At 36.0% G+C, this 144,179-nt stretch overlaps 2 protein-coding genes across 2 annotated transcripts; one reads left to right on the forward strand and one right to left on the reverse strand.

The window, feature by feature from the left end:
• The first annotated feature begins 17,606 nt into the window (after positions 1–17,606).
• LOC110467348 lies at positions 17,607–45,238 on the forward strand. The gene is made up of 4 exons (XM_021524462.1): positions 17,607–17,902; positions 36,554–36,679; positions 38,842–39,058; positions 42,889–45,238. Exons 2-4 carry the CDS (start codon positions 36,575–36,577, stop codon positions 42,930–42,932), a joined length of 366 nt encoding a protein of 121 aa, XP_021380137.1. The 5' UTR covers positions 17,607–17,902; positions 36,554–36,574; the 3' UTR covers positions 42,933–45,238.
• Positions 45,239–87,565: 42,327 nt separating this feature from the next.
• On the reverse strand, positions 87,566–108,809 carry LOC110467344 (serine protease 44-like). Its single transcript, XM_021524458.1, has 4 exons — positions 107,906–108,809; positions 96,640–97,186; positions 93,521–93,654; positions 87,566–93,060 (listed from the first exon to the last, which is right to left on the reverse strand). Exons 1-4 carry the CDS (start codon positions 107,981–107,983, stop codon positions 92,368–92,370), a joined length of 1,452 nt encoding a protein of 483 aa, XP_021380133.1. The 5' UTR covers positions 107,984–108,809; the 3' UTR covers positions 87,566–92,367.
• Between the last annotated feature and the right edge of the window lie 35,370 nt (positions 108,810–144,179).

Genomic DNA, 144,179 nt, shown 5'->3' on the forward strand with positions numbered 1-144,179 from the left:
GATAAAGAGTGTTCACGCACCTCCCTTCTCTTCTGTTTTAAGAGTAGTTTAGAACTATTTTGGGTTTACGAAATTTTACGAACCTGGCACGTCCTTAAATTACCATAGCTTTTAACAGGACCTTAAATACAAACAAACCAAACCAAACAAAATGTATCAATAGCAAAGTTTACAAGTTACGTTAATCTGTCCTATGAAAGTATAAACAGTCTCTCCAAGCGTAGGAGGTCACGTGATTGATCAGCGTTCTCATTCAGGATCGAATCGAAAACAAGAACTTCTTGTAGTAGGAATACGAACCATCCCTTTGTAAAGGACCGGCACTGACATACCTAATTATTCCACTACTTATACCCAGATTAACACATACAACAAATAAAACTCGAATTATTCCAGCAATTATGCTACGTATTACGCTCCCGCACTGCCGGTAATGGCTGATCATTGTCTAAGAGTACAAAGGGTGAAAGGTGCCTACAACTCTATTTAAATATGACCTCTGCGAATCAAAAAATTGAAATAAAATGTTCCACTTAAAGAATTCATAATTTACAAGATGTTACATACACAGTCAACTATCTGGTATCAGTTTGTTTTAAGACCTCGTATCCTTAATATTAGACAGTTCGATTTGTTTTGTAGATTATCTTAATGCTTCATTTAAGATTGAAGCTCTAGCCGATTTCTAAATGTATTATCTACAGGCCTAAAACATGTATTGCTATTCGAAAAGACAATAAAGATAGGGAACGCAAATTTTCCCAAGTGGGAAGCAGATCAATGTTGGTCTCTACTATGTCCTTTTGTTAGAAAACACAGAAGAAAAACTATGATTCTGCAGGAGCCCCTCATTAGTTGCCTCTTACGATTATGCAATGGGATATAGCAGGGATATTTTTGATTTTTTCGTTATTTCCGTTATATTCATACAAAGTCAGTAATAGTTTTCGGGCCTTCTTAAAAATTTAATTATTATAACGGCAACACTTTAAAGACAAAACCCGATGTTTTGGTCTTTTAAACTCGCCATTAAAAGGATAGGGACACTTACGTAGTCATCCCGGCACCGGATCGGTGTCGCCATTGGAATTTTAAGGTTGAAGTTTGGCGAAAGTGTCAACGTTTATTTATGTAACCTTCAATATGAGTGCAAGAGTACTACATATATATATGTTTACTTTTGGCATGATTAACCGCAGACCAAACAGACATTTTTTAATTGTTGACCTGTTTTGCACTCAAAACTTTTTTTTAAACGCTAGATATACACTTTTCCCGAACAGTTCCTGTTAACATTTTGACGCGTATGTGTAAGCTTCTAAAATTAATCATTTTATGATACAACGATGGAATGTTTTATTTCAAATTGCTGTGGAGTTTCTAGTATGACACATAGGGACTACATGTACCGAGATGTTATGATAAAAGTGTACTCATCCTGTTTCTGTGTAAACTATCATAAAATCGTGACATTATCCAAAACAATCTCCCGAAATCAGCTGTATGAGTCAAATTTCAAAATTCTAATAACATGAATAATAGGCATCGTCAAAAAATGTAAAATAATGCAGAATTAAAATATATGCACTATTATTTAAACATGTGAAGTAACACCAATTCATTTGTTAAATAAGAGAAAGATTTATTTTTATAAATAATGGTATTTGTTGTAAACGAAATAAACTCTGCCTACAACAAGCTTTGGTATAAAGTTTCTCTAATGATATTCCATGACTTTTCATTATTTTCAATGGGAAGTAAATGGGAATGGGCGTTCAATGCAACAGAGTGATGGTTTTGCATCATTAGACTGCTTGCGAGTTATGCTATTTTGTGCGAAATATGCACAGACAAAAATATCGCTTTCAGGAATCTTTTCGGAAAAAAATATATATTTTAGTAACAATTTATTTATCCATGAATAGTCCTACTTCTGACATTTTACCGGGAACTGTAGTTTCCTGATGAGTAATATAAAACGTTACTATAAGCTTTCGTGGCCTCAATGAAAAATTGACAGAAAAACAATTGAATTGTAATAACAACAAATTATCAGATTATCTGAGTGAAAATACAAACAATTTTTAGTTACAGTAAACAACTATACTTTCGCGTTGATATTCGAACAGTTTAATGTACAAATTTGAATCCTCCGTGATTATCACTTCTATCAATAATTACATTTACTATTGAATGAATAAAACCTACAGGCAAAGTTAGCGACATATGATTAGCTCGACAATTGAGTTATTTAAATATAAACTTTATTTATTATACAACAATTATGAGACAAGTGTTTACTACTTATATTAATCATCCTTTTCGGCCCTGATGTTAGCACGCGCGGGGTCTTAATGAGGAAGGAAACTGGAGTACCCGAAGAAAACCCACATGGTCGGGCAGATGTCCCCATACCTTTCCACGTCCGATCGGGGATCGGTTTGAGTTATTTAGAGTACAGGCGCGCGGTAACATTTAAACGTGATTATCAAACGAACAAAGTTGACATTATTCTAGCATTATTCTTCGCTCTTCCTTTTTCAAGTACTTGTTTGGGACGATTTTGGAATTAAATTTCGTTGCTAGGTAATTCAGAATTGATTTTGTTATAACGAAATCTTGTTCATGTCTTCAAAGTGGAAATCAATCATCAAATAATAGACTAAAATATCATTTATATTTCATAGAAAACATCAGGTTTTTGTCTCGCCGCCACGAGGTAGCGGACGCGTGGCTAAGGTGTTCCTTTTCCGGCGGCGGCGTCAACATTAAGTTTTTGCGTTTAAGGTAGTTTCACTAGAGTGCTAGACCAGCCAAACTTGACATGTGCATTGATAGTCAAGGCGGGGCAAAGGCGAGACATATCAATCCAAATTGCTTGTTTAGTTTATAATGCTCTAGGAAAGTAGCTACACTTCCCATAAAAGTATCATACTTTAATACACATATAATGCACATTTTAGGAAAAGTATAGCTATGATTTTGTTTTCCTTCGTTCAGGACTGTTGATGACCTAAATTTCGCGGGCGCTTCATTTCGCGAACTAATTCGTAATTTACAGAATTGACGTTTTCGTACGGATTTACAAAGGAAAAGCATTCGTAATATTATATTCTTAATTGACCTTTTCATATACATTTACGATTCGTAATTTCTTGAATTACCTTTTTCGAATACATTGACAAGGACAATAGCTCGTCATTTCGCAAGCTGACTTCTTTGTAACTATTTACAAAGACCTTCACAAGAAGTTCACTCAGCATTTATGTCGTACTTGACCTAAGTACTTGTTTGCGTGATACTGGAATGTGCGATCGATGCTTATCGCAAGCTAACAGAAATGCATGCAACAAAGATTGAAAAACCCCTGAAGCTGGTAATTCTGTCATGGCAACAAATACATGCAGCACATTATTTTTTTTTAAAGAAATGCTGGTAATAGCAAAGTCATTCGTAAGGTCGATTTTTTTTTTTTAAATGTGGTATCAATTGATTAAATCACCCACGAAACGAGGGCATCTATTTTCGCACGACATTCACAGAATATTTTGGTCATTAAGTCTATATTGAACACAACTGCTATGCTATCTAGTTCAAGTTCCATTTCGGGAGATTTCATACAACACGATTTTGGCAACAATTTATTACAAGTACACTGTACTCGTTTTCATTACAAACCAATATTGGCTATAGTGATTGCACTGCGGAATAGTCCACTCACTAACGAAAGGTTTCTGCCAGTGGTGATAAGACTTTGTTCCAGGGCATTGTCGAGATAATGTAATATTTAGGATGGGCGCCGTTCTCAATCGGCCGGCGTGCTTGGGAACTGACTATGATAAAGAACAATTTAGAGTTATCTGAAAACGCCCACGGCAAAACCATCCTTCTATGACAAGTATCTGTGATTGTAATTATGTAACACAGCATTCAAATTTCAGATAAAAGGACGATTTTTAGCTAAATGAACACAGCTTGGGGAAATCTGTACACCGTATATCTGTCAAAGTTGATAAAACACACGTTTAATGATAACTTACCTTGAGGACATTTCGGTATTCGTACAGTATACATGTTTAAATGAATGTGAATGGTCTTTTGAATGAGTTACATCGTAATAAAGTATGAACTTTTTTTTAAATCACGTGATAACGCGATAACAATGGAACTTGTACTTGCAAAATAAAGCTCCAAAAGTCAATGCCTCAGCATTTTTGTCCATCTATGCAAATAAATATCAACTTTAATAGCAACACATGTGTGTGCTCTGTGTGCTTCGAGATTGTGACCATGCTAAATAGAGATACATTTTGTAGGAAAGATAATTAGAGAGAGAAACGGTCTACGTGTCTGAGTTTCAAAAGGACACTTTCTCGGATTTGACGAAAAATAACATTAGGCCTACAGGTGCCACATGAGAAGCCGGGAAACGCTTCCTGGTTCCGTTTCCAAATCTTTTGGCCTATAATTTTTCTTTTACTGTCGGGGTCTTCTTAGTTACATTTGTTGTCTAATTGTTTCGTCTTTTATTGAAATACTGTACTTGTTATCCTTCGCTTTCACCGAAACGGGGGATATCAATTTGGGTTTGTCTGTCTGTCTGTCTGTCTGTTTGTCTGTCACGGATCGTTTCCGTGCAATAACTACAACAAATGTTAACCGATTTTCTTCAAACTTAGTAAAAGGGTTAAATGCCTTAAAGGCTCGGCCAAGTGCGATTACCTCTTTCAGCGACCCCATTTGGAGGAGTTATGGCCCCTTGAATAATGAAAAACGTCATTATCTGCCGTTTCTGTTCATTAAATCTCGCATATACTATCCGATTGTCTTCAAACTGAGTTACTGAGTTCCAGTCTACTCAGCTGCAAATGGGTACGTGGTTGGACAATGCTATAATTGCAGAATGCTAGCTGTGAGCGCCGAAATGGCAGCACCGGCTGTATGCTCCCCAGGGAGTTGAGAAAGATATTGGCTGGTTGCAAAGGCCCTATAACCACGGATAATAATTTGTGAACCGCTTTGAGACGACCTACGAACTAGGTTGTAATAAAGCGGTATATAAGCACCTCGAATTATTATTATTACTTTATTATTAATGATTGTTTTCGTTATTTTGATTGTTTTCTCTGCATTGGTTTTTTCCCTGCGCCTCCTTTACTAACGTCCCATTTCATATTGTTTTTGAAGTCTTTATCTATTTAATATCTCCAAACAACTTTAAACACCAGAACCCACCAGCTAATGTGATAGGAAAGTGTTGCAAGCTTTCATAGTAACCTGAATAGATAATGAAAATCAAATTGAATTGATTTATCTAGAAAAACTGAGTATTGTTCATATACAGACGACATACGCCGCTTGATTAAAGCGCCGATATTCCGTCTTTGCGTATTGCAGAGTTATCTTCTCTTGGGAGCAGGTATTGATTGTTACGTCACTTGTTTGTGAGAGTAACGTCATCTATTTTTGAGAGAACTACGTAATTTTCTCACACAAACCAATGAGGTAACAATCAATACCTGCTCCCGAGAGAAGATAACTCTGCAATACGCAATGACGGAATAAGCTATAGTTTAATGTTTGGTTTTCATTGTAAAAATACAATGACGAAATTTCATTATGTTGAATAATTTTTAATTGGTTATGGATTCAAAACAAGCATTGGAAAATAAAACTGAGTCGTACATAACTTCTGAACATTTATTTTGTATGGAAATATTCATGTAAACCTCTGTCTAAAATAGAAAACAACAAGAATGTATACATGTATATCTTTACATATATTTGTGTAATATCAAACACATTCAGATTTTTTTTTAAATACGAAAATATGATTTTTTTGTTTTAAAAATATTTTTACATTCATTTTTCAGTTTTATTATTTAATACTTATAGAAAATATAGGGTCGCCTGATCATCTACTATCACTAGAGATATGGTCAACTAAAACAACCAAAATACAATTAAGCAAAATTACTGATTTTGAAAAGTAAACTACGTTTGAAAATAACGAAGAATAAACTTTGTTTAATAAATGACTGTTACATGTACATCCAATAAAACACTGTTTTTACAATTTAGCTATTACGTCATTCTTGGTAAAAGAGATAGTCTTAAAAACTAAATGTCTATCAGTAGACGAACATGTACGTATTAAGCACGCTGATGCTAAAATCTGTTTAAGATTTCAATGGAATGTGATATTAATTGGGTAGCCCCCGCACCATCCCATTACAGGTGGTGGGAGGGAGTTCGTTAGAGGGAACTCCCACGCGACCTCGAGTGACATCGACCTCCGTTACTGTCATAGCTCCTCGAAAGGGGGATGAGGAGGTGAGGTCATTCAATCCCATCTTTGTCATATGAGTAGCTAGCCTACCTGTTCTCACCTGGGAGTAGCTCCTTTAACGATACTACCAGAAGGGTATCTCTTACCTGACTCGATAGCTCAACAGTACTTGGGTCACCCGGTACATACCGTACGCAGTGGATGTACCGCCAATCTCTCGTCACTATCTGACAAATTAGCACCATATTGAAAAAGGCTTTGCAATGCAGGTATTGATAGACAGTTTGAACTTTTGCTAAGTGGTATGGACCAAAGACAAAACAAAATATCATGTGTGACGTCAAATTTATAATGAATATAAATTACAAAACACACAGTGGAACAGTTTCGAGGGGTTCTGAGTCATAAATGCATATCGCGTTTTAACGCTTTGACAATAGGATTGCATTTCCAGAACTTGGGAATATAAACTAGGAGTATCGTTGAACCTGTCAAGGCAACAACTGTGACATAAAAGGTCAGGTCACATGGGACAAGCACGTACCGGTACGTGCCCACCCAACACAACGTGTAACATCAGTACTGGACACCGTTGATATTAATACTGCTATATCTGTCTACCATATCTTTCTATCATGCTCACTCTTTGGGATTCACATATATTACTATTTTCAGAAAAAAAATATTCGGGGTAAAATATCCGGAAATCCATACTTGTTAAAACGTATCAGTTATTTCTTTATTAACTATAAAAAAAAGTTTGTTTTTTCTTTTTCTTTTTCCCCATATTGGTTTTTTAAGCATTTCCTTCATTCTCCGAATTCGAAAGTTCCATCATAAAACCGTTGCTAAACATATTGATTGAATGATTGTCGATATAACAAGATTGTATTTTTTTTTTTTTTCGGATAAGCAAAATGTGTCTGAGCAATGTCTATATAACGATATTATTGTCTTTAGCAGCTATTTTACGTAGGTTAACGTTTTACATTAGAAGCCATATGGGTTCCAATTATCAGCATTGATGGATGCGACAAGTGTTTCAGGAATTGCGTACCCTGCCAAAGCAAAAGTAGTTTTATGTAGAAGTTTGTGTTGATGTTTCCGTTTCGTTTTGCGTCCTGTTTTCTTGCTTTTTATGTCTTGTATACACTCTTTTACTTATAAATTTGTCTTGGTGTTTTGACACTTCGGGTTTTTCTTGTCCATTTTATTTTATGTACTGATATATATGGTTGATGAATGTATCAAATAATTTAACACTTGTCCCCGTTTTCCTCAAGGATCTTCATATAAATGTGTCTCTTGTTCGTGTTCTGCGCTTGTTTCATCTACAAATGCTTGTTTCATCTACACATTTAGTTAGAATTTCGGTTTTGATCACATATTTGTCATTTCTTTTTCTTTTATTTAACTTTTAATGTGCGCCTGTAAGACTTTTAATAGGAATCTCTATGTTCTACAGACACGTGGTCGCACTTTAAGACCTCCCATTCACTCTGACTCACGGCGAAGATGCCAACGGCCAACAAATAGCGATTAGACGTACCGATAGTAGAAATCACACGAGGTGCTACCTAAAGACATAGATTGCTATATTAATGAGAAATGCACGTTTTGGATCTTTTTTTTCCACCACCGGCCACAAAGTGGGGCGACTTAGACGTCATTCAGTAGAACAATTTCATATTCATTAATCTCTTGAAAAAGGATTGCGTTGACCTCAATGAACTGAAAATCATATTTAAACAATCTGTCACTACGCAATAGGTAAAGGGATGTATGCAGCGAATATATCGTACCGGTGCTGTTAAAGGGATATTAACACACAGATGAAGTGTCCAGTAAGTTCTTTGATCGATCAAGAAGGATTTTCTTAAACATCTTGTCAGTGCGTGTGGCATAACGAACAAGCATCAAAGACATAACAAAATGCTGAATACCCATTTTCCCCTCCCCCATTTACTTACACAACTTCGCTTATACCTCAAGGACACGATCAGTTTTCAGAGTTACCGACATAGATACTGAACTCTTTTTACTCGTATATCTTATACTTTAATGTTAATGTGAAGTGCTGTGATTTGCCTATTAGTTTTAAAATGTCATGATGCTAAATGTATATATATGTTAAGTACATTTCTTTCTCAGTTGAATTCATTTAATTAATTATGTATCTATGTGTTATTTACAATGTATTTATCTATTTATTTTTAAGTAAGTTAACTAGCCCTCCAACGCTGGGTCGCGGGTTCGAGACCTACGTGGGGCAGTCGCCAGGTACTGGCCGTAGCGCTATACATCATAAATATTTCTCCGGGAACTCCAGCTTTCCTCCATCATCAAAATCTGGCACGTCCTTAAATGACCATAGCTGCTAATAGGACGTAAAACACTAACAAAAACACCAAACCAACTACGTTAAATATATATAACGTCTATGCAAATTGATGTTTTGTTTCAATAACACCAAGAAATATGTCAATGAATGTCATCGGTCGAACATTTGATGAAAAACATTTCTTTATTTTCAACTTATAAATTGTTGAAGACATCTTCTATCTATAATGCACAAAATATTTTACGGATGTTAATATGACATTATATTTACCTGTTCACTAGAGTTTGACTTTCGCCCTTTTCGCCGAACGTATAGTTAAGGCGAATTAATCATTACAGCGAAAATTTACATACAGCCTAAGGCGCTCAGCATAAAGAGAAGGGCAAAATCAGCAGAAGGTAAAATGTATTTCATCGGTGAGGTGCGAATATTTCACTGGGGGGAAATAAATCTGATCTGCTTCGTTTTTGTTTTTACAAAACGACCAGTTTTTGCTGCGGATATGCTCATAGATTTGAAATTTAAGCACACGTGGTTTTTGCTGTATAGCAATTATCTACCAAAAAATCTAAATTTGATCTGCAGTTGTTAGCTTGTTGATGTGTTCGAGATCATAATATCTATCATTATTGCCTATGGAAAAGCAAACGTCTTATCATAAATGTCACTGCATGAATTGGTCTACCCCAAATAATTAATGACACATTCACTCTATGCGCGGGTCATTAATTAATGATACGGAAAATTTCAGAAAAGGCACATTTTGCAGATTAACAGACAAGGCAAACATATAATACTGTTTACCCAGTATCATTTACATTTCATAAATGAGTTGTGTAGACATATGTTTGCATGTGTCTCTTTCTTAAAACGTTTCATTTCTTTTTTTCGTATGTGAAGAAAAAAAACAGGGACGCGTAATGTATATGGAAAATCAAAAACACAATAATTTGACATGCAACAAACACATGGGAAGACATTAAAAAAAGGTCCATACACAGAATCGAATGTAAGTTCTCCTTGTTTCGAAAATGTACACGTTCATTATATCATTTGATGCAGTGGTATGATTGTGAATGTACGTGTTCTTTTGGTTTAAGTGACACAGTCCCTTAAGTTCTTAACAAAAATATCAGATGATATGACGTCATGATGAGGTCAGTCTCGTCTTATCTCACCGTGACACGGGATGAAGCCCTTTGACTTGGAGATTCAACACCCAGGAAAACAGCATGTTGTCACCTAATCATGTTTAACACATTGGACTTGAAAGAGCAAATGAAGATTTTGTTTCGCGATTGGGTAACGTTTCTACTCCGGGCGCCAAATAGACGACAACATACGTCATCAGCGCACACAGTGGGTCGAGTTTCCGATGGAAACGTCTTTGGAATCTCATTGAACTCCGTCCAATTCCCAAGTCATCAGTTCCGTAAGAAATGAAATAACAGTTATATAGAAGTATTCCTAGAGATGTATCACTTCATTCCTAGCGATTACAGCCATGCTTGATCTGAGCTTTAACATAGCGTTTTTTTCTTAAAGTGAAGTCTTTTGAGTGCTGAAGAAATGGTACTGGTATGCGTTCTTAATGATGCAACAAATACTTCTTTTAGATACGTTGCTTTTGCATTTATTCGTTTAAGATCTATCTGTTTCACCATGAAATGATACGCGTGCCTACTGTGCGCTTATAGTGGGTCATTTGTATTGAAATATGCTCGACATTTAAATATACGAACTCAAGATATATGTTCAACACAGAGTATCAACGATAAAAATGTAATCCATCATTCTGTTATTAAAAGAGAATTGCCGATTTTGATGTGTTGCACTAGATTAAGGTTCCTCGTACCAAAGCCAAAAACTGTCACTCAACATCGGAAAGTGTTTCCGGCAAAATGACAGCTTTGATAAATCATATCTGAAAAGAAAACCATACCTTCATGAGAAATATTAAAGATAAAATTAACAAAAATTAAATTAAAAAAATAGTGTTCTGGGTGTAAAATGTAAGGGGGTAGACCATACTCGAACCTAGGACTTCGGATTCTTATACTACCGCTCTAACCGATTGAGCTACCTCGTCAACGGAAGTATTTTGGCCAAACTGTGCTACAGTTAATTCCAAACGGAGTTAAGGGGAGGTTACTGTATATAGGAAATAACCACAGATCAATGGGACAGGGATCCTTAAGTTACACATATACTAGTATATAGTTCAACCGCTTGTGTTTCTCTATACAGACAATGAAAAATAAATTGTTTCAGTTGTTTGTACTATTTTCTCTATATTCATAACAAATACAAGTTGCGTGCCTTTTTGAGAAAAGAATTTTCAGCAAATATCCCCGATATACACACAAATATGTATATTCTCTAATGAATGTTTAAATGTCTGAAATCACATTGAATCTCGTGGTACCAGCTCTGTGTGTGATTCACGTGGTACCAGCTCTGTGTGTAATTCACGTGGTACCAGCTCTGTGTGTGATTCACGTGGTACCAGCTCTGTGTGTGATTCACATGGTACAGCTCTGTGTGTGATTCACATGGTACCAGCTCTGTGTGTGATTCACGTGGTACCAGCTCTGTTTGTGATTCACATGATACCAGCTCTGTGTGTGATTCACGTGGTACCAGCTCTGTGTGTGATTCATGCAATACGATCTAACTTTGGTTCGGTTTGTTTGTGTTTTACGTCCTATTAACAACTATATGGTCAATTAAGGGCAGGCCATGTTGTGGCGGTGGAGGAAGACCAGAGTACCGGGAGAAATAAAAACCCACCGACATTCGGCCAATACCTTCTGACTGTCCCACGTCGGCCTCGAACCCATGACCGTGTCGTGAATTGGGTGTGGTCGTAAACGGTACGTCAGACGACATACCCACTCGGCCACCGCGCCCCCTTCGGTATTACATAATACACATACAAACCGTATAATTTCGGTTAATCCAGACACTTCATACTGTTTATCATGTTAATTAGACGTGATGTAAATTTCCCAAATTTATTCAAAGTCAAATTTGATTTCCGTGTATATGTATTTATATTGACGTTATCACGAAAGTGCGTGTTATGCGGTACGTGATGAAAAGTTCGCAAGCTAATTTTTCGCGATTTTGTAATCTCGTGGATTAATGAAAAAATAGATGTATATGCGAAAAATGCCTTTAAAACAGAATATCAAATGAGGTTTCATTAATCCTAACATATCCGGATAAACGAAGAAATGCTTTATCAAAAGTGATTGAATTCCGTTGCATGTGAAATAACCACGAACTGACTGCCCGTTGACTGTATATCTCTATGTTAAATACAGGTTTACATAAGTGTCTGTGACACTTGTTCCTATTTCCCTTTGTCTTTTCTGTTCATTGTAATAACATGCTTAAACTGAAATAAAAGAAAGTTTAAACTAAATACGCACAGGTACTTTATATAATAACCTGCCGACATGGTACGAATCTGATAAACCAACAGCACTAAAACAATGAAAATGTTTGAGATCCCGGTACATCTAGATCGGTAAGCATGCAGCGTACATTGGCTTCGTTCTATAATGTCGAGCCTGCCTCGTAATGTATTACAGCACGCAAATACAATATACAGGTTTGTGTGAACTAACGTCAGCGTTAAGGATATCCAATACTGGGGGAAATAAAAGTACGATAAACGCGTTGCGGAAGCATGCGAGTGTTATAGAGAGCATCTGTCTGTATACAAAAACACTTCAATATATTGTGTGCCTGGTTAATATACAGTGAAACCTCAATAGAATGGCTCTTGATTAGGAACAGTTAACCCTCGATATAATGCCACATCTGTACCAATAGTTAAACCTCGATATACTAAAATGATATTTTTCACATATAGTTAAACGTCAATACAGTAAGTCCATTGTGTATATACAGAAAAAAACTCAGTTGTATGTTCCTCATTTACATGCAAGACCTCGATATATCATCTCTCTATTTTATACTGTAAAACCTTAACAGAATGTCTCTAATTTACATTCAATGTGGACCTCGATATAATGCCATCGTTTATCTACCGTTAACTTTGCTATAATGCTACTCGTTACATGTATATACAGTTAGATGCCCATATATATGATGACGTCGTTAATCTAAACAGCAAACTTCAATTTAACGCCCTTCGTGACATGTATACACAGAAAGACCTCGATATAATGCCATTCTGTTCATTGTCATCATGCTCATAGCTACCGTCTTCCGAGGTTTCCCGTTTTTTAAATTATAAACGCCTTTATGTATCAGAATTATATTAAATTCTATTGTGAATTCGTGACAGTATAAAGAGGTTTTAATTAAGTACTTTTCCATTGTTATTATTATTTATCGACGTTTAGGAAAATGGGAAACACCTTTTTACAGTTAACAACATTATAGTTATGTATTAGCATAAGTATTGTTTTCTTGATTACTTCTTTCCTTCACCAAAGTGTTTAAGTATTAAAATTAGTGATAAGATATTATAATTTTATAAGTTTGTCTTATACAACGAACGGTTTACAAAACATTATGTTGCACAATTAGTGAAATCAACATTATATGTAAAATGGTAATCCATTGCATTTAAAAAAAAAAGTGAAATAAATCCTGCATATATATAATGCTTGTTATATGCGTACACTTTGATTTGCACGTACAGATAAATGTAGCGAGACCTACAGATAATGAGATCTGAATCTGTAGGCGCTGATGAGTTGTATGTTCAGGAACGACCTTCCGAAAACCAAAACATTCATCTTCTTTACCTTAAATACCTAAAAACGAACATTAAAATCAAGTATATTTTCACAATTTACTTATTCTGAAAGCAAAACATACATGCTCTTGAATTAAAAACCATTTCCTTGACTTATATAAACAAACATACCTATTTTCCTGTCGTTTTTTTTTGTTTTGGAAAGATACATTTGCATTTCTTATTTAACGTTGGATTGAGCTAAAGAAGCGTTAAAACACTAGGTCGAGGACGCTAACATCATTTTACTTAACCCAGAACTATAAAGCCGTTTACGCCACTTTCCAGATGCTGACTTACCACTTGTTACGGTTCCGGTAAATAACCAAGTGTGTAATGTAAACAATGTATGATATTGTTTACCAAAGGGTACGAGTGTTTCTCTGTCAAAATGGCAACCTTAACTAAAGCGAGGATGTAGATTTAATATCGCAGGCGCCTGCTGCCTGTACGATAAGTACAGTATTAGATCATCGTGTGTTTTTTTGCATGAAGCTGCTTAAAAACAATTCATTTACAATAATAAAGCTAAAATGACGCCACACACTAGCAAGGCCCAGATGAATACAACGTAAATTTGTTAGATATCGTTTAATATAGTTTCACAACTTACTTGATACATAATTCGCGTTTTGTTACTATGTCAATACGACAGTATATGTGACAGTTGTGTTTCCTGGTGTTATATGAATATCGGCGGTTTTGTTTTATGCCCTTTTATGTTCGTTGTGGTTTCGTTGTCACTACTTCGATTCTCCTTTCGAGAACGTTACACTACAGACTTGTGACCTATACATGGACATCGCGGGTACTTACGCTCCCGGAAAGCATGGTCCTATCCTCCTGGTGTTCTTTCCAAAGACATCTGTTTAATGTGTCGCTAAACCAGCCATGCAGTTATTTCTTTCTCTCTTCACCAATGTGAATATACGCTGTATATACATTATATTACTAGTTGTGTGTAAGTAGCTATACATATAATCATTGTATGGGGTATTGGTATTTTGTAATTTCATTAGCCAGCGCACGTATTTGATTGTAGTCATGTCGTGAACTTTTCGTAAATATTTCATATAAACACGTAAATGTTACATATACACTTGTATAAGATCTACAAGTCAACTGCGATATATTTCAGTTCAAAGAAAGATCAATAACAAAGCTTACACAACTAGCACGTTTAGTGTTCATCAGACAACATTTAACATCTCTTTGGTCGTTAGTGACCTAGATTTGACGGGGACATCATATTGGATAGCACATATATCGCAAGGAACGCTTATCCTTCCAGATCGCCTGGGCCCCGTATTCATGAAGCCGTTCTCGTGCTCAAGCATGGATTCTGTGCTCAAACCTACTTTCTTGCCGCTGGTTTAAAATCATGTTACACGGTCAAAGAGTCAAGTTTACACATAGAAAATGGTATTCAGCCAAAAGACTCTCAAGAATTCTTCCAGATCATTGAAAAAATGTAAGTTTTCATAAATTTATCACTTGAATAAGAAATTGGGCTTGAGCAGAAAATCAGACTTTGAGCATGGGAACGGTGTCTTGAATACGGGCCCTGGTTTTGATCCCGGTATCGATATTGATTTTCAAGATGTCCTCCATTTTACTTGCGGTATACTGCGGTGGCTATTGCTGTCTTTCGTCTAGACCCTGAGTCCGGATAGTGGGTTAATACTGTGGTATGTTTTGGGCCTGTGTACTAACGTTGTGCAATGACTAGTGTTCGTTTGGTGCAAATCGTGCTATAGTCTGTTTTTCAACTGTAGACATTTTAAGTTGTAAATCACAATTCTATATTAATTCTTAAGGATGACAGGTTATATTCATAATTATGTCAAATTCATAAACATTACATACGGATGCATCGTAATTAAACACCTGTGTTATTTTCGTACTGATACATGTATCAAATCACTTACGCAATCAGAATACATTTCAATTAAAAAATAATCACCTGTTCTCGAAATAGAGTAACATCTCATCCGTGATAGGCAAGATACACACATCGTGACTATTTGTTTTTTCGGGTAATAGTTGTTCCCTGTGTCATGATATCATGACATTTTCCCGTTGTATTTGTTTCTAAATTTGTTTGAAATAAACACCCTGCTATCTACAAAGAAAGCTGTATGTTCAAAATCTCTAAAGACATCTGCAACAAACTGTCATTCGTAGAATTGCAAAGGTTCAAAGCAATATAAAGCATAACGTATTTCTTTAGTATCAAAATAAACCCCCATGACATATCTATTGCTGTATCCAATGTCAAAGGTCTCCGTGTAAATTGTTTGTCTTTTTTAATATTTTGTCATATTTTCATCGATCTTAAAGTTGAATTACGATTCGTTTGAACCTTGATATTCTCTTGTTGGTTGATAAATGTAAGAGTTTATAAACGACTGTCATTAAATGGAAAGCGGTTGACAAGTTGTACAATGGTTGATGAAACATTTTTATTTTCTTCTCTCAGTTATATGAAGAGCCAACCACCAACCATGTCTTTGAGATACGCTCGCCTTTAGTTCTATGTACATATCTGTAAGACTGTGATTGTGTTAACTATTGACATTGAAGATTCAAAATAAGTTGTTAATTAATGTAAAGAGTCACGTCATTGTTTAACCGTTTAAAGGTATCAAAAAGTAGTCATTTTCCTGTTAAATTTATGTTATGTGTTTTACATCAAACAAAATATATTATGTGTAGAGTAATGGAACGGAAACTTTTAATCAGAAAAATGCCGCAAAGACAGGACTCTTTTTCGTTCCAGATACACCAAGTATCTCTGAGACTCGTTTCCTTAAGTAATATAGAAATCAAATGTAACACATCTTCGATACACAAGCGCAAATTTTGTATTCAAAGTAAAAAAAGAAGAAGACAAAAACCGGGGACCAGGTGACCAATAAAGAAGAAAAACGCTACACAAATCCAAACAGAAAACCCTTGCTACGTCATGAGAACGCTGTCACTCCTCAAGATTAAGTTTTTTCTCCGTTCAAATATCTCCTTGTTCTTTTTAAAAAGATGTGTTACGTTTAAATTTAATTATTATGTTCTATAAATTCAACAGTTACTTTACACACTGATCCACAATTGATATTCAGGTTTGAAATCTTTATGGCACGCGTTCTCTCTGACATCTTACAGAGTTGCCATGGCCTGAATAAAGAGCTTGTTATCAATACTAAATGGAAAATACATTGTCATAGATTGGTGTTAGTTTAAAGCTTTACTACATGGTACGCTATATGCCTATTCTACTAAACAACTGATAAAATATGACGGGATAAATATTATACCTGGTGTGGACGTGTGTACGGACCCAAACGAATCCAACGAGTAATCGATCAAAGGGTCCCGACCAAGCGTCACATTCTAAATATTAATACACACAACAATTTCACGTCTCTGTTTGTTAGCCTACAGCACGTGCGCACTGTATAACGGCAAAGCAGCGTCCTCTACAATCTCCCGTTCCAAACAATTATATCCCACTGACATAATGTCAGATGAATCGTAATTGAACCATTAACAGTCGGACAATTCGAACTATCATAGGTGAATTATAAGGGTCTTTTAATGGCAGTATTAAACGCATCAGTCGGGTAGATTTGTTGTTCGGTTTCACTTTCGATGAACATCCACATAATTACACGTTATTAGTTAAACCGGTGATCTACCCAGATGCAAGCCGTTTTTACCCCGCACATCCCATGTCGCGATAAACCACGAGTGTGAATGTAATTTGGTTGACAATATATGACAAAAACGTCGTTTAATAAATTGATATTTACATGATTTTTCTAACCCGTATTCAAACCAATAGGCGAACATATGTTAAACATAAACCCAATTTTCCCTATCACATTGTTTGTGTAAATTGTGCGTGTTTTATCTTCAACAGTGGTAACTAGTTTCGACATATAATATAAAAAAAATTGTACGGTAGAATTATGTTTCTAATCGATAGAACAGCCATAAGCTTCGTGTCAATATTACCCACCCTTCCAACCCCTGTAAATGTACCAATCGGGTGAAGATGCGGTGATACTTGATGCTAAAATGTTATGCAAATTTTCTAGGTTCATTATTAACGGTTCCGTCCATCGTCAATTGTGAAATAGTTTGTGGAGGAATATATTATATATCTCTCTCTTAATGCGCCACCCCCTTCTAACAAGCCATAGAATGAAAGCACTGGCCTGATGGTGTCGCCTTACGCTGGGTATATAAGTCCGCGAGGGACTCAACAGGCCAGTGTGTGTAGGATTTTCTAGAGGTATATACGGTCAAGAGGAACTAGGCGCTTTACTGCGGAGGGGAGGAAACTTAACATCTCTTGTTCCGCATCTGTATTATGACATAACGTTTCTCGGCGAATATTGTGTGTAGTGTAGGTGAAATATAATTTCAACTCGACTACATCAGCTAGAAGAAAACAAAGTGTGGTTACGTACACAACATCACAGGAAGAAATACATACGTTGTAAGTATTATTTTATTTTTAGTATCTTTATACTTTCGTTTTTGTTGCTGTTGTTTACTGCTACTGCTGCTGTTTTAATTTAATGCTAGCAAGATTTAACACAAGTTATTATCTATATTAATATAACTGTTACCATATTATATTCATATTATAACATTTCCGTTTCGTATGTGATCGTTTTTCCATCTGTTGGTGTAACTAGTGTATACATGTACAGTCTTACGTATAGTGCTGAGGTTAAATGTCACCACGACTGGAGAGAAACGGAAGATGATTTAGGAAAGTAATACGCTTTTGCGGTTAGCTTACATGTACAGTGTATGCGTATCTATTTCAATACGTTGATAGCTTTTTAAATGTCAGTTATTATAAATGTATTGTCTGCGCTCGCGATCCCATTTCTGCTTGTATAATCTATTAACACTATACGATGTATCGCATTTGAACTTAATTGATATTTGTTGCCTTTCTTATTGTTGAAAATATATTGATTTCGCACGCTTCCCATAAAGTAACAATGCCAGTAACATCTCCTATATGAACAAATTATGTACAAAACGCTCGATAGGGGTTCCATGGGCGCTTATACATAAACATGTATCTACTATCAGTATGAATATAATTAGTTTAAAGTTTGATTCATGTTTCAATTATCCGGAAATATTCGATATTCCGGAAATTTATCCGGAAATATACGATATTCCGGAAATTTATCCGGAAGCCAACTTTCCGGACAAGCGTTCTCTTCAAGGGCAGAATTGTCTAGAGGTTAAGTCTTCAACGCAAACGACCATGGTTCGATTCCGTTTCGGGCGTGAAATTTATAGTATTATTACGCACCATATAACTAATTTTGGGTTCTTCGCTAATCAAACAAATCGGACAAAACTCAAATCAATGGGTGCGGTATAAAGGTAACCTTGTAAAAAGCCTTTATACATCACTGTAGGAGACGGCTACGGACGCTTGAGATGGCGTTTACTTCATTTTTAAACGATTTAACTTATGGTGTTAATTGTTGAAATTTTCACGGGGTTTTTTTCGGTGGTGGAGGTGTTGCATTTTTGGGATTCTTGAAAATATAGATAATAATACAAAACACCACCGTTTTTAACTAATGTCCATCAATGTATCATTCAAATAGCTTTCAAATAAGAATGTGCATCAATTTGTATCGAATATAATTGAATTTCTTTTCTAAAGAAGTGGAATTATGTAAAACGGGTGCTGATATGGAAACAATTTCCTTTGTGAAATAACTGACATGAACCAAATTCCAGTGGAAACATTTAAAACGCATTCCACATGTAATGTATAACCCATAACTCAAAAATGATTCAATCCCCCCATCAGCCATTGGCATTTCAAACAGTAGGCAACACACTTTCCATAATATTCATTATAAACTTGATAACGCAATGTTAGCTATAGGGAATCCCGAAGAGCGACAAGTTGGCTGTTATGCCAAAAACGATATCACTTTTTCATGTGGAAGTGGAGTTATTTTAGGGTTGTTGTCGGTTTAATTTTTGCCGACCATCATGTCTGATGCGATGTCAATTACAGAGCTCGTCCCACATTCATTTAAATAGGACGATTCGCTAGGCCAAAAGTGTAAACGATCTCAATATCACTGCAACTGCATGGCTATTGAGGTTGTGAACATTGACTCGATTCTGCCTTGGTTTGTCCTATTTGTTTGCGTCGAATTCCTGCTTGCTTTAGGATAACGTATACTTGTTTTCGTACTGTCGAGTACCATACTTAACTGTCATTCTGGAGCTAATCATATTTAACTTACGGCAATAGTTTTCCTCACTTGACCGGTAGTTTATACCTTATACTTTACCGACAGTATAGAAATTACCATTCTTTACTGACAATTTATATCTTACCGTTCCCTACTGATAGTTTGGAGTTTACCATACTTTACTGACAGAGTACAGTTTACCATACTTTATTGACAACTTTGAGTTTACCATACTTTACTGACAGTTTAGAGATGACAATATTTTACCGACATTGTAGAAGCGAACGCACAACTATCCCTCATTAATGAGATATTCCTAATACATCGTTATCATTATTAAATGAAACCTTGAAACCTCGTTATTTCGAGGTTCCTTGAACCGACTATCGGGGAACTGTCGAGATAAAGAGGTATCCCTGATAATTGCTCAATAAGTCTTTATTATTATTAAATGAAACATTGGAACCTCGTTATTTCGAGGTTCCTTGAACCGATTGTCGAGATAAATGAGGTATCACTGATAATTGCTCAATTCATCCTGCTAGTTCAGATAAATGCACTACTAACAGCGTCTTGTTAATAGCTAAGGTAATTATAAAAGTAATTCGAGATTTCTGAGGTGTTCGTAATAGGAAGATTTCGTTCACTTTCATTCTTCATCCATGATCTACGATAGTTTTAAAGGTTTACAATTTCCTGTTGTGGCATGTAATGCAAAGCAACTGGCTCCACCACATACGTATATCCGCATAGCCTGTGTTTAGATATCGCTCTCTCGCAATCACCGCTGCTTCGTAATCAGTAGTTTTACGCTTGCCAGAAATATATCATCAATCTTCTTGGACATTAAAACTTATATCTGTGTATGAAAATGTTATACAATACATTTTAAGTAACGTTTACTATCAAATTGGTAAGTTTAGGGGTGTTCTTTCCCCTTGAAGTAGGTTACTGCATTATTGGTAATTTAAGCGATGCTCATATTTTCTCTTTTCCACTTTAGATAGGTTACTGGCAAACTGGTAGTTTTTGCGGTGATACTATTTTTCGTTTGTTTATGCACCCGCTTAAAGAATTATTTTAATCTTAAAATGATATGTATGAAAAAGGGCTTTCGAATAAAAAGAATCTAGTCAGAATCCTTAATTTTCTCGTGGCCTTAAACAATACGTTCATTAGTGAATAATCACTTAATAGCACTGACAATCAATAAGTATGTTGTATTTGTCATTTGGTGATTTTAATGATTAAACGTCCGTCGTATCGTTATTTCTATGTATTTTTATCCGTAGTTCTCCCTGACTATTCTCGCTCTATTCTCCCATCGTAGCGCTCTCTCACAGCCAATGACTATACTAAAAATATGATAGTATTAAATTCACACAGGCTGCCTTCGCCAGCGCGCTTTCAAACTAAACAATTCATACTCTAGCAGTCGTTATCTATTCTCACTCTTCATACTGCAGTCATACTCACTCTCTTCCATTCCCACTGGACCGTCCTTTATCTAGCTCCTTCACGCTGTTCAATTCATACCCTATAACTACACTGTAGTACAGAACGGTTGGTGGTTGTACAAATGCTTCATAGTGCTGACTCAAAGTCTTCAATTTTTACTGGGCCGTCTTCTCCGTCACTCTCTCTCTCTCTCTCTCTCTCTCCCTATCTCTCTCTCTCCATTTCATCATATTACTTCACCAAAGAACTCTACGTTTGTCATAGTACTACATGTAGCTGATTGTCTTTAATTCTTACCAAACCTTCTTCATTATTGCTTTCCTAAGATTATTCCATTCATACTCTTTGCGTCATATCATGTTTTAGTTATTTGTTGTAAACCTTTTCCTTGTGCTTGCTTGACGTTTTCAATTCGTACTAAAACTCGTCGTCAAAATTTGCTCTCTATTATACTCATTAGTACTACCCCAGCCCCTGCGTATTTTATGAAGAATTTACCGACTGCTTTTTTTACTACTAGCTTATCCCCCCTCCCTAGTGTAGAACTAAGTATCGGACATCAAAGTGATCAAAATTATAAAAAGAATATTTTTTTAAGTTATTCAATATTTTAGAGATAAGGGGTCAGTCTAACTCTTCAGTACAAACTCATCGTAGTATTAAACCGTCTACTGCTATCCAGCAGTTAATAGCATAGCTCCATTACTGTAATATCTGCCAGGCTGTCTGTGTACTCCAGCATGTCTGTAGCGCTCTCTCACAGTAGTAAATTTACACTGTATTGCACACCGTACGTGAAAGTGTTAGCGTCGCTCGCCAGCCTTTCCTATACGCGCGTGACTGGAGGATATAAACACACAGTTGCATAAACACTAGGGCACACCTGTCAGTGGATGTTTTTTTATGGTATACATGAGATTATGTAAGAACTTACAAGATATACCCTAATTGAATACGTTTTTACCACCTAAACAAAAAGTCTTACTGAAATTGATTGCATCGAGAGAAAAACATGTTTTCTTTGGAAAAGAACGGTATGCAAGACCAATAAATGCGATAACGAATATATGCAAAGTTCATGACCTACTTAGCAATACAGATTATAACGCATTTTCAAATATGGGTCACATTATTGGTGAAGGTCATGGGCAAACATGCAGGCTTGATATTCTCTGTACACATAGGAAATAATTTGCCCTTTACAGGTAAAGTTATATGTTTTCATAACGCAGAGCATTCTTGGCAAATGTTGAACTGCAGCTAGTATTTCTCGGTTTACACATAACTGATGGTGGTCATGTTATTATGAATAGAAAAAAAAGGCCAACAGCATACCAAATTTGATCTATGCCTTATACTCAAAGCGTCCCTATCCTTTTTTCTGGTAAACAAGTTTCATTATTTCATCATAATGTAGAAAATTCATTGATACAAATTTCTGTTCTGACTGGATTTTTTTTGAAAATGGTGGAAGTTCCGCAAGCACGCAGACCGCTTCATATATCAAATACGATAACAAATCTTAGGTATATAACATTATGATCAAGCGCTTTCATTGAATATGGCACCTACCGAATAGTAGAGTATTCCCAGTGTTTTATAGAAATCAATAATTGATATTTATATTACATAATTGTTATAAAAGTGAAATAAGTATCCATGAAATTATTCGTATATATTTCAGGCAGAGCTCGGTAAGAAATATTTTCAGAATAATGTATTTCCGGATATTCCGATATATTCAGATTAACATAAATCCCCCTTTTAAAGATCAGGACAATCGTTAAATGTCATTCTGCGAAATGTATCATATTTCAATTGTCATTGTAATAAGCAGTAAAAATTGCTAGGCGGACAAATCTTCCGAGGAAAAGGAAAAATAAAAATTCTGTGTTACTATGAATTCTTCCTTGTAACACATTTTACACTTATAAGTGACCTTCAGAATTGGTGTTTTATCCCCTTGTGGTATATTGATTTCCCGCGAAAAGAACAAATACCAAAACAAATGTCACTTTACATCCACCAACTTGAGAAGAGTCGCGTACTTAATCCCCTATTGTCTGACATCAGATTACCCAATTTCCTTAGGATTAGGAAATGTATGTTCTCGCATTACGACTGGTTTGATACCGATCATGTGCGTCAAACGCCTTGAATGTGCTTGCTTGTTTTTTTATAAGAAAACACCAACAGGTTCACACCTACCTACTCAGTGAGGAAGCATAAGATAAAGTTGAATCTATAAGGTGTTCCGGTGAAGTTGCGCTATTTCATATATCTTTTAACCTTAGTTTTGACTTTGGGTATGACGTAAGAATCTCTTGCAATGCTTAACTAAAAGACGTGAAAAGTTATCAGTTTTGTACGTTCAGATGCGTCAGGATTTTTTTTATCTTTATTTATGGTTCCTGAATGGAAGTAAACATTTAGCAGATAAACAAAACTTCGATAATAGATATGAAGAGTAGTAACACTGGCGTCTGTGGTAGAGCTATGCTATAAATTACATGCACATACAAAAGTTTTATGAATTCATGTTTGTTGGTTTGTTGGGTGATTTCTTTACGTTTTGGACATCTCTAATATCAGAGTAATTATAAAAACGGTCTCTGGAATAAATCAAGGACATTCATATAAGAAATAACAATTTTAAGATATCACTTCATCTTATTCTGGTAACGATCTTACAGTGAGAAAGAACACTGTGAGCAAAGCACAAACAACAAAGGCTACCATTTTAGGCGCTTCGTGTTATCATGTGGTGTACTGCAGTCGACACAGTAATTCTGTAATTATAATTGGTAATTGTTGTGACGAATAAGACAAAAAAAAAAGACAAAAAAAAAGGATAAGCGTCTTTAGCTTTATCGTCGACACGAGTCATGAAAATCTAGGTCAAATTCTACATACAGTCAGAAATCTTGACAATTATGTTAAAATACGGAAAATGTTTGGGAAATTAGAAATTACTGCCTTTCGCTGTATTAGATACCAAATACTTTTCTTTTATAATAGCAGCTATTGACGATTGTGTTGTTGTTGGGGTTTTTTTTTCATTGAAAATTAAAAAAGTGTGTTCTTTGAAGCTTCTAGTTGTCTTTTTGACAACAGTTGTTCTATTATTGTACATAAGCACTTCCGCTGCATACTGTATTTGTACCACCCTCTTGCTCTTTTTTCTGTTTTGGCGGACTCCTGATATTCTTTGATTATAAATCAGGATCTTTCTTATTTGCTTTATTGCACTTCTGTATTTTTTTCTGGTCGACAGTGGTTGACTACTAATAACCTGTAATTATAAATCATCATCTTGGTTGTTTGTTTGTACCCCGCTTGCTTGTTCTCCTCGTAAATGGTCGTCTGCTAATATTCTATAATTATAAATCATTGCCTTGATTGCTTTTTTGTACATGTAGCACTCTTACATTTTCTGTTTGGCACTTGTCGACCATTGATGTTCCGTGCATCAGTACACAGTCTATTTGGAAGATATCTGTGGTTAGTGCCGAAACAATAAACAACGGAACATGGTCCCATAGTATTACCACTATCAACGTAAAAATGGATTCTTCATTTAAGACTCTCAAGCGGATTGGACAGACGAAGTCTATTATGATTAACAATGCCTTATTAATAAGAGATAACGGTCGTAAATTGACGATAGTTTACCCTCCCTCAGGGATTTAGTTTTAGTATATAATATAGCAACACCAAACGAAAGTCTACCTTCCCTCGGGGACTTAGTTTTAGTATATCATATAGCAACTTCAAACGAAAGTCTACCTTCCCTCGGGGGCTTAGTTTTAGTATATCATATAGCAACTCCAAACGCAAGTCTACCTTCCCTCAGGGACTTAGTTTTTACATAACATACAACAACTCCGACCTATTAGTAATGATTGTATATATTATATTTATAAGTATGTCCTTAAATTCTGAAATTCATAGCTTGTTGGGGCTTGACGACCATATTAAAACAGCTGTTATCACTCAATAACGTGAAATAAAGCATTGGGTTTCAAAACTTTATTGTCGAAAATCAGTTACACGTCAATTTCATCTCAATAAAACGATCAAAATTGAAATCATATCGAAATCCAATTTTCAGACACAACGTCTCATGGGCGTTATGATTGAATCTAGCATTACTTCAAAATATGAAATGAACCGCTTTTTTATCGTGTATAATACATTTAATGATTTGTCAGTTTCATAAACATTTGGCTGATGAAATCGATCTATCTAAAACAATTAAAAGTGACATTCAGAATAGTTTTACTGTGAATGCGCATGAATCGAAAGGTCACTTGGCTGAAATAAGTGTACACTCAAATCAGTTTTTTTTTTACAGTATATAAAAATATCGAAGGTTTATTATTCTTACATAAAAATAATCAAACAAACAGTATATTGTTTAATCTCTCATGAAATGCATACCCACTGTTGAGTTTTAAACAGCTATTACGAATATTCGTAATATGTTTTTTGAAATATTTAAGTACAGATGACACACCTAATTGCAGCACATGAAACGTCTTTCGTTTCTTTCGTTTCTTTCGTTTTTTTCATACAGTATCTTCCTCGGCACTCATCTTGATATGACTTACTGTTGAGGGGACATTGAACCCGAACATTAAACCTCTGACTTGACCTGATGCACTGGAAGCTTCTAACATATAACATTTTCCTTTTGCACAACTCAAATATTTTAGTTCCCGTCCAATGTCTACCGGAACTGGTGTGACGTATTTCTATTTCCTGTGAAAGGAAACGCAAATGACATAAAATCCCTTACTTCCCGACATGACGAACTTCGAAAATGACATTACGTCCGGAAAAAGAAATAATTCATTATAGCATTTAACCACGTATGTAACTTGCAACAAAAAGGAATTTGCTGTTTGAACACTTCAAATTATCGTTAGTTGGGCTATAACACAAATGAAAACGCTGATGCCAATACAAGAAATAGCATTCATGGAGATTTTGTCCGACACAAATAAAGTAGGTCACAAAGTAAGTTTGCTGTTTCATAACATTAAGGAAACTAGAATACATTTCATCAGCCTAAGATCGATTTTTAAGTCCAGTTTTGTGTAGTTCTTTTATTGCAAGCAATGGTGATCGTTTAAATCGTAAAATTATTACCTTCATTCCGCCATAAATGTCAAATATGTTTACTGAAAATGCATTTAACGTTTTGAAACATGAATATAATATTTTAATATATCTAAGTTATAACCAGATTGTAATACGTTGCTTGTATGACGTAACTGTTCCGTGACATGTCTTTTTGAGAAAGGGGTGTCAACAATTGTAGGCGTAAAGGGAGGAGAAAAATGAAATGATTGACATTATATCTCAACGAATGGCATAAAAGGGGGTTTTACAGATATGTTTGTTAAACACATCAACTATATCACATAAAAGTTTCAATTCCATTCCAGACAAAATAAACTTGGTGATTTCTTCGCTGTGAAGTCTTTGAAGTTTTCTGTTCTTTTCATTACGTCATAGCCGACTAATACACGTATGCATATCAACCAATCACCATCGCGCTGTAAATAAAATACCAAGACATCTAGAATTTAGCGCTTAAGGCTAAAATATGGAATTTACGAATACATATCTAAAGAAAAGGAAGAATTAAGAAGTAGGTATTGGCAATGGCTATTTAATGTTAATCACTTTTATTTTCACATTAAGATGCAAGGAGACTCAATAGAGAATTTAAATCATACGGGATAGTATAACAGTATTGTAGATAATAACTTACTAATTTTGAAACAGCATTCTGGCAATCATGAATACAGGTATTTATGAATAAAACTTACATGTACATGCATAGTTTGGAAATAAATGTAGGAACGACAATAAAGTGATTTGAAATGTTATATGATTTTGTAAATATGATCACCAGTTATTGATGGCTTGTTACTATAGACATACTATTTGTCAAGATATAATTAAATGGTATATACATGTTTACATGTAGATGGAAATAGGAAAGTTGTTTACAACTGATTCACATTTCAAAACACGTCGATTTCCAATACTGTTCCAACTAAATTAACAAGGTCAGCTGAACTCGGTAATTATTCCCATTGTTGTATCCAAATTGCACGTGAATTAATTCCTGATTTATTATTTCTACAAGGTCAGACAGTGTTCAGCTTACATTTAAAGTTAAATATGCAAATGTAATGCCTATTAGATTTGCAATACTAAAGCCGAAGAAAAAAATCCGGATTCTAAATATCGTAAAAGAGAATCAAGCACAAACACGAAATAATGCCTTATTTGGGTTAAACTAGAACATATGATTCAGTAATTGTTAAGCTTGTTAAGCTCCAACAGCAATGACTTGAAAGCCTTGTCCACTTAACAAAACAAGAAATCTGATTTTCTTTTTTGATATTTTCCTCAAAATCTGCTGCTAAACGATAATAGTTCGTTTTAATTTATTTATATAATGCTTATTGCAATTTTGCATATTCTAATTTTATGAATTTATGAATTTATGAATTTAATGAAAATACATTTTCGTTTTTTGTTTTTAATTTCCTTAAATGCATCTATTAAGCTTACGTGTCATTGTTACTGATTAGTCCCGGCTTTGATTGCTCGATGATACATCAGCTTAACGTCATTAGAGTTTTTTTTTAATCTCTGATTTTTTCTTTATTATTTGTACTGAAAAATGAAAAAGTCCTGCTGTTGCATTAAAAACTTTCAGGACCAGATAAAATACTATGTATGCATCATTATATTTGCAAAATATTTTGAATCAATGTTAATGTGAAGATTAATGTTGGCATTATGGTAAGTTGCCAATGCTCGAAGCATACTATTCCCAAAGCTGAACCAACCGAGCATGTGCTAATAGACCGGTACAATAGTATTAGTGATTGACTAGGGTAAATGGATAGTAAGCATTCGGTGTTGACAATGTTTACATGGTCGGGTCGTCTTCAACAATCGTCTCGTTTACGCATTGATTGTCAGCCATTTAGTTTAGGTTCGATGTCCTGCGCTGAAAGCTTAATGGCTATTGAAATTGCACTATCCTATTTCCCGTATGACGTACCTTGCTATGAACTCATTGACAACCATTGTAACATTTTAGACGGTGTACGTACAATGATGTTCAGAAGCACTGGTAAACAAGCATAATCTCAAGAACGTTGTGCAAGCCTCTCACTGTCACAAAACTGTTCGGTGACCTTGGTAGCGATGTGTACATCGTAGTACCGGAAATGGTTCTAGTTTTATCAACGGAAGAAGATACCGCATTAAAAGCATTGTAAATATACGAACGTCTGTGTACATGAAACGTACCAATCCCTTATCATCCAATTTAGTACATGTTATCGTTTCAATGGTATACCAGTAATCTTGTTTTGCAAATCTCATTCATTCACAGGAGACTCATATTACAGTAAACCTCGATAAAATGCCCTTCGATTATCGGCCACCTTCTTCACTGCCAACATATAATCAATGTCCCTTTAATGGCTTTTTCCTGAAGAATTCTTTCAGGCGTTTACGTCAATTCATTGCCAAAACCCTTTAATACGCCAATTTGTTATTAAATTATGGCGTTTTAACGAGGTTTGCTTATTTTTTGACAGCTGCTTTTGTCATTTTTTTCTGATTTTGTTCTTTAAATGCAGCAATATTTTACTTTTTATTAACTAAATGGTTCCAAACATTACATATATTTGTAATAACAGGCAACACAAATAACCACAATGAGTTCATATTTTGTGTATCTCGTTAAGTGATGTCAAGATATACGTGTCTATATACTGGCGTGATATTCGGTTTTGCAACTTGTTGGATACATTCCATATTAACCACCACAAAGGAATCCCTTATATCTATAACGTAAAGACACAAGATTGATATTTTATCATAATGTTGCCATCAAGTGTGTTTATATTAGGGTCAATGGGCGGTAGTCATCCTTTCCGCTGCACCGGTGTCACATTGTGAACCAAATAAAACCGCAAACATGCACCGCAGAAACGACTCTTTCAGGAACAAACAAGTCCGTAGACTAGTCAGCTTCACGTGGTTCTATGATACAGAAATACATATCAAAATAAAGCCGTAAATAAACCGAAAACAATCATATATTAAAAAGAACAAAATTTAATAGCATTTTTCTTTGTTTTAAAGTATAACGACATTTGATTTTTTCTTTTATTATTTGAGTGTTTTTGTTTCAAGCTTATCACGTAGCTTGAATTGGAAGTTTGTAATGATGAGGAATACAGACAAGCGTAGTGTAGAAAGGTCAGGTTTGATGTGTTTTATACCTCCCGTTACCGAAGAGCTTGAACATTAACCCCTAGAGACAACTTACAAGAACATTTTTAATCGTAACATCTTCGGTATCAAACAATATCATATACATAACATAAATAGCAGTTCTAACATATTTATAGCTGTAGATAAGGCTAACAGAAATACGGTCTTGGCGCTCATTTTATTGCCTCATTTTCCCTCAAAAGCGTATTGAATGTAGAATCAAAAATGGCTTGATAAGTAAGCGTTTCTTAAGGATGCCTGTTCCACAGCAGCGTGTTGTTTTCATCTACACAATCACCTCCCTTAAATTTGTTTTGGACATACCTACAGCGCAGTTGGGCCAGGACACTTCCAATGACTGGGTAGCTCTATTGGTAAGAGCAATAGTGCAACGATCTGAAGCGACCAGGGTTCGACTCCACCTAATCCTTTAGATTATTTACCCTTAGGAAACTGGTATTGATTATGTTTTGTTAATTACATCTTTGTTATTTTTATTTTTTTATAAAAGTCCGGCAAGGTATGGTTTTCTTTTCAAAAACGATTGATCAAAGCAATAATCATGCCGGCAAAAATAGTCTTCAATGCGTAACCGTATTTGGCAGTGGTACGTCGATCTTTGATAGATCATATTATTAATTATTCCCGTTTTTCTCAAAATATGTCCTTGAACTAAAAAATGACCAAAATGATAAAGAAAAGAAAAAAGCATAATATAATCCAACAAGGCGAAGTGTGTCTATTTATGTTAAGTATGTTTTTTATACTGTTTTCTTGATTGTTCACACTATCTAAATATAAATCTAAAAGGCATCTTGTCCTGATCATTTTGGAATGAAGCCGACACTAGCAATAAACCAGCATGGCTGTTTACACGTGCTAAGAGTTGTGTTAACATTGCCTGCCATCCGTGATTAATGCTTAGCCAAGAGCTGGAGAGGTCATTGTTTCAATAATAAAAGTTCAAGGTCGCGTGTCAAAGGAGTTGGCGTTCCCCTAATGTATTTCTCATCAGAATTCTTATCCCACTAGACCTGGTAAATATTAACATTCTTCTCACAACTTCTTTTGTTAACAGGTGGCTTGGGTTATGAACTCATTATGTGAACGAAATGAGTGAGGAAAGTTGTGCTACATTATGTAAATATAGACTTCTATAAATACTGTCGTAAATACCTGTAACAGGTGTATCTAGTTATAGGGTATATGGAATATGAAACATGCAATTCCCATTAAGCCCCTGCTATATACTTCAAATTACTTGTTTTTTGCAAGAAATATGTTCATATGCCCTTCTGTTTCAGCCATTGTTTGATTTCTTTTTTGGTTTTTCATCTCTTTGACCCCTGGCATCACCGATGAGTCCGTCAAGTGGTCCCAACATTGTCTCTTAACGTTTACTTTCATAGAATCGTTCTACAATGACGTTGGCTGCCTCTAATACATGTAACATACCTGCGTAAACCCGCGGAATGTTCTCTGGGTAAATCGTCATTTCCGTCACCTCTCCGACACGGGCAAAGATAACCCATGGCAACATGCGTTGTAGATTAGTTAATTGCAAATAGCTAAGGGGATGTGTTTGTCTTTTCGTGGTATCCTGACCGTCTAATTTGCAGTTGTGAAACAATCATTATAAAATCGGTCGATTGTCTCCCCCTATACATTTGTAGGTCACCTGTGTCATGATTCATTTAAGTGTTTTATCTGACAGGGCCTATTTTATGCACTGCGCATTACTATTTACAGCGGTGAAGATAACGAGCGTGTAATACTCCTACTCAGTTCGATACTGTCATCAATAATACGCCACTATTTCGTTTAATACGTCAAAATAATTTGCATAACACTTTAAAGGGACAACATTTAATGAGGTATAGGCGACGTTGTATTTCTACGGGGAAATACATCATTTGCAGATTAAAAGGATATTTAATTATTCGAGCTAAAACACGTCATCAATCAGGTGGAAAATGTCATGTCTCCCGAGGTAGTTGATTGTATCAGTTGTAAATAGCAAAGTAAATATATGATGGCGACAAACAAATAAGCTACGTTATCTCTAATAGTTCTAAATACGAACTCATAAATATAGATGAAGAAGACTAACGATGGGAAAAAACAATACTGCGGTATCATGTCACTAGGCTAAAAGTAAAATCAAAAACTGATTTATGTAACTATTTAGAGCAATGTTCCAATAAATAAAGTAGTCATGTTTCCAACCGGAGATGCTTCAGCCTACGCATAGGAAAGTTGACATTTGTCAACAACCATGTACATTATTGACAAGACACAGCATGCTTGATGTAATTGTCTGGTCTTCTTGTCGTTTTGTTCGTTGAAAAACATTATATCATTTATTTTCCTTTTATCAACTGGGAATATATCTTTTGAATAACATTTTGAGAACAACATAAATTTTAAGTACCCGTTGATCATACAATTAAGTTAAGAATGCCAGTGTTTGGAACCACAATATGAACCCTCACAAAAAAGTAACGTTAACAGAAACCAAGGAACATGAGGTTCATGCATTTATGAATGCCATCTAAGCTGGCATATTACTGTAAGAAAGGAAATATTTGCGAGCTAAAAAATCACGGTATGACACTTCAAAATGTTGTCGGTTAATTCTCGCATTTTGTAAGCTTATCTTGCAGTACATGTGTATTTCATTGTCATTCAATACATTCACGAGAACTTATTTTTGCGCCGAATCAATTAACTTGAAAGTTGCGAAACAAAATTAAAAAAATAAACATTTTATTAAGAGCGTCATGATCTGTTTCATTAATTTCCTCTTATAATTAGAAGTTTCAATATCGCGTTTACATATGATTCATATAACGCCTTTCAAACTGGTTATGTTCTAGCAGCATCATCTGTGATTTTTTTTTTGTGGAATATTATTTCATTTGTTATGCTATGCAATAATTCAAGAAACGCAGGCGGCTGGAAGATTATTTGTCAATGCAATCACATTATCAATTACGTCAACATCCTTAGAAATACTACCAATCACCATAAACGTCGTGAATCGTTCTCTTTAGTTCAATAATGTCACAAAACACTTTTAATCTATCAACCACAAAAAAAATGTTTGCATTTATTTACCGATTAATCAGACAGGCACAAACGTCGTAAGAATATCCAGTAACGTCGTAAATCGCCGGGTATCGACCTTTTACGTATCACTCCGCCGTCTGATCAATAAAACTTGTTCGTGAATCCCCCGAGCCTCACTTACATATAAAGCAAAACAAGTTAATTTCCGTCAATTCTATTAAGTAACGACCAATCTTTCATAACAGGAGTCTCCCTTATTTATCGGAACTGAAGTCTATACAGAATTTCAAAATGACAGCACAAATTTTCATGTCTGTCAGGAAGAATTATTTTCATATTATTCAAATATTTTCGTGGCATTCAGATGAAAACCAGAACCAATCTGTGGATTAATGTAGCTATAAAAACTACACTCGAAACAGCGCGGATAAGGAACATCAAATCGTATCTGTTAATAAATCTATCAAAATTAATCGTTTGAAGCTTCACTTTTTACCATTATATAGAAAGCATTCAATTTCTCTTTCCTAGGTTAGATATGAATTTCGGGATGATCCGCGGTGTAATGAATAAATATGTTTGCCTAATCGATAGCCGTTACTGATAAAGCACGCTGAAGAGGATCGTCCTGTACGTACGGAAACTGTGTTTTGGAATGTAATACACAGTAGTATTATTGCAACGCCAATCCCATTTGCTATTCAGTTCATACGTAATCATCAATGTTTACAGAAAATCTTAATAGGCTTTTATACAAATATGATCTTGCACCATGATTCCCGTGTCCTATTCAAAATCTCTTTACTTTATCCTGTTTCAATTTTAGATCTAAAAGTTTAATTTATAACTGAGATTTTGATTTAACTGTGGTTGTATTTAATCAATATCATAACCTAAGAACATATGGTATCGTGTTTAAATTCTATACTCTTCTGTATTATCTGGTGTTAACATAATACATTTTTTTCTTGTTTACTATTCAAGAGCTGTCAACAATTATATGTCGCCAGTTACATCATTTCCGGTTTATTTTATAATATGTAAATTATCCTTTTAAAAGCAGATTCTGCCCAAATAGGTTGACACAAATCCTAAATGATATGAAAACATGAAACGATTTTCTTCAAAACTGTTTTCCCTCAACAAGGCTGTATTTGTTTTTAATCTAGATCAAAACATGTTTATTTTTGGACTTTAAATGATCCCAATCCCTAGAAAATGACAAAACGTATTACATTGCTTTAAATTTTAAAATCTTATTACATTTTGTATTTTAACAAGCTAACAAAACAATGATGGTCAGTACTTGCGCATTGTGGTTCATTCCTTTACTACACTCTTATTCTGAATGCTGCTATCACGCGTGGCCACCACTAACCCGAATTTGAGGTCAAACTGAAGAAACAATGTTTTTATTATCACAACTGAAAGCAAAACGCATCTGCGTAGGGATTCGTGGAGATCTTTTGAAGGTACTTAACTCGAAAATGTGTTTAAGTTGGCGAACATGTCGAAATTTTCATCACTTTCATAAATTTCAGTTAACTGTCTTGGACGCAGAGCTTTATCTTTTGCCATTGTTACAGTATCCGTTATCGCCTCCGAACCTCATAAATGTAAATAATGGAGTAAACTTGGGTCATTATCAATGGCAAATAATTGACCACATTAATATTTTCATTAAAGATTTAATTTGTTAGCAAACGTGAAAGAAGGTTTGCCGTGCTGACAATTTTGTTGCAATAGTCGGATAGCTCTCAGTGTTTCGAGTAATAACAATAAAAAAAAACACAAAGTATTGCCATAAGTTCATGATAAATATATATCCTGTTATTAATACTAACGTATAACTATATTTAGAACCTCAGATGAAGCAGGTATTGGCTAAATTGTAACCACGAGTTATCTTCCGTCTGATTCGGTCGTTATCAGCGTTTGTTCTGTAGCGTGATTCTCGGCTATCAAACAAGCTCTTTGAATGCTCAGTACACCTCAATTACTCTTATGAAAAGTGCATTTGAAGGTGAGGGCGCTATCCTCGTAAAGTATGATGGTTATATTTGTTCTATACATTAATGGTTTACAAAACTAAAGTCCTTATTTTAATTACTGATAAATCCCGTATAAATTACGCGGCTTGCAAATAGGTATGATTTTGAAACCGAACAAAATAGTTTGGGATTGATTATAATGTTTCTCTGAATTTATTTATAGTTTGTTGTCGATAATGGAAGCCCTCATTTACGTACAGTACAGAAAGGCTGTGAAAAACGACAAATAGTCTACTCAAATATATAATGATATAACACGTAAGGGAATCACAAACACAAAGAGTCTAGCCTTAAAAGTATTTTATTGTGACATAATGTAATTAATTTTATATTATTTTCTTAATAATTGTGAAATTAAGCACATATGTTGAAATTATCCTACCTAAACTTATAAAAATGTTACTTTTCGTCAAATATTTGTAATCAAGTTTGCGCACAAATCCAAAACAACTTAAACGTGGATAGTGATTCAGACGCAATTTTAAGAAGAACTGAAGAAATATACACTACATCATTTGGTAGCCTACTTAACCCTTTTATCTCTTCCTTTTGTATGACATGAAGGTCGGTATTATTTATCATGTTCTCACTTCCTCTCGGTATGAGAACGTGCCATTACTTAGATTTGACCTGAATTTGATAAGCGAGTGTCGTCGACGAATAACACGCTTACTCTTCAGGAACACCTGGTTTTATTCTACTTGTACTTTTTTTTTTTGTCTCCGTGTAAATCTTTCATTTGCTCATATTTCGCTTTAGTTTTATCGACTGTGAGTTCGAATTATTATTTTGGTTAACATTTCGGTAATATTTTGTTCTCTCTCACCACCGTAAACAAAGGAAAGTTAGGATCGGGGCAGTTTTACACGAGAAAACAAGTACACAAAGGTCAAACGTATTTCTATGTTCCCTGGATAAAAAATAAATAAATAAAAAAATAAAAAAAATCGGATTCGCGATTAATAAATAACGAAAGGGATTACCCAGCTGGTCACAAGAGGGTAACTATTTACGCAATAACATCGAATCGACTTCAATGAATGCTCGTACATGTAGCAGTAACGTTACCCCAGATAGGTCGTTGCCAATCCTTACACTTTCTAAATATTTAAAAACTTGTAACGCTAAACTTTATGTAAGGGTGACTTTTAATGTACTGACAAGGTTCTGGGGAAATGTGAGCCTGTTAAGAAAAGACCATACAACATTGGAGATGTATTCCAAAGTTATTTCAGTCGCGTTTGACAAATAGTCACACAGACACCATCATGCTAATTTAAAACTCGAAGTCATACTTTATTCTGTTGTAAAAGCTCTTTCCTTTATCGTTTTTTTCATTCGATGCTCGAATTTGCCCTTTCGAATCAAATTTTAAATTCAGGTTTTGCACTTATGTGATAATGCATCAATATTGCTCCATCCCTCACAACTAAATACGTCTGGTTCTCCAGTAAAACGTGTATCACCAGTTCTTCCTGTTTTTTCAATTCCAGACCATCCCTTTCTCTAGACGAATTGAAAACACGAATTTTCCATTTTCTCCTGATTTCGAATCACTGTTCTGTCACAATGAGCAAGAACGAGACAAGGGAAAGGCTTTTAAGCCAAGGCGTATTCGGATGTAACTTGGTAAAAACAACGACCATAGAAATAGATAATAGTTATTTTAATCCAGAATTTAATTTTAGAACGAACACCTTGGCATGATGCATGGCACGTTTATGCAAAGAGCAATATTTTAAATATGGTTTTTTTTTTTACAGATGTTTAGGAAACGATTGACTTTAATAATTTGACCTTGTGTATCACTAAGCAAATAACATTAGACAGATGCGTTTTCTACTTGAGATTGGTAGCGTTGTTGATAAGATTAACATTAGCAGCGAAGGAGTGGCATATCTTGTCGATGTCAGAGCTGATTATAAAGCGTGTGCGTTATGGTCCAGGATGCGACAGTTGGTTCAAGACTCGTGTGAATTATAAGTCGTGTGTATTGTGTACTTTCAGGCCCTAACCTATCATACAAAGATGATGCTGCGAACGTTCACAGTACTTACTTGCTGTCTGGTAGCTGCTGCCTTCACGCTGCCATTGAAAACGGACAGTAAAGACCTAACGTCATCACGACAAAAGGTGAGCATTGTTTTATTTGTAATATATTTCTTTTAATATTTCTTTTTGCGATATATTTATTTTCGCGGAGAATTGACTTCGTATCACTTTTTAAGGTTATTTGTTTTCAAATATGTTAACAACATATTCACATTGGTTATGCTTCCTTTCTTGAATTGTCATCTCCGCGGTTAATAAGTGTTATGAAGAATCTAAAAAACGATTATTCGCGAAAAATTAAGATTTTGAAGTGACCAAAAATTATATTTAGATAAAATGATTGATTCGTAATTCTAATTTAACGCCACACCAACATAATATGGACACACAGTCTGTAAATAGCCGCGGTTCTTCCTTGTGTATTTAATCCCTCTATTAGCTTTTTTTTAATTTCCTCATCAGGGTTTGCATTTCCGACAGATGCATTATATCACCGTGGACATTTAATTTGTGGGGGGAAATATCGCAAGGTAACCCGAAATGGTTTAGATCGCCAAAAGACAATTTGTTATCGGTAGCTTGTTTCAAGTTAGTCTCTTTGTACGACTCTATAACACAAGACGGGTGAAACGGGCGTAAATAATTTGAATTTGTTAATTAAAATTATGCCTGGGAAAGATAGCAGCAGTGTTTCTCTGTTTATGGTTACGTTTTCATGAACCGATCCCAAACTAGAAAAATGTTGATTTGATTTTATACTGCCATGCAGTCTTGTCGGAAAGGCGTGTTTATTGTTTAAAAATGGTCTCATTTAGTGGTATAAATCTTCTCGTTCATTAATTGGAAAAAGCAAGTTTAGGACATTTAAATGTCATTCCTCGTATCATCTAAGGTTCGTAAAATGCTAATTGAATATCGATGTAGTATAGAATGTCTTTATTTTTATTAAAATAACATACTATTCGGTTTTTTTTGTCTCTTTCACCTCTCCTTGATATGTGTTTTTATTGAGTGACGTTTCCGGTCCATATTTATTGATCGTCTTTTTCTTGTTTGAACGCTTATTTATCTCGTAGTCAATATCCCCCATGATCTCTCATATATATTTATAAGAGTATAAGTAAGTAATTTTCGTATAATCAAATCTGAAACATCTTCATCGTTCGTGATCTATGGATACGTTCGGAATACCTCTAGATTGTAGGTGGGGGGAGGAAAACCCGGAATGAAGTAACCGACGGTTTTTCTTATTTTTCTAATAACATTGCACAAGGTAGCAACGTTTAAAGCATCAAAGTTTATAGTTAAAAGGTTTCACATATTTTTTGCATACCGCATGATTCAAATGAACTCCTGGTAGTAATAAGAGTTGCTATCCCGTGGTCAGTGACCTTGCTAATGACTGCGTGGTGTACTTCCAATCTATAAATAAGTCAGACACACACTTGTTTAGTTCCCATCGCAGCGTGTTAACGGTTACGGCAAAAATTAAAGAGCAACCCTGTGGCGCGTTACCAAGCTCTGTAGCACGAGCGTTTTTAGAGTGCGCTTGGGATGAATGGGGTTCGTTAAGAAGACTCCCTTTGCGCGTATCGTTTTTTTGTCTTGACAATTAGCCTATTCAAATTTGTGGAGAAAATATCCAAATAATGCTGCATTCGGTAGCGTGATTAGGACACCTAATTTTCAATTGAAAATCGCGTTGTTCCCCTTTGCAAATGGAAACGTGTTGTTTAACTCATTGACCCCTGTAGTTTCATAATGAACTGTTCCAACCTTTGAATTGGAAGGGTTCAAATGTGTCTTTAGGGGTGAATGAGTTAAGACCGTAGTTTTTTAATATGGGAACATTTCACTGATCTAAATAAGGATTCACCTTTATGTTCGGAAATTAAGGACAGTTGGACTAAGGCATTAGGTATCAGTTGAGATATATTTATCCCCAATATAAGAAATGTTAAAGATTCGCAAGATGTTTTAAATATTTAGAGTTAGAGATTTATATTTTGAAACTCGATTTCACTCACATGATATACCAGATTTTTTGTATTGAATTTATCCAAAAATAGTTTAAATATGATTTTTTTAGTAAAACATGTTCGTCAAGGAATACGAATCGTTTTTTGTTTTTTTTTATAAATGCTGCATTGCAATTAGGCAAGGTTCTGTACTATGTAATGTTTATGATCCTTAGGAACTTACCATATGAAATAATATTTTCCTGTTTTTTTCATCTTCTATAGCGATCGAGATTTGGTGTTTGGGATCCGTACGGACACAGGAAGAGATCGAGGGTAGACTTTTTTGACAAACACGATTTTAATTTTGATGGATTTTTGGATAAATTAGAACTCTCACTCATGTATCTAGCGAATGGTGCGTCTTGGGACGAAGCGTTGATGTTCGGAGAGCAACAATTACGTCACGATCTCGACCATAACGGAGTATTAGACAGATGGGGTAAGTTTCCTTAAGTTATATGAAGGTCAATGTACTGTAGTTGTGGGTTGTATTCCGTCTTTTCGTATTATAGAGCTATCTGTTCTTGTGAGCAGGTATTGATTGTTACGTCATTAGTTTGTGTGAGAAAATTACGTCGTTTTCTAAATAAAAACTCTCACAAACAAATGACGTAAAAAGCAATACCTGCTGACAAGAGCAGATAACTCTGAGAGATGGAATATAGGGTTAAACGTCAGATCAACAGCTAAAATCTTTTAAGGAAGGTGACAGACGCCTGCATCTCTCTACATGTTTCCGGAATGAGTGACTAATGTGTGGTACATTCGGATTCGTGATTTTTCCTCTGTGGTTTCAACTTAGGGGGCATTAAAGAAAAAATGATGTTTTACCCCCATTACAACATTTGGGATCTATTTATTATCTTTTTTTACTTTCTCCACTCTTCAGTGTTGCTTACTAAGGCTCCCATTTTGATTTGATGTTAACTTATGGCAGACTTTAAAACCTAAACAAACAAAAAAGAGTCGCCCCGAAACACCAAAATTAACAAACCATGATTAAGATTTGTTAAATTTCCTCTTTTCTGGAGAAAAAAAAGATGCGTCATATGTCACTAGAGGGTGTTAAAGATCTTCACCGATTGGCCGTTGCATGGCGGCAACATCGTGCGGTAACCAGCTTGTGTCATATGTTGTAACTATTTAGCGTTTGTGACGACTATTATCCACCGGAGGGTATTTTTTATGACACTGTGGAGTTTTATATGGAATTTAATTTGTGGTTGACTCTTAAATACAAACGGATGGTATAGTGTTTTTACGTAGCTTTCCATTCTGTTTCTCGACACATAAAAATCAAACATGTTTTTAATTAAATAATGGCTTCGCGCTCTTGCATATACAAAGTCGCGGCTCCTTTAAGACTGATGCGAAACTGCGGCTCCTTTCATAAATTTATTACATTGTTCTATTTCCTCTCAGAGCAGGAAGTTTATAGTGTCAATGTCCTATCGGTGTTTCACCCATGTGAGCAAGTATGAGTAGATTTGATTTGATTATGGAGGCATTATTTAAAGATGTTTGTTAGAGAGTTTCTCATTTGCAACATCCTTTTCATGCTTGGACAGTTAACGTTGTAGCAATATGTCTGACAAACCTCAAGAAGATCTGCCGAAATGACAAATTAATTAGTAGTTTACACTTTGAGTTAATATCCCGTTGGAAAAAAAGGAATTCTAATTTATATAAATTTGATTGATGTCGAAATCATTTAACGTAATTCCCTGTGTCAAACTGTGTTTGTAACGAGCATTGCTACGTAATTGTAATATTCGGAAACACAATTTGGCCCACACGTGATTTGCATGGTCGGATCAGACGTTATAGTTCAGATAGGCGGCACATAAACTATTCATTAACGCAGACACTAGGCAACATTCTAGTCAATCATTTTCTCTTTGATAAGAAATAGTGTGTGAAGATTGCAAAATACATACAACGCTTAAGCTTATCTGACCTTGTACTAAAAAAACAAAAATCTGTTTTTAGTAACACGGTTATATTTGGGCTAAATGTGGTTATTGATAAAAGAACACACATTAATAACTATATAGATGTATACCTTTTGATGAACGCAGTTTTTATCGTTTATCAGATCTTTTTAATGAAGACATGAAACGGTGCCATTTGTCAGGTAAAACGTTCATTACGTCTAGTTTACACGTTTATTGAAATCGGGTGTTAAAATTATTTCGCAGTTTGATTCTTGTTTTAGAATTGTATTTCAAGTTTCTATTCACAAAAAAAAAAAACTTGGGTTGCTACCGAATTTGTTTAATTTCCATTAGTTTCAAAACACAGCAAGGTATAATTTTCAATGTAAATTCATGAAGCACAATAAAATTTCGACAAATGCCGCTTGTTACATTTGCTACTTCGCTAACAGTAACGTTTTTCTTTTTAAAACAATTCTAACATGTATATATATATATTCTTTAGATAAATTTCCCAAGACTCTTCTTTAAATATCCATCAATGTATAGGCAACCCTCGTTATATCCAACATGTCGCTTTACAAACCGCCGGCAGTGTAACGAGGGTGTACACTGTATGTTTTTCACTCAACTGAATACAAAGTTACATGTTCTGAACGGGCAAACATCGTATATTCCAAGCATAAAACACCAACATATATTTATCAATATGTATACGGGCATTATTCAAAGCAGTAAATATTATTACTCAATGACCATATTTTGAAACGGAAATGGATAAAACATAGCGTGTATGCCTTTGTCTTATTTGTATATCAAAACAATCACGTGACTTTTCTTTCCTCCGGAAGTAGCTAAACTTAGTTATCCTTGAATCATTTGATCTATTGTGATGTCTGCAATAATGTGCCGAAGCCGAAATTTGATAGCATTTGTCCAATAACTGGACTAAGTAAGCTTCCTGTAATTATGAATTACAAACCGTTTGATTGCCATAATACGGCATACATCTGAGGAACTTTATGTCAATTACACTCTTGTGAAACTAATACCGAAATGCAAGCATTCATCTGACCAGGATCTTGTCAGTTTGAATTGAAATAATGTTTGCCAAATTTTTCGTTTCATTTGCCTTTCAATAAAGGTTGTTTTAGTGTAAATATATATAATACATGTAAGAGTGAGTAAACGTTGTTATTATTAAAAACGTGTGTAAATATTGTGTATATTCACTGAGAAGTATGACAAAATAAAAGCTGATAGAAAGTTCCCCGGATCGGGACCGTCCTTGGAGACCAGATTATGTGACATTGTTTACCAGTGCCTCCAAACAACTAGTAAACAAGATAATGCAAGGTCGTATTTGAAGCGTGATTAAGACGAAAACTTCAGTTTCAAGAGATCAAATTATTAACTCAAGTTCTTCATCTTAAACACCATAAAACATGTTTCATTTAAAAAAAAAAAACAAGTTAAAGAATATATTTAGTAAAACTCAATACCGTTTTAGCTTAAATTAAATCATAGAGTATATTTTTTTTCCAATTATGTTGTTATCATTTTTTCTTTGTTAAGCTGTCAATGCGAGGAATTATTTGTATCTTGAGAATGATTTCGACCGGAAGCGATCAATAAAAGTTATGAATGAAATGGAACATGGGAGAAAAATACGCGTATTATAAGGATACCAGCCTGTGTACCGTTGTTGATTACGACTGTTTTGCACGAAAGATGACATGTCGGAGTTTCATTGATCTTGCACTGTGTCTCGTTTTGTTAAAACAAAGAGATCCTATAAAGCTAGGAGAATCATCCACGCAGCAATAAAAGATGTTGACTTTATAAAGATCATCAGGAATGCTTTATCACCAATAGTCTTTATGAGAACTCTCAGACAGATACAAGATTGGTTGACCTTCTTTTTTTTTATTGAGATTAGATTTTTGTCCTTTTCTGTCTTCTGCATTTTGCTTCATGATTAAACGAAGACATATGAATTCCAGAATGCAATTCCAATGTTTTGCAAAGTCAGCTAGATGCATATTAAAGCATTAATATATGATACGGTTAAGGTAGAGAGTCAATGCGATCATTTTTGTATCTCCGGAAAAAGAAGAGTTCTCTTTTGTGTAGATTTTTTTTTCTGGCATTTATAATTTCCTAAAATAAAAACACTCTGCTACGAGGAATCGATACCCGATTCTCTCCATGATAACGCTGGAAGTTTATGCATTGTGCCACCGATTACAATATTTGCTTTATTTCATTTTTCTTCAGCCTGAACAATGATTTATAAGCAGGAGATTTACAGATTTTTTTCTTTTTCTCTTTACAGAATTTCTCCGAGATAATGACCTGATGCCCTATTGGCCGTATTGAGGACATACCCCCATGAGATAGCAAAACGCTGAAACTGTGGAAGCAGAATCAGGATATGTCGTCTGCACGTGATACCAGCAGTCTCCATGGAAACGCAAGGGTTCATGTGTTTGACCTCGTAAAAAAGGAGACAGAACTTGCCAACGTGAAACTGAAAAGTCTTCTTCGCGAATTTTTGAGGAAAAATACAAAAAAAGCAACAAAAAAAAAGGAAATCACAAATATTTTCCATGAAGAATTTTCCAAACTATGGAGAATACTGAATGACATGTCAATTGATGTTTATTTTATTGATTTCTAGTGCTAAATAGGTATTATGTTGGTTACCGTTTTGGGTCCAGTTGTGCTAAGTTTTGTTAGCTTGATGTGAAAAATAATTATTTGTTGCAATTCATGGATTTTTTCGATCATATATATGTCTTCATATAAACAAATCATTTTGAATCGTTGAGCATATATTTCTGTTTACTGAAAAGTAAATAAAACAAAAAGTTGAAAACTATCGCATTCAGCTGACCAAGCTTTAACAACTGGGCCATGGTGTCGATAAACAAAGTGCCTATACGAAGACCGACTACTTCCGGTCTTCCGAATGAACTTCCGCTTTTTTATTTCTTCCTTGATGATAGATTCAATATGAAACTCGCGAGCGGCACACTGTTCGAGTGATGCTATTCCAATCAAGGAGAATAAAACACCTGTTTAGTTATTTCTACAATCAGCAGGAAATACTTCGATATTAATTATAATTGCAGTATAATTAACGTCGCTCGCGTCTCTATGTTGAACAAAAACTTCACTTTAAAGAAAAAGCTATTCTATACGATAGATATCTTAACCGTCGTAATAAAACTAATTCCAGGTTTTAAGAGTAGATGTAAATTTGTGTGCGTGGGAGGTCTTGAGTACATTACATATTTTATTCATGTAGGTGTTCATTTTACATTTAACATAGAGAGATGTTTTTCTTTTTTTCATTATTTTATTTTCATTATTATTTCAGAGAATACATTTTGTATATAATTTGTTAGATATTGACAAATCAAAAGATGTGTATTATTTAACCAAAGATAATTATTTATTTTGTGTTGTAATTATTATATGAAAATAGATGTTATATCAGTATGACATACTTACGGTGAGGCGTGTAAAAGGGTTGCTCTGACTGGATAATCATAATGCCACTGTCGTTATGATAGATGTAAAGAATCGTGCAAAATCCTTTATCGAAAATAAATAAATCGGTTTTCATTGGTCGTTACTTTTTTTCAAGAGAAAACTAAATCTGAAGCGAAAGTCAAACTTCCTTAAAATAAAATGTGCAAATTTAAAAAAACGAACGTTGTGTTTGTTACATGTATCACTTTATATCGAAAATTCACAAATTTGCTCCATGTGTTGAATTCATTGAATAAAACACATAGTGTTTTATGTTATTAAAAAGAGGAATAGATTATCAAACTCGTCGAGTTTTAAACATGAACTTTCAATGCATAAGATCTCCGGCGTTGGTATTGTGATATATATATGTGAATTCGTTATAAACGATTATATATATATTTACAATATAACTGATAACTATATAAAGAATAGCTCAAAGGCAAGTCGTCAAACACGTAATGCAGAAGTTACATATCGTTTATTTGAAGCGCGTCCTTAATGGGAGATTCAGCTATAGTTATATTTGTAATAGTATCTTTAAAATGGCATATATGATCAGCAAGGCACGGGAGGCTGAATCATAAAAGGATGTGTGTATTTCCCGCCATATTATCATTATCAATATTCAGACTTACAAGTAATAAACAATCCAAGTGAAATTCAATTCGACAAGGAAACAGAACCAAAGGTTTCAGCACAGAGAAGAAATAAACTCATAATTTTAAGTATACGAGTATCATATATATTTATTATCGAATTATTCGTCATTCCTACGGAAATAGGCGAAAAAGGCCGATTCTTTATTCGAAAATTGACGGAAACTTCCGAATCGTCATGGGCAGATAACTCTGTATTCACACTGAACTTGCTGACTGAAAAAAGCGTGAAAGTGAATGTTCATGTACATTGTGGAAAGCCGAATATGAATGCGTTTTGAAAGAGGTCGATATATTTACTATTTTGGTTTTTTTGTGTTTGTACTCACCTGAAATTATATTCAACAAAATATCGCCTTTCCATGAATTTTAGTTGTATCTTTTTTTCACAATTCAATCTGTTGGTTTAATTTGTTATATTTCTTTTATGAAAAGTTGAGTGTTACTAGATGATGAAATCGTTACAATTAAATATTTTCGGAAAAAAAATATGTATGTCTTTTTTTATTCTACCACGGCACATGCATGTTAATGATTCAAACATGGTTACAGATTCCTAAGAGCTGTGAGTAAGCTCTACTTTCTCCAGTTCTTCGAACCCCTCTGATTTTATTGGGAGATCATCGAAGCTTCCACAGAAATATTATGCGAAATTTGCTTTGAGATAGCAAGTCTTAAAAATCCTAATAAATCGACAAAACACAGAGATGCTGAGAAACTATACAGCCAGTAATTATAAGCTGTAAAAGTATCCACTGAAACTTGGGATTCGCAATTTTCAGTTCTTGAACTGCGCCGAGAGGCTGGTGACATGTTTTGAAGGAGCATTGGCGCTATTGTATTTTATGAGGAGGGCGTGGTTGGTAGTGGTAATTCGAAAAAGTAAAGTATCATAGGATAGTACCTTTCAAATTGGTTTCATACAATCAATATTTAGAAACTTTGTGTGCTGTCAAAGATTTTTTTTTAAATATTTCAGTATTTTTGTTTTGTATACAGCCAAATATCGGCAGAATATCCAACTTTCTGATTATCAGGTAGTGTTATAATGCTGCAGAAAATACGTAAGTGTTTGGGGAAGCATGCCAAATAAATTCGTGATGCCAATAATTAAACATTCTGATAATTAACTTTGTTTATTACATTATGACTTCCCGATGGCGGAAACCATGTGAAAACGTCAAACATTTCGATGAGACTTGGGGTATCAAAATGGCAAATTTACACTATTCAATTTGTTCGGGTTTTAAATCAGGGTTTTTTAAGACTGAAACACTAATATCCTTATAACATACATTTGTACAAATACTATATACCATAAATATAGTGTATATTGTATATGCCGTTACGTGCGATGTTGGTGACACCGCTTCAAAACACACATGGCGCCCACTAAAAGTATCGCTATATTATTCAATTTTCAGAACTTGATGTCATATTATATATCCGAGAACCCTTTTTTCCAAGTTCATTCATTTACTGCTAATTATGGATAGAATAACACAACACGAAGAATTATATTTAACCTTAACAGCCTCGAAAATGTCACAATAACTCGTGTAACGCGTAACATACACGGTGTAAGACTTTTCATAAATTCCATAAATTCGCGCCAAAAGTAAGCAGAAATGTAAGAACAAGATTAGCGGAAGCAGAAATGACGTCAAAAGTTTCATTGAGATTAGTAATCGGCATGTAAACCAAAATCTTCTCTAAATCGCTATGAACAGAATGTAACGCTTACCAAGCAGAAAATTCGGTAAGGTTGAACCTATCATGTTCAAATGAGGACATTGTCAGTTATTTGAGATCCATGAAATTATATTTGTAATGTGCCTTTGTCGAAATTATTATATGCAGAAAATTATCTATCTGAAAGAACGTTTTCTTGTAAAACAGGCAAAATCAAAAATTCCGAAATTTGTCCTGTGGTTGCTCTTGACGTACATTTTGCATAAATTGAATCTTTGATGACGTATTATATTGAACCACATAACATGAATAAAGTAATTTTGTCCCTATAAGAATGTGTCCTTACTGAATAGAATGAAACTCTTTTCACTTCTGTGATGGGATCAATAATGAAAAAATCGCATTACACTTCACAATTTCCGTAAAATGTCCCACATAGGCAACGTAATGGGAATAAAGTTAACGTTGCACCGCAGTTAGAGTGTCAAACACTAGTAGAAATCGTGGTGCAATTTTGTTATTACGAGTTGAATTTTATGCATCATTACATTTTTTGAAATACTACGTGGTTAAATTCAATACTTATAAATAGAATTGTTAAAACAGAATACAGTGTATATCTGACGTTGATACTTATTCTCTATTGGTATATACAGCAAAGTCCAAAAATGGGACAACCGACTCGTTCTGAAACGATTGAAACGATTTTGAGAATATAACTCTGTCCCCACCCCTACATCTAACAGCCCCTTCCCTCCTGACCCCGGTCATTTTTTAAACGTTATTTATTTCACAACAATTAAGAAAAAAAGCTTATCAACTCATGTTAACCATTCTTCTTTTTTCGCACGGTAGCATACAATGGTTTTTTTTACAAATAATGCAAAAAAAAAAAAAGACGTCATATATGATAACACGACGTCATATATGATAAAACGACGTCATTTTGATATGCACAATGTGTGACCAACATCGTGCGTAACGCCATCTACACTCGGATACTCAGATATTAGTTCTTTACACAAATCCACAATATTTGCAACCCCAACCAATACAAACATGAATAGCTCTTTAAAATGTGTGTTTGAGTTGGACGGATAGATATATTTATTCGGTTAAAAAAAAAATGAATACGGAAAGGTTCGGTACATTACGTTAAGTGTCTCGTTAACAGCAATGGTCATACACTGTAGCAATATGTTAAAGTGTTACCAGGATAATACAGTAAAGTAATAGACGTATTTACACCAAAAAAAAGCACAAGTTACCTATGTATGAAAAAAACCACTTAAATTCACTACCAAAACGACAAGAGTTTAACGGTAAATATCACAAGTAATTCTCTAAGTATCACATGCATGATAAATTATATTCTTTCAATTTTATCTAAAAGTCAATAGGCCTTCAACATCTCGGAGTGAAATCAGTAAACTTAAAAGTTCCGCTGTTCGATTGTTCTTCTTAAAAATGATTGCCTGATATTTTCTGGTAACTTGAAACGTCTAAATCTTATTGTAAACGAAACCATATTTTAGACGCGAGCTTTCCAAGAGTCGCGTCTATTATTTCTGTCTTGTGGGGGAGTAATTGATTGTGGAAGATGGCAGTCATCTGAAGCGACAGGTCACCAGTGCGCTTCATTGAGCCGAATGTCAGAAAGCGCTCAAGTGACAGAGACAGTGATTCGATCAGGCAGCGTCTGCCATATTGCAATCGCATTGTTGGTCTTCCCGTCTGATATCATACTTTCATTCTAATCTCTAATTATTGTTAAAAAATATATATATTTAGGACGATGCCGTTATCGTCTTGATGCATTCCTGACATATACCTAGCTAATGGTCTAAAGAGTAATCCTGCGTCTTTTGGGTTCACTGACCTACCTAGACTTTTCAGTCAAGGATGTAATCCACTGCAGGCAAATTACTGCATGATGCATGCAGTGTTGTTTTCGATGTAACTGTAGAAGGAACCAAGAAATGACCGCAGAGTATGTACCTCAGTGTCTGGGCGACCATTTGGGGATTAGAAGTCCGTGATTTGATTCCCATTACTATCATGATAAAAATAATTATAATAAAATTATCCTTATGTAACGCTTCACCACAACCTAGTGTTTAGGGTTGCAACTAGCCCATATCATTCTCAACTCCCTGGGGAGCATACAGCCGGTGCTGCAATTTCGGCGCTCACAGCTAGCATTTTAAAAATTCTAGCTTTTCCCAACCACGTACCCATTTACAGCGGAGTAGACTTGAACAAACAGAGTAAAGTATCTAGCTCAAAGATACAACTAAGTTCCGTGACGTGACTCGAACCCGCAACCCTTCGGTCACGAGCCCGGCGTCCTATCACTAGACTACGGTGCCTCCTTGTTCCATGTGTGTCGGGAAAGCATGGAATATTGTGAACTTTGCTCGTTTTCTTATTTTCACGTGTCCTCTAGTATGACAAATATGCTATATATGTTTTAATTAGTAGCAAAACGAAAAAACAGAAGTTAGGCTATTATGAAGTACGGTCAACCCTTAACACAAATCTACGTAGTGCTCGTCATTTCATTTGCGAGGTGCCTCACATATTGCCAACATAATTTCAAGGTTCCATTTTCCTCTTTCCTAAACAATCCCTTCGTGTCTCTCCAAATGTATTTCAATGTCCTTTCATAACGGGTCAATTATTAATTTATCAAATCACAAGTTGTTATAAGCGTTTGTTAATCTTACCCAACATTTCACCCGATTTAATACTGTGTCTTCGAGGAGATACATGCAAAATCAGATTTTAGAATAATTGGAATGTACAAGCATTAAACTTTTGAAACATTGATTTTGAAACCACATTTCCATATCTGTTGGCCGATTTACATAAAACAAGTAGGAGCGGGCGCCCCCGTCCTTGATCACCGGTGTTGTATGTCAACTTCCGGGCATTGACTTCCGGAACTGTTGCAATGTCTAAAATGCCATAAAACCAGCACAATAAGGCCATTTGAAATATTTGTCAAGTTTCAGAACCTTGTTTCAATAATGCTTGTCAATAGTCAGTAGTTTTGATCTAGCAACTTAAATGTTTTGTGTTAGTGATGTACATTAGCCTAGAGCGAGTTATTGGGCTGGGAAGGTCCTTTTACATGAACATGGCTTTACAAATCGTTTTCATCTAATAGTAATTGTTTTGAACTGTAGAGACAATGGCAAATGATTAAAACATAATGAAATATTTATCATAACCTTACCGCGAAGCCAAATCGAAGGACATTTTATTGCCAACAATCGTAAATATTATCTTATCATGCGCATTACCGGACATTTTTTTTCTGATAAACGCGGCACAGTACGTATCGCCCTAGTCATGGAAAAGTCACGGATGAACTCCTCACTGGTTGTTCTATACACGTCTGTATACAATATATAGTTACTTACCCGAAGAAAGTGTTTAGAAATAGTAATACAAATGTAAAATACATTTATGTGGTATTTGCTGAAACCGCGATTTCATTCTCAAAATTTAAATTTAAAAAACTCAGGACATGTAACAAAATGGCGTGTTGTGTAACAGCCATTTGACCAAAAAAAACTTTAGATGTGTTATACTTCTTATAAACAACATCGGACTTGAAAAAATCAGTTTGATATTTTGTTCAATTGATAAAGAGGTCGTTTAACCATATGTTGCGTTTCATATCTGTAATTCTACACCATGTAAACACGAGACATAATTATTTGAGGCCACAGTCACGATAATGTGTAAAGTTATCTCCGGACGCGATCGCCATACCAAAACATCATTAACCTATATGTATTACACCCCGATAAAACTGTAACAATAATACATCGTGCCTGATAAAACATATGTTTACGTTACATAAGCAGGTCAAATCGTGGGCTGAATGAAGTTTCAATATTGCGCTTTGGTGACCCGACCGGTGAAACTTCGTTAATGTGACTATGGGTGGTACATTGTAAGATGGATATCGCACTCGCCTTTCACCAAAACGGCCTGAGTTCGATTCCCCGATTGGGCGTGAATAGGTATAGGGGTCACCTGTCCGACTGCGTATAGGTGTGTTTCCTCAGGGAATTCCGTTTTCCTCCCACGTTAAGACCCTTTGCGCGCTACCATCCCGGCCAAAAAGAGTGATTAATATAAGATTCTGACTTGCTTATCAAATAAGTGACATTTTTGCAAATATTCAGTATCTTAAGGGTGCTTTTTCAACATTTCAAAAATGAAATTTTGAAATTTTGTTACATGTATAAATATATATTTTTTTCACATATACATGTAGGTTTTGTTATACCCTATGGGATGTATCTCTCCAAATGAAGACTCAAAGCTGTCTCCCTATTGTCGTATATAGAATTTATGACATGAATATTTCATAGTCACAATACTTCTAGACCAAATGGTCTCTTTGTCATGTAATGACTGAGTTATACAGATGTGATCACTTGACGAGAGCTTGATTCCCTTACACTATCAACTTGTAGACGCTCCTTATTTTTTTTCCACTTTCCATACTCATAATGTAGATACACTTTTATGAAGTATGGTCAGTCTGACGTCAGTTTAACGCGATAATGTTGGCTTGCATATGGGAAAATATTGAACTTCATAGCTAAAATTACATTTAGAGACGATGGTCTGAAGACAAGAAATATACTGTATACTCATTCACACGAATGTGAATTCCGAGAAAATTTCTCAAAAATCCTATTTTAAAAATCTTTTTGAACAAAAGATTAAGCTTGACAGGCTATAAACAAAATGGTCATGGTCGGTGTCGTCTGCTGAGTACACTAAAATGTTATTGCACAAGAATCGTTAAAAAAATAGAGACTACCGCTAAATGATATGTGCGTTCATGATAGTTTTTTTTGCAGATTTGATAGTTTTATGGTCAAAATTGAAGCCCTTTGGTAGTCAAAATGCTTATGAAAAACCTACAACACATTCCTAAATGTTTACATGAAAAAGAAACAGACGCCATATTGTTTTCGTACTTACAACCGCCTATAACAACTACTCGTTATCAAACATAGACTATCAGATATAAATGTGACTCCCCTTAGCAGTTATCAGTGAAACAGCGGAAACATATCTCAACAGTTGCTGGTCTATACAGCCGAATGACCGGATGTTGTTAATGGCATCTTACCGGAAGAAGTACCGTGACAACAGGAGATGGCGACTGCGTGCGTGATGTTTTTCACGTATCGGTTATCTTTACCATGAATGAATACTTCGTTTATCCCCATGTCGATTGGAGAACGCTAAATATAGAAAGCTGGTTCGGATCAATCATTTAAATCGACGGAACATGGATGGGAAGACACCATTGAGAAATGCCATAATGCAAGCGAAGTTTCCGGTCGGGAAGCTTCAGTGCTGGGTTACGCTTCTACAGGTTTACATTTTACTGAAATTAAGTTTTTTGTTCTTATTTTTAAAATAGTTATTACACAAAAAATTAATTCATATTAATCACCTCTTGCATGCCCGATGGAAGAGCGCAGGGTGTTCATAAGATTGGAAGAAGTTACAGACACGACACAAAACCAGGTCACTGTGGACAATAGGTTGGAGCTTTCGATGATAAACTACATGTAAATGATAAAAGCATACACAAAACAGTTATCATACGAAATTTCCCATATTTGTGTATGCACAACAGAGCAAATACGTGTATCAGTTAGGTTTGGCTAGCGTTAAATGATTCCGGTGATTTTCGAACCAGGAGTTACGAGGTGAGGTGAGGAGATGATGGTCAAAGAATCAAAAACGCGATTAGGCATTGTGTCCAACATTGGTCACCTCATGCGATCATGCAGTGGGTTACTGCAAGCTAATTATTTCTCTATATCTCCAGTAGGGTATGAAAACAGTTTAGCACCGATGAATTGCTGGGAACCGGGACAAAGATATACATGTATATAATTTAATCGTGTTGGTACATGTAACAAGCATTTTCATTGGCTTAAACATTTATGTTATCAGCCCATAACGTAAAAAAATGACGTCGCCGTTTGTAACGTCGCTTTCTATTGGCTGATACAGCAGCGCAATAATTCCTAAGAGTCCATCCATAAATGTGTATTTCGACAGGGATTGTGTATAGAAGATTAAATTATAAGGATTAACTTGAATATATTTTTCATGTTATGGAGCTATAACACAAACAAATGGAGTGTACTCTCATCATAAACCGCTTCGCGGTTTATTTAGAGTACACTCCGTTCTTTTGTGTTGTATCTCCTTAACATGAAACATATATTCAAGTTAATCCTTAAATAACCTCAAAACATAACACTTCAAGATATCTTTCCTTTTTTATCAAGAGGAAAAAAACAACTTATCTTGACTTTCTGGAATAATGGTTATTTCGAGTTCCATAATAAGTAAGTTTTAATTATAATTTGGATAATAAGAAAATACAGTAAACACTCGATATAATTTCCCGTGTTTCCCACCAAATTATTTTCTTGTTTTCCTAAGTGTTCCTTTCTGGATTTCACTCAGTTTATCGCTTAACCACTTTATAACGCCAAATTTTCGTTTGACAAATGATGGCAGTATAACGAGGTGTTACTGTTATCAAATAACGTTTAACGCCACAAAAAACACAAATGTTCTCCACTGTAGCCGCCATTTTATAAATGGCATGCAATATGGCGTCAATTATCTAGTTAAGTACTGCAATCCCGCCGAAATGATTTTTGCCTGTCCTTACCGGAAAGTCCCGAGCTCCCCCGGTTTATCTTTTATCTCAGTCTGACTGTAAAAGGCCCAGTCACCTTAATGAAAATCTTTCTCATAAAGTCTTTTTTAAAAATTCATTTAAGTTGCACATAATTTTATTCAACATGATTAAAACTGATGAAACGGAAACCACTATAACTGATTTTTTCGATGGTACATTGTATTTCTTCAAAAGTATACTCACAGATTTGAAACTAAACACAACGTTTAGTTGAAAGTATGGAATAGTGCCAGGATATCACTGCGCTGACTGTGCTGGATGGTTCCATTTTCATGACCAATTTTCAAAATATACCATAATTTGTAAATAAAAGTAATAATGAATGTGTGCATTATATGTTGAATATTGAGATGTACATTATAATTTATAAACTGCAATGAATAAGTAACAATCCTCTTGCATTTTTTGGCAATAAAATATGTTTAAACTATAACGACCTGTTTGCATTAAGTTTGCTTCAAATATTGATTATAATAAGTGCAAAAACACAAGTATTTCTGTGTTTATACTTCGATTTACATTCCTTTGATTTTAAAGACATATAAGTTTTGTATATTCATTTTTTTACAATCATGAACATATCAACTATCATTTTTTTTTTTTTTTTTTCACAAAGTATGCAAAGCCTGTTAAAAGGCGTTCAATGCAACGCACGTCGATTGGGTCGCTTATATGCAAGGTACGCCAAATTGGCGTTTTATTTGGATAGATCAAATTCACACGTTCATCCCATAATTCGGCAGACATTTAGTTATCACAAATATGCCGGCTAAGTTAAGACAATACGGAAATTAGCGTGGACGGTTTCGTCAGGAAAGGATGGTCAATCCCGTGTCTAGCTCTGCGTCCATTGCCGGCTAAGTAGAGAGAAAACCTTTTATCTGTTTCTATTTCTGTCTTCATCTCCTAAATGTGTTACCAAACATATTAGACACATTGAGAATTAACGAGTGGTTCAGCCGTGAGATCAGCATCTTTTCTGAGCGAAGACATCTTTTTCGTTTAACCGGAAGTATAGATTCCTGTGTGGATATATATATATATTCGCTGGGTCGGTATTAGCTCTATGAAGAATCCCGCTCGCATTGCCTTTACTTCCACCTCCCCATGCAGCACAAACGTTTGTTTAACATCCACAGAACTTGATAATAATTTAATGTGAAAATTCACTAACTTAACCCTTTTTCCCCTACATTTGTGTATGTAATGTAACTTAAGTAGACTCTACCATGCACTGATCTAGATGATCCCATTACGGTCTACAGTGGTGAAAGGGTTACACTAAAAACTAGTTTGGTCCGATTCCTGACCTTTCCCATATCCCAATCAGATATTTGTAATTGAAATATATGGATAGCTATGTATCTAGAATGACCTCATTAAAATATATGAGGAAGCTGGCCGGTGGTAACAGCGCCCTCTTGTCATAAAACGTCGAGCAGAGACCCTGAAGCTCCAGAAGGCTGATTTCCCATGGATATCTACTGTATCTGTATGGCTTGTAAATTGACGAAGATGTCAATAAGAACAAAACAAAAGACCATCCGTTTCCTCCTAGAAAGTTTTATTTTCAGATAATTGCTTATAATTATAATAATCTAAAATGGAATTCTCCGAAATCGACTGGAAATTTTAAGAAGTCCTATAAAGGATCATGCAACGAATTACTGCACTCTTTAAAATATCAGAAACATTGCTGAATAATGTTTTATAATTGAAATATTTCGGAGGCGTGTGACATAACAGACTTTATCATCGCGTCGGAAGTTCCCCTAGAGTTACTTCCCTCGTATATCCGTTGTGTTTGTGTTAATTCGATGAAGATGTCATGAAGGTTAAGTTTAAGAGACAGCAATCCCACCCCCACCTTTTCCTATTTACTTTCCACCCTCCGCTTTCTCTGACACCAAAAAAAAAAAAAAAAATTCACAATAATTTGAAATAATCTTTTCTTGACAATCCCACGACTTTATATAGAAATTGCTTTGGTCGAATATCGATCCGTTGTAATAATTTGCTTTATTGGTATTAGAGATATGTACTGATTAAATGTTGTCTGTAACAGATATTGGAGCCGAGTGTAAAATCGGGCTGAAATAGATCTATAGGAGACAAGGGGAGTTAAGTCTGTACGAAGTTTTTACTTCATTACAATCACTTTAAAGAATCTGGTAAAAGACTTTAACTTTTCGTTAACAAGTATAGCGTAGAATATCTTGAAATGTCATAGACGCCCACCCACCCACACTGTACAAATAATGGCGTGTAACGCACTAAAGAAATTGAAAACGAAAGCAATTCCGTAAAGAAGAAAACACGACCATCTACAAGTTTGTTCTGATTGAACCTAAAATGATGCAACTAATGTAAAAACTACCATACATTGATTGATAAATTAATCAATTGATTGATTGATCTATGGACTGTTTGATTGATTTATTGATCGATTCATTGGTTGAACGATTAATTGCACGATTCGATTATTAGTTAATTGTTTTGATTATTGGGTGATTGAAGTGATTTTTGATTGATTAATTTATCAAAACAGTGATTGATTGATTGATTTCATAGATTGATTGATCGATCGATCGATTAATTGATTGATAGAATTTTATTGACTGGTTATAAATTTAGTGACTGATTTGATCACGGATTTATTTATCTACGTAATTGAATTGATTGTTGATTGATTATAGATTGAGTGATTGATTTGATCACGGTTTTCTAATCTACGTAATCATTTATAATGATTGATTATACTATTGACTGATTGATGTAAGTGATTAATCGATCGATCTATTGGTTGATTGATTAATTCACGTTTTCACAAAGTGCTATATTTGTGACGAGGGTGTCTAGAAAAGACTTAAATGCACAATATATATTGCATTATCATTCCCTAGACACGAAACGCCATCCGATCACATTATTCTCGAAAATGGACTATCTTGAGGATCATACGTAAATTGTCTTTAACTTTATTTACATACTTAAACCCGATACTCTTTATAAAGAAAGAAAAATCTGTCATCTGTTCATTATTACATTGCATAATCCTCGATGAAATTTCTTGACATGTTTACCCCTTCAGCCTAACTCCATCTTCTCTCTACCAACCTCCTATTCCCCTTCCTAAAATTCCCTCTGGTTTTCTCTTTAAATACTTTAACATATTTTCACCTAATTTTTATTTTTCTTGTGGCTTTTTCGCTGAATGCGACATAAGTTCTACTTTTCCAGAGGCGTTCCCGGAAACGGTGGTAACGTCAAACGTTAACGTTTTGCGTTTAGTCCTATTTGTTTAGCAACTATAGTTACAGTAGTACAACTACTGAATTGACTACATTGGTAGGTCATGAGATGTGCTTTTCAATTCAGGACAGAAATAGAGAATTAGAAGGCAATGGTCTGGTTTGGAGGTACAAATATAGCATTTTGATGAATTTTTAAGAGGTTTGAAACCAATTAGTGAACAACTATTGCAACCAGAACGTTTCCCCTCCTGAACTTTCGTTCACCTTTTCCCTCACTCCTTCCCTTTCTTCTCGCTGTTTTAATGTCAAATAGTAGATTGTCTGTATATAGATGCGTATTTTATTATTTCACTATTTTATGGAATGTCAACTTTTTACAAACGAAAGACGTATTTTGGTTCAAAATTTGATTAATTTGAATGTTGCGTTAAATTTAGAAATTCTTTTGTTTGGCAATTCACAATTTTCCTTGGACCTTTCCTCAAACAATTTTAGATCTGTGCAAAACTTAATTAAATCCAGCAAGAGATTTTGAGTTGAAATTGTAATAACAATTGACTATATCTATTGTCATTATTGTAATGTCATTTAAAATGCATATTGCGAGACGGCGTTGATGAGTTGTTATAACTTGTGCCGAATCCCTTGTCTAATTTTGGCAATAAATATGTTTAATCTATATATATAAGATTTTTTTGTCATCGCTTGTTATATCTTTGATTACAGTGTATTATAGTGTTGAGCGAGGGCATTGTAAGTTGTCAGAACTGGTGCCCAATCGACTTAGTTGCTTTTTGAGCAATAAAATATTAAAAAAATAATAAATATCATAAAATATATTTAAATGATGAATTTTGAGAAATGGGCATAACATAATCGGTAGAAAATGGGTAATGAGGACCGACAGGTGACTAAACGATAAAAACTGAGAAAAGGTACAAACTAAGAAACGGTATATATTCCTACAAAGTTTGACATTTGTGCACCAGGGCTGCCTGCCGTAAGCACACGAATTAAAATTAGCACTTAATGGACCGTGCTATGATTAAAACTAATGTTTATTTACACTGCTTTAATGATCTTTTATTCGTACGCGTTTACCTTGAACACCTTTCCAAACACGTTTTATTTATTTTTTATTTTGGTAATAAAAAGACCTCGATCCCCATTAAAATCCCCTTTGATGTCTTCTTAAAAAAAACATTACCGAGAAAATCTTGTACACTTCAGAAACATTTTACACGTATATAAAAAAAATAATGATAGTTGTGTTTACTTATCAAACGGGGCACTGTTCTATAAATAGCTCAAAAAATTCGGTCGTAACTCGTAACAGTTATCATTCCGTCCGTCCTATGTAACCTACATGCGCACTTCCCCGACCTTTTCTTATTATGATACAAACCGTGTGATTCAAACCAGCTGAACGTGTTTAAGAATGATATATATATAAAAGAAAGAAGACATTTGCTGATTGAAGATTGCCCTATTTTTTCCGGAAATGTGCCTCTTTTAACTGCTTTAGTCTTTTTATTGCAAAAAGAACCTTCGCGTACTCCGAGTAGTTTATACTACTTATTGGCTGTTTACAGTTTAGTTCCGTTGGAGAAATTAAAGGGAAATGGTCTGTATATATACATAGGTGTGTTATTACTTACTATAAAGTGGCTAAATATATAGCAACCCTTCGTAAAATGAAATGGTTACTCAGTAGAAATAACCTTGAAAAACTATATTTAACGTACATTCGACCATTATTAGAGTATGCATGTGAAGTCTGGGACAATTGTGGAATGACAAATTCATCAAAACTTGAAAATATTCAGATAGATGCTGCACGAATTGTTACAGGACTACCTATTTACACAAAAATTGAACATATATTTAATGAAATTGGCTGGGTTCCACTAAGTAATAGAAGGAAAAACAGAAAATTGTCCCTATTCTTTACAATTAAAAACGGTACAGCTCCTAATTATTTGTGTGACACCTTACCAGATAGCATTGGGGATATTTCTCGTTATAACCTAAGAAATTCCCAACATTTAAGACAACCAAACTTTAGGCTTGAAACAATGCGCAATTCTTTTTTCCCATCAACTACAAAAATGTGGAATGACCTAGATATATCTATAAGGAATTCGGCTTCTCTCAGTTCATTTAAATCAAATATAAAATCAAAAGGTAAACCACAAAATAAATGCTTTCTGGTATGGGGTTCCCGTAAATCAAATATACTTCATTGCCGTTTGAGAAATCGTGCGAGCTCCCTTAACTATGACCTATTTAGAGCAAATTTATCAAATACAGCTGAATGTGCATGCGGTAATCCATGTGAAGACTCTTATCACTTCCTTTGTGTCTGTCCCTTATACACCCAGCATCGCAATCTATTAATAAGAGAGCTTCAACCTGTTCGTGATGATTTAACTTTAGACTTGCTCCTATATGGCGATCCTAAATTCAGCATTAATGTAAATACCTCAATTGCAAAATCTGTCCAAAATTATATCAGCAAATGCAACAGGTTTGACTGAATGTGATCATCTTTCTCTCTCTATCACTCTTTTTTTTCTCCGACTCTACCTGTGTTACTATCATTTACTTCATTACTCTATCCGTCTTTTCTTCCACTCTATTTTTCATCTACTCTATCTGTGTTACTATCCTTTACTTCGTTTCGCTCTCCTTCTTTTCTTCGTCTCTATTTTCCATTTCCATATAAAAACATAATTAATGTATATTGCGTAAATTACCTTATCAAGTTATTGTTTATACTCATGTATTTGAAGAAAAGGACTTTGATAAGTTGATAAAACTTGTGTCCAATTCTTTTGTAAATATTTATTTGCAATAAAATATGTTTAAATATAGTTGTAGGCTTAAGCTTCTAATCATAATATCAAACATGTATGAGAGTTATCTCCCTTGAAATAATCTATAACAGAGCTGCCATATATTTTTCTTTTAATTTCATTAACTTGCTTTTTCCATTCTTTCTTTGTTTTCAAAAGCTGTGCGAAATCACCATTGACTACATTATTGAAGGAAATCGTGGAATTTTTAAGAATGAAGCATTTAAAATGACCATATATTAGGTGCTTCAAATATGCTTTGTACTCTCGAAACGACGTGTATACGGTTCATCCTGATAGTCCATTTACAATGTATTTTGCTAACAACAGACTTTTCAAATTTTGATAAATTCTCCTTTATTCTATAAATATGCAGGTTTGCAGAGAATTAGTTATAACGGTGAATTTGATCTCTCACGGACACGAAAAGGAGGCTTGCAGTAAGGCTTGCATACAGAACGATCTAGGTTTATAGTTACATGTATAACGTTAACCGTCTGTACTATCGGCAATTCTTTGACCACTGTACCATACAGTTATACATGTAGACAGTGAAGCCTCGTAGTTCTGTCGCCTTGTCCACTATTTCAATAGATGCTTGATAAGAGAATTGGACAGTCTATCTGATATGATTTACCTACTTTTTTAGAGAATAAGAAAAGGGCACATTAAAATAAGTTGATGGTTAACAAAATGATAAATGAAACGAAGGGCATTATATCGTGGTTTTACTGTTATTTTATTATATAATAAAAAAATATTTATTTTACAACAATTACGAAGCAAGTTTTTACAACTTTTTCTAACCACTCTTTCTAGCCTGGATATTAGCGTGCATAGGGGGTCTTACTGTGGGATGAAACGGAGTACCAGACAAAAACTCACGTGGTCGGGCAGGTGACCCCATCCTTTTCACGTCCGATCGGGGAATCGAACCCCAGCCGCCATGTTAAAAGGCAACTGCGCTATATCCACTGTGTCACCCGACCACCCGTTATTTTGTTGCAACAAGAATATACAGTTTTGTGGGACAAATAGTAAAACGATCTATTTTAGTTTGAAAATGTTTCTGCTCGTGTTCCTTTAAAGATGCACCGGAAGAAAAACATACAAAACATTTGTTGAACGCGGACAAGGTTCCCACCTGCACCGATATTTTTTGCATTATGCATACGTTACTTTGTAAAGTTGCTTAGATCGAACAGTTTTCATGTGCTGTAAATTGAAAATGCTAACATTTTGAAATAGTCGGCCGTGGACAAATTCTGATGATCGAGGTATGAGCATTTAGAACATATCAATAAAGCATAATACGGTTAACCTCGTTATACTGCCAGAATTTCTCCAGTTAAATAGTGGCGCTATAAAGAGGGTCGACAAAAACAACGAGAAAGATTTGAAACGGAATTGTGCAGTTACAAAGGGGAAAAGAGCACTTTAAAACACGTTAGCAGTAAACGAGGTGGCAATTGAAACGAGCGGTTTTATATCGAGATTACACTGAAAATCCACAAACCATTTGTAGATTTAGGGTTTTCATTTTCGAGAAAAAAAAATCAAGTACGGAACATATTGAACAAATCACATTTACACCGACATCTGAAAACTTAATTGATGTAACGTGATTCAGAAATAATTCAAATGAATTCGATAAAGAAGAGTGTGGTTTTATATCTTATCGTATCGCATTGAGTTACTGCGTCTTGATTTTCTTCAACATCACAACATTTCCCAGCATCTTTTGAGCTACGCTACTATTTTACTTCCATCAACAGCCAACTGTCTACATAATTTGACCCCGAGGTCATAGTTACGGGTATTTATCTCGTATCAAGATGGCGGCGCCCTGTGTGGGTAGTTAACACAACTAGAACACCAGAGTTGTCAAAAGAAATGTTTTCGTGTCTAATAACTTTTAAATGCGTCAAAGAATCTCTATATAATGATCTGCAGGGAATTCTTCTCAAGGAAAACGTTCCCGTACACGTCACTTCAAAATATCGGAGGAATTAATTATGCGACCCGTAATGAAGATGTAAATAACTTTTATTATTACTGAAGGTGAGAGGGTATTTACTAACATTAATTAAGTATTCATATCAGGAAATTCCTTCATAAATCTAAACATTCATCTATTATTGAAATTTCGTTTTTTGTAGACACCACACTATATGAAAAAAAGAAGTAAACGAAACGAAAAATACATTAGTTGTTCACAAATATTCTATTACAACTCAATTTGCGCATTCTGAAGATTGCAAAAAAGGCGAGGTCAAATAGACAGAAAAATATGAAAAAAACAGAAAATAAATTTCACAAAAAAAAGCAGTATCAAATGCCCATTAACCACGCTCGATCATGGTGTTCATTTGGTTACATATGAAATGACCATATATGGTACCTGTAACAGCCCAATATGACGTGACAGATGGTCATTTCCCGGCGTCTACGTCGATTTTGTTTTGTTTAATAGTGTAAAAAGTTTACGTACGGAGTCCATATACTGTCACAACATAAGGTTCGTATTATAACAATATCGGATTTATCTGATCACGTCACGAAAAAAAGAACATAGGATAGATTGAAATGTGATTTCGGAGTTGAGATATTACGTACTGTGTAAACCCATGCACGCCACACTTTTATAAAGATTAACTACATTTTTTATTTTGCTGAGCGTCAAGCAAAAACACGACACACATTTTTTTTGAAAACAATCGAATCTTTATGCACCAAATAGTATTATCGAACCATCTGCTAATAAAACTATTTTCAACAGCTCACTTGTTTCAAAGAACTATCGCAATTGTACAGCGTCAATTGTCCGTCTTATGCCGTCCGTTAGCCATTTCCTATAAAAACTCCTCCTCCTGAATAACTGATCAGATTTCAACCAAATTTGTAATGTTGCATTCTTGGAACCAGATAATTAAATGCTATATAAATCAGGGGTGTGATCCTTCTTTGGCGGCGGAGGTGTGGTGGGAAATCGTTTGATTCAGCATTACACAAACTACTTCTCCAAAAGGACTTTATGACTTTAAACCATATTTTGCATTTAAAAATCAGTAGGATAAGACAAAAGAATATTACATATATAATGGCTGTCACCCCGGGAGAAGGGGGGACACATAAGACCATTTCATCCTAAGAACCCACTCCTCCCAGGAGTCTGAATGGATACATATGTAATGTGAAACATTAAAGGGATAAGGTGAACATAATTATTTGATATGAATGAAGTTGGTACGACCCTTGAAGTCAGGGGTTAAGGAATCCCAATTACGCAAAAAAGGCATTTTGGCATTATAATGTTCAAAAGCCTATTCCTCCCGAATGACTTCACATATCGTTACCATATTTGAGTTGAAATATCACTTTGATAAGGGAAGAAAATGAAGTCTATGCGTCCTCTCAGACAAGAGGGACGGGGCCTAGATGTGAATTTAAGGTGATTTTAGCTTCAAAGCATAGTCCTATTGTTCAGCTGCACAAATACATACAGTGTTTGCACATGTTGTAACCATGTTTGGTTTGAAACATCATTAGGGCAATGTGACCATAATATATGTAAAGGAAGTTGCTGTTATCCCTGAGTATGAAAACCTGCACTACTTTAAAAAAGAAAAGAAGATCCAAATCACACAACCTTTGTTCCCTCCTACATGCTGTTCTGTTCCTTCGCAAATTTGAATGAAACAACGTATTGGAGTCAGGTAGAATTAAATTGTTTCTATTGGTTGGTCGGTTGACGTAATCGATATCGCACATGCCTTTCAACAAGGCGGCCGGGGTTTGATTCCCCGATCGAACGTGAAAAGGTAAGGAGTCACCTGCCCGACCACATGGGTTTTCTCAGGGTACTCCGGTTTCCTCCTACATAAAGACCCTCCGCCGGCTAACATCTAGGCCAACAGGAATGATAAATATACAATATAAGTTGAAATAACTTGTTTCATAATTGTTTTGAAAGAAATAAAGTCTACATATCTCTTTTTCACTGTAGCACGTACACGTTAGTTTACTGTGCCACATCCCCGACTATAAATATTAAGAAGCAAGCGTTATCGCGAACGACGTTTGAAACGGGCTGGTACGGTGAAGCTTTTCCTTCGGATTACCTTGTTTCTAGGGAACCAACGAAATCTCGTTATAGTTTTACCAGGTAACAGACGGCTTGATGGATTTCAATGTAAATATCCACGTATCGTTTTATAACCAATAAATTGGCAATTAGTACGATATTATAAACTGATCGATTCTTCATAAAGACAATAAAACATTGATAACTCTCATTGGCAGATAGTGCAAACACAAAAAAAAGGTCGCGGTGTTAACGTTCGGAAAGATATATGACCAAATGCAGCAATCGATTTGAGAAACTGCACCGCTAATTGCACTCTTACGCAGTGTCGTATTATTGAGGAAATCATGCACTCGAAGCTAAATATATTAACGTGAAGTTTGACAAATGCATTTGCAACTGTATTTTTATTGATAAGAAAATTAATGCCGGATACTTGGAACTGCCTCCGGAAGAGTAGTTTAGCTCAGATATGCAAACTCTTCAAGCAAAGGAGGTAATTATATACTTTAGTACCATGGAAAGGAAAGGTAACGAGCGTGAATACTTTGGTAACCTTTATCATAGAGTTAAGTTGTTCGTTGTGGCAAGTGATGGAACAAAGAAAGTTGAGTCTCTTGCCACGCCAATTTTAGGCTCTGGAGAGTTTTGTCTTACATACATCTTTTAAATAACAAAAAAATACGTTTTTTCTCTATTATTTTAATTGTAAAGTCACTCGTGATTTAGGTTTCTGTTATAAGGAATGTTATGTCCATTAAACGTTTCTGTGTCGAAGCTTTCTCCCCGTTAATCATGTAGGCATGGAATCTTTACATGGATTTTAAACTTGTTTGACAAACGGACAACATTATATTTCGACCGATGTTGGGCTCCAAAACAGATGTTTTGTTAAGATATGTATGTCAAAATTCCTCTTGATTACCAGCAAAACTGACACTTTTCTATTGTTTGCATTGTAATAGTGAAAAATAATCCTACAATGTAATAATCATTGACACTACTCCTTTGTGAAGAATACTGCAAATATCTTGTCAGCCACAACACCTTTTCCGACTTTAACCGACTTGTGTCAATAACCAGCAAAATTAATATGTTTAAACTGGGTTTTTTCTCCCCATGACGAAGTAGCGGAAGCGAGACTAAGGTGTTGCTTTTTCCGGCGGCGGCGTCAACATTACGTTTTTGCGCTTAACTTAGTTTCGTGTAACACCAACCAAACTTGTACCATATATAGATGCATCTAAGGTAGTGCATCTCAACCCATGCATCAACTGTTCGATGCGGCATACCTTTCAGGGTCCATTGACTTTGTCAGCATCTCCATAAACATTTAGTTTTTGCGATTGAGTTAGTTGCACTGAAAGTATCAGTGCTAGACCAACCAAACTTACACCACATATTGCATTGATGGTCAAAGCGGGCCACAGGCGAGACTAATCGATCCAAAAGGTTGTTTTTGTGGGGGGTTTTGTGAAAATAAATCCTATAATGTAATTGTATTGACACCTTTTGTAAGGAATGCAACGGCAATATATATCTTTCTTCTTTTGCTACCCGTGTTCTCTTATGATTGTACAATAAAGACTGCTGTCGCTATTTCACATTATTATGTTTTTTTGTTGTATGAATCAATAAAATAACTGTTTCCATTCTTGCAATGGTGATAGATATATCGTACACTCTCAAATTACTAGACAATATTTTATGAATCTGGCTCCCTAAAGAGACAGAAAAAATAAAAACAAATTGGAGAAACATGTTGTCATGGGACATTTAAAATGTACTTTGAAATGATGTAATAGATAAAAAAATATATTTATTTTTGGTTCATTGAATGTAGGCGAAGAATCCCTTAACGTTTATGGTGGGTATTGGAAAAAGCGTTAGACGAGGTAAAATGCTCAAGCAAAAACAAAAACTAACGGGAACGGTGTTGAACGTAACATCCCATGTTTTTTTATTACACTTAGACGTTCCCATCCTACTTTGGGGTAAACAATGAACAAAGCAAAGAAAAAATGCCACAAATTGTGTCCTTCGTTAAAGGACAATAGGGAAATTGTTCAGCACTAAGGTATGAAAATGTAGTAACTCGACAAATATGCAGAGTACGCAAAGTTGTGATTTATCTGTAACAAAAATTAAGAAAGTTTTTTTTTTTCCAAAAACATAATTAAGCTAAGGTCGATATTTGAACTATGCTAATACTTGTGTACCTTGTTGTTTTGTTGTAACAATCCTCCTCGTTCTGTTTTGATATGACATACATTTACTTGGCGATTGTCTTCAATGACGCAGAAGATGCTTACCCTTCCGTAACACCTGGTACCCATGCAAAGCTTATGTTTGTTCATAATTTGCCCCAGGTTTATCGATTTTGAGTTCTAATTCCAATTTGATTTACGTTTCGGCATTCTCTTGTTTCCTTCTAAACACAACTCATTTATAATCACATAGCTAACAACCTGTCGGTGTTATCATGTTTCGTTTTAGACATGTTCATGTCATTTTTATGTAATATAACGGAACGTTAACCTGCCGAACCAGCGCACGTTTGAAACAATTTTATTTATTTTCATAACGGCGTATAGAAGATTAAATACAATGTCGTGAAAAGGTTACATATTTCATGTATATAAGATTTCATTTTAATGTGAAATATGATGTTGAATAAAAGCCTAATAATAATTATTTTACATACTGTGTTTAGATAAAATGCCTCGTGTGATATAAATAATGTTTTATCACACAGGTCACGTGACGATGCCAATTTCTAATTTGATCAAGTGATGATATAGTTCACGTGCATCCCACTCGATCTAGCATGATAGAGTATTCCGGCTCCTTTCGTCCTATGAACGATCACGAATAAAGCAAATACAAAAAGCTGCTTCTCCCAGAGAAAAACAAACCACTCGCTGTCACTTACACAACAACCCGACATTACCGAACAACGCATATGATTGGCTTATATGATTAAGTCATAAAAATGCCCACGTGTTTGCCGGCAACAATGCCAAAAGCGGACACGAATCAAGCCTGGGATCAGCTCACCTAGGCCTAAGAGATTTGACGTATATAATCAATTTATTTGTTGATTTTGTACTTAAACAGCATCCATCACTTAGAAGCCTATTTTATCAATCGAAATTGAGGCTGTTGACGATATAATTTTGTTACCAATATTGGAATATCTAAACATTGTGACTGCTAAATAAATCACCGATTATCACGTCAATATGGCTTCCGTAATCAAGATTTACTCAGTTGCAATTAAATGCCCATAAAAGCGGCGTGTCAATTCATTACGTGTAGTCGCGTCTCAAACCATTCCTTTCACTTGGATATCATAAATCACAAAAAATATCTCAAAATTGTACTTTTTGGAGGACTAATTGATTAATTAGCCTGCTTTAGTGACCGTACCGAACAATGCTGTTTCCTCGGTGTTGCGGTGATTGTCAGTAATCGCTGGTGCCATGTCAATCTGTTGCGTAAAAACCGTGGCAGGTCATACGTAACTCCCACTAATTATAAACTTTCATTGGACGTAAGGTTATCAGGATATTTTCGTTACTCGGTCAGAGCGTCATTTATCAACAAATAGAAATTTCACTACGTAGAAAAAAAATATATGGAAATTCTATTAGGTTATGAGCATTATATAAAATTCCAGTAAATTTTAATAATGTCAATTAATCGATAAATAATTCTAAAAAAACAAAACAATACGAACTATACTCTTATTAAATGATTTCTTATTAGCTCGAGTCTCGTTTTATATATTTTTAACATTAAAACGTTTCTTATTTATTTTACAACAATTCTTAAACAAGTGTTCCAACAGATACAAGTCATTTTTGTTATTCCGGAAAGAAGCATGCAGATGGGTATTCATTCTGAAGGACCAGGGTTACCCGCAGACATCACACGTGGTCGGGTAGATGCCCAAAAACTGTTCATGTCCGATTGAAAATTGACCCCGGCCGTGTTTGCGAAAGGCGAGCGCACTATCAACTGCGCCACTCAATCCAACCATTAATTTGATACCTATATAAGGACCTTGATACTGTGTAAGATAATATCTTATTGTGTTGGTTTTTTTTATCATGGATATTACATTATGAGGTAGGACCCCTACGTGTACACGTAACCCGAATGTTGTTATTTGTTTGTATTGAGTTAAACGGCCTTTCAATAGGTAAGTCCGTTGAAGACGGGTGTGTAGCGAGACACGGCCGGAAAAAACTTTAGGAAAATGAAAAGGGGGAAAGATAGATAGATAAGTGTTGCAATGGGTGAAGCATATTATCTTCATTACTTCAGTGCTCCCACGAACATATGCAACACAAGACAAAAAAAAAACAGATACTGCAGGGGATCACACATTAGTCGCCTCCTGCGATAACGTGCAATTAAACACGTTTGGGTTTTGTTTTATGGAGTTTAACATTTTATTTACACCTGAGATCATTAAGGTCATGAAAGGACGTTTCTGCATATGTGGTATGTATGTGTGCATTTGTGTGTGTGAGCTGGAGGCGTTACATGTATGTTGGTGTATTCGCCTCCTTGCGATAGCGCGGATCTGATGCCGCCGACCTCTAGTCATTTCACCCGAACCTGCAAGTGGCTTGTATTATATAAACCAGATATATAGACGAACATTTCGTAACTATGAGAAATAAGTGTTTTGTTTACAGTATAAATTTAGTGTGTGCCCGTGCTGTTAATATGCACACATGCGTTTCGTTAATTTTTAACACATTTTAAGAGTTAATAATGAAAAGACGGTATAGCTTCTTACACGTTTTCTGATCTTTACAATACGATGATGCGTCCATTTAGCATAAATCGAAACTGGTGCTATGCCGTACCGAACGGGCGGATATTTACATCGTTCGATTTCCGTTTCAGAAACAGCTGTTCCTACCGTCAAACGTAGGAGGAGGGATACATGTAATTGCGTCAGTCAATGTGATAAACATTAGCAACAATGCTCTGGATAAAAACAGGATGGTTTATTGTAGCGTTAATTTGCAATAAAGAGAAAGACGTATATGTCTTTCTTTTACTGCTGTGTTATTGAGATCGTGGGTGAGGAACTGATATCTTTGGGGACGAGATTGTCTCTGACGTTGCGAATGTCAGCTTAGGTAGAAAGGGCAAAACATTTTCTCTGTCATAATATAGTTATAGGTTATACAAAGAGAATTATGGTAAATGCTTCCCTTTTCGTTGAACGTCACAAATAGCATTGTGTAGTTTAAGAATCCCTGTTCCTTAGCAAGCCAAGCAATCAAGAATTCAATTGGTGTTTTTCATATACAGTATATATTTACTGGTTAAGGCGATAGTATAATGATCTGAGGTCAGGGGTTTGACTCCTGGTCTGTGTCAACTGCATTTTTAGGTCACCTGAGCTTTAGTGACCTATTGCTATCCGTCTTCGTCCGTCGTCGTCCGTCGTGCGTCGTCCGTCGTCCGTTAACATTTTACATTTTCAACTTAAACTGAAATATTGTCAAAGGGATTTCATTGTGTTTCATGGGAATGTTTCTGACAACTCCCTGACCAAGTGTTGTTATTTTTCGAGTTGATCAGCAATCCAATATGGCCGCCATTTTGAAAAACTATCTTAAACTTATTGTCAAATTCTACTGGGCTGATTTAACTGAAACTTGATAGGAATGATAACCTCATGGTCCTGACAAAGTGTTGTTATTTTTCGGGTCGATCAGCAATCCAATATGGCAGCCATTTTGAAAAATTATTTTAAACTTATAGTCAAATTCTACTGGGCTGATTTAACTAAAACTTGATAGGAATGATAACCTCATGGTCCTGACAAAGTGTTGTTATTTTTTGGGTTGATCAGAAATCAAATATGGCCGCCACGGCCGCCATTTTGAAAAAGCTATTTCATACTTAAAGTCAAGTTCTTCTTGGACGATTTAACTGAAACTTGGTAGGAATGATCAACTCATGGTCCTTACAAAGTGTTGTTATTTTCGGGTCGATCCTAAATCCAATATAGCCGCTGGAGCCGGCAATTTAAAAAAAATCAAACTTAAAGTTCTACTGGGCCAATCTACATAACTGAAACTTGGTAGGAATGATTAACTTATGTTCTTGACAAAGTATTGTTATTTTCGGGTTTAATCAGAAATCCAATATGGCTGTCACAACCACCATTTAAAAAAACTATTTCTAACTTAAAGTCGTGTTCTACTGGGCCGATGCAACTGAAACTTGGTAGGAATGATCGACTCATTGTCCTGACAAAGTGTTGTTATTTTTTGGGTCGATCAGAAATCCAATATGGCCACCATTTTTAAAAACCATTTCAAACTTAAAGTCAAGTTTTACTGGGCCCATTTAACTGAAACTTGGTAGGAATGATCAACTCATGGTCTTGGCAAAATGTTGTTTTTCAGGTCCATCAAAAATCCAATATAGCCGCCATGGCTGCCATTTTGGAAAAAATCTATTTAAAACTTAAAATCAAGTTCAAATAGGCCATATTAACTAAAAACTCGGTCTAGGAATGATCAACTCATTGTCCTGACAAACTTAACTTAAAGTTATACTATTTATTTTTTTTACTCAAATTTTGGTAGGGATGATTGACATCTTTATCTCCATTTCATATTTCAACAAAAAAAAATAACACTTTAGGAATCAGGTGACTGTTAAGGCACATGGGCCTCTTGTTACTTTCATAATACTGTTGCCGATCTTTTGAAATTTATTCCATGTTTATTGCGTTTTCAGCAATCTTTATTCAAAACTTCAAAATGTCGGGGAAAAAAGTTCCGAATGCATTGTTACGATTTGTGGCAGTCGTACGGAGGTCATCAAGCTGATATGTACAGTATGTAATAGCAATATAACCATACCACTTAGCAAAGTGGAAAAAGAAAAGAGGGACTCATCGAAGTTTTAATCTACGGTCCTATCGAGGTATCGTTTTATAATACTCAAAGATTGGGACTATACTAAGCCTTTACTGAATTATGTAAGGTTGCGATTGCAGTTTAATAAATATGACAATGCTGTACTGCTAATGATCGTTCAACATAGTTTTGTGTTATAAATGAATTACACGATATACTGAGAAATATATTTTGAAGAAATTAATGAATGCAAGCAACAGGAGAAAGGAGCACTTAATCGAGTTGTTTTTGTCGACAGATTGTGCGAAAATAATGCTTGTCTGTAATGATTCAATATCCCGCTGTTTCGGTTGTATACATTTCTGTTTCCGGTTTCTGTTTAAACCAAGGTTTCGGCATAATGAACGACGGTTCGTTGGCTGTTTGTTGTGTACTTGACCAAGCCATCCGCAGCACTTGTGAAGCTACATTACCATACAATTAACAAACCTTTGAAAACATTCTGTCACGTCCTATACGTTTGCTTCATTTCCCCATTATACCATAGCTCTGTGACAGACACTTCAGTTCACGCAACCGGAAGCTCAATGGCAGCTTCCGGGCGTGGTGCAGGAAAAGTTAACTATAATGTTTCGTTTTCAGCCTCTGGGTTTTATTGTAGCAAATATGTGTCTCGGTAACTCTGTGCTGAATTTGTTTGCTTACTTTGAGTTTGAAGAAGAGCTTCGGAACAAATACAGGATATGACGACAGATGTCATGGTAGTGATAGTGGAATGAAAATTAATGAACTGGGAAAAAGAAAACGATGATACCCCCAAGTGTTGCAATGATAACAGGATATATTTTTCTTTTGAGATATTCCCTTAGTAGAAGGCACGGCTATTCAACAGAAACCCTTACGACCGTTCAATAGTACTCAAGCAGCAAAACCAATGTCAAGATATACGTATCAATAATACACGAATCACAAAGGATTATAGACGATGACAGTTATAGGAAACAGAAGGTGGGGAATCTGACACGTTGTAGGTGTACATTAGCTTATGGTGGACATTTATATGGGGCAAGAGCGTATGTCATAAGAAGGCGTAAAACCTAGGGGGACACCGTCGAATGTAAATGGGAGAAAGGAAACTACAAAGATTACAAGAACTACAATGGGGGCAGCAGATTCATTTCAGCAGAAGATACAGAAACAAAATTTCCGATTATGCCAGGGGCCGACAATAGTCGCCTGTATTGGTATATAGCAGGTCTATTTTCCCCCCAAACATGCTATGTTTATTTTGAGAGAAAAAAAGATAGAATACAGATATTGTAAACCAATACTTTATTCGCGATTTCTATGGCACGCTGAACCCACAAATTCTGAAAAAAGCGAACGATTCTTATCGAACAGCACTTCACTCCATACAGTCTAAAAATCACTCATTCAACACTGTGCGAATCGGGTTATTTTCCCATAAAGGTGAAAAATCATTAAGCGTTATTTAAATTTAATACACTGTATAGAAAGTACACTGAATTCCGCAGTCACTTTTTTTTCTGTCGTGGTTTTTGTTTTCTGTGGCCTTACGTAGTCATCCTGGCGTCGACGCCGGCGTTGAAAGGTCGATGTTTGGGTTCAAATGATGAAATGCATCAGCATTCTTACAGTATTTGCACTAGAATGCTGATAGGTCGCACTGAAATTTCCCAAGGGTTGACTATTAATTGCAATTCCGTCAAAAAAGATAAAAAAAAAAAAAAAAAAAAAAAAAAAAAAAAAAAAAAAAAAAAACACATTTATGATTATAAATTCAATGTCTGTAAAAGGAATCTTATATTTACGTGTAACATTGAGGTTATCGAAGAGTCATGAGTTACACGATTGTTCTGCAACAATCTAATTAAAATTATATTTTCAATCGCTCCCGTTTACTGATATGTCGCGTTGAAGATCTAACAACATCCCATAGAGGGTCATGTTCAGGCGACCTTTGCATTAACCAATTAGATGAGAGCTTACGCATTTCTGTAAGTGATGATGTAATGATTTCGGAACACACTTGCTATACTAAAAGACCGAGAGGTGTCAAATGAGCATCGAAAATGGCGGCGCCCATGACACCACCCCGTGTCTATCTACAAGACAACGTTTGTACAATTTGTGGATTTTGCTTTGAAATAAGAGAGGCTTCCTCTTCTGGTGATGTTGTCGTTAAAAGGTTTAACATCCTGAAACTAAAATTAACCAATGACAGGCTTCACAATATTCAAACTATCACTGGACCAGACGAAAAAGTGGATTTTTGGCCACGAGGTGTCTGCATTGAATGCTACAGGTCCTGCTTTCTGATTAGTTGAAAGAAAGAGTTATGTCGCGTTTTGATTGGCTTGATATAAATGCGATAATGCATTCATGTTGACCTCTGACGTGACCCTCTATGGGATTTTGTTAGATCTTCAACGCGACATATCAGTAAACGTTGCTAACTACTAGTCATATGCCACCTAGCTAATATATCTCCCTATGTGTGTATGCCTGCGTGTGTGCTGAAGATGTATTGTGTTCTGTTTGTAGGGGGGCCGTGCTTCCATCGGTATCATTTATAGCTACAGCACAGATACCGGGACATCCACCCAAGACTATTTTATACTCCACCTGGGTTGTTGGAGTTGTGTGGGCAGGAGAAAAACACTTTCTCTGAACATTAAAAATGGTTATACTGTGATAGTTGCTCCTATTTTTGTAAAATTGCAATTACTTTGTGCTGTGTTTTCTTTGATGTCATATAATTTCTTTGTGCTTTGAGTCATTATAGTGGTTTTATATGATTATATCAAAGTGTCGCCGTTTTGGTGGTCATTTGCAGTCATGTGGTTGTCTGATATTGTTGTTGTTATGGGCGTAAAGCGATACAACGCATCAAGAATTAAAGAACCAAATTTTTACCCAAAGTAAGTACTTGGCTGGTTTGTTTGCGCAGTGGATAACGCAGTGGTCTTTCACCAAGACGTCAGGGGTTCAATTCCTCGATCAGACATGAAAAGGTATTAGGTCACCTGCCCGACCACGTGGGTTTTCTCTTGGTACTCCGGTTTCCTCCGACATTAAGACTCCCAGTGTCCTAACATCATGGCCAACAAGACTGATTTATATAACTTGAATTATTTGTTTTTATAATTGTTGTAAATTAAGTTAACTTTTTTTTTAATTTAAAGACAAAAGTGACCGGTGAGATTGTGAGAACTAGTGTTTTTAAGACGTGGTGTTCTGTTTTTGAAAAAAGAAGCTTATTAAATAATTCCTACAGTGTAGAAAATGTCAGACTGTACGCAGAGACTTTCTTTATAGTTTGGTAGCGGAGGATGCTGTTGCATTTTGCGTTCTTTATAACAAATTAACCAGGTTCAACAACATCATTGTCGTCAATACGGACGTGTGCTTTGTGTTTTCTGTTAGTTAAACGTTTTCATTAATCGAGAGTGTCATCCAGAACAACCAATTTTTTTTTCATTTTTCTTTTTTACAAATTAGATAATTAAAACGATTTTCTAATTGATTGGAGATAATTATAACTTCCCATACATGTATATAAACAGCGTATTGACATTCACTGGCCGATACCTGTGTACATTGTACTCCCATGGTGGGTATGAATAACAAATTGGTTTGATTGAACCGTACCGTCCCGACTCAATATAGAAAGTAATGGCGCTAATGCAATTAGCATATTGACCGATTCATATTGTAATTACGTCATCTTCATGATCTGGTACAACAAAGCCATTCGCATACTTTGCACATGACGTGTATGTGTTGATATAGTATTATGTTACATTAAGTTATCTCTTGTAAAATGAACATGTAACCTTAAAATATGAACCAGTTTTTGAATTTGATAACAAAAGTAAACAAAATATAACAGAAAATAAACAACCTGAAGTAGTTGATAGATTGTAAAAAGTAGTGAAAGATAATTGATTTTCGAAATGAACAAAAATGTAAACATTGTTAAAACTCGTGTTGCAGTCGCCAAGTACTACACGCAGGTCGATGGTTTTTCTTCGAGTAATCCGGTTTCCCTCCACCACCAAAGCCTGTCACATCTTAAAATGACCACAGCTGTTCATAGGACGTAAAGTAGAAACAAAACAAAACAAAACAAACATTGTCAAAACACAACTAAACAGATTGGATCGTTTAGTCGATGTAAACAGTCAACATATGAACTGAGGATACACCGAAACAGAAAATAAATTACCCAAGTTACTGACAAAATGTCATTTTTTTTGCGTACGGAAATGTTTGCGTCATGCCATATCAAACTGATTGTGGTGTAGAACTTTCGCTATGGCGTTGGTTCTGAAATCTTTAGATTCTACTTATCTTTGTATAACTTATAAATACATATATACTTAAATACTTAAGTACTTAAATATAAATATTCGCGTGTAGATATTTTCGCATGAATGTACTAAACGCGAAAAATATGCGAGCAATTCCTCACTGCGAAAATGTCCTCTTTTAAAGTAACCGGACGCGTTTCCTGCACCACACCTGGCCCCTATCATTGTATCTCCCATCCACGGCTGTGTTTAGACATGATATATATCGACAGCAAAAGCATATATGGTGACGGTATTTATGCTTAAGATCAAAACGATTGTCTCTCGGATGTAACCCACTGCAGGCAAAACAGAGAATTCCACTGTTTAGCTTTTGTCTCGCCGCCAGGCAGTGGAGGCGAGACTGATGATGATGTGTTGCTTTTCCGGCGACGGCGGCGGCGTTATTATTAAGTTTTTACGTTCAAGTTAGTTTCACAGTATAAGTTCTAGACCAACCATACTTGGACCCAAGATGCATCTTGGACTTAGGTAGTACATCTTAACCCATGCATCAAATGCTTGATGCGGCCTGCCTTTCATGGTCCATTGACTTTGTCAGCATCTCGATCAACATTTAGTTTTTGCGTTTAAGTTAGTTTCTCTGATATGTGCATTGCTGATCATATAGGTCCGAATGGCTTGTTCGTAAAAACAGTAACCTCCCCATAATTTTGTTTCGTATTGATTATAACTGTACATGTAGCGCCTCTGGGCTATATTGTACTTCCGTTTGATCGGAAGACCGGGCTTTGAACCTCGACCGATCCCGTTGCATTTTTACAATAAGGACACCCACTGTTACCGATTTTTACTTATGTCGCTAAAATGATTCATGCATTAAATTGGTTTGCTCTTTATAAACAACAGTTGCAGTCGTATACAATCACATGTCGACTTGACACGTACATGTAAACATCAAATATTATCTTTAATTCGAATTCATTCATGCTCCTATTTTTTCTCCATCTCTTTTTATAGAGACATATAAACACATGTCGAGAGTCCGACAGGCACCATAACAACACAGCGTTTTGAGAGATAATGGTTCATGTAGACTATGGGCAAGTTTCATAGTCGACATCGTGATAGCATAAGGATATATAATAATTTCGAGCGATTCAGGTTTCCAACGTTTTGGTCCCTAGCATCACCGATAGGTCCTAGAAGGACAAAACAGCTGAATGCTGCAATGTAGAACGCTTGCTGCCTATTTATACATGTACCTGGGAAATTCAAAACACCTGGGAAATTCAAGACTGAAAAACTGTTGCATGCTTTAATATCAGGGTAGGCCGCGATCGACTAGTATTTTTGGCCAATCTAATTAAAATTATATCTTCACATCGCTCCCGTTTACTGATATGTCGTGTTGAAGATCTAACAACATCCCGTAGAGGGTCATGTTCAGGCGACCTTTGCATTAACCAATCAGATGAGAGCTTACGCATTTCTGTAAGTGATGATGTAATGATTTCGGAACACACTTGCTATGATAAAAGACCGAGAGGTGTCAAATGAGCATCGAAAATGGCGGCACCCATGAAACCACGCCGTGTCTATCTACAAGACAACGTTTGTACAATTTGTGGATTTTGCTTTGAAATAAGAGAGACTTCCTCTTCTGGGGATGTTGTCGTTAAAAAGTTTAACAACCTGAAACTAAAATGGATTTTGGGCTACGAGGTGTCTGCATTAAATGCTACAGGTCCTGCTTTCTGATTGGTTGAATGAAAGAGTTATGTCGCGTTTTGATTGGCTTGTTATAAATGCGATAATGCATTCATGTTGACCTCTGACGTGACCTTCTATGGGATGTTGTTAGAGTTTCAACGCGACATATCAGTAAACGGGAGCGATGTGAAGATATAATTTTAATTAGATTGATTTTTGGCAAAAGCTAGGACATAAGACACCAGCATTGATCTTATGTATTATATAAGCGCAATACTATGTTCATTTAATATTGACCGAAGGATGCGTTGCAATAAGTTGCATACACAACTCGAAACAACCGTTGTTAACACCAACGATCTCTGTGTACTAACTTCAATCTTAGCGTCCATCAATATCATAACCGTTTCCATATGACAAAGAGTGCGTGTTCGGTTTTCCTAATCTAGTCGGCTAAGTATGTAAGGCAGGAATTCACAGAAGGACTTGGAGTGACACAGGAGAAAGGCAAATGCGGCACGGAATGTGATTGAACTTTAGAAAAGCAGAAGGACATGTATGTATAGATTAGTTATACCACTTACGCCGACTTGATTGGGAAAATCACACACGCGATCTCAAATAAACTCTCCGAATACATATTTAAAAACTATACGTTGGTGTCCCTAATCCTATCATTACCTCTTTTGCTATTATCCATCTTTAACATCTTATATATATATATACATATATGAATTTGTATTAAGTTATTACGTGACTCATTAATTTTGTATATATATTTTCTGTTACGGAAAGGACGTAAGTAAGTTGCAATAACTTTTGTCCAATCCATTTGTCTTTTGTTGCAATAAAATTGATTTAAACTTAAACCGTTGTCACCAGTACCGCGATTTCTCTTAACATATGTCGAGAGTCCGACGGGCACCATAACAGCACAGCGTTTTGAGAGATAAGAGTTCATGTAGACTATGGGCAAGTTTCATAGTCGACATCGTGATAGCATAAGGATATATAATAATTTCTTTAATTTTTCAATTTTACTAATTAGCTTACCTTGTGGTTTTGTTTTGGTCTCCCGGTTCTTGCTTTTTGAGACCTAACATTACTTGAAATTTACCGAAATTTACATGGCGTTGGTGTCTATGAAGCTGAAGACGCTTTCCCTTCGAGAACGCCTGGTAATATCCTCTACTTTTCGAGGGGCTCCATGTAATTATTCTCTTTGTCCATATTTTGACTTAGTTTCATAAAATTTGATAGCTTGGTTATCATTAAGGCTTTGTTCTTGCTTCAGGTTTTCACTCACCTCATAACTTGACCAAAGGCAAGAAGTATTGCTTAAAGAATTATTGTAATTTCAGAAAATGATATTTGTAGCACGTCCTTAGTGCTTTAAACTCTAAGCACGTGTTGTTGAAATTTGTTTCTTATTAAATTGTTGAAAACAGTTTTATGACGGAACGGCATTGTATACATATATATCTATTTATATATGTTTACAAGCAAATTGGTTACAGAGTAATACGACACATTAGCTGCTAAGTCAATTGTTAAACGAATATTGTTCTGTTATTCTTATTTGAAATAAAGCTTAGCCATGAACAGCGCTAATGATGTCAATACCATGTCTTGCGAACCTTTTTAAGCATTTGCATTTCAGTATTATGTTTTTTTATTCTAACATGAGTTCATTTGAAATCTGGGTGACATTGTTTCATTTTAATGATTTCATGTAGCAGATTTATTGGAATTATTCTATATTAGGCTATTTCGTTATAGAAAATATAAAGATCAATTAACACTTATTTTGGAAATGTGAAACCTACCTTCCGGTCTGATTAAAACGAATATACTAAAATAAATATGCAGAAGTTATCTTGTTTGTTCAGTAATTGGGGCTGGAAATCAGAAATCAGAACAAGGGATGATCTTTTTAACAATTTAATAAAAATGAAGTATTGTACACTTCGAAAAATGAGTGCTGTAATGTCTGTGAAACGCGGTAACGAAAATCCAACTCTTTTTTCCTGTCCTATAAAAAGCACATCTATCATATTTCAAACAAACGTTGAAATAAAAAAAAAATGTATTAAATGCGCGCAAATAATATGAATTTATGATTTGTAATAAAAAAAAAAACAATGGATGATTCGTATTCCTACGGAAGAAGAAAACATTTTAACCCAACTAAATCTGTTTTATATTCAGAAAGAAGGAAAATTGAAAAAGATATTGAAATTACAGAATCAGGTAAATTCAAATTTATGCCATTAGTCTCTGAGCAGACAACAATTATAAAAAAAAATGAATCAAACAAACCGGAGGAAGGGGCGAATTGTATTGTTATTATAATGCGAAAACAGCTTACAGTTTGCCACGTTAGAAACACATTGAAAACTCATTGAAAATAGTTAGTCTAGTATTGAAATGGAAGAATCGTATCAATTCAAGTGTATATCAGTTTGTCTCTGAGCAGATGACAGATAAGAACAAATCTGACACACACAAATCGGGAGAAGAAGGCGCGTTAGATAGTTCTTGTAATGTGATACGTGCTTACAGTTTACCACGTTAGAAAAACATTTAAAAGTCATTGAAAATAGTTAGTCTAGTATTGAAATGGAATAATCATATCAATTCAAGTGTATATTAGTTTGTCTCTGAGCAGACGACAGATACATGTAAGAACAAATCTGACACACACAAATCGGGAGGAAAAGGCGCGTTAGATAGTTCTTGTAATGGGATTCGAGCTTATAGTGTACTATGTCAGAGACAGTTTGAAAACACATTAAAAATAGTTAGTCTGGTATTGAAACGGAAGAATCATATCAATGCAAGTTCATTTCAGTGGTTTCTGAGCAGACGACATATATGAAACAAACCTGACAGAATCGGAGGAGAGACGAACGAGATAGGTTTTTTGTAAAGTACATGTAATACGGTAAGCTATTTCATTTGCCCCTTGTTCTGTTCCTCAAATATATCTCTTCGATCCAATTACACGTGGTCGTGGGTGAAATCCGAATTTATCGTTCTATTGAATATTGATTGTCCCTATTTTGGGTATCAAATACAGCTTTCGCTGGTTCGTGCTAAGATTAATTCTACTGTGTGTTATTGCTTGAAATGAGACCCTTGAGAGGGTTTCGTGGCTGCCTTTGAGCAAAATGTATATTGATAATGAAATGATATCTGACGATGATTCGGAATATGTGTTAACGGAGCTCATTACCCGGTGGTAATATTTCAAGTTGTTTTAATTCGTATTGATTTTAACTTGCATTTACTTAAACATGAGTATTGATACGTGTCTAAACGGTGTATTTACTTTCGGGATTCTTTGTCACACATTGTATTTATAAAGCAATGATGCATAGAAAGACGAAAGCTGTCGCCAAGCTTTTCCTATTCAGTATATATGAATTAAGAATAGTCTTTGTCGTTTTTCATATTCTCTTTAGCATACACTAAGGTATTTGCGAACTGATCTGTGTGCTCCAAAAACATTGCATTGTAACTGGCGTTTCAAATGATGAGGCTCCCGTTGAAAATTTTTCGACATTTTCTCACCTTCGATAACCAGTGAATGATCTATTCCATACATGGCTATTCCTGGAGGAGTTAATGCGGGCGATTGACCCCTCAAAACTAAAATTGACCCCTCGTTGTTCCAATTTACTTTAATTTTACATAGAATGGCCCCTCTTAATTTTGTATTGACTGAAAGTTGCTGAAAATGGCCCACTACTCGCAAAATCCATGATTTTTCCTGTCATATTTGTATGTATGTGGTAATTGTTGCTTCGTGTAATGATCGAGGGAAAGTAACGACAAAAGAGAATGTATGTAAACAAATCATTAGAAAATAGATGTGCATAATTAGCTCCAACAAAAAATGGAAAAATTGGAATTAGATTTAACACAAACCGTTGATGACTTGAATGTATCGTAAGCTTTCGTATACACAATACATGATGCCAAGAACTGGTTTTATTAGTGTAAAGGTTGTTTTTTGCGGGTTCAAGTTTTTGCGTTCGGATTGTCAGCGACAAAATCACCATTGGAGTTAGTAGTAAATTAATTAATTCTTGCCTTAACATAACATGTATGTGCCATTGTCATTTGACCTTAAATCTGAAAAAAACAAGTTCGGCGATAGCAACAACTTTAGAAAAGAAAATCTGCGAAAATTAAAGACCGCATAAAAAAGTGGTTTTTTTACAGTATGTGTTTCATTTTCCTAAACATTCATTGAGTTTAAATTTCAATTTCTAATATTTCAATAGACTTTTTAATCAAAATTGAATTTTATCTGTTCTGGTATTTCGTACGATCGTCATCGGTTATTTAGAATGATCTGATAATCTTAAGTATGTAGATATCGGTATGCAAATTTCACTTGATGTATCATTGAAAAGGCCAATAGGTGGTTTCAGTTCTTTTAACTTATTGAGTTAGGATTTATATTTATTTTTCCGTTAATATTATCACAATAAAAGATATATTTAAGTTAACTATCTTAGTCAATAAAAACATGATGAGAGCCTGGTTAAAAACGAATTCCTGAAAACTAGTAAATACTGGCATACTAATATAAAATGTATTAGCTGATTCAAAACATATACTTCAGGTTGGTACAATGTAACTGGTCATTTATCTGGCAAAGTTGACCGAGTACATATCGTATTCAAGTCATCGAAACACTATAAACACACATTCGGTCATAAACATTTAACACAATTCCAGCAGTGATTGGTTAAAGGGACGAAACTCCCGTAGAAAACGAGAAAAGTATGTGTTTTTCTGCCGTTTCATGCCACAAGTAACAAAATCATATAGGCACATGTACACATTATTATTCTGTTCCTTAATCTCACGTAATGCCACAGATATTTTTAATACCTCGTCGTTACTGTGCTTTCAGAACGTCGGTGAGCAAAACTCCAGTCGTTGATTAGACAGACAGGAATGATATAATGTTGTTTGTTACAGGTACAAACTGTAATGAAAATCACGCAAACCGTTTTAAACCGTGTGAGTTTGCCTCCGTTGGTTTATTTGTTTTTGTTTATTCCTCCGGTTCGGTTGTTGTCTTCTCGTATCCACCACGTGCATGGGTTCCACTTTAGCCCTGGTTGCTGACTCTGTAGCATGTCTTTCTATTTATTACTCTATATTACCTAGTATTCATCTCAAGCCATCGATCACTTTGCCGCAGTCCTTGTAAAATATAATTACTTACGTACTTGCTGTTTTATTTAGCCGGTCATACCTCAGAACACATTATGTTATTTTATAACTGCAATTAGCATTCCCTGCATACGCAAATACGTGTGTTGAACTAAATATCTGATTTTTTTTGTTTTAAACATATTTAATTGCCTTTTTTACATAGCAATGGAATTGGGCACAAGTTTTACAACTTATATCAAGCCCTTTCCCTGTACAATAATATTTTTTAACAAAATTTCATGATGGCAGAACTACGTAAATAAGCTATGTATTATAAATTAATTAATCAGTGACATACATACACCCACACATTCACGCACCGAACCACACACATGCGCACAAATATAAACATGCACATGTAGATAAAGGAAGAGAGAGATAGGGGGATGGTGAGAGGGGAGGAGAGAGAGAGGGAAGAAGGGGTTAGAGGGTCATCTGAGTGTATCTATGACAACGCCATAATGCATATGACGTACTTTTAATATAAATCAATCAACACACTAATTACATTAACATCGTTAATTAAGAATAAGTGTCAGGGTTCTGAGGTTAAATCAAGTCAATCCGTGACTTATAAACGCCTTGTAAGTACAACCGACCGGTCACCCAGTAATACGTCATTTGTATATTATTTATATAAGTATTGATGTACATGTACGATTTCTCAAACGATTTCTGATTGATCAATATCATATTCTGTTGAGGTGAATAGTTTTACTATCTCCCTACCGTATACAGGTAATGAAAGGTTATTTCCCTGTTAAATGTATGTCGTTTCCTTTAAATTCCTGCAATGACAATTAATTATAGGATGCGAGCCGTTTTATAGGATTTAAATTATTTTGAAATTCTTTCCGATATTGTTGCCTAAAAGTATCACCATAGCAAATATCATGACAGGTAAAGCAGTGGATACGCTCCATGGTTTTTAATCAAGATGTAATGGGTTCTAATTCCTGTAGCTTATGATAACTATTATTCTTTTGATATACAATGTAAAAAGTGAATACTTATTGCAGTTGCAGTCAGTACATGAAAAGTTATGATAATTTAAAGAAACATAAGAAAAGGTTATATCATATCATCAATTAACAAGAATCGAGAAGAAGCCAAAACAAAGAGAAAGACATAGGAACTCTCTTCACAAGTAAAGATAATGGATAGGTACCATCTATCACGCCATCTCTATCAAAACATTCTGTGGAGTACATATCACGTCAAAACACACACAAATTGTATCTCAAGGTTGATAAATCACAAAATCAGAAGCCGCGGAGACATCAAAACAGATATAATTCAAGTTCTTATTTTTCTGAAGAACTTTTTTATATGTATCCTATCCCTAAATCTATTGCCGAATCCCTATTTAACGGCAAATTTTCTCAAAAAATGAAAGCAGGATAGCAAGGTTTTATATATTTCTGAATGTGAAATTAAAGGGTCTGTCAATTTCCGCTTTGTTTTTAAATGTCCCTGTTTACATGAATATCTATACATTTTTCCGCTGGAATACCGATGATCTGTTGAAACATATACTATAACATTTTCTGTAAGTATATAAAAAACAAAAATAAATAAACTTTATTTACTTTACAACAGTTATGAAACAAGTTATTTCAACTTATATTAATCACTCTTGTTTTCCCGGATGTTAGCGCGCGGGGTGTCTTGTTGCGGGAGGAAACCGGAGTACCCGGAGAAAACCCACGTGCTCGGGCAGGTGACCCCATACCTTTTCTCGTCCGATCGGGGAATCGTACCCCGGCCGCCTTGGTGAAAGGCAAGTGCACTATCAACTGCACCAGCCGACCACCCATATATAAAAAATCTTTCTAACTGTGTGATGAATAATAAAATAAAGCTTATTTGTATTGATAAAACATATCGGTATTGCGTACCAATATTACAGAAAGGGCTGAAGTACACAATGTTTGAGAATTCGAAGTGACTATAGAATTTGTGGTATACAAAGAAGTATTTTAAATAATAAAAAAAGTAGCTCTAATACTCAAATATGTGCTCTAGTCTGTAACGTATTATTTATCAATGCTAACCAAACACATTTTCGTGTCATGTTTGCATTAAAACAAATCAAAGTTACCTTAAGCTTGTATGCCAGCTTTTCATTCTATACCATGTCGGGATTTTTTGGTAAGCACGTGTTGTTTTCTTGTATTATTAAAGATACAGTTCTTCATTATTATTACTAGAAAGAAGTCATTTTATGACGTTTCATAATTGAAAAACCTGTCACTGACTATACCTTGATTTAATTCATTGAAATGTTTATTTTCATGACAAGGCCTCATTAATTTTAATTTATTCTCTGTAACCAGGTAACACTCATGTTTATAATTGTATTTAACTGATCAAGGAACAGAACATGTGAATAATTTGTCTTAAACGTGAAGTTTTCTATCTACGTAATGATCAGTCTGGTTTTAAAATGTGGTGTAAATCTTTTTGAGAGTTATCTCCCTTTGAGTGAATGGATGAGTGTATACAAAGGGGAGGGGGCTTTCTGTGAGGACTAGGTAAAAAGACGCGTTCGGAACTCATACAGATGGTCACTACTGCTCCATGCTGATCTGTGATGAGATCTTAATAGCTTTTGCCGTTATCAGGCTCTGTGCTCAGCACAATCTAAGGACCGTCCAATCAGATTCGAGATTACATTAAGATAAGGGATCGCCTACGGGGAGGTTCAACAGCGGCGTTCCTTCCCGGTGGTCTAATTCTGATCAACAGTTGTTTTCTCTTTGACCGAGATTTCCGTTAGATTATTCGCTGGTGGTATAGTACTTTTCGAGAAAGTCTGTGAATTCAAATTATGAGGGCGATATATATTTCGTTTGCAGGTTGAGTGATAAACTTTTTATCTTAAATCTCACGATCTAATTATGGGAACAGCATATATGCATGCTACAGTTACTTTGGTGCATAAGTATCCTATTCCGTCTTTGCGTATTGCAGAGTTATCTGCTCTTGTGAGCAGGTACTGATTGTTAAGTTATTTGTTTGTGAGAGTAACGTCATCTATTTTGGAAAAAAACGACGTTATTTTCTCACACAAACCAATGACGTAACAATCACTACCTGTTCACAAGAGAAGATAACTCTGCAATACGCAAAGAATATCGTGATTTGTTATGTAAAAACAAAAAATGAAAAAATACGAGAATCTTACATGCACTTTTTTATCCAATGGTCAATAAAGTTATTTAGAAGCATTGGATTCGTTCATAGACCTTACACTATGAAACTGATATTCCTGAATATTTGTTCGTGCCTGGCTAAAAATAGGTTACATTCTAATTCGAATAGTTCGCCATGTTCGGAATGCATCCACATATAGATTGTCCTTCAATTCGGATAAGTGTTTAGCTACTTAGTAGAAAAGTCAAAATTATGAATTCTGTTTGAGTTGGATGTAGATGAAAAATTTCCTTATTCGTAAAAAACGTAACTGTGCCGAAATGTAATTCAAGCAGTCTGTGTGAGCTAGACAAATCTCTATACAACGATACAGCTACATATATTGTAACTGTGAACTTAAACATAAGAGAGTATTGATGTAAAGGAACGTAGCTGATGTATTCCATCCTCAGACGGTTCTTCATGTATTGTGACTGTCTGGAATTTAGTTAGTAAAAAAATGAAGAACAAAAAAATATTGTTAATATGGACATCTAAGTGAGAAAACCTTTCGCTTTCCCTTGAGAGGTGTATCATGTTTAAAATTTTGAATACTTTGAATCTTTAGTTCAATTACAAATTCCTAATATCCTCCTACAGACCTTACCTCAAATGTTTTTGATATGTGCATCACCTTTGCAAATCCGATATATTTTTATTTGGATTATACATATAAAGTCTATAAATGGCCGTGTTTGTTTGTGTTGCTATCGTGTAGTTATTGTCTCGCCGTCACGAAGTGGAAAAGAGTCTGTTGCTTTTCCGGCGACGGCGACGTCAACATTAAGTTTTTGCGTTTAAGATTAGTTTCTCTGAAAGTATAAGTGCTAAACCAACCAAACTTAGACCAAAGATGCATCTTAGGTAGTACATCTCAACCCATGCATCAAATGCTGGATGCGCCCTACTTTTCATGGTCCATTGACTTTGTCAGCATCTCCATCAACATTACGTTTTTGCGTTTAAGTTAGTTTCTCTGATATTTGCATTGATGGTCAAAGCGAGGCATAGGGGAGACATATCAATCTGAATGACTTGTAAAACTATGATGGGATAAGGCGGTAAAGAATTATAATAACATGTGCTTGTATTCAGTAATTAAAATTATGTTTGGCAATACACTTTGTTTAAACTGCAGTAACTGTGCACTGTATAGTTTTTTATACGGCACATTGTAACAGACCTGTCTTTATATGGTCATGGCTAATTTGAAACGCCAAACATCAAACAAACAAACAAACAAACAAATTGCAGCAGTGAATAGTGATATTTGCAAAATGTCACTTTTTCTGTAAATTAACCTCGCCCAAAATGGTACACTATATACATGTATAAACCAGGTTTTTGAACCATTGTTTATTTTTTTCATTTGTGTACCGATGGCTACAAAGTTCATGTTTATAGATATCATACAATCGTTATATTGTAAAAATGGACATTTTTAAAGGGGCTGGTCGGGGAAAAAAATACAAAATAAATGGGTCTAAATGCGTTCCCTGGCCTTCTAAAAGCTATACCACGGCAATATGATGGTCGAGTTCTGCTTGCAATGTCCAGGTTTGACCACTGAAATTTCGGGGAAGCCCCGCGTAAACTTAGCGCAGATCTATTTAAATATGTCACGTGGTTGTTTCGAAAGTGTGGCAGGGAAGATAACAACAATAGCACGCCGGCATGTGCCATGTCGGACTCAACTAGTGGACAAGACAGCAACACTATACGTAAATAATTGTTTTCAAAGGTCATGTATGATGCAAGTGTAGTATTCCTACCTACATGTATATGCTGTTGTTATATATAACGGTATTGATACATCGTGCCTGTCATGACTTTTGCATGCATCTTTTTCTTTCGCCGCGATGTTTACATTTGGCCTTGTTGATGATGCGCGTGCGGTAAAATTACATCACTGATCTGGGTCAATTGAGAGTTTTAGACTGTCAGGTGAGGATTTAGGATTTCTTTAATATAATTATATTTTTTTGCTCTTAGGGAGTGAATTTCAGCGAAATTTGTATCGGTATATTTCATAAGAAGGTATTTTAAACATGTGTATGCCATTTTAGCAAATATGACATTTTTTCCCCGACCAGCCTCTTTAAGCTGTGGAAGTGTTCGCGTTTTTTCGCGTTCATTAAATCATTGCGAAAATGTCCAACATTTTGACCTCCAGTTATTTGTAATAAAAAAGGTTTTAACTGAAACCGTCATGTATGTGCACCATTGTTCGTACTACTTGTATTTACGTCATAAATTTTAAGATAGTTTGTCAAAGTTTCATTACCAATGATAGTCTGGTTCCACGCTGTGTGATCCTCTGTCCAGTTTTGTAAGAGAAGCGAAAAACCAGTTTCTTTTTTTCCAGATCTAGTCATGTTACTGTTACATAGTCTGTGTATTACTGTAGCACGTGCTGGACAAATGTAATTCTCCAGAAGAATTCTACAACAGATGGGACAGTCTCAGCTTCATTCTGACACACGGTGTTTTCATCAAGTCCGCGAAGATATTGTGGCGTTGGTTAGTCAGAGGTAATTTCCCAGAAGTTCTTTTAGATGTGAAAGTCTTCGTTTTATTCTGATATGGTGGTTTTATATAAAAAGGGCGTTAAAAATTACCTTTTGCATTTAGCCGATATATATTGATTTCAGAATTTTCCCACGGTTAATACTCCTTTTTTAATGGTTGATCGATTTATGTATTCACCTCATTGCAAGATTTTAATTGTAAAACTGTGTATTGTTTTAACATATTGAGACTTTTGCAGATAAAAAAAATAACACAAACACATGTAACTGTAAATACACAATATTTACACATAATTTTACAGTAATAACATAAAAATCTCAATGTATCGTATCACCAATCAATGTGTTAAACACGACCCGTAGTGACCTTATCCTAACATAGAATTAAAGTGGGTAAACTCGAAAACCACAGAACTATATCACAGTACTACACGTACTATACAACTTAAGGGCGTATGCTACCTTTACTGAAACGCGATCTTCTTTCAAAGTTTTCTCAAAATGTTAAATACAAATCTTTTCTTTCGCAATCTAAAATTATTGGCATGAGGTCAAATTCATCAGTATGACTTAGAATAAAATATTGGTAAACTGATTGGCTTATTAAAAAGTCATCAAAACATGAAATAAAACCGTTTATACTTATATCACGACCTGATAAAAGTCAAGTAGCGTCACATATTTTTTTTTATATAACATCGTAAGATTTAACTCTAAAAAGGTGTGCGCATATCAAGCTTGACTTTATTCACGATAACATGAAATTACGGATGATGGACATAAAATATGGAAAAAAAGTATAACACGGTAAAACCTCGTTATACTGCCATCATTAGCTCGGCAGCATTGGACGTTATAAAGGGGTGTTTTGATATAATGAAGGAGATGTTTAAAAGCATCATGAAAAACAAAAGGAGAATAGACATTCAAATCCTTTGGCGGTAAATGAAATGAGGGCCATAATATCGAAGAGTAACTGTGCTGTGATAAACGAGAATTGAGGTTTTACTTTATTTAATATGACATGGTACTTGCATGTCAAGAAAAATAGAACAGTGATAAAAAAAACCCGTCGAAAATGCTCAGTTTTTGTCTGTTTGACAGATCTGTAATAACATTTCAGTAAGACATTCTGCTTACTAGCTAAATATTTCGAGTTCGAAGCTCGTGCATTATATTGTTAATCTTATTGTGTGCTTATCACCTATATTCACCAATATTATTATACTGACCAAACACAGTCAAACCGCGATATAACGTCCCACATTTCACTGGCTATATTGTTTATTATAATATCGCTAAACCCTCTTTATAACGCCAAAACAAATGCTGAAAAATGATGGCAGTATAACGAGGTTTCACTGATGTGATTGCGTCGCTTTATGCAAAAATACAGAATATTGTACCACTTGACAGCATGGAGACAAATATAAAGTAAATGATCAACTTTCTGTTTACCGTGGGATCTCTAAATATGTAGATGATCGGTGTTTTTTTTAAATATCGATGGCGGTTCATATAACTTTAAAAATCTTGAATGTATTTATTTGCATGCATGACGTAAATGAATACATGTACAACGAATAACCAAATACGAAACAATGGTTCGAGATGTATATAACGATATATTGATACAATATAAAGTTGCCCTATTAAAACTTACAAATATTGTTTGGATTCATAGTTTGGATAATTCACGGGACAACAAATTCTAAATAATAATTACGATAATTTGTAATTGACACTTGCACATACAGTATACGACGGTTTTTTTAAAGAGTGAAAAATCAAAATTTTACTGCAAAGTATTTTGTTAGTTATGCAGCTGATGTTTAATAGTTTGTTTAAATACACATACATGTATTTATATTGTTATTTCAGTGACCTTTTCGTCACATTTCTGTCATCATTGCGCTGACATGATTTGTGTGCACATTTATAAGGTCATAGACCCCTAGCTTTTTAAGTGCCGGCCTGTTCCACAGTAAAACCCAATATCTGACGTTCCGAACGAACCACGAGTGTAGACATCAGATAAACAATGGCTGATTTTGAAAGGTAATCAAAGCCATCTTAATTAAACAAACCACACTGTTTGGCGTATATTTTGCCAAACATGATTCGAGTTTCTGTATATTATATTTGTTTTGCGAGAAATATATTTCCGCGGTTTCCTGTGCGGAAGATTTGGTCGCGCATTTAAAAATCTCTGATAATTTGTCCCGACACATTTTGACAAACAATATCAGTTTGTAAGCTGCGAACTGAAACTCATGCGAGTAGTTCGTTTGAATCACATCAATAATCGTAAAAACATTGCTCGCAAAAGCTACTGCATACCGGGGAATTTTCGCTGCAGTTTAATTTTCGCCTTTCTGCCCTTTGTAACGAGGGCGAATTCATCATTACAATGAACACATGGAAACAAAATAATTAACAAAAAAAACTAAATGTGAAAGACGAAATAACATGTACTACTTGGCGAGTAAGGATTTTACCAGCGATGAACGAAAGTTTGCAAGTTCACAGTATAGAGTATAGGATTTATATAAGACATTTCGTATGCTTGCTTTGTCGCCGGCGCAAAGATGCCAGGCAGCAAAGGGAAATGACAAAAATACGAAAAGGCGTCAACGCAAAAAAAGAAAATATTAAAACCTGCCAAAACGAAATTACCAAATGACCAAAAAGCGTCTATTCTATAATGTTATGATGCTATGAGGAGGGGAGAGAAGACGTCACTTTTTTCTTTGCTTTTGCTTTTTTTCGCTTTGGCAGAGCTTTAATTCTACTTGTTGGTGTTTCGCTTTGTCGATTGGAAAGTGGAAATGTGATATATGAGCCACCATATTTACGGCATTTGATAAAAGGTCACAGTGAACAGACAGAGTAATTACGTACACTGTACTTAATGTATCTCAAATTGAACGATAGGGACATGAGAAGCATCATTCACAGGGACATGAGAACCACCATACAGGGGCATGGGAATCACCATTCAAAGGAACATTGGAACCATCATACACAGGGGCATGCGAAAAAATATCTGTAAGTACAGTGAGTGTTATTGTTGAATCATTCCGACTGTTGATGTTAACTCCAACAACACCTAATAACACTCCTTGCACATCCGGAGATGTCCAAAAAATCACGTTTCTTTGATTATCGGGCCCCTGTGTGATCTCAGACAGGATATACTGAAATGTACTTGTACAAACACACATATGTTTCGTGTAATAAACTTTGTATGGCCGGATGGAAGGTCAGTGAACAGTGTATATCAACATTCCAGTGAAATACCTAGACAATAATTACGCCCTGAACCGACCACAACAAAAGTTTCCGCCATACATTAGTATTATCAGATGCCAGATTCAGATAAAATGTACTCTCCGGATTTTGATATCTAATCTATGTTGACCTTTGTACGGACTGTATCGGTTTTTACTGTTGCTTGCAACCCATACAGAGTACATGAAACATTTAAGTGCACTGTTTAGCATGTTTGTGAACATGGATAATGATTGTATAATATTTGTCCTTTTGTTATCTATTTCATATTTCATATCTGTCATCCCTTTCGTATATCTTTTCAAGTTGTAATTTTATGATACAATGCATTTATGTCGTTTACAATGCACTATATAACTCCTCGATATAGTGCCTTTCGTTATATTTTACATTTCGGTTCACACCAACTTTTATCAAGTTTCCATTTTTTCTTTAACAACTTCTTTATACGTCTTTTCCTATATATTGCCAAACCCCTTTATAATGTCAAAATATATTTGGGGGAAATAATGTCATTATAACGAGGTTTTATCGTAAAATAAAAATAAAAATGTCTGATATTATTATTGTATATACAAAGTCTTGTGTTTAACCAACTATATCCTTTTCTGTAGCGATGAACGATATAAAAGGCGTTATTGAATTATGAAGAATTAGAATTATGAAGGTACCGGTGATTTGTATGACAAACAGTTAAACCTCGTTATACGGCCAAAACTTGTCATGCAAAATCCAGTCAAAAAGGGTTATAAAAAGGTTTGGCGATATATCGATATGAATGTGAACTAGCATCCTATGGACTCATGTCCAAAGTCATTCAATTGTCATAAAAAATCATATATATTCAAATTTATTATAATGTAACGCACTTGCATATTATGCGTTTCATGAGATAATTCTATTTTTGAAAAGATTGAGACGATAGTGAACCCAAAGATGTCGTTACTATTCACAGGGGGCTAAAAGGGCAAATACTGGCTTTTGAAAATCTGTGTGCGATTTAATATCCTCCCGAAAAAAAAAGTGTTCAAATATCCCTTAAATATATTTGACTCTAAAATTTAGTTACCTAGAGTAATTCATGATAATCCTCCATAGCTTTTGTTTTTGTTTTGATAAAACCCCTAGCACAAACATTTTTTTCAACTACTGTGAAATCGGATATTTTCCTGGGGGCCCAAATTTCGTGGTTTCCCAAAAAACGGCCATTTCGTGGGTACATTAAATACTAATACCCAAGAAAGGTAGCAGTATACAATGTATACGGAAAATAACTTCATGTCAAACCTCTAAATACTTAGTGTCTTGAATATACGGACATTTATACAAAAATACATTTAATGGATAAAGAGTACCCACGGAATTAACCAACGAAATTTAAAACCCTACGAAAACTTGTGATTTCACAGTATCCCTTTTCAATGGAATGAAGGCCTACTTTACGACGTCATTATATACATTTGTGACCATACATTTTGTACAATAATAGAATAAGAATATTTGTTGTATTAAAGGTTAAAGGTGAATAAGTTACACGTACGATTGTCTTACACATACGGATATATATACAAATAAACATTAACAAAATCTGTTAAAATACATCAATGAACATAACCAAAGTATAACAAAAATATATAATTTTATACTGAAACTTATTACCAAAAACAACATCTCGTCAAATCACAGCTAGAGTAAGTTGGAATCTGATTGGGTAACGAAGTATGCCGGAATTGGCCGAGATGTCCCGATTGGTATATTTCACCAGTCACGATCCATTACGGGTTATTTCTCACAATTCTGTTAATCCATTTCAAGTAATTTGTGACTTTTGTATAAATTCCAAATTTTCCTTTTTGTCCGCATCCCTCACCATAACTAGTGACTCCATAAACAAACCAGCGCATTGTGCCGTTATCATTCCTGGGGCACAATAAGGGTCCACCACTATCACCGGCACAAGAATCTACACCTCCCTTCTTGTACCCCGCACAAATTTGTTTATCCGTAATTTTGTAGTCAAACGCCTTTCGACATTTCCTTTTATTAACTATTGGCACCTGTGCCTCCTGTAAAACGTCACTTCCGGTTACATCTGTATTCCGTTCCTTGCCCCATCCAACTGTCATACACATAGTTCCGTCAGGGACTTCGTAATCTTCCGGAGCTAGGCATGCGTAACCCTTAACGACGTTGTCACTTTCTCGATAAGATTTTTTCTCTTTGAGTTTCAGTAATGCAATATCATTTGTAATTGTTTCATAGTCAAAATTGTGGTGGGGGAAATCCTTTTCCACCCGTAAATCCACTTCCGTCGTATCGTACGCTTGAATATCGTGTTCCCCAATACGCACAATGACTTTCCGTCTCTTGGAACGTTTCCGGATACAATGGGCGGCCGTTAATACCCAGTTAGGGGCAATAAGGGTTCCACCGCAATACTGCTCCTTCCACCGTGTCAAAATAGCGACCTGCAACAAAATTTCCAAATATCTAAATACCACGTAAATCCCTTTTTACTATGATTGGACAATCCTATATCGAGTCGTCTGAAGTATTAGCTGTAGTGAAATGAATCGCCGCAAGAGGCGTTGCCATCAGCGATAGCAACATGAACGCTGTTCGGTGCAGTTACAGTATTGGAATGTATTTAATCGTGTTATTTTCTGTTGAGGGAGCTATGACATCAGATAGTTGACCCATGATCAAATAGTACCATTGCCATCGAATTAGGCACAACAGATATCATATAAGCCCCTATTCACAATGTAAGACTATAGTTATAGTGTCAATTTAATGTTACAGAGAATTTAATTTTGCCATTTTTTTCAATCGATGTGGCTTAGTGAAATGAAATATTCCGGAGATAGATATTTTTTCATGCTCTCGATATTTTTAATCGATATCGGTATGATCAAGCAATAGCCCTACCTGCCATGGCCAACTATTTGGACGTGCTTCTTGACCACCGACAATTCTGAAGGATCCCGCCATTTTCCTTTCTCCGCAAACATTGCTGATTTCTGTGAGAGTAGGGGCGGCCACATCATGAGTACCTTCTTTGCCTGAAAATCAATTACAACGTTTTTTTAATTAAATCAATGTACATAACGTGACAATATAATCTGTTGTATATCAGATCCTGTAGCAATTCAGCCCTGTCTAGACATTCTTATAAACAAGCGTGTTATTGGCCACGCCACGTAAAGAAGCGTTTTATTGACCACACCACGAAGCTGTCGCGTCCCCTTGCGGACGTGAGCGAAGTCAAAGCTCTCGTATGCAAATAACCTCACCGACGAGTCATCTTAGGCCAAAGTCTTAAAAATATCTGGTTTTCATCCGTTTGAGATCACGAAATCTTTTGCGACCAGTATTTGTATCCGTTACAAGAACTCCACTGCATTTTAAACTCATTCTTTCTTGTGATATAACGTTGGAACATATTTTCAGACGTGTAAATACTGGACTACCATGCAGGGCTACAATGAACCTAAATGATTAGCGCAACATTAAACGGGTATTACTTAACATAAGCTGAAGTATTTTACAAATGAAACTTTTACCGAACCAAACATGAAAATTTAGATTTTAAGCATCCCTGTCCCACTGCACTCTGGTTTTTGGAATCTACAGTTACCTCCCTTTAATTTCGTTTTAGATATAACTAGCACACAGTTGGCCCAGGACACTTCCATGGACCACTTTCTCAGCCGGTTCGAGCGATAGTATATAAATCTGCAGTTCAGGGTTTAAACCTGGTCTTATCCCGCTGTCCACTCGGTACACTGTTATTGATCATATTTTGTTTATTTTATTTTTATTAAAAAAAAATCCATAAAATTCCCGCAAGGTGTGTTTTTATTGCTTTTCAGAAATGACTTATCAAAGCTATAATCATACCGGGAAAACAGTTTACGATGCGTAGTTACAGTATTTGGCAGTGGTATGGGGAGTCTTAAGCTTATCGTAAAAACAGTTTATGTTTATGAAAATTTCACTGAGTATTATCTTCTTCTCATATAATATCTGTGGCTTTTCTTCAATTTTGAATATGAGTTCAACATGTTCTCGGTGAACTGGGCAGCCACGTTTAATAGGAAGCAAGGTTGGATATATGTGGACAAGCCTATAGTCGTCTGCTATTTTTTCTTGTAGAGAACCTCGTCAATTGCAATGTACCCTGTCCAATATTGGTCGAATTTCATATATAAGCTTGCTTTTTTTTTTTCATTTTACATTAAAATCCGACACATACGTTTTTCGACATTCTGTATCCTATTTGTCATATATCTATGAAATAATCCCAGTATAATCTGATAATGTGTCTATAATTAGATGATATAGGTTTTTTATTTTACAGAAGAACCAGGTTATCTTGAAATTGTCACATACATAAGATGAGTTTCAACTTAAGCAAGTCATTTCTATAATCAAAATTAAGAAAATATGTACCACAAACATCATATGACGTCAAAATACCAGAGTTCGTATTGTAATAGAACTTATTTAAAATGTCCGGATTAACGAAATTCATCTGTACATACTTAGCATCCGGAATAACGAAGTCACTTAGTGTAAACAAGTGTCCGGAATACCAAAGTTCCACTGTAGACAATAGCAACTTTCCACCACATACATGAAGTGTCCGGAATAACAAGGTTCCGTTGTATGCATTAAATGTCCAGAACAAGGTTCTAATGTATACATGAAGTGTCCGGATTATAAAGGTTTTATTGTTTATGTTTTAATGAAATGTTCGGAATAACAAGGTTTACTTTCTACATCTATAGTCCGGAATATCAATATTTCACTGTATCCAAAATAACACGGTTCCATGTTATATATTATACTATGTACATGTACGAATTAAGGAGTTTTAAATCTTATTATATGAACTTTCCGAATAACCGACATATTCCTGTTTATATCAAGTTTCCGGATTATCAAGGCTTTAACTGTTGATCCAATAATGAAACGTATGCAATTGAAACCAGAATTTAATAACTTTTTTATGAATAAGTTAGGCAAAATGGAATTTATTATTCAGAATAAATCCCTAAATCAATAACTCTTCGTTGTATTTATCACTGGAAATGTCAAGCGTTTTCAGCGGAAACACAATAGATATTCAAAAACAAAACGCTTTAGTTATAGAAACTCTGCTGTCATTTTAGTCTGATGTCGGTAAAAATAAGGTTTATTTTACAGCACATTCTCGTAACTTCTTGTTCCCTTCATATGGAAATGAGTGTATTTATTATCCCATTTCCGTACCGGATCCGGAAAATCTGTATTGGAAACTGTTAGCCACATTGCTAATGGCAAACACACGTTCTATGGTCGGAAATAAAACTGTACAAGTCTAAACAAATTAACGTTCCGACAGCGATTTCTCTCTCGGGATCATCGAATTCCGGAATTACGCTATACTGCACCGAATACGAAATACTTTCGACCTTTCCGATGACTCATTTGTAGATTGGCAGGTATATACGTAATTACACAGGTATTTAATTCAGATAACATCGTCACGGGTTGTCTGCAGTAAACACTATTATCTTGTGATAACTTACATCAACACTTTTTACGTCCGTTGTTTCTCTCTGTCCTAGGAGTATACTCTTTGTACTAACTGTACACAGTGACTTTTAACACCGAACTACTTTGGGATGGGTCGTGTAATTTAAAACGAAGTAACCAAACAATTAAAGCATGAGACTCCTTTCCCAAAAGGCGACAGTAACAGTCTACTTATAAGTGTGCATAGGTTTCGTCTTATCGCATGTGTTTGATTTTTTTTTATCTTTTCGCGGCGATAAAGACTGAAATTAAAATTTATCAAAAATCGGTGTTTTTTTGTTAATTGAACAACCGCGAGAATAAAGTGTGTTTTGTTACATGTTTGGATGCAATGTTTTATAGTATTTTTCTTTCAACACCATCTACTATAAAATTGCAGCAGCATCAAAAACAGCAACAAAACCATGACACACTAATTAAAGCATCACCACCAACACAGCAAAAACAACACCATCACCGAAACTTACCTAAAGGTCCTGGCGCTTCTACTTGTTTAATAACGGAATCATTTTCTTCGTCGCTTCTTAACGTATATTTTTTCTCACAAAGTGTTCCGGGAAGTTTGCAGTCTCTTTCCTGTTGTATGTAACTGTTCCCACAGATCCTTGGTTCCTTGCACATGCGGAAACGCCGTTTCCGGCACGTCCGCTTGCAGCGTCCCCATAGTGACCACTCGTCGTAGAGAAGATCATAAAGAATCTTTTCCATGAGTCTATTTCTCCTGAATCCTATAACTTTATAAGAGAGTGACGAACACACGCCTCTCTGTTTCCGACAATGTCGCTTTTCCTTAAGGAAGCTCGTGCCACAGTATTTGCGGTTTTTACACCGCCGCACGCGACTCTGTTCACAATGTCTGTTGCAGCTCGACCATTTTGACCACTTAGAATAGTATCGACATAATAACTGATTGTTTTTACCACTCTTCTCTAACGAAACTAATGACGTAGTTCGTGAGGAATTCATTCCTGCATCAATTAAGTTGTGTGGCTTGCCCTCCGATATTTCCGCTCTCTGTAAATAAAAAAACAACTGAAATTTGTGTTTTTATTACAGGACACAACAATGCAATTGTACATACATATTAAAATCGTATAACGGAGCCAGAGTGATGCCAATTCTACAGAGTAAGTGCATTTTGGGATGAGAGAGAAAACTGATGTGCTGTATCCCATTTCATGATTGCTGGGGGCGACTTACAACGAGTTTTAGAGCCATGTGCAATCGGTATTTTCATGCGTTTTGACTTTTTCTTTTCTACAACATGCATGTATATCCGTTGGCACCGACTTCCGTTTCCACATTTTCTACAGTGAAGCCCTGTAGGATTTTTAAGACTCTGTTAATCAAGTATACCAATATTAAATCAAGATGTGAACTAATTGCAGGCCAACCATACATCCGGAGCACCTCTCGCTAAAATGTGACTATACGGATAAAAATCAAATATCGGTCAGTCGTACTAGGTGCATTCGGAACACCTCGCGTCCAAATACATATTTTAATTGAGTGTAGGTCATTCATACTACAGGAATGCAGATCACTTTGCGTCTGAATATATATTAATCATTTGCGTCTGAATATATATCAATCAAGATAAAAATATAGTTCATGTCTACATTCGGAACTAGGGCCGCGCTGGTAGAGTTGTTAAGGACTCTGACCGTCAGCCATCTCTACCCCTCCACCACAGGGTCGCGGGTTCGAGACCTACGTGGGGCAGTCGCCGGGTACCTACAGCAGGTTGGTGGTTTTTTTCCGGGTACTTCGGCTTTCCTCCACTACTCAAACCTGACACGTCCTTAAATGTCAATAGGACGGTAAAACACAAACAAACCATCAATCGGACCACTTCGCACCTCGCACCTGTAGTTATCAATTATGGTGTTACGAAAGGTTTTAACCCAAAATAAACGAGGTATATGTATATATGTACCATTTAAATAGAATTGGGCGGAAAATTAAACTTAATAATCAATTAAAGTTGTCCATTATATTAAAACCATTAAATACATAATGCGGAACAGTGAACGGTTAGGTTGATAGCGTACTCTTGTGGTTGGCTGTCCTGGTGGAAATTTAAGTCAGAAAGCCCGGAACACCGTCCGGTAGGGAGTCTCCGTAATTGGTTTTTAAAGTTATTGACTACGTCGATGGGCGTTAATTTGCCCGCAGCTGACCATTGATGATCGCTGATGTGGCGATTGTCACCGATGGTCACTGTGGGCAAGCGAACGGTTGACCCTTATCTGATTAGCTGAGTTAAGGAAAGCGAGAGGTAGCTCATAGTTCTTCTTATGTGTTGAAAAGCATCTCGGGGGAACTCGCGTTAAATCCGCATAAGGCTCTAGAAAAGAATTCAATAAGACCATGACAACTCCAGTAATTATTTTGACGTAAACTTGTACGTATTATCCCTACGTAAATGGACAAAGAATTCGTGTCAGCCAACAAGATGAATCACCCATTTTACAGACTTTTATCAAGTGACCACTCTTTGTGAATCTATAGGTTTTTACGACCACGGACAAGTTGAAAGATTTTAAGGGGCGTTTTATTTTTCATTTGAAAGTTATAAATCGCTCGTTTGTGTGAGAGAGAGCACCCTGAGAGATTATATGTGTTACTAGTATAACCGCGATTTCGATTCTAGCCGATAAGGACCCGAAGTATACGAGTACGACCCTATTTGTGGTCATAAAACGGTGATATCGGCAATAACCCCTTCAAAATCTGTAGACGCTTTTTTTTATTGATACACGTAGAATTTAACTGTTGTCATACCTTGCACCAATACGAACGTGGTTTTAAATGATGTCGTAGTAACAGACGCTTGTATATCTGGATGTTGCAATGTCGAAGGTTTATTTGTTTGTTATTTGTTTGGGTGTTTACGTCAAGATTGACAACGGCTACGGCTGTAATGTCATCGTGGTATTATAGTGACGGTACTGGTAGGGCTACAACGATACTAAACTGGCTACAAGCCCCTAAGTTCTTTATGAAGAATTTCTCAACTGCATTTTACTACTAGCCTATCTCCCCCTAGTTTAAAACAGACATCCAAATGATCAAAATTATTAGAGTTATTTTTTTTCTCTAAAATATTCAATCTTCTAGAGACGGGGGGGGGGGGGGGGGGGGCAGTCTACAACGATACATTAACAAGACGATACGATACGTACCACGATACTGTGGTCACGATACTTATAGAAACAGAAGAAGCAAAGATTTAAGTAATCTTGCAAATTTTTAATTCCAATGTATCAACTATAGACTTGGTCCAAAATTGGCATGACTCTAAAGTTTCACACAATTCACGTCGTTTGAGGTGCATGATGAGCTGGAGCTGTCACTCGCAATGAGGAGATAAAATTCAGAAACGAAAAATTCCGGAAAATATCGTTTCCTCCCAAAAAAATATTGTGTATCGTACTGTTTTCAAAATATTGCGATATATCATCGCACGATATATCGTTGCCCTAATTGACGGGAAAATATGAGTGTGGAAGTTCTGACGGTTTCTCAATTTTCCTATTTTGTTATTGTCGACAATAAAACTGGTTTAAAATAAACGTAACCAAGAAGTGATTTCTCTCAACACCACTTCAGCAAAGGCGCACGAGTAAGCCGTGATAATGATACAACAGGAACGGGAAGTCCCAGAGTTTTTAAGCAATATTTATCAAGTTGCATTTGTCCGATGGACCACAATTATAAACAAATGCTGCGATCTTCGTCTTTCTGAGTCACCTAATTCCGAATATTAACTAAAACGCATTTAGGAACATCGTTTCGACATGTTATTACTCAACATTGCCAAATTCTTGTTTTAATCCTGTTGTTTTTTTCAAAGTTTCTTACATAATAAAAAAAGACATCGTTTTTGGCACAATGTGCAAGCTCGTTATAAATTTTGTTCCATAATTAAGCATGACCTTGACCTCGTTCTGACTAGCGTAACACGCAATAGGCACGCGAGACGTAAGGCATGCAACAAACATGGCTGCACGTTCCGACATCATTTCTAGTTTACACAAGACAGCATGTCCATATGCACATGAGCTGTTTGAAGGATCCGTTCTCTTGTCTAAATATATTGCCACGAACGAAATGATTATGATGTTATATTAAGCAGACCTGATGCGAATATTTCGGCACATTTTTGTTGAAGTCCTGGCAATAGTACATGTGTCAAATTTTGATACTCTATAAATAAAATAAAAAGTGCATGAAAAGGTCTATAGCTGTGCACGGTCAAATATAAATCATTTAATGAGTGACGTCATTTCTCCATTCGTAACCTCGGTTTTAATTCATAATGGGTTGGCAATCGTTAAATATCGGCTAATTCACTCAGAGTACGGAATCAAACTGATTCCTGGCTTTGACGGACTTTGCCGAGATGTTACGCAGGATGTTTCAGCAATCCGTAGATTACCGTAATGCACCGAAGTGATGCGATTGGACGTTGATGTTAATGGGGGTGGTGGTATTTTAGACAAATACCGATTGTCTAATTCCAACTTTCGATCAACCACAGCGGTCAAATTTATTTAATAGAAGCCAAAAAGGAATTTGGTCTTGTACGGGTTCGTGATATTCATTTCAATGTACAAAACACGAAAGAACTCTTTGAATGAATCCCCGTGACAAACAATATTAAGTGCTTACAGGAAGTAGGCCTCTATAATAGAATATAGCATTTAAACTACTTATACGATCTTGATACAAACATTATACAATATTTAACCTTTTAGCTGCTTTTGATGTCTTTTGAGTTTCTTTTTGACGCTAAAGGCCCAAACTGTCCTTCTTGTGTCGAGGGGCCATTCGGCCTTACTAAATAAACAAACAAATAATCAAACACTACAGTTTGAGTAACAGTATCGTTTTACTCAGTGACTGACCTTTTTGAGTCAAAGATACTTGAAATTGGAAATGCGTATATTTACATTCGAAATCGTTTTGTGGCCTCATTCAAACTATTGTATTCCGTCTTTGCGTATTGCAGAGTTATTTTCTCTTGAAAGTATGATTGTTACGTCATTTTTTTGTGAGAGTAACGTCATCAATTTTTGAGAAAACGACGTAATTTTCTCACACAAACCAATGACGTAACAATCAATACCTGCTCTCAAGAGAAGATAACTCTGCAATACGCAAAGACGGAATATTAGCCCTTGTAGCAATATGTGAAGAAAAAAATCAATATCAAATGACTAACCGCAAATATGCAAATGAGGAATGACTAACGGAAATTACGAAATCTCCTTTTAGTGAATGAAAGTAAAATATATATATATCTTAGATGACTAACATGGGTGATTAAGTTAACCGGGAGCGTCTTGATAGACAAATAATTCACTTAGGCAAACTACTCAGCCATTAGACAAATGAATAATTTCGTACATAAAGCACATACATTGTATATACGTAAAACACAACTCGTCAGAGTATACGTACTACGTGTACCTGTTACACACTCTCTAAACGACACGACTGAATTACAAAACATTTTGGCCACTTAGTAATTAATGAATAGTTCATGATGCACATCTAATAAGATTAAAAAGAAATCATTTCTTCGTGTGACTTAGAATCCGGAAGAAAGATTTATTTTTTCTATAGCCGATGGTGTAACGTCCTTCTATAACAGATATACGGTTATACATGTATGAATACGGTAGACCGACCCCTGTTTCTAGAATATGATATTGATATTAAATCATACAGGAAAAAAACCTCTAATAATTTTGATCACTTGGGGGGGGGGGGGGGGGGGGGCTCTCTAAACTAAGAGGAGATAAGCTAGTAGTAGAAAGCTTGAGCTAGTCTTCTAAGACGGGTTCCGTAGGAGACAACGCAAAAAAACAAAAATGCAGGGAGACGTTAACGATGTTTGGTTTGTTTGGGGTTTAACGACCTCGTAACAGCTAAGGTCATATGAGGTCGGGTGCCGAGGGAGAAATCGCTAAAACCAGGAAAAATATAACAAAATGAAACAAATGAAAACAAATTAACAAAAATAAATCTTTAAAATGATGCAATTATATAGAGAACCCTGTATAATCCGAAAAAAAAAGAAATCTGAGGTCAATTGTTTAAAGCCTGGTTAGTTTAATGAAGGCTTAACGCAAATGTTTCACCCGACAACTTTTCCAATATATTATCGAAATTCAAAAATACAAATATATCTATCAAAATTAAATTAATATAAGAAGGCAAAAGACACAAAACTGTTTGTAATAGTTGAGAAGTTCTTAAAAAAAATCATAGTTCGAAATTTTGCGTTATTTTTTCTTTAAGTTGACCAAGCTTTTGAACAACCGCGCCCTGACCTACATAGGTTATTGTATTACATGTAGCCAGAGTAAATATTACGTTCTGTTTCATATACTAATTCGCATCCTATCTTTTAAATAATCCACTTTCAATAGTATACTGAGGTGTTGTTCCAGTCAACACCTTAAAATACAACTGTGAACCAAAATGCATCAATTGAATTAATCACTTTGGTTAGGTGTGGGTGTTGGTTTCGGGTGTGGGCGTGTCTTTATGAGGGGAAAACATTTATAAATACATGCACCTAATTCATGAGTTTGATTTATGTTAAATTTGTGTTAATTTGTATGTACATTGTAATTCATTAAATTAAATCAAAAGTCATGTGTTTTTTATGCTTACTTTTTTTCTAGTAATGAGTTTATGATTTAATGAGTTAATACTAACAAATTTGATTTATGTTAAATTTGTGTTAATTTGTAAGAATTTTTATTTAATAAAATATTTGAAAATAGATATTTTATGTTAATTATTTTTTTCTAGAAATGAGTTCACAATTAATGAGTTACATGTAATACATTTGATTTATGGTAAATTTTTGTCGATTTGCATTTTTTTTATTTAATTGATTTTTTTTAATCGGGTGTTTTTTATGTTATCATTTTCCCGTCCAGTGCGTATGAATGGGTTGGGTTAGACTTAACGTGATACTCCGTGGGAACGTAGAGGCTGATGGAATGTGTTACTATCGGAGGCCTGCAACAAGCGGAAACAGACCACAAGCACGCGCGGTAATGAGGTCACCAGCTTAAAACTAATGAGGGGTCTTTTTCCTATAAACCGGGCCACGGGGCACGAATACAGCAAAGGTCCGACATTGTGTTTAGTTGATAGCGGCCCTGGTGTTAGAAGGCGAGAAGATTAAAGGTGTGACTATCTCCCTTCCGATTCAAGGGCATTCAGTGTATGTGCATGTAAAAAACATACTCGATTGCAGCCTCCATCTTTTTTTCCGTTTTTCTCTCTCTCCCACACACTTTGAGTTGGAGATATAACACATCTGTAAACCGCGTGGGGGCGATACGGGAGTAAAACTCGATCTCGGCGCTGATGTGTGAGAAATAAGATATCTAACTTGTGGGCTGAAAATGATATGATACAAAAGCGTCGGAGAAGATAAAACAGGAAATTAAATTGTCCACATCATATAAACAAACTCATAAAAATAATGAATTCGCTCTCAAAAATAGATATTATTTACGAAAACATTCACGTTTTATCGGTGTTTTAATATAAACACGCACAAAACGTGTTTACAAATTAAAGTTGCAAAACGATACTTGTTGATCTTCTTCAAGGTGTGGTGAAGGTATTTCTTTGTTGTTAGGAAAAAGACAAAAATATTCCGCAAGGACAGTTGTAAATCCGTATTATCCTGAAACAATGAGACAATCAAATAACAAAAATATTGTTCTGTATATCTGGTTTCGGGCAATTGATATATTTTATTATCTCCGTTGGTGAGCCGGATATATAATGTAGTACAGATGAACTTATCAATGATTTGAAAAGAAAAAGTTCGGATTTGATGAATACTAGACTAGTATAGCATTCCTTTGATCACATGACACTGACGTCACGAAATAGATAGGGTACATGTATGACGTCACAAGCAAAGTTTGATCTATCTATCTATCTATCTATCTATCTATCTATCTATATGCTATACTCCACATAAACCAACATGGCTTTCATGCAACATCAATTCAAATGCTGTACAATTTCCTTAACTCATAAAACTTCTTTGTATTTTCAATTTGTCCAGATCATGTATTTGTCATTTTACGTGACGTCATAATCCCGACAGACGACATGACGTCATGACACCTTGACGTCAAATAGTTTAGAAATACTGAATTCCAAACAAAATGACACTGTCAAGACACTTCAGTAAATTTAAGTTAGTAAACAGCATTGATTATTTATTGAATTCTTTTTTTCTATGAACATTTACCCACGAAAGTTTGGTAGATTAACTATTCTATTTAGTGATTGATTGATCGATGGATCGATTGATTGATTGTCTAACTGATTTCTATCACTGATTAACTTACTAAACGATCGTTAAGTAACATTAACGAACGTTCGATCGATTGATCCGTCAGAAATCGCTAAGACCTGTTCTGTAAGAATGTCACAGAGGGCCAATCGATTGTTGATTGTTCAATCTATCGATAAATTATTGACTGATTGGTAATTACTGTCTTTGCAAAATCGACGATAGCAGAGGGAGACGAACTAAGAAACAGAGTAGGCCACTTGGTGGTCGGGTGGTGCAGTGGATAGCGCTCTTGCCTTTCACCAAGGCGGCCGAGGTTCGATTCCCCGATCGGACGTGAAAAGGTATGGGGTCACCTGCCCGACCACTTGGGGTTTTCTCCGGGTACTTTGGTTTCCTCCCACAATAAGACCCCCCGCGCACTAGCACCGTCAACAAGAGTGAATAATAAAGGTTGAACAAAAGTGTTTCATAATTGTTGTAAAATATATGAAGTTTCTATTTGTATATGCTACCATACACATTACACTTATGATTTGTTTTGGAGTTGTCCCCTTAAAACTTGCTAAGTCATTCATATCTATAATGCATGCATGTGTCATCGTTGAATAACCCAAGGACAAAATACAATTTACATATTCTAATTTTTGAACTCTTTTGAAAGTAAGTTGTACATCACAGTGTGGTAGCGTAACTCCTTAAATCCGTCTTATTAAAAGATGTTTGAAAATTGATAAGTTCATGTTATATGGACTAATTAATTAAACAGAAGGAGTACTTATTCCATGACATTTTGCATTTAGTTTTGAAATGACATTAGACTCATACAGTGCTGATTTTTTTTTAAGACAGAGAATTTCGTGTTTATACCACTTGCTAAATATGAAAATGTAGCACTTGACAAAAATGGCGTCAGAGGTAATGATGTCTGATGAAGAGATTGACGTTACTTTAAGCAAAACTCACCAAAACACAAATTCAGTATAACCTGTGAAATCCGAACAACACAACTAAACCTTCTAAACCTTGTTAATCCGATATCATGAGCGTTACCTCCTACACTGAACACCAAAATAAAACCTGTCTTTTCTGACATAATGAGATCTTAAACCTTCTAAATTGAGCACCACATTTAACCTGTCTTAGCCGTTCGATAGATCTTAAACCTTCTAAATTGAACACCACAGTAAACCTGTCTTAGCCGATCGATAGATCTTAAACCTTCTAAATTGAACACCAAAATAAAACCTGTCTTAGCCGATCGATAGATCTTAAACCTTCTAAATTGAACACCACATTAAACCTGTCTTAGCCGATCGATAGATCTTAAACCTTCTAAATTGAGCACCACAGTAAACCTGTCTTAGCCGATCGATAGATCTTAAGCATCTAAATTGAACACCACATTAAACCTGTATTAACCGACCTATAGAACTAAACCTGTTTAAATTGAACATTATCATAAAAACCTGTCGAAATTAAACACCACAGTTAAAGCGGTTTAAACCAAACATCACAGTGACGCCTGTCTAAATTGTACAATAAATTGTATATATAGCCTTCAACATTAATATGGCTTTTTTCGTAGTTGATATAAACGTCTACATGTTTTATTTATACCCGCTAGGTTAGGTCAGTTCCCATCCTGTTATTCCCAAACTGTTAAACATTAAATTTGTTTTAACTTCTAAAAATACCAACCACAAATTCAACAAAATTATTAGAAAGAAGGAAATGTATTTTATTTGTATCCCTCGATATACTGACCAAACCCCTTTATAACGCCAAAAGACTGCAGGTTAAATGGTGGTAGTATAACGACGATTTACATATGCATGTATGTTAGAACTGTTTCAATACATAACGTTTCAACAACACACATTTAGATGTTACGACTAAGTTTAAAACATTTTAAATTTAATCATACCTACATGTACAAACTGTATCCGTATGAATATCTATATTTATGTCACGAAAACAAAATATTTAAAAACAAAATTATATAAACATTAAACTACGTCAATCTCATCGGGTAGAACTATTCCGTCACCTCTATATAACAGACACTGTCTATAAAGGAAATACGGAATGTCTGATTTCTTTACAAGACACCGTTTGTCTGGCTAATGTTCGGAATGACGGAATTCCAAATAGCCGAATAAACATCGATTAAATATTGTATGGAATATTTTTATCTTGTTTTTGGTCAGAGATGTACTGACATTAATATGCTCTTTACGTTATCCATTTACAGAGAATCTTAGGTGCTGCTTAAAGTGTAAGTTATATAAATGTGTAAATAACCTAGATAGGCGTGCCATAAACATTTTTGTTTGTTTAAATGCGTCCGACATTTTTTAACATCCTGTTTACTGGTGTAATATATCTTGCATAATGCAAGATACAACTTCGAAAAAAGACCATCAATTATCTTTGAATCTTATACATATATATCAATAACGTATTCTAAAGAATTGCGCAGATACCGACCCTAATAAATCAATTATCTGTTATTTACCTTTATACGTACGTATATAGATACATTGTAAACTTATTTTCATAGACTAAACCTCTACGAAAGTTGGTTATACCCAAGGCCGAACATAATATACCTGTTTCAGATTACTTGGTGGGCACACCAGACCTTTAAAATTTCAATCACATCTTCACCTTGAGTTATTTATGGAGCAGAAGTCCCAAAATGTTAAAAATTGTCATAACAAAGTTAATCAATTATAACGCAACTAAATTTAGTGTAGTTAGGTGTAACCGGAAAAAACCCATTTTCGGTCGATATGTCTCTCTTTTCTTTATCTCAGTGAGAATGACATCGTTAGATTTTGAAATTAGGTTTAATGAATACTTTTCGCAATGTATACCTAACAAAATATCAATTCCCCGATAACTCGCTTCCAATCCTCATATCTTTAGAGAATAACGGTGCCGGTATAGCGCGTAATCGCGTCACGTTAACCTTTTATGATTTTTCAGTATTCCACTGGGTTTTTTTTTAATTTCCTCTGTATTCTGGATCGTAGCCGCTCCTACTGGCTTTATAGCTAGATGTGTACACGATAAAGGCGCCTCGGTATCCTCTCCACCTCCCCGACACTCCAGATCCCCCCACCCCAGACCCACTAATCTAGATCTCATCGGAGATTGTTTAAAACATCCTTGAACACGAATTACGACTCCAATAAGATGGTATACGAGCAATAAGTCCACGTAATAAAAATATCCGACAGAAATGAATTAATAATAATCTTCGTCATATTGGTATCCGAGATATATAGTATGTAGAAAATTGCACTGAGGTGTTAAATGTCTCAATTCAATGTATGTTTAGTTAAAAGAATGATCTGATAAACTATAATTATATATACACTTACCTTCTTACTGTAAACTCCGATATGTGAAAACAAGACAGACAGAAGAGGAAAGAGGAGGATAACGGCAGTCCGCTGCATGTTCGGAGTGGTCAGTCCGGCCAATTACTGGTCAAGTGTGTCCACAGAATGTCCCTCTCCTGTCCGGAGCGTTGTCTGGTAAGCGAAATGCCATGGTCTCTGTCTATCTATCTGTAATCGCACTGTCTAAATACGCCCGCCGTAAGTCGTTGTTAGCTGTATATATACCTGGGTCACCAGTGTGGTTTATAGTAGAGCGCTAATACTCCTCGTAAATACATCGAGTAAATGGGGGAAAAACCTCTCCAAAAACTCACCCCCTCAATAAAATATGTGTACGTCTCAACGGTAATAGTAAAACGGACTTAACACAAATTCAAAATTACGTCGTTAGTGTCCGTATATATCGTCGGTATCCGTACAGAAGATATAGGTTCTCCGTTCTATCGAAACAGGGATCATTTCAGCAGACGATTTTTGTTCAAACTATGGCGTGGATGTGGTGAATCTGTCTACGTGGTATGTATACCTTGGATCCCCTCAACGTACGAAATACTTTCAGTGTTGTATACCTAGTCTCTCGTAGATATATACAGAGCTCACTGCCGTGCTCGGCTAACCACAAAGTTGTTGTAAGCCGACATAGTTTTATTGGTGTATCTGTCGATCCGTCTGTCTTTTCCGTGTTTATCTCTCTATCCCGTCTCGTGCCGTCTCCAACACATCTAGGTTATTATCTCGCGCCCCTCATCCTCCTCCCTATTTCTAGATTGTCTGTCTGTTTGTCTGCTCGTCTGCTTCCGTCAGCCTCTACCAGACCACGAAACCATTTGCCAATATTTGCATGTAAATCCATGCTTATAGTGTAATATCATATTTCAGGTTCGTCGTCGTTCTCGTCCTTTTCTTTGTCCCCCCCTACTCCTGTCATCATCATCATCATCATCATCATCATCATCATCATCATCATCATCATCCGTTAACATTGTTGTTGATACCTTTCATTTATGTCATTTGTGACCGCGCGAGGAAATTAAATAAAAATTTAAGTATTTTTAAACATTTTTTCTTTTCTTTTTACGTCATTTGTACGGCCACGCTAGTACTCAACGGCTTTTTAGTACATACCCTCTTTTATTCCGTATTTTGAAACTTTTTTAATCCCTTACATAGACGCTTTTGAATCCGTTTATCAGTGCAATTAAAATTAAATCCCATTTAAACAAATTAGGTATTTCGAATTGTCCGTCTGTTCCTCCCCTCATACAAGTTAAAGCTTCCTCATCAACCACGCTCGTGTTCACTTATCAGCCAAATCAAAATGAAATTGTATTAAAATCTAATAAACTGTGATTCTATCATATACTCTGGTATATCCATTTTTTTCACCACAGTATGAGATATCCCCCTCCCCGTCTACGCACTTGACACCCTGCTCAAGAGGATTGTTTTTGATAACTTATCTAAGCTTCCACTACACGTGTATATCCGTTTAAAGTAGATTTAAAATCAAATTTGTATTTCATATGTAATAAAAAATATTTCTATCATACATCCTTGTTTTGCCATCCTCTCGACCCCCTGCTGACATCAAGGAGGGCGTTCTATCATTCTAAAACGTGTTGTAAAGATGCTCTGCCACGTGCTGTGATGACGTCCAACCACGTGCTATGAGGACGCTATAGCACGTACTGTAAGGACGCTATAGCACGTACTGTAAGGACGCTATAGTACGTACTGTAGGGACGTTATACCACGTGAGGTGAGGACGTAATACCACATGATTTAAGGACGTAATACCACGTGATGTAAGGACGTTTCACCTCGTGATGTGGGGACGTTATACCACATGATGTGAGGACGTTATACCACGTGATGTGATGACGTCCAACCACGTGCTATGAGGACGTTATACCACATGATGTTAGAACGTTATACCACGTGATGCGAGGACGTTTCACTCCTCGATGTGAGGACGCTTTTCCAAGTGATGCGAAGACGTTTCATCTCGTGATGTAAGGACGTTATACCACATGTTGTGATGACGTCCAACCATGGGCTATTAGGACGTAATACCACGTGCTGTGGAAACGTTTCACCTTGTGATGTGAGGACGTTATACCACGTAATGCGAGGTCGTTACACCTCGTGATGTGAGGACGTTCTACCACGTGATGTGAAGACGTTTCATCTCGTGATATGAGGACGTTTTACCACGTGATGTGAGGACGTTTTACCTCGTGATGTGATAACGGTATACCACATGATGAGAGGACGTTCTACCTCGTGATGTGATAACGGTATACCACGTGATGTGAGGACAATCTACCACGTGCTGTGCAGAATTTCCACCTCCTGATGTGAGGACGTTCTACCAAGTGATGTGAAGACGTTTCACCTCCTGATGTGAGGACGTTCTTACACGTGCTGCGAAGACGCTTTACCTCGTGATGTGAGGACGCTCTACCACGTGCTGTGAAGACATTTCACCTCCTGATGTGAGGACGTTCTACCACGTGATGTGAAGACGTTTCACCTCCTGATGTGAGGACGTTCTAACACGTGCTGTGAAAACGTCTTACCTCGTGATGTGAGGACGTTACCACGTGCTGTGAAGACGTTTTACCTCGCGATGTGATAACGGTATATATACCACGTGCTGTAAAGACGTTTTACCTCGCGATGTGATAACGGAATACTACGTGATGTTAGGACGTTCTACCACGTGCTGTGAAGACGTTATACCACGTGATGTGAGGACGTTCTGCTACACACAGTGATAACGTCCTAAGTCTTCATGCAATGTTTTAGCTAATACATTTAATATTTGAAGTTCAACACCAGTGACAACTGTCTAGATTCATAGATACATACCTTACAAAGCCTATAGAATGATTTTTTTTTTGGCTGGTTTAAAGGCAAATTGGTGTGTCACAGTGTCCAAAAGTTGAAAACCGGAAGTTTACAAGCAAAACCGTTGACCCAAAACAGAAACGACCACAGACGTTTAACGGTGTTGTCCCTGTGCGAATCCGCACACAGACATGGACATTTATCAAAATTATACATTTTTTTCTTGATGTAAAATACTTGTACATTTCTTTCATCTCAAAATCTGTCATCAGTTCCTCATTAAACTTCCTCATGGATCCAGTAATTAACCGAAACTAATTTTAGATAGGAGCTATAAACGTATTAAACACTTGCCGATTGGCTGATTTAGTTGTGCGATTCCTTATGATGAAGGGAGCTTATCCGCTGCGTTACCGGTCATGATATTGTACCTGTTAATATTTTAACATATTTATTTGTTTGATGTATCATTGAAATGACTAAAAGAGCTACCTCCTTTTATGATAGTTTTAATGGACACTCTCAGATATGGCATTTGTTTGTGTTACTTTCACATGTGTCATCATTTTTTGTGGTTTTCTTTTCAATTGTGTCATCAGTTCCAGTGTACCTCTTGAATATGTTATTTAGTCATTGATTTAACCCTTATACATCAATTATGTTTCAACAGTCTTCTTTGTGTGAAGCTCTTTTTTGAACGGAGATTCAAACTACAAAAAGGTAGCATACACCCTTAACTATACCACCTGCGACTTGTTTCATAAATCTAACTCAAAAAGCAATACATACATAGTTGTAAACAAAATGACGTTATTCCTGAGCCGGTCACTCGAAATGGAAACAATCAAACTTGAATATATGTTACGCACACACTTAGATGAAGAGACAACTTCCGGTTTTAAACGAGGGCGTGAAATGTACCATTCTCTTTGAAATCTTAATATAGTTTATCGTTCGGCCACTTGAAGCCACTGTAAGATTGTATCTGTGTACCAAAGGTAAGGCGTCAAGGTTTTTTTGGTCGAGTTTCTCCTTCAAAACCATCCCAGAAAAATAGTGTATGGATGTTTTTTTAGGACAACACACGAGCTCTTCGCGTGCTTTCCCGTGGCGCAAAGTGCAAATCAATGAAACAATACCATTTGTTTAAATTTTGCTATAAATAAGACAGGCAATCAAAGCATAAAAGCTTTAAAACAAAATGTAATCAACGAAGAGAGACAGAAAATTACTTAAAACCCGGGAACAGTTGTTCTGAGCTCCTCAAAGTAATCGTTCTTAATATGTTTAAAATATGGACGTGGTTTTCATATGTGAATTCGACTTAGCTGTGTGGAGATACATGAGCTTAATGATATTTTAAAGTAAAATTCTAATCAGCAATATTAGCTTAAAAGATTTTTAATAAAACAAAATGCACACACCACAGAATTCATACATGTACCGACCCTTGTTTTATTCTCGGTAAACACTGGTAATATATAACCACAAATTGGTAACCCTGAGATAATGTTTATATAATATTCAACCTCGGATCATTTAATTCAAATGATCCTCCACAAAATGATACTTGCAAAAAATGTATAAATAAATATATAAATAATAATCAGAAAATAATCACGATCACACAATTTACACAGATTGACAAGGACATCCTCAAATAATAAGCACAAAATAATCACCATCACATATTTGACTACGATATCCTCAGATAACGAGCACAAAATAATCACGATCACACAATTTACACAGATTGACCAGGGCATTCTCAGATTATAAGCACAAAATAATCACGATCACATAATTTACACAGATTGACCAAGCAGGACATCCTCAGATAATAAGTACAAAATAATCACCATCACACAATTTACACAGATTGACCAGGACAACCTCATATAATAAGTACAAAATAATCACCATCACACAATTTACACAGATTGACCAGGACATCCTCATATAATAAGCACAAAATAATCACGATCACATAATTTACACAGATTGACCAGGACATCCTCAGATAATAAGTACAAAATAATCACGATCACACAATTTACACAGATTGACCAGGACATCCTCAGATAATAAGTACAAAATAATCACGATCACACAATTTACACAGATTGACCAGGACATCCTCAGATAATAAGTACAAAATAATCACGATCACACAATTTACACAGATTGACCAGGACATCCTCAGATAATAAGTACAAAATAATCACGATCACACAATTTACACAGATTGACCAGGACATCCTCAGATAATAAGTACAAAATAATCACGATCACACAATTTACACAGATTGACCAGGACATCCTCAGATAATAAGTACAAAATAATCACGATCACACAATTTACACAGATTGACCAGGACATCCTCAGATAATAAGTACAAAATAATCACGATCACACAATTTACACAGATTGACCAGGACATCCTCAGATAATAAGTACAAAATAATCACGATCACACAATTTACACAGATTGACCAGGACATCCTCAGATAATAAGTACAAAATAATCACGATCACACAATTTACACAGATTGACCAGGACATCCTCAGATAATAAGTACAAAATAATCACGATCACACAATTTACACAGATTGACCAGGACATCCTCAGATAATAAGTACAAAATAATCACGATCACACAATTTACACAGATTGACCAGGACATCCTCAGATAATAAGTACAAAATAATCACGATCACACAATTTACACAGATTGACCAGGACATCCTCAGATAATAAGTACAAAATAATCACGATCACACAATTTACACAGATTGACCAGGACATCCTCAGATAATAAGTACAAAATAATCACCATCACACAATTTACACAGATTGACCAGGACAACCTCAGATAATAAGTACAAAATAATCACCATCACACAATTTACACAGATTGACCAGGACATCCTCAGATAATAAGCACAAAATAATCACGATCACATAATTTACACAGATTGACCAGGACAACCTCAGATAATAAGTACAAAATAATCACCATCACACAATTTACACAGATTGACCAGGACATCCTCATATAATAAGCACAAAATAATCACGATCACATAATTTACACAGATTGACCAGGACATCCTCAGATAATAAGTACAAAATAATCACGATCACACAATTTACACAGATTGACCAGGACATCCTGAGATAACAAGCACAAAATAATCGCATCAAACAATTTACATAGATTGACCAGGGCATTCTCAGATAATAAGCACAAAATAATCACCATCACACAATTTACACAGATTGACCAGGACAACCTCATATAATAAGTACAAAATAATCACGATCACACAATTTACACAGATTAACCAGGACATCCTGAGATAACAAGCACAAAATAATCGCATCAAACACCAGGACATCCTCAGATAACAAGCACAAAATAATCGCATCAAACAATTTACATAGATTGACCAGGGCATTCTCAGATAATAAGCACAAAATAATCACCATCACACAACTTACACAGATTGACCAGGACAACCTCATATAATAAGCACAAAATAATCACCATCACACAATTTACACAGATTGACCAGGACATCCTCAGATAACAAGCACAAAATAATCGCATCAAACAATTTACATAGATTGACCAGGGCATTCTCAGATAATAAGCACAAAATAATCACATCAAACGATTTACACAGATTGACCACGACATTCTCAGATAATAAGCACAAAATAATCACGATCACACAATTTACACAGATTGACCAGGACATCCTCAGATAATAAGCACCATATAATCATGATCACTTGCTCAATTTTTGACACGTCTTGTCGCCAAGCTAGTTTCCAATTAACTGTTTCATTCGTTATATTGCCTAATCTCAGTTTTTAGCTCACCGGGTCCGATGGACCAAGGTGAGCTTATGCCATAACGTGGCGTTCGTCGTCCGTACGTCAACAATTTCTTCAAACGACGCCTCTTTCTTAACCACTGATTGGAATTTAACTTATTTTGACCGGAAGCATCCCTAGGTCGTGGGAATTCAAAATAGAATAAATGGCGGGGCTGACCCCCCAAGGCGCTAAGGGGTGGGGCCAAAAGGGGCCAATTTGGCTATACTGCTATAAACGACTTCTTCTCTAGAACTGTCCACTGGATATCACTCATATTTGGTGGGAAGCATTCATGGGAGGTGGGGATTCAAATTATTTTTTACAAATGGTAGGGCTGACCCCAAGTCGGCTGAGGGGCAGACGCCAATAAAGGGTTATTTGGCCTTATTGCTTTAAGCGACTTCTTCTGTGGAATTAAGTGATGTATATCAGGTATATTTTGTTGGAAGCAACCATAGGTGGCGGGGAATAATAAGTGTACAGATGGACCGGCTGACCTCCCGGGCTAATAGGTTGGGCCCAAAAATAGTTTATCACTTGGAAATGATTGAGATTCCCTTACTACATAACCATATATACAATTGCTGAATATAATGAGACGAATGCACATATGCTTCCAGGATGATCCCGGGGTCTTAACCCCTGGGTCATAAATTCAAAACGGATGAGATCCCCACCCCAAATCGATATATGCAATACCTGGGCATAGAGAGACGAATGCAGTCATGATATTAGAATTGACCCCAGGGTCTGCCCCACTCTTGCAGACTTAACCCCTGGGTCATAACTTTGAAACGGTTGAGATCCCCACCCAAAAACTATATATACAATTGCTGGGCATACAGAGACGAATGGTATTATAATTGACACTTGGGTCTGGCCATAATCCTAGTTTCTGAGTCACTATTTGGAAATAGTTGATATCCCCACCCCATAACCATACATAAAATAGCTGGGCATGAAAAATCTTAATACAGATATGCTACACGGATTGGCCTTGGGGTATGGCCCTATGGTGATCTTATTTGGAGACTAGTTTGCCATGAATGCTTAGATATCCAGGTGAGCGAAAAAGGCCCTCTACACCTCTTGTTAAATAGAAGCTCTGTCGATAAAAAAAACCGTATCCCATATTCCCTTATAATCTGCGTTCATTTCTTTAAAAGCCTTTCCCATTATTATACCTTGGTTCACTTCACTTTCGATAATCGATGATTGCCAAAAGAATCCCTCGATATGTTGCCGAGATTAGATATTTTATCGATCTCCCTTTAAAAGTCACCTTCGATACACTGCCAAACCTGGAATCCTTTGCAATAAGTAGTTTTATCAATATATTGCCAAACATCAAAATACTTTATAAATCTCAACCGAAATATTGCCATACTTATATTTTATAAACTGATATTCTTCAATGATACAGTGTACATTGCTTGATCTAAATGCCTTCATACAATTTGTAAGTACATGTAAGTCTTTATTGATCTAGTGCAAAACTTAATGATAATAGCAATTAGAGGTTCTTAAATACCGCTTTATCACAACCTAGTTCGTAGGATATCTCAAAGCGATTCACAAATTATTATCCGGGGTTATAGGGACTTTGCAACCAGCCAATACCTTTCTCAACACGCTATGGAGCATACAGCCGGTGCTGCCATTTCAGCGCTCATAGCTAGCATTCAACAATTCTAGCACTGCCCATCCATGTACTCATTTACAGCTGAGTAGACTGGAACACGCAGAATAAAGCATCTTGCTCAAAGAGACAACAAAGCGCCGTGACGTGACTCGAACCCACAACCCTTCGGTTACGAGCACGGCGTCCTACCGTTAGACTACCGTGCCTCTTAAGTCATCTCACCAAATATATTGCCGTCAATCAATTGCTTTATAAATATTACTCGTTATATTGCCATACCAATACAAATATATATATATACATATATATTGAAATTATTAGTGCAACGACATTTTACCTTTCGTGTGTTTTTTCCTCCGCGACATTATTTATAGAAGTAATTGCCAATGATTTAAAGGCAATTCGTTTGAACACGATCATCGATCACCGGAGAAGTTAAGCTTTCTTAAAATGTCAATAACCGAGTTTTATCGAGTTTCAACACATCAATTCCATGACAAGTCTATACTAAAATATACACGTACCATATTTTTATTATGTAATTTGTTTATTTGTGTATATCATCTAAATGAGATAACTTTGAATGCCACGACAGGAACATTTTATTTTTAAATGTTAATTTTAAAATCAGTTCTGATTCAAACTTTAACTTGAATTGACGTAATGTAGCTTGAAGTAAATTGAGTTTGATCGGTTAAACATTGCCCTCTTAAAACGAATTCAAACCATTTTGTTTTTACATGTTTTAAAGAAGGTTAATGATCGTTTTGATTATTTCAACTGGAATCGGTTATTTATAGTTCTTCTTCAAGCAAAAATACACATGTGTTATTAAAGTAAGTATATTTGTTAGATGAGGGAAATATCAAAGAAACCCGTTAAGTTATACATTCGTTAAGCTAACAATACTTTGAATATTTTCGGACAAAGTGCTTTGGTATGTCTTGATGATGTTTTAAAACTCGTTAGTAAACATAAAGTGTATTTAAATTGTGCATGCATAACAGAAACAGGGTTGAATCATTGTAATTGATATTCTTACAGACTTGCTTTCTGCTGCGTCTACTTTTATAATTCAAAGTAGTTGTTGGAATTTTGTTAACTTTGAAGAGGTCCTGTGATATTGGGTGTGTGCCATCTGGTTCTCCAAGGATATCATTAACTTAAAGACTATCATCAAGTGTTCTCAATTTATACTTCACCTTAACGATACCCTGTAGCTTATGTCCCTTTTCCATGTGATCTCTATAGGGTAACCGTAACAGTGACGATATCCTGTAATATCTGTCTTTTATCATACGGGCATCTTGGTATCTTTAATGCAGAATTGCAAAGACCATCATTTATTTTTTTGTCGTCTGCCAGTTTTTATTTTTCATGAAACTTTAGACACATACCTTCATGCATAGTATCAATATTACCCGCCCGAATTCGAATTTGAACTACATCTGAAATTCAACATGGCCGGCCATCAGCAGGGAATAACTGCTACCATATCTTGTAGGGCCTTTGTATGTCACTGCCTGCGGACAGTACCCAGGGCCTTCCCCACTCTGGTGAACGTTCAACACTTAAGACGGAATTCGAGGTGCTGCCAAGCAAGGTGCTAGGAAACCAAAAAAGGTTGTTGGGCAGTGAAGAGAAAATATGAAGATACCAAATATTGCAATGGGTGAAGCAGATTTATTTTGGTAGGATGTCACGTCTCCAAGTAGAGGGCACAAATGCAAATCACCAATTCCGCAGTGGTTCCCACATTTGAATCAACCGGCAACATGCAGTGACTTACATCAGGTATATTCTTTTTCTCATTCCCCGACCTGCACGGGTGTCCTGACACCAGACTTAGTTCACAAATATTTAATGATTCGTTTGTTTGTTATTTTTTTTTTATTTGGTCTCATTATGTGTTACGGTAAGCTAATTATATAAGGACGTGCCTTAAATTGTGTAATTTGTGTGTCGCCATTTATGTAGTTTGTTTGCCGCCATTTGTGTAGATTGTTTGCCGCCATTTGTGTAGATTGTGTGCCTCAATTTGTGTAGTTTGTGTGCCGCCATTTGTGTAGTTTGTGTGCCTCCATTTGTGTAGTTTGTGTGCCGCCATTTGTGTAGTTTGTGTGCCTCCATTTGTGTAGTTTTATGTGCCTCCATTTATGTAGTTTGTTTGCCGCTATTTGTGTAGTTTGTGTGCCTCCATTTGTGTAGTTTTATGTGCCTCCATTTATGTAGTTTGTGTGCCCTATTTGTGTAGTTTGTTTGCCTCAATTTGTGTAGTTTGTGTGCCTCCATTTATGTAGTTTGTTTGCCGCCATTTGTGTAGTTTGTGTGCCTCCATTTGTTTGCCGCCATTTATGTAGTTTGTGTGCCTCCATTTATGTAGTTTTTGTGCCTCCATTTGTGTGGTTTGTGTGCCTCTATTTGTGTAGTTTGTGTGCCTCCATTTGTGTAGTTTGTTTGCCGCCATTTGTGTAGTTTGTGTGCCTCCATTTGTGTAGTTTGTGTGCCTACATTTGTGTAGATTGTGTGCCTCCATTTGTGTAGTTTGTGTACCTCAATTTGTGTAGTTTGTGTACCTCCATTTGTGTAGTTTGTGTACCTCCATTTGTGGAGTTTGTGTGCCTTCACTTGTGTAGTTTGTGTGCCTCCATTTGTGTAGATTGTGTGCCTCCATTTGTGTAGTTTGTGTGCCTCCATTTGTGTAGTTTGTGTGCGTGCATGCATACGTGTTAAAGGCAGTGTGTTTGTGTATTTTCCCCCTTGTGATATCGATAAAGCCGATCTGATGCAGACTTTATAGGGACACCTAACTAAACTACCATGCCGAAGTCACTAAGCACAGTATATAAACAGCAGGACCATTATTTTCCTCAAGGGATAACATGATATTAATAAAGATGTTGCTGCGATCTTATCAACAATACATCAGCAAATCAAGGCATATTTTCCATCATCATGAGTCGATAGCAATTAGCCATTTTTGAACGTTAGGTGGGGCTGCCCACACATCTATTGCTGTTAAATTCTTTTGATAATATACTATTATTTGTCATGACGTCATGAGGAATATCCCCACGTACCAAGTCATCCTTTAAAACATCCTTTACGTTTTCTTTGGCTCGCATCGCCATACAACCTGAATCTGTTTATTTCTCGTGGTGTTAATGACATCTTGAAGTGTCGATCACTACCATTATCAACAGTTCCAATAGACAAAAACTACTGAACTGCGTGAAGATTATAGCTCAAAGGTCCAACAATAGATCCTTTTGTGAAAAGCCTGTTATCTTGTTAGCAAACAATTTCTAATAATTATTCTTCTACCATGATTTTATGACCTGCTAATCTTTTGATTGTTACTTTGTAGCAGATGTGTTGGTAGTCTTTCCAGTATGTTTTAGGTCATTGTCAGAGGGTCTTACTGCACCAAACAACTTCTAACCGGATTGCGATAGAGAATTCAAGGACAATTTGAAAGAAAGTTTGAGGAATCTGCATAAGAAGAGAAGCTGAAGAATGCACGTGCGGATCAAAATTTAAAAAACATATTACCAATCAATGTGTGTCCTGTGCCATGATGTCCTTGCAAGTCCTTTGCGTACATGGTATTCTGCTTTTTACCACAAACCTGTTGAATCTTGTTATAGTAATACAAGCAATTTTCAGACCATGAAATACAGCGTTCTGTATTGCACAAGTGCAAAACGAAATGTTGTATTTACCTACTAGCCGGAACTACTTTTTATGGGAATACCCTTGTCATGGCGAACTGAAAAGTTCCCGGTATTTGCAAAAAATATCAAAGTTTATAAAATCTTTGTATCGATCTCTACCAAATACGGAAGGTATGTGATAAAAGCAGAACCACACACTAGGGTTTTTCTAACGAATCAGAAAGCACTCATTTATTGCCTGGACGTATATATTCGTCCGCGCAATAAACTCGTGCTTTCTGATTCGTTAGAAAAACACAATTGTGTGGTCTTACATATGCACCTGTCCTAAAGTCACTACTTCCTCAATATGTCGTTAATTTATCTTTATGACCATCTTTTGTCTTCACGTTCTTGCAATATCTATGACTTTCATGACATGATGGTGGACCTTTTATAATGTCCTCTGCATACCTTCAGCCTCGTACACGCATTTCAGTGAGATAGCACTCTTAAGTCAACACCAGATCCGCGGAATAGCAAGGAGGCAAATATACTTACATATCCAGCCGCCAGCAAACATCAAAACACGAGGAACGTTCTTTAACGACCTTAGCTGTTGATAGGACGTGAAACAAAATAAAATCAAACCAAATCAGGATATATCCCTATCTTGAACGATATCCAATATTATCTGTCTTTTGTCCTGACATCACCAGGATATCAGCCATGCATGGAGGCCGGGGATTTAGAATACAAACTTTTTCCTGGGTGAAGGATAAGGGAAATTGCACCTAAGGGTTTTTAAAGTTGGGCTACTCGGGGAATTGTTCCGATTATTATCACACTTTCCAAATCGTCACGTCATTGTTGTCCCATTGTGACATCACGCACGTGGAATGAGGTGTACGATAGGATGTTATTCCACATCTTTCTTAACCTGGACAATCATGTCATAAACGTACTAGCATGAGTGAATGAATAGACTTGCTGATACCCCACGTATGATTTGTGAGAGGTGACTCATGTTGGATACCTGAAGAACTTGCGACTACATTATATATTTCCCCCAGTACGTGGGGATACTCATCGTTGGTTATATTTTTGCTTAATATCCTATTAACAGCTATCGACATTTAAGGAAATGCCTCCATGTGTTGTGTATGCGTGTTATATGCTCGAGGCAGGGTATGTTGGTGCAATTTCTTTCTTGTGACAGTGCGGATTTGATGCCGACTTTATAGTGCTACCTCACTTAAATACCATGCCGAAGGTACCCTGCACAGCATTCCGCCCAGTCACTTTACACTAACAACGGATGAACCAGTAGTTACCAATACCCTAAATGCTAAACATTAAGAAGGGAATAACAACTACCCTTTTTAGGGACTTTTGTATGTCCCAGCCTGGGAACAGAACCCGTTGCCTTCCTCTTGGCGAACGTTCAATTTTAAAGCCAACAGTAAGATATTGCCAAGCAAATATATATTCATTTTTTTCTATTGTTTTTTTTAAATTTGTACTCGTTTCTAATGAAACTATAATTACAAACACAAAATAAATATCTTCAAAATAAAGTAAGAGACGGAACTAAATTAAACCTTTCTAATTATGAAAGATTTGAGGGCTAAAAAGCCCAAACTTTATATTGTCTTTTGCGAATTGTACAACTTTTTGCAGGGTCGTGATTTGTGAGAAGTACAAACATTACTATATACATTATCACATAAAACTTTTATTTAAAGTTCTAGCATTATTTTATCTATTACTGTAAACAAGAGCGTATAACGCGTAGTTACAAACAAGCCGCCCCCAATGTGAGTAATGATAATGACTTTTACCTCATGACCTGTGACGTCAGTTATCGTTTCCGATTAACAACACTTAAAGTAATGACGTAGGGCACTTATGAATTAACAATATCTGTGCGTATCACTCGTAGCCTCAGAACGGGGTCAATACGTGCATGAGTGCATTAGTGACGTCAACATATTGAGAAATGGTGATATTTAAGTACACAGAAACAAGTTTATATTGTTTGAAAGATACTACCTTTTGTAATAAAAAAAAAATCTGTTGGAAAATACATTGTACGTATCAAATTAAGATATAAAGATATCGGTGATTGACAGAGAGAAGTCAAATGCACTTTGAACGACAAAAACATATGAACGGTAATAGTCCCAAAGATAGGGCTCAACTCCGTAGGATCATTTTGGGTGTAGGCTGCTTTCGCATAATTGGGTTTCAGATGTATTTCAAGGATAAGAAAGAAAAGAATATGGGTAATAATTTCAAGCAGTATATAATTAACTAGAACTATTGTTAATAGTTAGGCTTTTTCCTTTCATGCGCGTCTTCGATGTTAGTCTATAGAAATACATGCCCGCACTTTAGAAGTAGTTTAGTATTGAAAACGAATCTGTTTACGGGCGAACAAAATTATTCTTCGGATCTTTAGAAGTTTGTAGTTAAGTTTTATACAATAGTCTTGCTTTCTTGTTCACTGTGGTACTTCCCAAGTTTGTAAATAAATGTTGCTACCAATATTTGCGATAAACCGAGAATGTACAGTTTACAGTAGTTCGAACATGTAATGGACATGTTCGACGGAGTTATGTCCCTTACAACCTTGAGCTTTTGTTTTTGTGAGGTGAGGTGTACGTGCTGATGTCATTATGTTTGATTCAGAAACGATGTTTTTCTTATTCTCAGTGGATTATTTAAGTTTTGTAATATTCTTTATTATAGAGAGGAAATTTCAGTGGACATTAAAATAGGTCTTATGGCTACTGTATGAATCCGGATAAGTTATACTCATTACCCGAGGTTATTTCGAGAAATATAGATACAGATACCCTTTTTTTCTCTCTGTTTTAAAGATCGCTATCGACGCTTATTACTTTTCTATTATCGTCTTTCAAGCGTATTTCGGAAAGTGGGTCATGATGGTAAACTCGTTATAATGACATTTTACATATCGTTTAGCTTTTACACCCTCTATTTCGGAACACAGCATCGACCGAAGTAATTTGTTGCACCCTTTGCAATATTTTGAACCTTTACACACACCCCCCNCAACGAAATTTGGTATGCACATAAATAATAACATGTTTAAGACCTAGTTCGATGGTCATTGTGATACGAGTAAATTTAAGCACATTTAACGAGACTTTAGCATTCTGACTGGCTGATTGGTTTCCGTGCAATACATAAACTAGTAACTCCCCTTTTCACTTCAGTAATAACAATTACTAGTTGTAATGGGGGGTGGGGGGTGGGGGCACAAAAGACCTACATATGATAATTATGTCAATTATTTTGTCGTCAAAAACGACGGCCATCTTGGATGGTTGACCCGGAAAAAAAGAGTAAGATGCACAACTAGATATCGTACTGAATTTAGAATGCGACATTCCTACTTCCCAGATACATTAAAATTATAGCAAGTTTGGTCAACAAAGGTCAAACTTCGGTATTAAACATAAATAAAGGGCGATAACTCTGTATATAGTAGGGCACAAAAACTGATTTGAGTGCGATATATTCCACCTTCCCAAGATACAAATATATGGTAACTTTGGTCAACGTAGGTGAAATAACATGGAACTTAGGCTCCGGACAAACTTCGGTATTAAAAATAAAGAAGGGCCATAACTCTCTATATAGTCGGGCACGAGACCTAGTTCCAGTGCACTGCACACCTTATGTGGGTGATGCAGGTATAATTCAAGTTTGATCAAGATATCTTTAAAGGTTTAAAATGTACGGGTCGGACAAGAATTTACTGAAAATGTTGCACTTATTTGACAGTGACCTAATGCCAGTGCACTGCACACCTTCTGTGGGTGATACATACATACCTAAAGTTTCATCAAGATATCGTTAACGGTTTAAAAGTTATGGCCCGGACAAGATGCGATAAGAGAAACCAGAAAAAGAAGAAGAAGAACCAGTACTAATACAATATATCTCCATTCATTCGAAGGGGAGACATAATAAGAATAATTAAGAAACGGAACAATAACAATAAGTCTCTCTGACTTCGTTCGGGGTGACATAATAATAAGAAACGGAGTAAAATCAGTAAGTCCCCCACTTCGTTTTGACTTAATTACCATAACTTTAGTTGCATAATCAATACATAAACCCATCTTTGTAGCCAAAAAACAAAAGATTCAAATATCCCGCCCTCTCTACCATCACGTGACCCATATTTCGGCGACAGAGCCAAAGTGATCCCCCATTCTCTTCCTTTTATGGCGCCTGCTGTGTGCTGACGGCCCTGAGCTTGCTCCATACCGAAACCTCGTTTTGGCTGTTTGGTTGGAGTGTTTTTTCGATTTTGTTCCGCAGTTTATTTGCTAATACCCATCAGCCTTTGTCACTACAATACTTTGATTTCTTTTATCATATGTAGATACATAAAAATGCATAAATGATTATTCATTACTACTGAAAACTGTGGTGGACCTCCTTGCATAACACCAGACTGAGTAATGGGAGTACCCTAACAAAATGATAGATAAATGTCACAGGCGAATGCTATTTTGAAAATGAATTATGATAGTGTACAGTGTATAAAATTACTGTTATTTTGATACTAAATATGTCATATTGGTATATATGAAGTAAGCGTAGTGATACTTTTATTTAGAAAAACATGCAAAAAATTTCACAAAATTTAAAATATAATCAACATTGTGAACTTGCCTATATATAGTTACAGTGGTAGTCTATATGTTAAACTTCTTTAAAAACTTTCCATCTATGTATTTTGTCTACTGAATCGTTTTTATGCAATATAAAAACCGGTAAAGTACTTCATTAGCATGCCAAACATGAGCAATGCCCAATTTCACATAATCTTGAAGATTTATTATGGTAAAAACCCGATACATTTTCCGTTTTTGTATCATACCAAAGTAATATTTCTTCTGGAGAACTACTTAAGGTTGAGATTGTGTTATACACAACGATATGCAATAACATAAAAATAATCAAATAATCTTAATAGTAAAACTATGATACACTTTATTATACCCCCTGCAACAAAGTTAGGGGGTATACTGGGATCAGCTTGTCTGTCTGTCTGTTCGTAGAAAAAAGATTGTCCGGACAACTCCTTCTAAAGTAACGGAACAATTTCAGCGAACGTTTCCAGATATGATAACTACCACCTCAAGTTATGCATACAGGTATTATGTTTTCATTTTGATAAAAATTGTTTGTCCAGACATATCCTCCAAAACTAAGGGGTCAATTTCAACGAAATTTTTCAGATATAATAACTTCCTGCTGATGGTGTGCATCCAGGTATTTTATTTTTTCAATATGACCCTTTTTAACGGAGTAATGGCCCTTTGTTAAAAAACACTTTTCCTGACAACTCCTCCAAAACTATGCAGCCAATTTCAACGAAAGTTTACAGATATGGTAACTGCCTCCTGACATAGTGCATCCAAATAGTATGTTTCATTCCGGACCTTTAAAAAAGGAACTATGGCCCTTTGAAGAAAAAGAACCTTTGTCTTCCTCATAAACTACTGGGCGGATTTCAATGAATGTTTACAGATATGGTATGCTTTGCCTTATACCTTTAGCTTACATTCTGGGTTATATAGGAGTGGGGGTATTAGTTAGTCTTTAGCTTACAGCTCTAGTTATTATATTTAATTTGGCCTATTGCCCCTTCATTAAACAAAATATGGAGGAATATTACATTATTTTATATCGTTAACTCTAAACAAATAAAGCAAGGAAAGGTATCCTTGTCTGACTCCCCATACAAATTATTGTGACCTTGAGCGAAGATCAAGGTCATCAACGTTTACAAATTTATATCAATTCACATGAACAACCTACTAGCCAAATATCAAGACCAAAGGACTTTTGGTCATAAGAAACACAATTTAAAGGGAAAATGCAAAAAAAGTTATGTATTTCTTTTTTTTAATCAAAAGTGTTTTATGAAAAATTTACCGGTTGTCAATTTTCTTGATATATCTGATGTTGAAAGATATTATTTGTAGCCAACTTTTAAGCAAGTATGAAATATAGACTGGTTTTAGAACTATGTAAATTAACGTGTGGAAAATGGATTTTTTTTTATTAGTATTTTTCTCATTCTGCTTAAATCTTCAATAAACAGAACAATTCTTTCTTGAAATAGTGTAATATTAGGTATCGAATTGAAAGTTGGAATATGTTGCACACGATGAGGATATAATTTCATAGTAATTATTTTTATTTAAATGCTCTAGGAGGAATTGAGTTACCGCACCTTTAACACCCACACAGGTGGAAGTCAATGAGGTCCCATTTATCCTAAAATGAATTCTGAAACTAACGGTTCCTTAATTAAGCTTCCTATACCCATACCTTTTTGTAGTTATCTTGTTTTGAAATTCCAAGCGGGGGCTGACGCTAATGTTAAATCTCCATAGGCGTTGACCCTACCTTTCCGACCTGTGTTGATTTCAGTTACGGTTGTTTGTTTCACCAAGCGTTGTTTATTTCATCGTATTTTATTCTTATTGCATGTGAGTTTCATTCTGCGTTGCGTACTTTGTGCTTTTGTAGTTTGTTTTTCCGTGTTTGTTGACATTGACACATTAGAAGACAATTTAATTTTACTTTATTCAATTAAGATATCTGTTGTGCACCTCTGTTAGAAAAATCAGATTAGGTGTAGGTGGTTTATAATTAATGAAATAGACGAAACAAAAGAAAACTATCAAGACTGCATGTTTTTTGATGATTCAAATTATAATTTAGATTATGTTTGGTGCAAAATGGTTTGTTTGTTTTGTTTTTGTATTGTTTCAGGGCCCATTGACAAGGTCGGTCATTAAGAGCCAATGAAATATCTCATGCAAGTTAAAATCGTCACAGACGTAATTTACGGATCAGTGTTGCTCATTGTTATGATCTGGTAAGTATTTAATCATTATCCTCGAAAAATAAGATGACATGTACTAAAACACATTATTATGCCAAACGTAATATTACAAATTGCAAACGAAATGATGTAATACTAATTGTGCGTACTTCGAATGAGTACAACCGTTATCAAAATATTAGTTGTCCATTTATATCAGATTGTAGTTAATTGTTTGAACCTTTTTAAATAAATAATTTGATATGTTTCCCTCAACCACATATCAAAATACGCTTTTGTAGGTTTAAAAAAAAACAACAACGTAGTTTGAAGACAATTTCTAATCGGTGTCCTTTAAAATTTAATTCATATTCGATGGCATCATTATTAGTCCCCAGCCGGGGGGGGGGGGAGGGGGCAATAGGTTTGCGTCGTGTTCGTCCGTCCGTCCTTCCACCATCTTGTCCGGGCTCTATCTCCTACATTACTTGTCACTGGAACTTCATACTTGGTGTATGGGTTCACCTTGGTGAGGCGATGTGTCGTGTATCAAAAGTAGGTCACTCTGACGTACATTTGGACCTCTGACCTACATCAAAGAAAAAGTTTGTCCGGGCTCTATCTCCTACACTACTAGTCACTGGAACTTCATACTTGGGGCATGGGTTCACTTGCATTGAAGATGCGTACATAGTGTCACCAGATGTAATTTAATAGTAAAACGGTACCACTAGCTAGTAACCAACACCATATTCATTTGCAATAGTTGCACTGAAACTATTCCTTATTGAATACGGTGGGTCTGTCAAACATTCATATATAGAACTACTTCCTGCACGAATTTATCATCTGTCCATTTCCCATTCGGTGGAGGACTATACTTGGCCGAATTGTCTTGTTAATTGTATAGCGTAAGTTAGTATTCCTTTATTTTTGTTGCTTGTTAACGAATATTTCAGCTACAATTAAACATGTATTAAAGTTATTTGATCGTATTATCGTATCGTGTTAAAATATAAATATATCGAATTTACAATATGAATAATGCCAATATAATTAATATGTCGAGGTAAGTACATGTACTATGTATAAAGAACAAAGTATTACATATTTCGAAATAGGAATGTTTTGTTTTTGTATTGTTTAACCGTCCATCGACAATGCGAGACATTTAGGGCCGACAATACTGCAAAAAACAGACATTCACGAAATATAACACTTCAAACCAAAACTTAATAGCTTAAAATATGTAAAGGATTAAAGAAATACATAAATATCGAACAAACTGGCTGCACAATATTTCATATTTTATTGTAAAGGTCAGTGTAATGACACGAGCTACAAATGAGAATCAATCGCTATGCCTGTTGACACAGTGTTAATTGGTCTTACTTGCTGTGTTTTGACGATTTTGCATTCACATGCGCATGACATCATCTCGCGAATTTCCTCTCTGAATGTAGCATTTCCTATGTAGTACACAACCGCGTTCATTGAATACGTGATACACTCTAGGAGCATTGACAGTGGTATGATCAACAGCATACCTTTAATAGGTATATCCGCTCCACTGGACGTTTGGATCGGAAAGATAACAACGAACGGTAAGATGCAGACAATGAAAATGACGGTTACGCTCATGACCAATTTGGTCGTCCTCAGTTCTCTGGTTTGTGCTGGCGTCATCATGTTTAAATTTCTGTTTAGTCTGTTTGTGCGGGAACGCTTCAGTAACAAAACAACGAGTGCAGCATTGCAGACGAAAACGCCCCCAAGCGGTAAAACGAAATATAACAAAATGGTGTTTTGGTAGAAAACATTGTACAAATTCGGATTCACATCACGCTGTGGCATTCTTCGAACAAAGTAGTCTCCTTCTGGACCTTGGATTGCCACAAGTTCCGGTTCAATAGCCATCGGGGCGACAGTCATAGGCGTTATTATGGTGCAAACCACAATTACACATACGATTCCAACTTTCTTTGTGAAAATCTTCTTCAACTTATGCGGCCATGCCACGCTAACCAAACGCTCAATTCCAATAAGAAGCAGCATCAGATTGGAACAATTTTTCGGAATCCTCGTTACAGCATTACAGATGGCAAACAACCTATCCTGCTTCCAGCCGTCAATATAGAAAAGATGTATTGACACAGCCGACATCGGGATCGTAAATATCAGAGAAAGCATGTCAAAACCCGCTAGTGTTGTAAGTATTAGTGGCGTGGCTGCGGTAGTTTTCTTGATCCGTTTCCCATAGAAACATATCGTTACCACTGTTCCAGGAATCCCAATTACACTGATAACCAAAACTGGAATGAATAAAAAACATAACGGAGAAAACTCCTTGTAAGGCGTTGTGTAGGTCGAGTTGGCATTTTCATCGGAAAAATTCATTTTGCATGTACACAACGACAAACGTTCACGAAAATGAAACTATGTCCAATGTTTATGTCAGCCTATATACGAGCACATAGAAACGCCCACATGGTTGGATACATTCTGTTTTATTATTGGACGTAACGCTAATGACGACAAATATCGATAATGGTGAAGATGAAACGCCCTGTTCGTTAGCGAAAAAAAACCACGATATCAATTACTTGATAACACCAGCGACAGAAATGCTTTGAAAAATCAGGTTCTTAGAGGATAATGTGAGCAGCCATAATTTAGAATTTTCATTTGTGAAAAAGGATATATACAAAAGGGCAATGACCATATATTACTGATTAAAAGGAACTATGGACGCTGTATCATTTTTATACTATAGACGAACGTGTCCAGCGTCCAAGATCAATGCAACAATAATTTCCGGTTACGAACGAGTTATACTAGAAGCAAAAAAATAATGGCAATAAATGATAATTGAATTCATTTAAGGGATTCTAGTTGCCTGTATCAAGAAAAACAGGAGGCCTCACCCGAGTTCTGATATATTTATACAGATAGTTGACTTTTCTTTTTAAAACATGAACAGAAATATCATTCAAAGTGACAAAAAAAACACCAATAAAACCACCTTATTCAATATCTAGCATACAGTTTTAAGACTGAAAAGTATTTGAAACAAGAGGCTCAAGGGCCTTAGCGGTCACCTGAGTTATATTATAGTTACTGGTACATTGTAGCTCAATTTCACGGTTGAGATGTGATGTGGAAATCAACATGTGAATTAAGTGAAATCAAAGGATAAGAATTTTAAAATATTTGTAAAAATTTCCTTTGTGGCCCTACCCTAGCCCCTCGGGTTACACCAGGAATCCAAATTTTACAATGTAATACCCTCATCCGCTCAAGATGATTCTGACCAATGATTCTGCTGAAAATGGATAAAATATACCCGTAAGTGTTATTTCCGTATATAAACTATAGTCAACTTTACCCTATCCCCGAGAGAGAATGGATGGCCTGGGGGTACTGAAAATTACAATTTGAATAAAGTATCTGATGTTATATCTATCCATGCAGAGAAATTGACTGTAGTACTTCTGAGTCTTGAGAAGAAGGTTTTAGAAATATTGGTTAATTTTCCGATCGGGTCCCCGCCCTGGCTCCTGGGGTTACACCAGGAATCCTAATTTTACAATTTGATACCACCATCCTTCAAAAATGATCCTCACCAAGTAAGAATAATAAGCCCCTGATGATCTTTCCATCCAAGCAGAAATTGACTGTAGTACCTCTGAGTCTGGAGAAAAATATTTTGAAATATTGATTAATTATCCCTTTGGGGCCCCACTCTGGTCCCTAGAGTTGGGGTAGGAATCCGAAGTTGAAAATGTAAAAAGTTTACGCACGACGGACCACGACGGACGGAAAGCGATCAGAATATGCCATTTAAGCTTTGCTCAGGTGACCTAAAAATCAAAGATAGTTAGGCAACGTCGATGTATACATGTATTTCAGCTTCGATTTCAACCTATCTTACAACACATGTTTTTTTTGTATAGCAATTTCGTTCTATTAATAGCCGAACTCCGTGTCAGTATCGGGAAAGTTCCTATTAAAGCTGGTACATTTGTACGCGGGAGAATATTTCCAAATTTGCAATTCCTTAATCCAATAGACTTTTTAAGCACCATGCTCAATGTTTATATTTAGTCAGGACTGTTATTTCAATCGTTCATCAAACAAAATTTCCGCTAACTGTTCTGTTTAAAATCATCCTTTTTACCTCATATAAATTACTGAAAGGATAAATGTTTTTAAATATCCAAATATTCTCAAATCATGTTTATCCAATACAGATTGGGGAGCAGACCGTGACGTACTGCTGCGTCCATATCAAAACCTGACAATTGTTCAATATTATTAATTCAGCTCGCAAATCGTATTTGCAGATGCTAGATTTTATCCATGATGAAGGTTTGGTTGTAGAGGGTTCATCGTCCTATCAACAGTCATCATGAAGCATTCCGTCTAGTTTATGTGCTTTTTATGCTCACCTATTATACCGACAATGTTACATCTCTGAAATACAATGCCGAAGGCATCTGGCATAATATTCCACTGGGTTGTATTACACAAACAACGGGTTGACCAGTTCGCCCGTTATCAGTATAATATGACCGGGTGGGTCGTCCTGCTGGGTGTATTCGGCAGTAGGTTTCAGTGAGGTGGTACTATAAAGTCGGCATCAGTTCCGCGACAAACACAACATATCGCAGTCTCCCAAAACACACCCGCATGCATCTTGCACACAGGGGAGGCCGTCCTGAAATGGCCACAGCTGTTGATAGGACGTTAAACAATACTAAACCAAACCAAATCTTATAATTTTCAACAAAATCAGAAATCATTTTCATGTTTCGGCATTTGCTTTGAAAACAGATGAAAAATTCGGATTTGGAGCCGTCACCAATGCAATGGAAATTCACAGAATACCGTGGACCTTTCAGCTTTCAGCTGTAAATTAAATATAACATATAAAAGGCCTGTATCGCTCACCTGGATATCTAAGCAATCATGGCAAAATATTCTTCTAAGAAGATCCCCGGGATAGGGCCAGACCCTGAGGCCAATCCTTGTAGCATATCTGTATTAGATTATTCCTGCCCAGCAATTGTATGTTATGTGGTGATGGGGTGGGGATCTCAACTGTTCCAAGTTGTGACTTATAAACTAGGTCCCTAGGGCTGTGGCCAGCCCCGAGGGTCAATTCTAATATCATGACTGCATTCGTCTCTTTATGCCCAGCATTTGTATATATAGTTGTTGGGTGGGGATCTCAACAGTTTCAAAGTTATGGCCATGGGACTAAGTCTCCAGGGAGGGGCCTGACCGCCAGGGCCATCCTTGAAACATATGTGCATTCATCTCTTTATATTTGTATATATGTTTATAGGGTGGGAATCTCAACCATTTCCAAGTTATAAACTATTTTTTGCCCCACCCCTAACCCCTGAGGGGTCAGCTTGTCCATTTGTTGTACAATGTTTATCCCAACCACCTAAGGTGGAACTTAACAAAAACAAACGCCTGAAGTAACCTACTTATTGTACGTTAAAGGCGACAGATATAGTACCCTCTGCGGAACTTAAGGTTATTGTTTCTGCTTACTTCATATTGAAGATTTTTTATTATTGGAATACTTTTTTGCAGTTTAATGTCATTGCAACAGCCAGTGTCATATGGAGATGGGTGGTTATGAAGACTCCGGTGGAAACATAAACTAGTAAAAAAGAAATAAAAATAAGACAGGAAAGACGGGAAACAAAAAAATATCCCTAGTGTTGCATTAGGGGCCGCAGAGCAATGATGGTCTCTTCAATGTACCCTCAGTATAAGTCAAAGAAACAAGAAATCCCAGAGGGATCTTGGCGCCCATCATTGTACTTCTTTTCTCTTATTTATTTGATCGAGTCATGTTAACAAACAGTAAATGCACCTTGAGGTAACATGTGATCAAAACTCAATACTGAATATATGAAATGACAAACTCACTTTGAAGGTTGTCTTTTATTTAGAAGTACGGTACTTTATGTGAAAAAAATAGATTCGATCATTTCAATATGAGAAAGATCTGTTTAGTTTTTCTTTCGGCCTTTTTTTCTCTCTATGATCAGTCTCAAAATAGAACATGCACAACTAGGGATCAAGGGGAACCGACATGTAATATTTTGGAAAGAACCCTCCAGTACTTCCTTGGAAATAGCATTAACAAACCTTAGCTGTCAAAATCAAAGATTTATTTACCGGATCAATCTCAATATTAAACATGCATAACTAGATTTGAGAAAAGATCAGTCCAGTACTTCATGAGAAATAGCTATAACAAACCTTAACTGTCAAAATCCACGATGGCTGCCTGTCTGCAATTTTGGTGATCTGATCAGACTCAAAAGTGAACAAGCACAAGAACAGACCAAGGGGAACCTTCGTATAAAATTTGAGAAAGATCCTTACAGTACTTCCCGAGAAATAGCAATAACAAACATTCACTGTCTAAATCTAAGATGGCTGCTTGTCGGCCATTTTGTTTATCCGATCAGTCTCAAAAGTCAACATACACAACTAGGGAACAAGGGAAGCCTTCGTATCAATTTGAAAAAGATTCTTTAGGCACTATCTGAGGAATGACGATAACAAGAATTGTTTAAGGACGGACCACGGACAGAGGTTTGGTATGGTTTGGTTTGATTTTGTTTAACGTCCTATTAATAGCTAAGGTCATTTAAGGACGGTCTCCCCTGTGTACAAGATGCATGCGTGTAGAGTATGTGTGTGTATTTTGGGAGGCTGCGATATGTTCGTTTTTGTCTCCTTGTGATAGCGCGGAACTGATGCCGACTTTATAGTGCTACCTTTGAAAAGGCCACCATCAGATAATGTTGGGCTAAAAATGACAATGATCGACTAATTTTTTTTATCGTCCTTTGCTTATGTGGAGCTAATTGAGAGTATTGAGCTGTCTTAGTAATCGATGTAAATGAACGCAATGATATTTGCACAATTTACATGAGAGTGTTTATTGTACCTATACAAAATATTTGATAACAGAACAAACCTTTTATCCAAGATCAGCAGATATACAAACGACCTTAATGGTATTAGCATGATTTAAAGGAACGACAGTGTGGCTGGCGTCCATGCTGTGAATGTACTTTTAAAAATTCTTTGATTTATCAGAACAAAACTACTTCCAAAGATTATAAGATATTATATTTATATTCTCTCAATATATATGCAATTCATGTTCAGTGTGTAGAACAGTCGACACCTAATGATTCCCCCACCACTGTTCCCCTACCATCTTGTCTATACAAAGATACAAGATCGATCGAGCTCTTTTGTATCGCAGCTAATTTTGCTGAAGGTGGAGATTGCTGGAATATTGATCCGCTACAGTAATATATTCCTCATGAATAACAATCAATGCTCGATTTTACAACTTCAAACATATCAATTTAATGATCGATTCGTATGTTTTCAATTAATCCTTTTTATCTATTGGTTCATTTCTGAATCAAACTTTAACACAAATTTTGCATTTGCTTTTTGCACTTTTGTTCGACCCATCGACTGTTTAAGCTTACATCTGAGCTTTTTTTTACCTGTCTTCGTCCGTCATGCGTTGTCTGTTTATTTATATTTATATGTTCATCATCTTCAGAACCACTGAATTGATTGAATTTAAACTTGGTACACATGTTCCATATGTTGTTCTGACCAAGCGTTCTTGTTTTTTGTGCCTACCCGAAAATTCAAGATGGACATATCCTAATTGCTAAACAGGAGGCCCGATGTAACCTTAAAGGTGGACAAAAAAAAGCTTCAGGCAAAATATCAGTGTTTTGACTTAGACATTTAAAAGAACCTGTTAAACGATTAAAACACAATTGAGCCATGTGACCTTGAAAGTCAAACATGGACATTAAGTTGAACAAACTGTAAAGCCCTTTATTCCGGAAGGAAAATATATGTACAGTGTACAATTGACCAAATGTGACCTTGAAAGTGTGTCAAGGTCTTTCACATGAAAAAAAAAATCACCCTGGGCGTTTTTATTTTTCAAAAGACGTTTAAAGATTTCGAGATATTTGATTACCGAGACCTTGAATATGGGCAAAGGTCATTTATTTGAACAAACTTGGTATCCTTTAACTTCATCCCAGCATACCTCCATCCAAGTATCAACACCCTAGACCTTTGGTTTGTTTGTTTGTTTGTTTGATTTTGTTTAACGTCCTATTAACAGCTAAGGTCATTTAAGGACGGCCTCCCCTGTGTGCAAGATGCATGCGTGTAGTGTATGTGTGTGTATTTTGGGAGGCTGCGATATGTTCGTGTTTGTCTCCTTGTGATAGCGCGGAACTGATGCCGACTTTATAGTGCTACCTCACTGAAACATACTGCCGAAGACACCCAGCAGGACGCCCCACCCGGTCACATTATACTGACAACGGGCGAACCAGTCGTCCCACTCCTAATTTGCTGAGCGTTAAGCAGGAGTAGAAACTACCATTTTTAAAGACTTTGGTATGTCTCGGCCAGGGGACAGAACCCAAAGCCTTCCTCACAGGGGCGAACGCTCAACAAATGGCCAAAAGTGAGGCATTGTCAAGGGAGACATTAGGAAGAAGAAAGTTATTTAGAAAGGAGAGAAGAGATAAGGTCCCAAATTTAGTCGCCTCTTACGATCATGCAATTGGGGTTATTCAGAAGAAGTTGTTTAAAAATTTCAACATATTTGACCCCTGTGACCTTTGAATATAGGTCAAAGTCATTCATTTAAACAAAAAAGTCCCTTTATCCCAGTATGCATTTGGTTAATCAGAAGAAGTCGCCTTTTAGTGTGTTTAAGACCATTGATTCCTGTGACCTTAAACATAAGTCAAGGTCATTAATTTGAACAAACATGGTAGCCCTTTATGCCAGCATATTATTGGCTTAGTAGCATCGCCCTGGGCCGTTTGGTTATTCAGAGGATTTTGTTTAAAAGTTAAAAGTTAACGACGGACGGACTTCGCACAACGGCATGTTTTTGTATTGTTTAACAGCCAATCGACAATGTGATACATTTAGGGCCAACAATACTGTAAAAAGAGACGAAAATAAACACATCAAACCAAAACTTATGTAACGGATTAAAGAAATACATCAATATCGGACAGATTAGCACATTCAATCATAAAGTGTTTGACTGTAAATGGTTGATCGCATGCATGACAACAAGGCTGGTCTTCCTTACGCAAAATGTAACCAAGTGTGATGTAGGAATAGCCTATGTGCAGTCGCGAGAGGACAATTTCCTCTCTGCAGTCTGCTCTACTTGTTGCTCATGAACCCACATTAGGTTGAATTGCAAATAACTTACTGTTTAAATCTTCAGACCATTTATTTTGCCAATTAGTTTAAATAAAATTAGTTATAGAAGGTTTAACATCTGAAAGAGCTCCTATATCTTTCGGTTGAAGCTTATGGGCTGATTTAGCAGCTTCTTTTTTCCACGTCTTGCTTGCGTCTTCATCTTTCCATTTAAAAAGCGTTTGTGAAACGTTCGGTCGAAAATTTTACGGAAAATATATTTGTCGAAACGAATTGTCAAAACAAAATCATTATAAACCGCATTACGTGAAAATTATTCCAACTTTCATAATAATCTGAAGAAAAAAACGCAAAAATGACGGTTTACACATACATGGATTATACGTAACAGCCCTCCTCCCATGGGCCTACTGTGTGTTCCCCACACCAGCAGCTAGGCCTTAGGGATAATTTAAATAACAGACATACAGCTGGTCATGTGGTAATGACCTGTCCCTTGTTGAAGGGATCTATATACCTGAGAATGAAGGCAGTGATAATGCATTGACCATTCACCTGTGGTCACATTGGAATCTGATGTGCTGTACCTGATCAAGGTCATATTCTCTGATTTCAAGGCAATTAAGTCCATGTCAATTAATCCAGTTCATTGTCTATCCATCACGTACAGCTGTATACAGGTAAATCAGTTCAGGTAAGATACTCTGGCTGTCCCTCGATCAGGAAATAACAGCCCCAGGTACAATTAGATTTCACAACAGTGCCTTAACCAAGGTAAACTAATATTTTACTTGGAATTCCTAATTTAATAAAAAAAAGTCCCTTATTAGATATTTAACTTCTCACGTAGATGATTTGTTTTAAAACTAATCTATTTATAAAAATAAATCTATCATGAGTTCTGTTATCAGCGAGCAAGGTTGAATACTAACCCTAACACGTAACAAACTTTTCATATAAGATTATTGAACATGATGATATTTTTTTGTAATCATTAAAAAAATCATTACGAAGATAACTTTATTGTCATCATGTGACTGAGTTCCTGAGAAAATAGAGGGTGCTTCCTGTTGTCTATAGCAGAGACGTATAAATTACAACACGTCTCTGTCTATAGTAAGTTTGTTACATGTAACGGAGTGCCCCCTCAGTGTGTGATAGTTATAAAGGTGTCAAAAATCAGTCAAGCGGTTCCGGGCTAGTGTACCTATGAACTTACATGGTTCAATGAAACAGATAACTGATCTTTTACAGCTGACCAATTAGTACCACTTAGCGCCTTTAGCAAGTTACACAGTGGACAGTACATGTATATATCAGAGGCTGGGATTAACCTGGCCTAGGGTATATTTGGGAATATTATATTAACGACAATAAGATTTATTAATTAATTATAGAAAGGTTTATTGTTTTTTTAGAGAAGAATGTGCAGCAAAAAATAGAATATCCTCAAATTTTTTATAGATATGTTTACGATCATTTTGATCTACAAAACTACCTGCGTAAACCCATACAAAAAGAATATCTGAAAGAAATAAAAAAAATATCTCCTCATAACTCAAAACTAGAAAAAGGGCTATATCAAAACATTGTATGTAATGTTTGTAATTTAGATGATGTTGAAGATCATGTCTTTCTGATTTGGGAGCAATTGTTTTGAAAACTTACTATATCAAAAGCCAAGCATGTTTAATTGAAACGATTATTGAGTGTGTAAAGTACAAAAGAAATAACGAACTTAGGGAAATATAAAATTTGCAAATTCGAGAAGAACCTCATTATTATAAAGAGACATAGTTGCACTAGTAATTGTGTTGTGAGTGTGTGTAATGTTTTTTTGTATTTTGCACAGTTAATATCACACATTTTGTTACTTTGTAACTGGTGAGTCGAACCAATCAAAGTAATCTTGAACTCGAACCAGGCGATGAGGCTACGTACATGTATGACAAAATATGAAACATTTTAGCACTGACACTTACATATATTGAGCGCAGACAAACTAAATGCTATGTAATTTTGCCACTCATCTATTGTGGCGTTGTCTATAAAAAGTCTTACAACGGTCAGAGACGTATACTTTAAAGCAAACATTTTCACTTGATTTTGTGTGCGGTACCATTCCCCATCACCAGTTTCACGAAAAAATACTTAATTATGGAGACTCCTTAAATTGAAATTTCAGGAAAATGTAATCTCACTCAACGCCGTAACGTTTTCATGTGGAAGTAGAGACAAGAGATTGTGAGCATCCTCATATAGATATACATGTATACCCCCCCACCGTCCCCACGGAAAAAATGTTATAAATGAGTGATAGATGTATCTATTAAATAAACCCCTTCCCCTACCCATACCCTTTTACTTTGCTCTACTCTACCATGACTAATTGCCCCTGGATCCTGATTAGAAAAATATCGCCTTGATTCACGCCTGTTTAGGTACACACGTACATGTACAAACGGAGAAATACATATTCTATATATATTGAAGTTTGACTGTGGTCTCAGTCCCAATGTTTTCTCACATCAGACCCTTATACCCTCTGCAGTACGCACCCCTCAGGGTGTGCCAGAGTCATAGTTTCACCAGTACCAGGATTCAGACAGGTAAGATTTATCTGTAGAAAAGTCAGTATAGATACCTACATTTTTATGATCGATAAAGAAAACCTATATTCTTATTAATACTAGAGGTGCATATCATGAATGTAAAAATTACATATATTTAGTACATATTATATTTCTTATTCATAATAGTTTCCTACATGCACGAGCTTGCCTTTCAAACTAAAAAAATATATATAATAACTCCCGTAACAATATACACGTACAATGTATACTTAAACAAGAATCAACTACATTTTCATAATAAAATAAAAGATGTATAAGACAAGAACCTGTTTATCTGTGAATGAAATTTAATTAATAGACATGGTATAACATGCATACATTTCCAATCTCCGATGCATGTATTTGCATGTACTAATAATTAAGCACGTTAGCACGTCTCCAAATCCTACGAAAAATCGAAAAGTGTAAGGAAGTATTAAAGACGTTATCAAAAACAGAAATAGAGGTACTGGATCCTTAACACAGGAGTCTGAAATTATATAAAAACATATATTATTAGGCTAATTAATTATCACGTTTATCGTTAAAAAACCCGTAACAAGTTTACTTACTGTCAATATTAATTAGTCTTTTATTCGGTAAGCAGGTGGAAATACTTCTGACCATTACTTATTATTATCTGTGTGTCGCGTTGATCTGTTAGCGTACGTCATGTCTTTGTGATGGATATATTACATGTACCAATATTTGATCCACCTTTATCTTTACAAATCACGAGACATTTCTGTTTGTTTCACACTCATCCATTATGCAAACGAAATGGCAAAATTTAAAACATTCTTATTTGCCTCCTCGTAGCCTACAGTTTACTGACGTTTCTTTCTGTGCATTGTGGGTATGTTCGTTTCGTTTTAGATATTTTATATGCTTCCGCTTTTTATGTAAACCCGTTCTTGTCACCACAAACGAATTACCGTTTGTAAGCGTCACCCCTACCTAGCACTTCCGTACCGTTTGCGTAACATTTCCGTACCGTTTGCATAGCACTTGCGTACCGTTTGCGTAGCGCTTCTGTACCATTTCCGTAGCACTACCGTACCATTTGCATCCAAGGTGGAACAGCGAACGTGTACGGGTCTGTATATATAAAATTTGAGAGATTCCTCGTGTACGTTCATTCCGAGAAATAGCGATAACAAACAAACTTAACAAGATGGCCACCTTTCCGCATCTTTGTTTTAAGATCAGACCACGGACGCAGAGTGATTTGAATAGACCACCATCTTTTGATGGTGGGCTTAAAGTTCCTGGAGTAGGAGAGGAAAAGCCCGACCCAGGTTTGGAACCGAAGGTCGAATTAACCGTGAATGCCTATCAGCGGTCAGGTTTGCTTTAGATAGGACTACCTGCCGCTGGTCAACGATCCCGGCAATCAATGAGGTGTTGCATTTTTTCTGCGCTGTTCCTTCGGGTCAGGTCCCGGTTTCGATTCAGGCTTTCCGTAGGGATTGACAGTATCTACCGGATTGAGTGATATTATCCCGGCACCAACGCTGGTCCGGCGTGCCTACCCGGTCAATTACCAGTCCCGATTCGGGCTTGCAGGTCAGTAGGCCGGTTCCAGGCCGCTGTTATCTCCGGGCTTTGGGAATACAAGTGCATGCATGCAATCATTCCCAAGCCACCCGAACCAGCATGCAGATGATTTTTGACAGCAACAACATTCCGGCAGCTATGGGCACAGCCCGAACATGTCCGGGTTTCCACCTTGCGGGAGTAGCGGTCCAACATCGTCCTACGGGCAGGGTAGCCAGCCCCAGGCTCAGGCGAGCCAGTTTGAACGGATTAAAGATCACTCCCTAACTGTAGGACGTTTCCCCAATCCTCTAGTTTTGAACCCAACGGTTTCGTTTTTCGAATCATAAGGGTTTGGCGTCTCCCTCTCTGTTTGGTTTGGTTTTATTTTATTTCCTATTAAGTCCTATTAAGTCCTATTAACAGCTTAGGTCATTGAAGGACGTGCATGTGTGCTGGAGACCAAAATATGTTGGTGTACTTGCCTCCATGTGATAGCGCGGATCTGATGCCGATTGTATAGTGTTCTCATTGAAATACGATGCCAAAGCCACCCATCACTACAAACGAGTGAACCGGTTCTTGCCATTACTATTAATGCTGAACGCTAATAACAACTATAATTTTCAGGACTTTCGTATGTCCCGGCCTGGGGACAGAACCCATTGCCTTCCTCTTCTGGGCGAACGCTCAACATAAAAGCCAGAAGTGAGGTGTTGCCGAGCAAGGCGCTAGGACACAAAATGTACTTAGAAGAAGAAATATAAAGATTTCAAATTTTGCAATGGGTGCAGCAGTCATTTTGATCGCTCTTGTGTCCTCAAATAGAGGGCACAAAAGCCAATTCTGCAGGGGCTCGTTCATTTGTCGCCTCTTACGATACATGCAGTTGGTAACAGCAGGTGTATTCTTTTCAGGACCCCGACATGCATGCATACAACACAAACATGAGGCACGTCCTTAAATTACCGTTGCCGTTAATGGGACGTGAAAAAAATAAAATCTAACCAAACCTGCAGGGGCGCCTTTATAGTAGGTAATGTCACTTATTTTGGGACACTTTACAACACTTCATGCAAGGTACCTACTAGCCAATTATACTCATCATCATCATGGGCTTCCTCCTTAAATGTATTTAAAGCCTATGACATTGAAAGTTAGTTAAGGCAATTTATTTGAGGAAGTTTAAAACACAACAGCACAGCGTGATACTAGCCAAATATCATCTCCATATGTGACTTAGTCATTAAGAAGAAGTTACGTGACCATTAAATTGGTTATTCATCAGAAGTTGTTGAAAGATTTTAACATATTTGACTCCCGATACCTTGAAAACAGGCAAAGGTAATTCATTTGAACAAATCTGGAAGCCCTTCATCTTAGCATATAACTTGGCAAATAACAACATCCTCGGCTTTTTGGTTATTCCGAACTAGTTGTTTACAGGTTTTATACCTATACAGAAAGAAAGACTTTTTAAACATTTTCGACTCCTGTAACCTTGAATAAAGCTCAAGGTCATTCATTTGACCAAACGTTGTAGCCCTTCATCCCAGCATAATACTGGCCAACTATCATCATCCTTGGCCTTCTGGTTATTCAGAAGATTATAACATGTGTACCCGGTGACATTGAAAATGAGCGAATGTCATTAACTTGGTAGTCCTTCATGCTGCATGCTACTGGCAAAATACATGTATGTATCAACCCCTAAGCTTCTTGGTTATTCAGAATAACTTGTTTAGAGCCCACGTAGCTACGGGATGAGCCGTTAAACGGGTGTAACGAGACTACGCATTCCCCCAGGTGTTTCTCAAATCCTTTATCGAGGATCCCCATCTCATTTAGGGTGTCGTGTTTTTCTTACACCAACCGCCTCTTGCACCAATGGCAAAACCTCTGACTTTGACTGTATTCACTTTAAATTGATCTTTAACCAGATCCGATAGTTGTGAGTATTTTGATACCTTAGCAGCGTTGGCTTTGCCTAGCGCGCCACTTTGCTCGTACACTATTGTCGGGTCAAGAACAACCGCCGTGTTGCCTTTTGTCAGGACCATATCAGGTTTATATGTCCTGTTTTGAACTCGTAATCTTGCCATCCCGCTTTCCTGAACTTATCCGACATGGTTTGGACAACGGCGTTGTGCCGCTTAATCCTGTAGTTCTTGACTCGGATACATGCACCTGATATATGACCCACCGTTTCCGGTGCATCATTACAGTGCCTGCAGCGTACGTCGAGTGTACTTTTGACTCTGGCTAGTGTGACTCTGCATGGGAACGTGTCCCCACGCAGCTGTAGCCCAGTCAAGTAATTGGATTCACCAAAATAGTGGCTGTTTGATTTTAGCGTGGAATTTGATTGAACTTGTTTGAGTGCTCCCCTGCCTTGGCCCGCACATCTTAGTTCGGACCAGTCGGTCTCCACTAATTTGTGCCATTTCGCCTTGCCCTTCTCTGTACTGGGTATCTTAATACCCTTTTTGTTCGCCATCTCTCGGATCTCTTGCTTGGTGCCTACCACCTCAGCCATATGCCTTATTTTACTGTCCTTAGAGAACATTACAGATCGCAGTGTATTGATCCTCATGGCCGGAACACTTCGTTCTAATTGCGAGAGACCGATGCCTCCCTACGCTTGTTAAGTGTACAGCAAGGCGTTAGGCGCACACGAAGGCTGTTTTAGCCACTCTCTAACGTGACTGACGCCTGATCGTCCCGTCAAGTTCTTTCAAAGTTCCTTTCGGATGGTTAATCTTGGCAGAGCATACTGCTTCTGTAGCTGTAGCTTTTGCCTGGGTTTTAACCTAGCGTTACCTATCTTCTTCATCATATCCGAACACCTCGCACCAAAATCTTCCCGGACAACAGTTGTCCAAGGGTTGATTCTGCTGCCGAGGTATTTTGTTATGGCCCTATCACTGATATCTCTTCCCCCATCAATGGTCGGTTTCTTAGGGAAGGGATTTATAATATAGGTGCCCTTACATGCCGGTTTGAAGTGAATCGCTGCCGATTTCTTCACATTCAGGCGCATGCCTGTTTCATGGCAAAAAGATTGAACAATCTCAGAATTCTTGTCCATGCAAGCTGGTGTCCCAGTTGTCAACGCATTATCATCGGCGTAGGCCAGAGCCTCGATTTTATCACTCTGTACTGGTCCGAATTTGTAGCCATTCTCTTGTTCCGAGATTTTACATATGGCAATGGGTCCATTGCTATGTTGAACATGAGCGGGGAGAGCGGATCACCTTGCTTAACTCCCGTTGTCATGGGTATCCGACCCGTTTCTCCTTGGTCTGTTTTAAAAACCGTCGAGACATCAGTATAAAGATCAGAAACAATGTTAATGAAATGACTGTCTGTCTCGAAGCTTTCTAGTCCAGCGACTAAATGCTTATGCGACACCGTATCAAACGCTTTCGCAAGATCAAGAAAGGTCACGCATAACTTATTTCCGTTTTTCTTGGCATCTTCAATCACCTTCTTTAACATTTATGTGTTTTCAGCAAAGCAAGGAGCGTCAATGAAACCCCGCTGCCTTTCATTCAATTTGAATGAGTTCAGTACTCTCTTTGTCAGTATACTGGTATACAGCCTTAACAATACTGATGAGATCGTAAGAGGTCGCCAATTATTAATATTATCGACCCTTCCGATCCCTTGGGCAGTAGGATCGATCCTTAACCGATATTGGAACTTTACCTGTACATAACAAGGTATTAAAGATATTCGCCAAAAACTATCCATTTGGATTAACCTTTATGACAAATGGGAGATGGCACGAGTCACAATGAAAGCATGCACGGTTGCATCTTCCTGCGGTATTTGCCCATTCTCGTCTGGTACCAATATATGGTTAGCTATGCTAGCGCCACTATACTTTCTTACACATTTCGCATGATGTACCCTTACTCCATGTA

The sequence above is a fragment of the Mizuhopecten yessoensis genome, unplaced genomic scaffold (genome assembly GCF_002113885.1).
Source record: "Mizuhopecten yessoensis strain PY_sf001 unplaced genomic scaffold, ASM211388v2 scaffold11171, whole genome shotgun sequence".
NCBI classification, from domain to species: Eukaryota; Metazoa; Mollusca; class Bivalvia; order Pectinida; family Pectinidae; genus Mizuhopecten; species Mizuhopecten yessoensis.

Bases quoted from the DNA above. Each gene is read 5' to 3' on its own strand.
- LOC110467348 (XM_021524462.1), top strand. From the start codon at position 36,575: ATGATGCTGCGAACGTTCACAGTACTTACTTGCTGTCTGGTAGCTGCT. The intron at 36,680-38,841 runs GTGAGCATTGTT...CATCTTCTATAG, and splicing joins TAACGTCATCACGACAAAAG to CGATCGAGATTTGGTGTTTG. The intron at 39,059-42,888 runs GTAAGTTTCCTT...TTCTCTTTACAG, and splicing joins CGGAGTATTAGACAGATGGG to AATTTCTCCGAGATAATGAC.
- LOC110467344 (XM_021524458.1), bottom strand. From the start codon at position 107,983: ATGCAGCGGACTGCCGTTATCCTCCTCTTTCCTCTTCTGTCTGTCTTG. The intron at 97,187-107,905 runs GTAAGTGTATAT...TTTTATTTACAG, and splicing joins TCGGAGTTTACAGTAAGAAG to AGAGCGGAAATATCGGAGGG. The intron at 93,655-96,639 runs GTAAGTTTCGGT...ATTGATTTTCAG, and splicing joins AGAAGCGCCAGGACCTTTAG to GCAAAGAAGGTACTCATGAT.